Below are 140,663 nucleotides of genomic sequence, written 5' to 3'. Positions count from 1 at the left end.
GCTTAAACCCCTCACTGTCCCAGGGTGACTCCAAAGCTCCTTAACGTGGCCGAGGCGGCTTTCACAATCCGACCCCACCGGCCTCTCCCCGATGCTCCCAGCCCCTTTCCGCTGGACCTGTGAAATCCCAGCAGCTCCCAGCCTGGCACCCGGCTCAGCCTCAGCACCCCCACCCCACCAGGAGCGCCTCCAGGCCTGCTGGGAGCGACCCCAAAGCCCCCGCGCAGCCTAAAGGGACATCTAAGGGTGGCTGTTGGCCTCCTGTGAGCAGCAGGGACTGCTGTAAAGGGCCCCGAGATTGGAAAACCCCTTTGGGCACAAGCTCTGCTGGAGGCTGGCGGCCTCCCCAGTGCTCTGATCCTTCTCCGAGAGTCACTAACTCGAGTTCAGCCTCAGCTCCCCTTTCCTCCCACGCTGCCCGTAAGGACCCCGGTGTCTTTCCTTGGCCCTACAGACCAGATTTGCGTCTGTTTTCTCAAGTGCAAAAGGCATTCTTTGTCCTGACAGAAACAAGTGGGGGTGGGGTGGGGAGAGAAGAAACAGACCAATCTCATGAGAGGGAAGGACTCAAACGGGAGGTTCTGGCACCAAGAGCACGCGCTCCCCACATCAGCTGAGGCTCACGCAGCTGGGCGCTCAGTCAATACATGGATTTAAATGCTCTTTCTTGGGCCAGTCACGTTGACTGAACGCATTTAAAATGCCACCACCACTGAGCCCAGCGTGCTCCCTGAGTTTGAGCTCTGGTTCCGGGGTCTGCTGCGGGTTGGGGATGGGATGGGGCTTCCTGAATGCACCCCAGGCCTTAGGGCCTTCCGCTGACCCCTCACTAAAACCCCTAGGCCAGAGTCAGCAAACTTTGTTCTGTAAAGAGCTAGATAGCAGATATTTTAGAGTTTGTGAGCCAGATGGTCTCTGCCCCAGCTACTCAAGTCTGCAAAAACAGCTCTGGACCACAGGCACATGATGGGTGTGGCTGTCCTGATAAAACTTTATTTACAGAGATGGGCAGCAGGCGGGACTTGGTCCACAGGCCGTAGTCTGCCAGCCCCTCCTCTGGGCTTTAGCAAACCTCGGAGCTGATGCTCCAGCTAAGGCAGGAGGAACTGATTCAAGGCACCAAATGGGTTTCCTTCTTCCTCGCCCTGGAGCAGACACAGACTGTCTCATTCCCAGTCCTGGGACAGCTTCTAGTCAGTTTCCCCCTGGGGCGCCTTCTGCTATGAGGCACCCCCTCCGCCCCCTGCATCCGTGAGATGCAGCACCCCAGCCTGTGCAGCAAGGGCTCCCATAGTGTCACGACATGAGGCCCAGAGAGAACCTCACAGAAACAGAAGAGGGCCTGGAGGACCACATGGTTCCCCCCTGCCACCAGTCCACCAGAGAAGGCAGAACCTCTGACAGTGAAATGCCACAGACCAGGCTCTCCTGGTCCCTGGAAGGCTCAGCCCTTTGATCTCCACTGTCTTTCCTTTGTCACCCTGACCCTGCAAAGCCCCCTCTGGTCTCTCTTCAGGCTCACTGTCCTGTTACTGGGCAGGCGGCTCTGCCCGCAGGGCCTTGGACACTCACCAGAGGCAGGTGCTCAGGGCGCACCCCCAGGCTGGGCCATCTTCCTTGGAGAGCTGTGGGCTTGGCACCGTGTGCTCGCCGGGCGAGGTCTGGCTTTGCAGGAGGCGAGGGCAGCTTTGAGGGGCACTCCCTGGCCATGGCACGCTTTGTGGCACATACGGGACGCAGGCAGATGCTCCACTCTGCTAACAGATGCATCTAGGGTTTGAAAAAGAGTAAACACTCTTGAGGAAAAGCAGTGGAGGGGTGGAAATCCAGTGGGAAGGAGGCACGAAATGACAGCATTCACTAGATCATAATACTGGGAAAATGACAATGTATATCAAGATTTTCAATGTCAAGACTTCTGATGCCCCACTTTCTACTGCTGGGACTTCTTCTAAAGAACCAATTGGATGGATGCCCAAAAATGCAGACCTACAATGGTATTCATCACCATCATAACAGTAGAAAGTTGGAATGGTTACATAAAATATGGTCTCATCCATATGTAAAATGCTATGGCAGCTGTTGAAAAATATACCAACGTTCACATATTGACATGGGAGGAGGCGCAGCATGCATCACTAAGTGAAAAAAGCAGGTTGCAGAGCAGCATCCACACCATGATCCTAGCTTTATTTATAAACATTCATCGACGGGTTTGGAAAGATTTACATCAGAACATGAATAATGGTAATCCCAGGAGAAGGAATTGACTGATGATTTCCATTTTCTACCTCGTATCACTTTTTTTTAACAAGCATGTATCACTTTTGGAAAACGCTTCTCAAAGGTTCCAATGAAAGAAAACAATGTCTGATGTTTAAGTACTTTGAACTAGCAGGAAGAAAGGCACAGAGGCATCTCACTCGATAGTTTTACAGGTAGGGATGAATGATTTAGAGAAACTGCATGATTGACATACCAGGAGATGTATTTTTCTAGGAGCCAAGCAAAACTTTGGAAGAGTTCAGGAATACAGTTGTAATATAAAGATATTAACCAGCACAAATGACTCTCTCATTGATGAATATCTAATGTAAGCCCAGGAGATTAAAGAAACCCATCACCTCCTAGAGTGGCAGGTATTAGCAGGTGGTGATGCCTGAGGACCACCACCAGCCTGCTCTCTATCACAGACACCCACATGCACACACAGCCACACATGCATACATGCACAGCCACACACACATGCACACTACTGCACATACATGCACTCTGCCACGTATGTGTACAATCACATACACAGTTACATACATGAGATGAGTGTGCACATGGAACATCTCTCTAGAGCTATCTCAGGAGACGTCTGCTGGATTCCATGATTGCTTATTCACTCAGCCAATGGGGCCGGTGATCACTCCTATAGAACCAGGAATTGGCCACCGTGTAGAGTCAAGAACAGGCCCTTGCACTGTGACATCATCACTCTGGTATGGTCCTGCCTCCACTTTCCAACAGCGTTGTCTATATGCCAAGATTCCATGTGGAGACCTGTGCTAATCTTTCTAAGTTGGCACACAATGGACAGACCATTAACAAGACTTAGAGAGTAATAGTTTCCCTTGCAAACACTTTCATGAGCCTAAAATGAGGGTCTGGCCAGTTATTCTCATCTGGTGCAGGGAGACTGGGCAAATCAAATTCTCAGACTATAGTCGGTGAAAAGGAAAGGGACCCTTGGGGCAAAAGGGTATAAGCAAGAAGGATTAAGTTAGTAGCAAGTGGGAGGGCAGATGGAAAAACAGGAGGTTAGACTGCTGCTGGGAGTTCCCCTTTGTCAGGGGTCAGCTCCCCAAAAGTTCTCCAGGGAAGGGGCAGCACCCCCGAGTCAGGCAACACTCTGTTAGAAAGGCACCCTCATATTGTAACTCTGGGCACCAATTTCATGATCCTTTTCTGGTCCTTGACTTTGTGATGCCTCTTAACACCCCCTGTCTCCAATTTCTTGTGTCCCCAACATTGGCTTGATTGTTAACTCTTTTATGAAACTGTTATATGCAGGGTGCTGTATGCAAGTTACATGAACTCAGACTCCAAATTGCTTATTTTTTCCTGGATTACACAGGTTCCTGGGTCCAACACAAGGGTTAGCCCCCACATTTCATCACACTAGCAACATTTATTGATCAGCAGCAACGTGCTCAGTAAGTCCTTACCCCAAGCTGGAGGAACTATACATACCAAGGAGTAGGGACTGCGGAAACAAATACAGGGCAAACCACAGATACTTGTTCTGACACGTCACCTGGCTGAACTTTGATATCAGAACCCAAGGAACACATGCTTGTGGTTCTGTGTATATAGACATTGTCCTGTGGTCTAAAGGATGTGTCTTTGTGGCAGATGGGAACCTGGAGCACTAGATAGCATCTTAATTACATTGCTTGCTTCCAGGTTTCTGGAAGTTTTTGTACCAGGTTAAAAGCCTAGGTCTTGCTGGCAACGTGGGTAAATGTGATACCTCTGTCCATTAGCAAGTCTGCCGTATAATCAGGAAATCTGTGTTGAGATTTTAGAGATGCTTCTTTCAGGGAGAAAAAAAAAGTGACTAAAAGCAGATTTCTAAGTAGATATTTATATCGTGGCACTGTGTGGATGCTGACTCCTCATATTAGCCTAACACCTCATGGCACACACTAAGTAGCCACCTAGACTCACATGGGGGAGGTAGGCAGGTAGATGGAAATGCACAACCCCCTCCCAGGGAGAGAGGGCCTGGGGGAGGCCTGGGCCGCCTAAAGGGCTAACTCTTTCTTTGAGGGTAACACTTCCTGGGGCCCAGCCTTGGCCCGGCAAGACCTTTTAGCTCCCCAGCCAGACGGGAGTGTCCCAACTTTCCCCTCCTCCGCTCCCTAACTGGACTAACCTGGGCCTCTTCTTCTCTGGTTTGGGATCCTCTTAAGCCCTCCTCCTGCCTTCTGCCTCTTGGGCTCCCAATCATGCTCCTTCCGAGTCTCGGTCCCCAGTTGACTCCTTCCTCTCCTATCCCTCACCTCCAATTCTCATCATCTTGCACTTGTGTCCCCATTCATCTTTCCTCTTGCCCCCTCCTCTGCCTCTCGCGCCCCCATGAACCCTCCTCCACCCCTCGTGCCCCCATGGACCTTCCTCTGCCTCTCGCGCCCCCATGCATCCCTCCTCCTGTCCCCCACTTCCCTCTCTCAGCCCCAAGCCAGTTCAGGCAGTCGTGACAACAGCTCCCCGGACCGTAATGCGGGCCCCTTACCCGGGCGCGGCAGGCCGGCGGCGGCCCGGTGGCCCTCGGGCGCGCCCGCGGTCCGGCGTGGGGACGTGGCGGGCAGTGCAGGCGCGCGGATGCCAGCGGGGACTGCTCAGGGTAGCCGCCCCAGCTCGGGCCCCGCCCGAGCCGCCCCGGAGATGACGTAACGGGGCGGGGCCCCGGAGGGCGGGGCAGCCTCGGCCGGAGCTGGGAGCGGCCCGGCAACGCCGGGCGCTGCAGGGAGAGAGAGCCGGAAGTGGGGGCGTGGCTACAACCGGGCCCGCCCACCGCGGGGGGCTCCGGCTATGTCTCACGCGCGGCCGGAAGCGGCTATTTCGGACTTGTCTTTGGGGGAAGTGGTGGTTCCTGTGGTTCGACTGTCGGGCTGTGAGCACCGCCTGTAGCGACCCAGGTGCCGCGGCTGGGGCAGGGTGAGCTGAGACCTACCCCGACTTTGCCACCTACTCGCCCTTCTCCCTCAGACTTTACCGAGCCCCTGGGGGCCGGACCTAGGGGATCCTGGGAGGAAGCAATAGTCAGGGTGGCAGCCAGCGTGTTTTGAGCGCTTACGACGGGCCAAGCCCTGTGCTTGGTTCAGTGATTTACCTGTAGTTTCACTAATTTAATTCTGCAGTAGTACTGCGAGGCGCTTCGCCCCCGTCTTACAGACACTGAAAATGAGATTCGTAAAACGTTTTGTAATTATGAGACTCAGTAACAGTGGGGCAAAACGGAGTGCAGAGGAAAGCTTGTGGGACTTGACCTTCGTTAGAAATAGACTTTGTAAGTTACTGGTTTTGTGACTGTATCCTAATCTGTGTAAGCCCTCAAGTCCCCCCAAGTCCAAACCAAAGCCTGTCTGTGAAAGACGATCTCCATGGGAATAAGCCAGAAGGCTTTAATTTCAGTTTTATAACCTGCCTTGGGGCCCTGGGCTAGGAAACTAAACCAGACACAGAAAACTGAGGGTGGGCAAAGACAGGATCAGCTGGCCAGCTCTGAGCTCTGGGAGCACCCGAATGTCACCATCCAGTTCAATCTCGTGGTTTCACGTTGTGTAAAACTTACCGTGCAAAGACAGATTTGCTGAGACAGGCAGATTGGAAGGGTTTGTGAAGACAAGATCCTTTTGTGTTTGCTTTAACTTCCCCAACTAGCTCAGGTCTAGCATGAGAAGTGCAGTATCTGTGTTCAATTCGCAAGTGAAAATACACCCCAAAAGCCAATTTTTTAAACTTGTTTTGCTTTGGGGGGACATAATTAGGTTTAGTTTTTTTTTAATGGAGGTACTGGGGATTGAACCCAGGACCTCGCGCATGCTAAGCACTCATTCTATCACTGAGCTATATCCTCCACTCAAACGGCCAGTTTTATTTCTGTGCTTGCCCTCCCCAAAATCACTTTATGTGATCCTGTGTTTTTATTTCCTCTTTGGTAAAATCAGGACAGTTTTTGCTGCTTGGGCTGAAATTACAAAGATAAGACGTAGCTCTCCTTCTCAAGGAGCTCATAGGAGGTGTCTGCTGTCCCTCCATCTGCTTTTGTAATAAAGTTTTATTGGAATGCAGTTACGCCTCTGTTAGATATTATCTGGCTGCTTTTGCATTGCAAGGGCAGAGTCGAATAGTTGGAGCAGAGACTGTATGGCTCACAAAACTTAAAATATTTACTGCCTGGTCCTTTACAGAAAATGCTTGCAAACCCCCAGTCTAGGGTGTTGCTGGAAAATGGGTTTTGGACAGCAGTGGAGATATCTCGCTGAGATGATCCAGAATACGGGGAAACTCATTCTCTCCTAGGGGAATCTAGCAACCTGTGGTGGATGGGGGTCATGTGACACCTGACGTCCATTGAGCACAGCTCTGGGAACTGCATAGCTGCTTCTCTGCGGAGTGTTGTGAAGAGTAAACAGGCCAGGTGAGCTGCTCTGATAGCAGTGGATGAACTGAAGACAGAGGAGGATCCACTTAAATCCTCAAGCTGTGTCTCTGGGCACAGATCCTCTCATGCTTCCTATGCGGAAGGAACTAAATAACAAACTCGGCTTGGGCCTCTTAGTTGTTGACTTACAATGTTATTTGAATGTAAGGCCATGCTAGGTGCCACGCGTGGAAGTTAGGGCTCTGGAGGAACACTGCCAGGCTTCAAATCCTGGCTCCTTCACTTTTGAGCTGAGTGACAGCAGGCAAGAGGCTTAGACACAAAGGATGAACTCTGTTCCTCAGTTTATCCTACAGTCGATTCCCATGACTCCTGGTAGTTTTGTTTAACAAAGTCTCCATGAATGCCGACGTAGTGAATACTGAACCCAGGGAAGAAAACGAGACCAGTACTTCCCCTCACGCTCTACCCTTTCTGGTCTTTATTAATCGAAGATTCATCTTTCCACTCTGAACACAAAACTAAGGACATTAAAATTAGAGAATCTTTAGAATAAAAATGGATAATTGATGAGGACAGGCATATAATTATATATGCATTATTGGGTTGATCCTCCTGACCTGTCACTTGTAATGTTCAGAAATATTAATTTGCCTTTCAGATATTTGCTATGAATAGTTGGGAAAAAATTCTTAAGAGATTATGAAAGCAGGCTGCTATGGATTTACACAAAGGTTTTTCAGTTTTTTAAAAAGTATGTTCTTCATTTCAACACATTTTTAGTTAATTTAGTGGAATTATTCAAAGGTTTTTTGGTATGGTTTAAAACCCTTTTTATTGAGAAATTAGTATGCATACAGAGAAGTGTACATGTAAGTTTGTAGCTTGATGAATTTTCAGCAACAGAACCCCCCTGTGTAATCAGCACTCAGACAAGCAAGGGCATACCAGCGCCCTGGGGACCCCCATGTCCTCCTTCCAGGCCCCAAACAGAAATACCAAGTATCTGCAAAGAACTAGAGAAGTCTGAACTCTTACACATTGCTGATGGGAATGCAAAATGGTACAGCCGCTTTGGCAAACAGTTTGGCCGTCTCTTATAAAATTAAACATACACACGCCAACTGTACCACCCAGCAATCCCGCTTCTAGGTATTCGCCCCAGGGAAGTGAACACCAGTCCACCCAAAGGCCTGTGTGAAAATGTCTATAGCAACTTTGTTCATAGTTGCCAAAGGCTGGAAACACGCAAATGAATCAGTGAGTGGATGGATATACAAATTGTGGTGTGTCTATACAACGGACTGCTACTCGGCCGTAGAAAAGCATGAGTTACTGGTACATTCACCAACACTGATGAGTCACAAAAGCACTATGCTAAGAGAAAGAAAGCAGACAGGCTTTGTACAGTATAATTTCATTTATATGATGCTCATGAAAAGACAATAGTGTAGAGACAAATCAGAGGCCACCAGGGAGTGGGTTGTGGGAAGAGGAATTGTCTTAGGGTTGCCAGATAAAATACAGGTTGCTTAGCTAAATCTGGCCACCCCAGCAAAGGGGCATGGGGGAACTTTTTGATGGAGGTATTCTCTATCTTGCTTGTGGTGATGGTTATACAACTGTATACATTTATCACAACTCATGGAAAGTAAATTTTACTGAATGTAAATTATGCTACAGTACATTTAACTAAAAAACAAACAGTGCTGTAAAGAAAGGCTCGTGATGGTAGTTACATAAGTGCTTGTGTGTGTGTGTGTGTGTGTGTGTGTGTGTGTGTGTGTGTGTGTAGAGCCAAACACTTAAAATGAATGCATTTTGTATATAAAATATACCCCAATAAAATTGATTTTTTTTTGCAAAGTTTTACTAGGAATAAAGAGACTCATTTCATAATGATACAAAATTCAACACACCAAGAAGATGAATAATTCTAAATATTCTGAATTGGAATATACCCAATAAATAATAAGACCTTAAAATATGTAAAGCAAAATTGGCAGAGAAGAAATGGAAAAAAATCCCCAACATAGGCAGAGATTTTAATATGCTGCTTTTAGTGATGTATAGAACAAATCAAGCAAAAAAAAAACAAAACAGTAATATTATTAAAGCCTTGAATGACATAACTAACAAACCCTGGCCTCATGGACATACATAGATCATACCAGCTAATAACTGAATAATCGATAGCTTTATTGGATGTCCTGGGGAAAAGGATTAAGAATATGCATATCAAATTTGAAGATAACACTACAACCTGTGTGACTTGGCTCCCCTTCAGCCCTTGGGTTGACCCCACTGAGCCCCCTTGTCCAGGGTACTGTGGAGAGTGGCTAAGCAGAGAAATGTCTGATGGCAAACTTGGGGACCCCGGCAGCAAATACAGCTCTGAACGAATCTGAAGGGCTGTCACGTGGCGTCTCTTTCAGCATCAGCTGCAGAGCCCGCTGCTGCCTTCGTGGACAAGGGTAGTGGTGCTGCTGGAGGTGTTCGTATTCCAAGAGTCCAAGGAACATGGCTCAGGGTCCCAGAAATGGAAAATTGGTGGAGGGACTTTGAGGCCAAGCAGGGACTCTTGTCAGAAATTGTTGTTTAAAAAAATTGGTTGTAAATGTTTATTTCCTCCTTATGCAAATGACATGTCTTGTATATCATGATTACCAAAGTTTTGAAGAGGTTTTCATTAAAAAAATCTTGGTCAGGAATTCTGTATGGTCCCTGCTATTCACTGTATACGACGTGGGTGGAGAAGAAGTGATAGGAATCTCTAATGCAAATTTAGTGGGAAAGGGCCAATGTAGCCGGATTAAAGCTCACGGTAAACTAGGAATAGAAGAATATTTACTCAATATGATAAATAATAATTATTTCAAACTATTATCCTACTTCATAGTTAGTGATTTAAAAAAAAATTAGAGGCATCCCTAGAAAGATCAGAAACAAGATCCTGATGAACTTTGTTCTAGTCAAAGGAATGAGAGATGAACAAATAGAGTATATATTTTAAAGACAACTTTTCATTATTTATATAAGATATGATCAATTACCTAGAGTGTCTCAGAGAATCACCTTAAAATCAACTAATATTTATAAGTTAGTAATCTGTCCATGCAAAATGAGTATATGTCAGTAGATTTCTTGTATCCAACAATAAAAAACAGCTTTAAAATTGTCAGTTACTCTGATAACAAAAATATAAAATACCTAGGGATATATTATTGAGAAACATTCAGGACTTAGTCAAGTTTTAGAATGCTCTTTGTCTGGAGGACTTAAAAATAAACTTGAATACATGAAGAGGTATAGCGTGTTTCTGGATGAGAAAATAAAATCCTGTAAATTTCCTCAAATTAATTTATGGATTTAATACAATTCTAATCAAAAACTCATTTTGTATTCTTTTGGAACTTGAGAAAATAACTAACATTCATCTTTAAGAGTAAATGGTAAAAATAACAAAGAAACTATCTTGCCTTTCTGTATTTCTCAAAATTTCTATAAAATGTGTATTATTTTCATAGTTAAAAAAAAGCTTTCCATTATAAAAACATTTTTTAAGGAAAAATGTTCTGTAGCAACAACAAAAGACAATTAAGCCCAATACACATTTAAAAACAGTATAGCGTGTAACCGCTGAGACACAGAGCTCTCTCGAGTCTCTGGGTCTCTCCAGTCCTTATTAGATTATGGTTAGAGTTCAAGTCACTCCACTTAAAAAGACTGACAAAGGAATGGAAAAAGAATTCTTTGAGAAGAAGATTTGATGTGATGTGACATGATCTGATGCTGTTTTGCTTAGAGGAAAAAAACAACAAAGAAACCACCCAGTTACAGTCTTGCAGAACCTGAACGATTTTTCCAGGAATGATGTTGATCAGCTGTCTGTGTGACCGAGCAAACAAGCAGTAAGTGTCACTGGTTTGATAGTGCACTTGGGAGATGAAGAAAGGCTGCTTTCTGTCCTTGAGATTTTCACCGCCATAAGCCCTAGCGTGTCATCTGTGTTCTGTGCAGTCATTTGTCTATTTCCGGCCAAAGGGGTCGGAAGGCCCAGGTGCATTTGATGGTTTCGGAACACTAAACCTCACTCACTGTTTCCAGTTATAACCCAAGTCCAAAGGGGCACCACAGTGAACCCTAACCAGGACCCCAGGGGGAAATACCACACTTCCTCTCCTTTAAATTTCTAGTTTCCCTGTGGCACTTATGGGTTTCACCGATCACACACGCACGCACACACACAAATATTCCTATCCTCAAGATTTTGTCTTCTGTGGATTTCACACATTTTGGAGACATCTGACTGTCCTAAAAGCCGCTTTAGAATTTCCACCTCATGTTTCCAGAAAGGCAGCCCGGGAGATAGTGCTGGGGAAACCTTTCCATGCCTTGAAAAATACACACAGACGTGCTTCTGTTTCTCGAATTCAGGGAGCCCAGGCCACCCTCCACCGCGCCTGGGTGCTGCCTTCTGCCAACGCCTACATCCCACCTCCGATGGCACCAGACCTGTGTCTCCCCACCCCCAGTCGGACATCCTCCAGGGGGACTCCGTCCTTTGTGTGCTCTGACACTCTTTGTCCTGGTCCCAGTGATCTTCATGCCTTCTCTACTTCAGCCTCCCACCCCCAAGCCACACTCAGAACCCCGCCTTGTTGAGGTGGAGAGGCTCCATCTCAGAGATAATTCCTTCAGCCCCCTCTCCACTCTGCTTTTCGCGCTTTGCCCTGCTATTTCTTCCTTCCTCCTCCAGCTTGGATTCTGTCATCCAATAAGTAAGTTTCTCTCTCTTGCCAGTGGAGTATCCTCTTCTCCCTTGTCCTCCCAGTGCACCCACTTGGCGACACTTCCCTGCATGAATCAGCTGTCCACCTTTTTCACACCTGCCTCTGGGCACTGAGGAAGTTGCACGGTCTCCTGCCTTAAGCAGGCCCTGTGTGCTGCCAGAAATCCCATGATTTCCTGGTTAGGGCTCACTGCCACCCCTTCCACCAAACCCCCTCTCACTTTCAGCAGAAGGTCTTGCCTCTTTCTTCAAAGAGAAAGTGATGGGAACCCTCTCAACTCCCAGGTCTCTGGCTGCGTCGGACCTGAATCTGCATCCATCTTTTTCTGTCTCGTAAAGGATTATCTCCTCACCTGGGTGGGGGGATTCAGTCCCCCACTGTCTCACTAAGACCCTCGTCCCACTGGTTGAGTGCTCCCCTCCTGAGTGTGCTCCCACCCTGCTTCCGCTGGCATCATCCCTTCAACAGTGAAACACTCTCAGGCACTTTTCTAACTTCTTGAGATGAAAGTTCATCCCATTAACTTTCAACTTTTTCTTTTTTCCTAAGATATGCATGTAAGACTGTAAATTTCTTCTCTGTACTGCTTTAGCTGTACCCCATGGTTTAAGGATATAGTACTCTCATTATTTGTCAGTTCAAAATATTTCTGAAGTCTCATCTGAATTATTCCTTGATCTGTTTGTTATTTAAATGTATGTTTCTTAATTTCCAAATAAGTAGGAATTTTCCAGTTTTTTGTTTGTTCTCAATTTCTAGATTAATTTCACTGTCTTTGGAAAATATGTTCTGTACTATTTTAGTACTCTGAAGTGTGTTGAAATTGCTTAATCAATCAGTGTATAGTCACTTTGTGTAAATGTTTGGAATGCGTTTGAAAAGAATGTGTGTTCTGCAGTGCTGTATATGTGTAAATCAAGTCTTTTGTTTATTACATTGTCCAAATCTTCTATATCCTTACTGAGTTTTTGTCTACTTGTTCCATCAGTTATTGAGAGAGAAGTGTTAAAACTTTCTGTTGAATGTAGATTGTCTCTTTCTCCTTGATGTTCTATCAATTTTTGCTTTACTTGTTTTGAGGTTATGTTATTAGGTGCTTATCAGTTTTGAACTACTATTTTTTTCTCTGGAACTGAATATTTTTCTTTATGAGGTAATCTTTATTTTTAAGGATTAGCTCAGAGTCTACCTTGTCAGACATTAATATATAAACCATCTTTCATTTGTTTAATGTTTTTGTGTATATCTATATCTATATCTATATCTATATATATCTTTTCCTACCTATTTACTTTCAAAATTTCACTACCATGTTTTAGATATGTCTCTTTTAAAAAAAATGCAATTAGATTTTTAAAAAATTCAGTCTGACAATATTTGTCTTTTAACTGGAATATTCAAACATTTAATATAATTATGGATTTGCATGTAATGTAATTATGTTATGTTTAAAGCAACTATGAATTTATATGTACTACTTTATTTTGTACTTTCTATATGTCCCACTTGTGTGTTTTTTTGTCTCCTTTCATGATTTCTTTTGGATTGATTAAGGATTAGCTCAGAGTCTACCTTGTCAGACATTAATTTAAAAAATTAAAAAAATTTTAATTTAATAGTTTAAAAAAATTATTCTACTTCTCCCCTCTGCTAATTTATAAGTTATGCACTGTTGCTATTCTGTCAGTGATTAACCTAAATTAAAACATTGGTAACCTGTCATATCAATGTTTACACTTAGTACATTTACTCCTAATCCCAGTCGATCTGAGACTCTCAGAACTTATAACTCCATTTATTCCACTCCTGATTTATATTATCATTGTCATATATTTTAATTTGATGTTTTAAAAATATTCTGTCAGACAGTGTTTATTTCCATTTACCCACATGTTTACTGCTTTCTTTTCTTTTAATTCCTTCCCATTTCCCCAGTTTCCCATCCAAGGTCACTCTCCTTCTGCCTAAACAGCTTTACTTAATAAGGAGCTGCTGTTTGTGAATTCTCTCAGGTTTTTTGCCTGAAAATGTCTAGATTTCTCCTGCACTATTTTTTTTAAATTGAAGTATAGTTGATTTACAATGTTGTGTTAGTTTCTGGTGTACAGCATAGTGATTCATTATGCATATATATTCTTTTTCATTGTAGATTATTACAAGTTATTGGATATAGTTCCCTGTGCTGTACAGTAGGACTTCGTTGTTTATCTATTCTGTATATAATAGTTGGTATCTGCTAATCCAAAACTCCCAGTTTATTCTTCCCCCTCCCTTTCCCCTTTGGTAACCATACATTTGTTTCCTATGTCTGCGAGTCTCTTTCTGTTTTGTAGGTAAGTTCATTTGTATCACTTTTTTAGATTCCACATATAAGTGATACCATACGACATTTGTCTTTCTCCATCTGACTTCAGATGCTGCTACTTCTTGCAGCTTTTAGGAATGTTCTCATTGTCTTTGTACTATGCTGTATCTCAGAGTGAATTTCTTTTTCTTTTTTCTGCTCCTCCCTGGCCTGCTTCCTCTAATTCACAACGGTGTAGCAGGAAAAGTACATTGCAATGAAGAGTTCTGTTCCAAAAGGGAATGATGAAAGATACGCAGGAGTTGGTGGTCCATCGCAGTGATGAAAGCCTGCTGGGCAGGGAGTGTGAGCTCCCTTTGCCATTGGTGAGAACTTCATTTCCTCCAAAGGAGGAGCCCCTTGTCCGGGATCTTTTCTGAGAGACTGAACGTACAAATGGACAATAGCCAGACCATATATGAAAATAGAACTCTAACCCACAATCTGCCCAGGAAACCAACCCCCTTATCCATGATGAACAGCCCAGGAAGCCAGCCTGCTCTCCGACTTGCAGGAAACCACGCTGACATCTCTAGTAACAATGCAGGAAGACAAATGATAACTTCGGTAACAGTCAGCCCAGTGTGGCCAGGATTTGTTTATGAACGGCCAGCTTCCCTTTTGTCCCTGTTTCTGATTTAGGACCAACAAGAGAAAGCCAAATATGCCCCCCTAACCAATCACACAGGACACCCCACTTCTAGTCAGCCCACTTCCAGTTCCCCAGGCCAGTAGCCTCCAATCAGGGCACACCGGAGGGCCCCCCCCCATGAAGTGTTTTCTCTCCTCTACTTGCTCTTGAGCCTCTGCCAGGTGCACGCGACGGTGGCCGACCCCCTTGCTACAGCCAGCTCTGAGTCGGTAAGCTTTGCTTGCTCTCATTTGGGTAATCTTTGTTTATTTCCTCACTTTCCATCACCTCTTTGCCTACAACAGAAGCAACCCCCTTTGGGGGCCGCAGAGCCTTCCCGTCCACTGCATGCTATGCTTGTCTCTGCTGGCACCCGAGAGAAGACGGCCCCGCCCGCACGCCTGTGCGGCCGCCCCAGCTTGCCGGGCGCCTCCTCACAGGCCTGAGAACGAAGACTCCTTGTCTTCCGCCGCCTGCGGGTTCTCCACTGGCCAAGGGACACGTCTGCAGGTCGGGCTCTCTGGAGTCAGCCTCTGAGACGCTGGGGTTCACGTGCGGGTGGTCGCCCAGGGAGGGTTCCAGGGGTCAGCACCTGCGGAGAAGTGGAGGAAGCAAAACTGGATGAAGGAAGGCGTTGAGATGAGACGTGGTCACAGCAAGGCCTCCGCGTATCTTACAGGGAACTCTGGAGCTGGGACGAGGGACCTGGGCCTTTATCCACCCACGCGGACCAGGTATTGAATGCGGCTGCTCCAAGAAGGGGCCATGATCATTAAAAACAAATTTTTTTTTTGTGGGGGAGGTATTTAGGGTTTTATTTATTTATTTTTTAGTGGAGGTGCTGAGGATTGAACCTAGGACCTTGTGCATGCCAGGATGTGCATGCTAGGCACGCACTCTACCACTAGCTACACCCTCCCTCCTCCTAGGGCCACGATCTTGAAGAGGCAGCTTTCACTGTCCCTGTGCTTCAGTCCCGGAGGAGGGGTGTGGGGTCTGACCAACCCATCGGTGTCCACCACAGAAAACCCCAAAGCCCAACCTACTCAGAAGCCAAGGGAAGTTACCGCACGTCTGCATCAGCAGAGAAAACAGTGACAGCCTCGGTGGGTGAGACCAGGACTCACACAGGAGCCTCTGAGAGAGAATAACAGGAACCCAAAGGAGATACAGACAGGTGACAGGCAGCCTTCTGAAAAGAAAAAGACATGACTTGCAAAATTAAAAGTTCAAAAGAGGAAGTGAGAAAAATGGTGGTCCCTGCTGAGAACCTTCTGAAAGATCAGATGGCAAAACTGACAACATGGCGCAAAATGACCATGAAAATGGAAACCAAGACGCGAGGTAAGAGATCTGGGAGTCAGACCCAGAGGACTTGAGACTTGAACGATGGATCTTCCAGAAGAAGAAGGGGAGAGCGGCAGGGGGAGTAACTGAAGAAACAGCAAAGCGCTGTCCCCACCTCCGGGAGGTCCTTCCCTGCCCGCTGTCCCCTGCGCCACGTCTGAGGTGTGTGTCGGCCATCATGTTCTCCTCGGGGGATGTCCGGCTTCAGGAGCCTGCTTCCAGGCTGTGCAAGCTCGGGGGCCTGCAGGTCACTTTGGTTTCAACGCCCAAACAGCATAGCATTTAAAAGTCTGGCTTCCTGACTTCTCTGGCCATGCAGTTCGCTCAAAGGATGATCAGACTTCAGAGGTTTCCAGCCTGTCTGCATGTGCGAGTACCACACCCCCATCCTTTCCTAAGCACAGGTCTCAACCTTGCTTTGATTTCTTTGCCTTCTCACCACCACAGCCCTCCCCTCCCCGCGTTACCCAGCTGAGAGTTGAAGGGTCTTTGCCGGTCACCACGTTGGACGGTCTGGCTTCCTGTTACCTGGTGTCTACGAGCACTTGGATTTTCTTAATCCATAAGGTCTCAAATTTCTGTACTCTTATGTTCCTTTTCACTTTGCTTGAAAATGGGTCCAGTTTGCTGGAGCCTGTCTATTTCTCCTAACACTTGGCCAAATGTAACTAGTGTTAGTTTCCCGTCTGCCGTCTTCCCCTAAGTCTGCAAGCACCGGAGGAAGGCGGGTGAGCTCCCCAGTCATCACAGGAGACGTTGAACCTGGTGTTTTGCCTCTGCATCACAGAAGTCTGTCTGATAGTACCTTCCACGTTGCCACACATTTTAATGTTTGCTTCCGTTTTATTTTTGCAACAGTAGCACCTCCTTCTTTTTTTTAATTGAAGTATAGTCGATTTACAATGTTGTGTGTTTTCTGGTGTACACCATAGTGATTCGGTTACACATACATACATATATATCCTTTTCATATTCTTTTCATTACAGCTTATTACAAGATATTGAGTGTAGTTCCCTGTGCTGTACAGTAGGACCTTGTTGTTTATCTGTTTTATATGTAGTAGTGTGTATCTACAAATCCTGAACTCTCAGTTTATCCTTCCCCATGCCCCCTTTCCTCCCTGGTAACTATAATTTTGTTTTCTGTCTGCAAGTCTTTTTTTTTTTTTTTGTAAAAAAGTTCATTTCTGTCTTTTTTTTAGATTCCACATATATGTGACATCATATGGTATTTTTTTTTTTCTTTCTGGCTTAGTTCACTTAGAATGACGATCTCCAGGTCCACCCATGTTGCTGCAAATGGCATTATTTTATTCTTTTTGGTATGAATGAGGAGTATTCCGTCGTATATATATATACATCACAACCTCTTTGTCCAGTCATCTATCGGTGGACTTTTAGGTGGCTTCCATGTCTTGGCTGTTGTCAATAGTGCTGCTGTGAACATTGGGGCAGGTGTCTTTTTGAATTAGAGTTTCCTCCCTGTGTATGTCCAGGAGTGGGATTGCTGGATCATAGGGTAAATCTATTTTCAGTCTTTTGGGGAATTTCCATAATGGCTGCACCAAACTACAGTACCCCACTTCTAATCCTAATTTTGATATTAGGACAGTACCATCTGCTATAACGGTAGCTTAATCCAATTGGACTTTAATGTTGCAAAGTTCCAAAAGTTTAGTCCACCCTGACCACTAGGTAGGCTCTGGCGAGGCGACAAGGACACTGTCCACAATTGTGTGGCAAGTACTGGGAGGCTCTCTCCTTTCCGACTGCATAACTGCATGAGGTCACATTTTCTTCATATGCTTGAACCCGAGTAACATTTTGCAATAAACCGAATGTGGAAACCAATACGAGGAGCCAGACATGAAAGAGATCTGCAAAAGTTTAAATGATGCCGTCTTCTCACTAGTTTCTGATTTGGTAAATAGAACCATTTTTCATTAAAAAGAGGTATTTGTGTCAGCATGCAAGGGTGCTTGTTGTTTTTAAATGAATAGATAATTTACAGATTTCTCAGTTTTAATTTCTATTGTGGTAAAGAGCAGATCAAACCCTTACAGAGCTCTTCAAGACCCTCAAAAAACCATGAGTGTAAAGGAGTCCTGAGACCACGACGTGTGGGGCCCAGCGCTCCTGTAAACGCTCCTGTTCCTCAGGGTCTGACCCTCCTCTGTGGTCAAGCTCACCCTCGCCCCTGACTTCCCCACATCTATTGCCTTTGCTGTGAGTTTCAAGGGTCTGTTTTGAAACTCAAAAGCCAAGAATTGACTTTCGTTTATTTGGCATCTGGCCACCAGTGCCGGGATTGGCATGGACACCTCGCAGCCCTCACAGGACCTGCCACACCGCCCAGGGCACACAGAGAGCATTGTGGGCGAGAGAGAGTTACTCCCTCATTATCTGGGGCGGCGGGGAGAGTGTGAGGCTTACTTGTTCTTCATGGAGATCAGAAAACAGTTTTGTAACATTTAATGAGATGGAAAAATGTTCTTGTAATTAAAGGCTCTTGAGAAAAAAAAAAAAAAAACAGCAGGCACATTCTCAGCCCGAGAACTTGGCATTGGCTGTACCCTCCGTCTGGAATGTTCTTCCTCCAGATGTCCTCTTGACCCATCCTCCCTTCCTTCTCGTCTTTGCTTCTTGGTCTGCCTTCTCCATGAGCTCTTTCCTGACCATCCTGTGTTCTCCCGATCCCCCACCCCTGTTCCACATTTTAGTTTTTATAGTACTTCAAACATATTACACAATTACACTTGTTAGTTATTCTGCCTCCCCTGCCTCTAAAGTGTAAGCCCCATGACGGCAGGGGTCTTTGTTTGGTATCCAAGGCACTGGCCCGGACCATAGTAGGTGTTCAATAAATATTGGTGGAGTGAATAAATGATGAATAAATGTCAGGTTGATATAAAAGGAGAAACATTCATCCAAATCTGCACCCACAGAGCACACAGGAGCTACAATGTTACGTCCCACCCTTTGTCTCGGATCTGATTGGAGCCCTCATCCCTGAACCTTTTTCAGCTTCCAGCTTGATGCCACAGCTGCGGAACCTGGAGTCTGAATAAAGTCTGACCCAGGGTGACTCCCATACGTACGAGGCTGTAACTGGAGGGACCCAAAGGTGTGCGGGCAGGGGTGTTCATTACAGCATGAGGTCTGACACTAAACGGCTGGACGATGGCTAAAAACTATTTGGCATGCTTAAATAAAGTGCAGTATGCCCGTGAGAGGAATTTTAAAACAGCTATTAAAATAGTGCTTTTAAAGAATCATTAATAATATTGGGAAATGCTCAGGACGTAGCATTAGTTGAAAAAAAGGCAAGATAAAAATTACATATAAAATGCGCAACTGAAATAACAAAATAAATGACAATCGTGTGCAGTTATAACCCAGAGAGTAAAACCAGCACCCATGAGTCCATGTTCGTGTAAGTAACTGGAAAAGTGAATCAACGGGGAGGAAGCTGTTACCTAGTTTCTTGGGCCCACGTCGTTCCCTCCCTCCCACCAATTGGATGTTTCTATCATTTTGTACAGCAATTCGTTTCAGTTTAACCCAATTATCATTTTCTTTACTCATCCTTCCTTGGTGTAACTCAGACCTGGTTTCCCACTGAAGGACATTCTCAAGCTGCTTCTCCACTGAGGGTTTGTCTGTAAACTCTCTTAGTTTTGTTTGCCTGGAAAAAAGTCTTTACTTGCCCCTCATTCTCTGAGACACTTTTTCTGAGTTTAGGACGCCAGGTTGAGACTTCTCATTCCCTGCTGGGCACTGTCGGTCTAACTGGCATTTCTTCCTCGGCACTCGGCCATTTTCTCCGGCTGGTTTTAAGAACTTTCTCTTTGGTGTTCTGCTTTCCTGCTACGCTTGCTATTAATTTACTGCCTCTCGGCCCCAATCCCACCTCTCACGGGGCTGAAAGATGCTGGGGGGACAGCAGAGGTGGAGGGGCTGTCACCCTGTTTCCATGTGCTCCTCCCCTCGGGCACTGGCTGCTTCCTAGCAGAGGGTCACCAGCGAGCGGCGTCACTGTGAAAGGGCTCCGTGGTCCCCCTGGGGCTGGGTTTCCAGTGGGTGCTGCGGGCACACCCGTGGACTTCCTGACCCCGTCCTGCCACCCTCAGTGAGGTCCGGTCTCTGCCCGGGACCTCCTCCCATGGGTCTCTGTCTCAGGCTTGGGGCTGGGTGCTCCTTACACACACTATTCCTGCATCCTTCACACTTGTCTTTATCTCTTGCTACCCAACCCCCCCATTACTCCATCCCCTGCCATAGTTAATAACGCTTTAGAATAAACTTTCCCTGTCCAGTGACTGTGTGGTTCCTGTCTCCTGATCAGACCCTGAATGATACACCTATGACGTGTCCAGGTGTGGATTTCTTTCTTCTTTTTCTTTTTAAACTCCTGCTTGGAATTCACCGAGCTTTCTGAGGCTGAAGTCTTGGTAACTCCATCACTTCTGTAAAACTTTCAACCACTATAACGTTGAATGTTGCCTCTATCCCCCTCTTTGATTTTTCCCTCTAGAGCATTGATTTTGTCTGTTAGATCTTCTCTCTCCATCTTCCAGAGGTCCTCATCTCCCTAAAGAAAACTTCATTGAGCATGCTGCACAATTTAAAGTGTACAATACAATAGTGTTTAGTATATTCACCGAGTTGTGCAACCATCACCACAATGTTAGGACATTTTCATCACTCCCCCGCCAGAAAAAAAAAAAACAAAAAACAAACCCACACCCATTAGCAGTCACTTCCCAGCCTCCCCTCCCCAGCCCTCTGCCTCTGGCAACCATGCACCTACTGTCTGTCTCTACGGATTTGCCTGTTCTGGACATTTCAAGGAAATGGAATCATAATAATTAAAATGCCTGGCTTCTTTCACTTAGCATGATGTTTTCAAGATTCGTCATGTATTATTGGAACTTCATTCCTTTTTTGGATGAGTAATAGTCCATTGTATGGGCATATCACATTTTGTTCATCTGTTGATGGACCGTTGGATTATTTCCACCTTTTGGTTACTACGAGTAAAGCTGCTATCAGCATTCAAGTTTTTGTGTGAGTTTATGCCTGTTTCTCTTGAGTGGCCTCCTAGGAGTGGAACTGCTGAGTCACAAGGGAACTCTGTGCTGAACTCTTCCAAGGAGCTTCCAGGCTGTTTCCAGAGCGGCTGCACCATTTCACATTCCCGAGGAACGGGTGAGTCCGCTTCCTTTCAATTTGTTCCTCTCTCCGTGCTTCCCTTGGTGCGGCGCGGCGCAGCCGCCCCTCTCCAGCACACTCTCACGTCTCGCCAGGTGTCTAACCTAGTCATTCCGATCCTAATTTCAATTATAATTTTTATTTCTGGAATTGGTCTTTAGCCCTTTTCTCCAACATGCCTGCAAATCTGGTGATTCCTTGCCTCTTTGTCATACTTTGAATTTCCCCTTTTCTCTCTTTAAATGTTTGAAGAAGATTTCAAACCGACAGTTTGAGAGTCTGCAGTTTTTATGGCTTTGAGGCTACAGTTTGCTTTTCCTGCTGACTCTTGCTCATGGTGGTTCTTTCCTGCTGGGCTCAGTGAGTTTTGTAGCTTTATTAGTGGGAACTCTTTGAGGACTGGATCTGAAGTGCATTTGCTCCAGAGTTGCCTCTGCTTTGCCAGGCTCCAGGGCACTCTACCAAGAGGGACCATTTTAGCTCCCATCCTCAGGGTGGGTCTTGAGGTGGCTTCTGGCTCTGAAGCCCTGGGACAATAGCGCTATGCTGAGACACTCACGGAGATTTTTTTCTCTCCTTTTCACTTCTTCTGTTCTGCTCAGAACGAAGGCCAACACAGGGACATCTTCTTCCTCCCTCCCATCCCCAAGACACCCCGTGGGGCAGGTTTTTCTTGTTGTTCACTCACTGGAAATGTCCTTTTTCAGAAGATTCTCAGATTTTGGGCGGTTTCTGATCTGACCTTCCACCTTGCTCAGGACCTGACCTCCGTTCCTGCCTCCAATGTGCTGTTAAACCCAGCTCTGAGGTTCCTGGGAGCAGAGAGGCGCCCCCAGGGCAAGGCCAGCTGCAGTCTGCCCTGACTGATATGTAAATATAAAGATATTATATATATAAATGTATAATATATAAATAAATATATTTTATACACATATATAAATAAAAATAAGTATAAATTTATATTTATATATAAACATAATATACAAATACAAATAAATATAAATTTTATATTTTATATTTATGTTTATAAAAGGAGAATTTCAAATTTCAAATATCTATAAACATGCCAAGAATAGTACAAGGACACCAACAGACTCATCACACATTGTTAAAAACCATCAGCCCATGGCCAATCTCAAAGCCCACCACCCAAAATTATGCTTCTGAAGCAAATTCCAGACATCATACTATTTCATCTGAAAATACTTCGGTGTGCGTTTTCCAGAGATGAGAACTGTCTTAAAAACATAGCCACAATATCTGTACTCACACCTAAGATTTTAAATAATAATTTCCTAATATCATCAGTGTTCAGTTTTCTGCTGTAATCAGTGTTCAAATCCTCAGTTGCCTCACAAATATGAGATTGCTTTCTTATTTTTCTTATTTTCTTACTATTTTTGGTCTTAATGATGCCCCCTACTTTCCTGACAACTCTACCACGCATTAAAAAATGTTTTAAATTAAGATTGCTTGTGATATTTTTATGTGTTTTGTACCAGGTAGCATCCTCTGGGTATCTAGTTGGTTATTTTGCCAGAAACAAGCTCCTCACCATGACTTGGCTTTTGAGTATGTGCCTAGAAAAAAAAAGACTGCGAGGGAATACATAAAAATGCTAACAGTAGTCAGATCTCAACCATGAAATGAGATTTGATTTTTGTTCCCTTCTTTATCCTTTCCTATATTTTCCAACTTTTCTGCAATGACCATAAATTAATTTTATAATCAGAATATCAAATATGAAATAAATCCAGGGAATCTAATTAAAACCATAAGCACTGCCACCTAATCCCAGCCCTTCTCCAACTTTCAGCCTCACTGACATCAAACTTCCTCTAGCACAGGGCTGCCCCAGGCCACTTGCACATTCCCTGGACTCTTCACCAGACTATTGGGGTTGGCAAGGGGCGAGTAGGGGAGAATCCTGACTGCATCCCCCCTGCCTGCCGATCGGCTTGCCCGCAGCTGAGGGTCCTGAGCCTCTGCGGAGGGTCAGGACAGGCTGGCAGTGGAAATCTGCCTAGAGCTTTTCTTCCCATGTGATCTGGCAAACATGACAGGAGAAGAGGTGGGGGAAGCAGCTGTCAAAATGTTCACAGCAGCCCCCACCTTGATGAAGGGCATCTGGGAAGAAGTCAACACCTCTGACCCTGCACAAGTGACTCAGGCAGTAGTTTGTGCAGGTTTGGGTGGGATGGAGAGGGCAGAGCCCTGGGTGCAAATCACAGCTCTGAGACTGGCCCAGGTCGTGGCCTTAGGCCAGGTACTCAGGCTCTCTGAGCCTCAGTTTCCTTGTCACAAAATGGGGATGATACTAGAGTCTCCCCGCTGGGGCATCACGAGTGCTCAGTGGCCAGCCCGGGTCTGTAGACCTGAAAGTGTGAAAGTCATGGGCAGACCAGGGAGGCTCAGAGCGGCTCCCTTGAGGGGGACCTACCCAGATGTTATGAGGTTTGAGCTTCAATGCCTAGGCTCCCTCCTCCAGGCACATGCCAGGAAGCCTTCTGTGCCCTGGTAGCAACATTTTATATTTGCTGCCTGGTGTTCTTAATCCCCAGGACAGCCCAACCAGACAACGACTTTCTCCACTGGCACAGATTAGGAAACAGAGGTCCCCAGGGATTCCACAACTTGCCCAGACTCCTGCAGCGGGGACTTGACTCTGTCCCCTCTTCTGGGAGCCGAATTCTCTCCTTTTATCTTGACAGTATCAGGTGTGTGCAGTCGTGTCTCAGGTGAGGTCCTATTTCCTGGCACTCCTCCCTTTTTGCTTTTGTTTTTGGGTTTTTTGCGTTTTAAAAAATTAGTTGTATAGAAGTGTAGGTGATTCACAGTGTTGTGTTAGTTTCTGGTGCACAGTGTGGTGATTCTGTTGTACGCATATATTCTTTTTCATTATAGGTTATTACAGGCTATTGAAAATGTCCCCTGTGCTCTACGGTGGGACCTTGTTCTTTATCTGTTTTGTGTAGTTTGTATCTGCTAATTCCAAACTCCCAGCTTATTCCTCCTGCCCTTTCCCCTATGGTAGCCGTAAATTTGCTTTCTATGTCTGTGTAAAGAAGTTCATTTGTATTATTTTGCAGATCCCACATGTAAGTAACATCGTATGCTATTTATCTTTCTCTGTCTGACTTGACTTCACTTAGTATGAGAGTCTCTAGGTCCCTCCTTGTTGTTGCCGGTGCCCCTCCCTTGTTTGTTTTATGAGGGGGAGGTAATTACCTTTATTCATTTATATTTGGAGGAAGGACTGGGGATTGAACCCAGGACGTCGTGCTCGCTAAGCACGCACTCTATCACTTGAGCTGTACCCTCCCTTCTGATGAGGTTTCTTTGCTGATTCCTGGAGCGCCAGGAAGAGCTGGACAGGGCGGGGTGCTGCTGCCCCCTCGTGGCCATATGAATCACTGCAGGCCCGAGCCAGGAACACCGGGCCCAGAAAGTGCCTGAGCCACCCTGGCTGCCCAGGGCCTCATTCCTCTTTCCGGCTCCCCCACCTCCTCCGGCTCCCAGGGCGCAGTGGGGAGGAGAAATAACAAGGTCTGCAGCTCCATTCCTGACTCCCTGAGGGAATTCAGTCAAGTCACCCAACCTGCCCTGGCCTCAGTTTTCCCCTCTGTAGAATGAGCATAAGTGAGATCTTCCCCGAAGAGCTCTTAGGAGGATCCCGATCCCGTGAGTGAGCAGGGGCCCAGTGATGCTCCTGGGGAAATAGAAAACAGGGCCTGGAGGACTCTTCCTGCAGCCTCCAGCCCAGCTAGAGCAGCAGGAAGCCCAGGGCATGCCCATTCCTTGCAGGGAGGAAACAGTCTTGGTACAAAGTCTGCAGAGCTCTGTTGGCTGGGAGGTGGGGGCTGCACATCAAAGGCGCCGCCTGCCCGGCCCGCTGTGATCTTTGGTCAGAGAATTACCGACAAGCAGGGAAGGACATGTGATCCTGGTCTGGGAGGGGCCCTGGCAGGAGGCACGTCCCCCACTGCCAGGTACCCCCAGCACCAGCTCTCAGCCTTGCCTGCTGAACCTGGTGGGGGCAGATGGACGAGGCCCTGAGAGGCCCAGGGTCTGCTCCCTGCTTTGCGAGGGTTCATGTCCTTGCTGCCCGATGCCCCAGCGTGAGCATCATCAGACTCAATGCCAGCCCCAGCTGTCCTGCTGGACCTACGAGGCCAGAGAAGCCCCCTCACTCCCAACAGGGCCTGGGGGCAGCTGCTGCTTCTAAGAGCCCAGCAGGGAGAAGGGCCCTTTGTGGGACTAGCAGGGAGCCAAGACTGCCAGGTATCCTCAGCCACAGCCCTGAGACCTGCACCCTCCTTTGTCACCTTCAGGCAAAGCCTCCTGTCCTGGGGGCCTCCCATGACTTCTTTCTAGAACCTAGAATTTAGAATCACAGCTATTGGGGATGGTCAGATCCCCCCAGACTCAGCTCCAGGAATATCCCTAAGAGGAAACTGCACGAAGTTCCACCAGGGTGGAGCCCTCATTTGGGGCACCCACCGTCTTGCCCCTACAGCCTGCCCACCTAATGGTCCCCTTCCCCTCCCACACCCCACAATCTAGCTGCTCGTGGCCCCGGTCTTGGGAGTCACTGTTCCAAACACACGCCTGCCTCCCAGGGGGAGTGCCCAGCACCTCTGTGGCTGCCTATTCAAGCTGACGCTTTGTTTTTCCAATTTTCTAATTTTTAAATTAAAAAAAAAGAATTGAAGTATAGTCAATTTACAAAGTCGTGTTAGTTTCTGGCGTACAGCATAGTGATTCAGTTATACACACATACATATATTCCTTTTCCTATTCTTTTCCATTAGAGGCTGTTACAAGATATTGAATATAGTTCCCTGTGCTGTACAGTAGGAAGCTGACCCTTTGCGAAGGCCCAGTTCACCTACTTGGCCCCCCACATCGGCTAGAAGGGACCCCCTCCCCGTGAGTTTCTGCAGCAGCTACCCTCTCTCCTCTGCCCCCACCTCACTGGGTGAAAGGTGACCCTAATAACTGCAGCAGAGGCTTGACAGCTAGACCCAGAGACCCAGTGGCCCAGAGGAACTGTGCCCGGCCTCGGGGAGGGAGGAGATGCCAGCGGGAGAGGAGGCTCCGATCCTGGAACCCGGCAGTAGTAGGGGCCACGGGGCACTGGGGAGCCATAGAGGATTTGTGTGAAGGTAGGGCCACTGTCAGATGGGCATTTTAGGACCATCATGCTGGCTGCGCTGAGGGACAGACCACAGTGGGGAGGGCTGAGGGGGCCTGAAGCTAGCTGTGGAGATGGAGAAAAGTGGCCCCTAGGAGGGCCATGCCTGAAGCAGGGGAGAGTGTGTGAGCAGGAGGGACAGAGGCTGGGACCGACAGGGAGGGAGGCGTGGGTGGAGGAGGAGCAGAATCTAGTCGTGAGATGCACCAGGAATGGCCCTTGGAGCTGGTAGTGGGGAGGTCATCACAGGGGCAGGACTAGATGAGCAGGTGGTGAGGCCAGGAGGCAGTGAGTGTAGACGGTGGGTTGTAGGGGCTTGGCGGCTGAGGGGGCAGAGAGGGGAGAATGAAGGGGAAGGGTGAGTTTTTGTTATACGTTAAGAAAAGAGAATCTTGCTCTTGTATACAAGCTGAGTGGGTGGAGCCTAAAGAGGGGGCATGAGCTGGCCACTGGCCAGGCAGGAGGGGCCCTGCAGGGGGGCCAGGACCTGGGAAAGGAGAGGCAGTCAGTGCAAGGGAGGGGATTAGCCCTACAGAGGAGGGACATGGAGGAGCACCATGGAGGAGCTGGGAGACTGAGTTCAAATTCCAGCCTGGCCGCTTTCCACCTGCCTGACCTTGGGCAGGTGCCACGCCTGTTCTGAGCCTGGTCTCTCTCTCTTTTGGGGTAGAGTTTAAGATGGGACTTTCTGGCTCCACTTCATCTGAGACTGAAGGCCTAAAACAAAATAATAAGTGTCATTTTGCTGGGGGCTCCAAGCTTTAGGGGGCCCCCACTCTGCCCCTCCAGCCTGCCCATCACCCACAGGAGACATGCTCCCTGGTGCCCACCACCACTCACCTTGCCCCAGGCACTGGGACCCCCAAGTCCCTGCCCAAACAGCACAGAACCCAAGTCCAGGCTGTGTGGGTGCCCCCCCCCAGACCTGTAGTCCCACCACAGACCTCCCCTGGGGCGAAAGTCCAGGGAGGTCCTGGGCTAGGTCTCTGGTCACCTCGCTCCAACACAGAGGAGTCCGAAAAGTTCTACATAGCGCTAACTTCCTGGTGTTAATGACTGTGTATTTGTCCAGCCAGGGAGGAAGAACATTCTTTTTACTCCATGGTCTATGGTCTGATTTATCACTTTTTTTGTTTTTTACAGCCACCACCCATAATTTTATGACTGAGGTTCAAAATTGGTTAAGGGTTTTGCCACATTTGCCAAAAGGAGAAATATTTAAAGTATGTCACAGACAGTATGATGTGTCTCCATTAAATAGTTTGGGAGAGATCTCCTAAGAACATTCCCCGACATTAACAAAATAGTTTTCTAACATCTTAAAAAAACCTCACGGGGGTGGGGAGTATAGCTCAGTGGTAGAGTGCATGCTTAGCATGCACAAAGTCCTGGGTTCAATCCCCAGTACCTCCCTTAACCAAAAAAAAAAAAAAAAAAAAAGAACCCCAAAAAACAAAAAAAGACAAACAAGTATTTTTAATATCATCAGTTATTTTTTAAACAGGATCTAATCAGTCAGGCTATTTCTTTTGTCTCTTTTTATCCAGAAAAATCCCTCCACCTTTTTTTTAAAAATAGCATTGATATGTTGAGAGTGATTGATAATTTTAAGTGGCAGGCCTAGACTTTCGTCCCGACCCCCACATGCTTGGGGTGAGGGTCCTGCAGACGGGAGCCTGATTCCACCAGCCGGAGGGCGACCGACTCACCCCTGTTTGCCTGGACCTTCCAGTTTTAGCCCTGAACGTCCTGTGTCCCGCAAACCCCTCAGTTCTAGGCAAACTGAGATGGTTGGTCACCCTAATTAGTCCACCGTCCACCTTGAGAGTATAGAAGAGTCCCCTTCATCCTGAGACTAGCAAGAGGGGCTTCAAGGAACCAAGTGGACGTGTGTCTCCTGAAGCCGTTGTCTGGCTGGAGGACAATGCGTGGCTCTGCTGTGCGCTCCAAGCCTGATACATTTAAGGCCAAGGCCATCACTGTAGCTGCCCGGCCACTGAGGAACTGCATGGAGGCTGTGCTTCCTGGATGACTGGGCAAAGGCATGTGTCGCGGGGGTCAGGCACCATCTGAGAAATATCTAAGGTTTCACAAAGAGCCCAAAAGAGAATGATCAACATTGGGAATCCCCCAAAGCTACAGGGTCCCGATCCTCCCTCCATGGCCAGCTCCAGGCTCACGGAGGAGAGCAGAGATGGGGCTGGCCCTCCCCACTGCAGCTGAGCTGGAGGAGGGGAGAAACTGTGACTCTGAATAAACCTTCGTTTTGATCATGAAACCAGAACTGGAATGGCATTTCCTGAGCTGACACTATTCCTGGGACTAGAAGTGACCCAAGGGCTTCACTGCACCTGAGAGTGACCACAGGGAGGTGTGGCGGCCACCTGAGGTTTCCAGCTGGGTGCAGGGAAAGATGCTCCCTGACTCGGTCTGTGGAGTCCTGCTGTTCAACTAAGTGTGTGTGGTGCCCCCGGCCCTCAGCCAAAGCCAGGTGCATGCAAGCCACCACGTGAATCCAAACAGCTCCTCAAGGTCACAGACGACTGGCTGCCTGCGAGGTCCAGTGGGCAAGTCTGCCCCCTCAGCCTCTTTCCCACTCAGGAGCAGGCAGAGTCTATAAAATGGAAATCAAAGCCCATGCTCCCTTGCTCCTGGCCTTCTGATGATCCCCCATCTCACTCAGAGGAGGTGGTCTCCAGGTCTCTGCTCCTCTCTGACCTTGGCTGTCTCTGTATCAGCTCCTCCGGCCCCCTCACTGTACCTCAGGGTCTTTGCACTGGCCTTCCCTTCTTCCAGGTCCCTGTACAAAAATCACCTTTCTAGTGAGGCCTGCCTCCCCTCTTGACCCTCTTGCCCTGCTTTATTTATTCTGGAACAGGTGTCACCATCGGGCCCCCTATAGCAGGTGGGCAAACACTTCTGCAAAGGGCCAGGAGGCAAATCTTTTAGGCTCTGCAGGCCACATGGCCTCTGTTGGGCCTCTTCACCTTTGCCACTGGGGTATAAAGTAAGTTGGAGATGATAACCTGGACAGATCCTCACTTCTCTGACCTCAGTTTCCTTCCCTGTAAAATGGGTTTGTGAAGATTAAGGACTATGTTAGATTACTGTGGCTGCTGTGACAAATCATCATGAACTGGACAGCTTAAAACAGCAGAAACGTATGCTCCTACAGTCTGGAGGCCAGAAGTCTGAAATCGAGGTGTCAGCAGAGCCTCGCTCCCTCCAAATGCTCTAGGGGAGAAGCCTTCCTCACTGCTTCCAGCTTCTGGGCACTCCAGGTGTTCCTTGGCTTGTGGCCACATCTCTCTGATCTTTGCTTCCATCTCCACTTCTTTCTCCTCCTCTCCTATTATCAGGACACTTGTCATTGGATTTAGGGACCACCTGGATAGTCCAGGATGAACTCGTCAGCTCAAGATCCTTGATTATACCTGCCAAGACTCTTTTCCCAAATCAGTTAATATTCATAGGTTCCCAAGATTAGGATGTGGATATACTAATCCACATTAGTATATGTGGGGGGAACCACTCTTCAACCTACTGCAGGTGTCTTTAAAGTGCTTAAAAAGGAAAATGAAACCTGAATGTCAATTCCTTGATCTGTAGTGAAAATAAAACTGTTAAATAAAATGAAACTGTTATAGAAAACTGTGTGGAGAGGGTAGAGCTCATCAGTAGAGCATGTGTTTAGCCAGTGCAAGGTCCTGAGTTCAATCCCCAGTACCTCCATTAAAAAATTAGATAATATGGAAACGAATATATGTATGCATATGTACGACTGAAACATTAGGCTGTATGCCAGAAATTGATACAATATTGTCAACTGACTACACTTCAATAAAAAAGGAATGCAAATAAATATATAAAAATAGATATACATAAATAAATGAACCTAATTACCCCCCCAAAACCAAATAAACAAACAAAATTGCCAAGTGGACCAGACTCTCCCGTGGCCGCCCCTGGCATTCTCCCCAGGACACGAGTTACATGCAAGCCAAACCCTCGGGAGGGCTAAAGCTCAGGGCTGCAGAAACTAAGGGACGGATGGTGACTATTGGAAGAGAGGACAAGTTGGGGTGCCTGGCACATCCACCCTCACGCCCTGTCGTGGGCTCTGGTTAATCACAGATCGCACTGACACAGGGCTTCCCAGCGTAAAGAACACGTCTGCAAGTCGTCTCTCATCTAAGGCTCACATCGGCTCTGAAAGATAAGAAGTCAAGCCAATAGCATTCCCATTTTATGCATGAGGAAACCGAGGCTTGGAGAGGTGAAGTTCAGCCTGTGTCCCTCACACCCCAGCTGTCTCTGCAGAGACCATGGCCCGCTACCAACCAAGCCCGGACTGCCCACCACCGCGCACCGGTGGCCACCCTCCCTTGCCTGCTCCCAGTGCCAGATGCTGGGGGTGGTGCTGAGGCAGGGGAGAGGCCCGAGGGGATCCAAAGGATGGCCAGTTAGCGGATGTTCTCCCCCGTGTGCCTCCACCAAGTTGTCCTCAGGAGGATGCTTGAGGCTCAGAGAGCCCGGAAATGCTGGAGCCCAAGGCACACCTCTGACCACAGTGGCCAGGCCTGCCAGGAGGGAGGGCTCGCGTGCCCAGAATAACTCTCCAGAGTCAGCATGTTCCAGCTTGGGAGGGAAACCAGAAAGTCATTATTCCCCACGTGTCGTGGGCTGAGATGTCACCCTGTGATGGGCCCTACATGGACCCCGGCTGAGCCCTGGTGTCCAGAAACGATTAGATCTGACAGGTGCTGAGCCCCTGTTACTTCATGGGGATGGAACCTGCATCTGAGCAATAACTTGAGAGAAAACTCTTTCAAAAGCAAGGCCTAAGAAAAGTTCGGTGGCGTGATGAGCTGTGACAGGCAGCCTTCTGGGGAAGTGGAAGCTTAGCACATTCTCTGGTTGCTTCTGACATTAGTGAAGAGTCTAAAAATTACTGCCCTCATGATGCTGGAATTCTGCAGAGTTAAATAGTGACTAGTTCTCATTGTTCTTTGCAAACAACTTTTCTCAAAGTTCTGATCAGAGTTCTGCCTTGAGACCTGAGGCACAGTCCTTTCCCTCTCAGGGGGTCTCTGACGGCCCCTCCACAGTTGATACCCCACAAGTTGGCACAGGAAACCCCAGGGCACCCCAGGAGCTACTGCCAGCCTCTGCCATCCCCTGACTTAAGTGACCTCTTCTATATTCACTGAATTCTCCCACTCTGAGAGTTAAGCTGTCTCCCTCCCTGAGAATAAAGAATTTCAATATCTGTTTATATTCTTGGTTCATTTTCCTTTTCATCATTTGCATAACTGAGCACAGGGTCTTCATCTTCTCTGTATCAGATGTAGAACTTCGACTTGAACTTTGGCCCAGCTGTTGTAATAAATGTCCACTAGCAGAGCCCTTGCGGTGGGCCACCCCAGGTGCCCAACCTCTCATTCCCACAGCCAGCACCCTTAGTGAGTCCCATTAGCTCTTCCTAAAACATCCTGAATCCAGAGTCTTCTCGCAATTCGTAAGCCCCCCACCCACTGCCCGTCAGAGCTGCCATCTCTCCTGGCTGCTGCTATGGTACACACCTGCTGACCAGTCTCCTGCATCCCCTCTTTTCTCCAGACAGTCTTGTCCCCACTCAGCAGCCAGCTTGCTCCTTTTATAAATGTAAATTAGATCTTTTCCCTTCAATCAGTCATTCAACAAACATTTATTGAGAACCTACTATGTGCCAGTCCCTGGTGTAGGCTTGGGGGGCCCACATGGAACAAATCAAGTGGATGTCTCTGTTCTTGGGGCACTTCCATTCTAATGGAGGGAAGAAAAGTAAACACAAGTGGGTTGGCTGATGGTCAGTGCAAAGGGGAAACGTTAAGCAGAGAAATGGAGCAGGGAGTGCTGGCAAAGGGTGGGCAGTGGAGGGGCTGTGGTTTACAATTTCCAAAGGAGGTCAGGGAAGGTCTGGCTGAGGAGCTGAAGACGTGAGGTCATGAACCATGTGGGTAACTGGGACGAAAGAGTTCCAGCAGAGAGACCAACAAGTGCAAAGGCCCTGAGGCAGGAGTGTGCCTCCTGTGTTTGAGAACCAGCAAGGAGGCCATGTGGCCAGAGCAGGGTGAGAGAGAGGAAGGAGAGTGCATAAGAGGCTAGAGAGATAAAGGGAGAAATGTGGCTAGATCAGTCCCCTTAGGTGCCATAAGGCTTTTTGGCTTCTATTCTGACTGGTGTGGGAGCCATAGCAGGTTCTTGAGCAGAGGAGGGATGTGAGCTGACTTGTTTTGACAGCTGCTGTGAGATTAGGCTGAAGAGGGTCAAGGCTGGACAAGGGAGACCCAGCAGGGGTGGGACATGACCCAAACTGGGATGGTGGTAGTGGAGATGTGAGAAGTGTTGACAGTCTGCCTCTGTTTTAAAAGTAGAGCCAACAGGATGTGTAACAGGGGTTGGGCAGAGGGTGTAAGAGAGGAATCAGCAAGGATTTTGCTCCTTAAACCCCTAACTGGCTTCCCATTGTCTTGGGATAAATTTTTGACTCCTTCTCCAGCTCTGATGTGCCCCAGCCCCAGCTGGCTTGTCCTACTGCTCCATTTGCCTCTGCTGGCTCTTTGGTGGTAGCTCGAATGTCTCTACCTCCCTAAGTCAGAATTTCCCTAGATCTTGCAGCCCAGGACACTTCATTCTTCATGGCATCCCTCGCTCGGTTAATGGTGTTTCAGTTTGTTTGTTTGCTTTGGTTTTTAAATTGATCTATCTTCTTGTTTTTCTTTATCTCCTTCCCTAGAATATAAACCCTGTAGGACAGAGACATTCTGCCTGAACACTAGCTTTGTAACGTTGTCACAAATATATGAAAAATGCCCATATCCATGTGTACCTGGTTGTGCATGTGAGCTGCAGCTAGTTCTTGGCACCTGCAAGGCAAGCATTGATCTCCCTGTGTTATAAGGGCAGAAGGTGTCCCAGGAAAGGTTATATTTGGACCCACTCAAGGGCACACCTGGTTCTAGGAAGCAGCAGAAGCAGAGTTTGAACTTGGGCCTCTGGGTTCCAGAGCTCGTGATGGTCCTTCCCAGCCCTTCTTGTTCCCCGAGAGATCTGTGGCTGAGCTTGCTGCTCAGGGGGACACAGAGCAGCGAAAAGGGGGGTGGGGGGCGGGGCTCAGTGCTTGCTTGTTGAATGAATCACAGGTGAGGTCTGCCATCCTAGAGGGGCTTTCTCCCTAAGGCGGCCTACAAGCACATTCGGAAGAACAGCGTGTCTACAGCTCAGTCTTCGTGTACCGTAATTAATGTAGAGGGTATACATTAGTTTAAAAATAAAACCTCAAACCCACTCCTGCTCCCAGCCCGAGCAGCCCCCGCCTCTCTCCATCATCCGCTTCGGTCCCTGCCCCGGCACGGACTCGCGGTCGCCCTCCTTTGTGCTCCCCGGCGCCCTCAACAGTGAGAACAGGTGTCGCGGGGCCGCCCCGACGGGACCCTGCTGCGGGAAAGCGCGTAGACCTGGCCCGGGGCCCCAGGCTTCCAGCCTCGAAACTGTTTCACCGTGTGCCCTCGGGCAACCCTCTTCGCATGCCCCGCCCCCTGCCTCAGTTTCCCCATCCTTCAAGCCCGATCCCGGCAGCTCCACAGGTGACACACCTGCTTCCGGGTCTCGATCTGCCCCCGGGCCCAGCGGGGTGGGAACCCGGCGCCCGACCCCGCGCCCCCGCGGAGCCCGGGTGACAGGTCCCAGGGGGCGGGGGGCGCGGGAAGAGCCGCGGGGACCGCGCGCAGCGGCCGCCTAGCCGCGGGCGGGCTCCGAGGGGCGCCCGCGGGAGGGCGCGGCCGGCGCGGGGGGCGCGGGCGGGCGGCGGCGGCGGCGGGGGGCGGGGACGCGGCGCGGCTTCCGCTCCCGCGCCTCCTCCCTCCTCCCCCCGTCGTCCTGGTCCGCGGCGCCCGAGGGGGGAGGCGGCAGGCGCCGGGAGCTGCGCGAGGAGCCGCCACCGCCGCCGCCGCCGCGCCATGGAGCCCGAGTGAGCGCGGCGCGGGCCCGTCCGGCTCCGGACAACATGGAGGCGGCGCCGCCCCGGCCGCCGCCGCCGCCGCCGCCGCTGCTGCTGCTGTTGCTCGCGCTCTGCTGCAGCCTGGCCCCCGCCGCGGGTAGGTGGGCGCGGGCCGGAGGGACAATGGCCCGGGCACCCGGGCCGCCCCGAGGCCAAGTGCGCGGCGCCGCCTCGGAAGCGACTTTGCAAGTTGGGGGCGAGTTGGGGCGCGCGCCGCGGGTCCCCGCCGCGCCCGCCGCCCGGGGGCCGCGCGCGGACCCTTTGTCTCGCCCGCCCGGGCTCCTCCCGGGGACGCCGGGGCCCGTCCGCGTCCCGGGCGGGCGAGGAGGGCGCGCGGGCGGCACCCACCCCGCCAGGTGCGGCGCGGGCGGGTCCTCACCTGCCCGGGCCCCGGGGCGCGCTCAGAAGTGCGCCCGCCTCAAGCCGGCCGGGCGAGGCCGTGCGGGGACCGTGTGGACCCCGGCTGGCGGGCAGGCACAGAGCGGGGACTGTCGGCCCAGAGGCAGGCCTCGCCGCCCTGTGTCGGGAACTCCTTCCCGACCCTGTTTCCGATGGCCGCGCGGCCGGCCTGCGAGCTCTGGGAACTGATTTAAGTTGCAGAGAAAGTTCTGAACCGGGAGCCCGGCCGCCTGGCCTGTGGCGCTGCCCCTTTCATTTGCCTTGCTGACTGTTTCCAAATGTACTGACACCTGCCAGGTGCCCGGGCGACCGGTCTGGCCCCTGGGGCCCTAAACAGTGACGCCTAGCCCCGGGGGCCGGCTGCGTGGGGCCGCCGCGCGGGGCGAAGTGTCCCAGAGCGCGGCGTGGGGCCTCCGTTGTACACACCCTTCGGGAGAGCGGTGACCGGGGACCTTTCTCTCCAACTTTTGCCTTGTCCGGAGGGTGGAGTTGAGGTCAGGAGGACTCAGGAAACTAAGCGCCTTGTGAAAAGCTACACATGTTCTTTTAATTTGGAGATTGCCATGTGGTTTTTGAAGCAAGCCTCTTGCTACCTAAATCATTCTCTTCCGACCTGAGTGTTTTGTTTTTCTGGAGTGTGGCGGGCCAAGTGGGCACGGGAGTCCTGTGCTCTCCAGGCTGCTGTTCTGCTGGTGGCAGTGGGGGGAGGAGGGGGGCTCGGATCCCTTTGTCTGGGCCTCTTTAAGGCAAACAGCTGTCTCCCTGAATATTTCCAGTGCGGACACTGCGGGGAGGTGTCCTGGCCTGGCTCTGTGGTCACACTCCTAGCCCTGCGGCCCCTCCACTGAGGTTTGGGGCGCGGAGAGGGGGTAGTTTCCTCCAGTCCTCTTGCCTCCGGGAGGCTGTTGGTGGTTTCACCCCAAATTTGCCTCCCTCGGGAGTGAGTTTATATTCTTGGCCCTGTCTGATACAAGCAAAACAAGGTGACGACGAAACAATGACAGTATCTGGGTAGTTCAGGCCAGCGCTTCTCTTTCCGGAAATGCCTGGATCACGGAGGCAAAAGGTTTTTTTGTGTGTGGGGGGGAGATGTTTGTTTTAAAGGTGGGGTTTCTCAGCCGGCTGTGTTGCTTCTCACTTCGTTGCAGTTTGGATTTCCTGTAGCTTTTGGGGTAACGTTGTTGGAGCTGAATGCCTGTCGTGCGGTTCGAGCCCCTAAGGAGACGGAATCACACATCTGTGGAGTTCAGTTGTGTGGGAGGCAAAAATAGAGCTGATTATTTTAACATTAGGAAGCATGTCAACACAAGGTTTTTAGAGTGCTGGCTAATGTGGTAATCTGGTCCTAAAATGGAAGGAAAAGGAGGGATCTTTCTGCAGAACTATTTTGACTGTTCTTGGTATGTCATGTCTCTGATTTCTGTGTTAGATTTATGCCTCAGTCCGGAGTGGAGCCAGTAAGTTGGTAGCTAATTATTTTTCCTGATTGCTTCCTGTTGCAATTTGAAGCTGTAAGCCCACGAAAGTGCTTTATTCTAGTGGTCCCGGTGCTGGGAACGGCCTGCTCCAGCTCCATGGTCCAGGCCTCTCCCCTTTGGCCCCGCAGCGCTTGCTCCAGAACCGCCCCCAGGGTGGTTACTGCAGATACCCACTGGGAGGGCCCGACAGGTGGGTACTGAGTTAATGGAATGCTGTGTAGAGTCCACTGAGAGTTCCCCCAAAGGACCCTCTGCTTCTCAAAGCAGGGCCCACCTACCTTTAACCCTCCCGTTCAGTTCTAAGTCCACCCGCGTGATCCAGCATTTGCTGTGGAGATCCCGTCCTATTTGGAACCTGTTTAATTTCAGCTGCACTGTGTCACCACTCAGGCATTTAGCAGAATTTGCACACGGGGCAGGGGGAGGCGCTTGCAGCTAGGTGAGGTTCTCAGCACGGCTTCCGGCCGTGCAGTTCGGGCTTGCCGGGTCGGGGCGGGGGCTTTAGGGGCGGACCGCGAGGGTCTCCGTGCGCGGTAGCTGTTTGATTTTGGACAGCTTACTTAGCTTCTCTGTGTCCAGAGTCCTCACCTGGTCCCCCCCACCCCCCACCCAACATGATGGGGAGCCCTAGATGCTGTGTGTGAAACCCTTAGCACCATCCTGGGACCAGTGGTGGCAGAACTGTGGTGCCTGTTGTGTAATGGGATCCTTGATCTTTCTGGCCCGGAAGGTCTAAAAGCTGTTACCACACAGTCTGGATTTTTCGCCTGCCTGGGACCTTGGACATTGAGTCCACTGTCTGGCTCATTTATCGCTGCAACACTGGGTGAGGTGTCTTGCGGTGGTTAACAGTGTGGGCAGATCCTGAGTGCCCAGGTCTGGTCCCAGTCTTGCTTAGGGTAGGGGGACCTTGGGCAGCCAACTCCACCTTTGTGTGCCTCAGTTTCCTCTTCTGTAAAATGGGCATTGTCGTACTTCCTTCCACTAGTTCAGTGAGCTGACCCACTCGTGGCACTGGATCAGCTATTACTATTGTTGCTGTTACTCTCAGTGCCTGGAACTGTGTGGAGCGGGGGATAGAACTGGATAGAATGGTGGAGGAGGCCCAGGCCTTTGCTGTCAGGGTGTCCGGTTGAGGGGAAGGCAAATAGCAGCTGACTGTGCAGCTATGGGAGAGGTGGGCCCAGGGGCCCCTCCCTCACAATCCCGGAGCCCTGTCCTCAAGGACTGGGTGGGCTCTGCTGAAAGAGGCCAGATCACACTGCAGAGTCTGGATGTGATCCAGAAGGTGATGGAAGCTTCCGGAGACTTGAGTTTGGGGAGAGGGAAAGGCATCGCAGGCTGGAGTCAGGTCAGTCCTAGGAGAAAGGTATTGAATTGGTCTTTTTTTTTTTTTAAATTGAGGCGAAAAATCACGTAATGTGAAACTAACCATTCTAACGTATACAATTCAATGACATTTAGTACATTCACAATGTTGTGCAACCATCACTTCTGTTAAGATACAGAACATTTCAATGGCCACAAAATTAAACCCCATACCCATTAAACAGTAACTTCCCATCCCACCCACTGCCCAGCCTGTGGCAGTCACCAGTCTGCTTTCTGTCTCTATGGAATTTCCTGTTCCGGACACTTCATATACAGGGAGTCATGGGGTGTGTTGTCCTTTGCATCTGGCTTCTTATTGGGTGTAATGCTTTCGAGGTGCGTCCACGTTGTGACATGTGTCAGTGCTCCACTCCTTTTCAAGGCTGAACGGTTTTCTATCCTATGGATAGAGCACATTTGCTTATCCATCCATCCATCCATCCGCTGATGGGTTGACCTTGGTTGGGTACCTCTCTCAGCAGGCATGGGCTAGGAGCTGGTTGCCCTAGTGGGGTTTGGATAGCGGATGCTGTTTAAAGCTGGGCTGGACATTGGCTGATTTGCTTCAGAGATGGGAGAGCTGATGGTGAAGGGAGCTGAGCCAGGGGACACGCTAAGACCAGTGGTGGCCCTCAGGAAGAAGGGGTGCTGGGATGTGGACTTAGTGCCATGTTCAATAGTATAGAAGCCCTGAGAGAAACTGGACATTTGTGGTTTATGTGGCCTTTTGGACACATAACACGCTGTCAAAATGGGGAGGCTCTGATGGGAGTAAGGGGCCCTGTCTAGCCCCTTCCCCGCCTGGGCCTGGGACACATTTGCTCAGGAAGTGGTGGCGTGTCTGCTCTGAAGAGGAGCCGGTGGCTGTGTGCAGGTGGTGGCACAAAGAGCTGGTCCCCAGGTCCCGCCTGCTGCCTCAGGCTGCTCTCTGTCTTCTCTTCAGCTCTGGAAGGTGGTTTACTAGCTCTCAGCCTCAGCTTCCTCATCCTCAAAATGTGGATGTTGGCTTGTGCCTTGTGGGGTGCTGGCTGGGGTTCAGTGAGGCGGCATCTGTGAGTAGGAACCTGGAGGCCCTGCCCTCCAGATGGGCCATCGTGGGAAGGATGCAGTGGCAAGAGGAATCCCACCCTAGGTGTCCCGCTTCCTTTTTTTTTTTTTAAGATTTTATTTTATTGAAGTATAGTTGATTTATGATGTTGTGTTAGTTTTAGGTATACAGCAAAGTGATTCAGTTACATATATATTTTTTCAGATTCTTTTTCATTATCAGTGATTATAAGATACTGAATATAGTTCCCTGTGCTATACAGTAGGTCTTTGTTGTTTATTTTCTATATAGCAATGTGTGTATCTGTCCATTTCCTTGTGAAAGAGACCAAGGGTCAGAGTCCCAAACACTGACTTCCAGTGTGAGGCTGGAAGGAGAGGAGAGGTGTTGAGGGCTCTGCTTGGAGCTGCTTTGCCCCCAAGGGGTGGGCTCCAGCCGGGAGCAAACCTGGCTGCTGACCCTCTCGGGTAAGTGGGGGGCTGTGTGCCCCTTGCCCAAGTCCATTCTTCCCATTCTCCAGCTCCGAGCAGCCCTCCTAGGCCTGCCTTTGCCTGTAACCAGGTCAGGGCCAGTTACCCTCTGCTGGCCCAGCCACGGGTTGCCTGCCGGCTGCGTGTGGACCTCAGGCTCTGGTGGCAGCGGTGGCAGCCGTGTGGTGCTGGAACTGCAGGTCCTGATGGCATGTGTGCCCAGAATCACACATCTGCTGTCCTCTGTCCTAGCTTGAGATTTCTCTTGCCTAGGACCCCCCAGGAAATTGTCATGGTGACGTCACCTCTGAGCCTTTTTCCATTGGTGGGAGATACTGCACCTTCTGGGTGTCTTCTTATTTGCTTTCTTGATTAGTATTTGATTCAGTGTGGATTTTTTTCAGTGCTTTCAGTTTACCTTGATACAATTTTTCCAGTGGTTAAACTGAAGCAAGAAAGGGCCTCATCTGTCATCCTCCCTGGTCCCGCTGTCCCTGCTCTGCCGGGTTGTGTGGCTTCCCTGAAGCCACCTGGCTCCACCCTTAAGCCTCCGAGGTCCTGCCCCATCAGGTCTGGAGTGTGGCCTCCCGAGACCGTGGCAGTCCCCAGCTCTGCCGTTCTAGCCTGTTTTTTCCCACTTTAATTGTAAGTATACAATTTAGTGGCACTAATTTATTCTCAATGTTGCACAACTGTCACCACTATCTAGTTACAAAAAGTTTTTCTGTTACCCCAGACAGGAACTGTGCCCAGTAAGCAGTCATCCCCCGGCCCCTGGGAGCCTCTATGCTGCTTTCCTGTATCTGTGAATCTGCCTGTTCTGGGCAGTTCATGTTTGTGGAATCATATGCTGTTTGTCCTTTTGTGTCTGGCTTATTTTATTTAGCAAAATGTTTTCAAGGTTCATCTATCTTATCAGAACCCCATCCTTTTTATGGCTGAATGACATTCTGTTGTGTGGATGGAGTACACTTTTATTGGCTCACCTGTTGATGGACACTTGGGTTTTTCCCCCTCTGGTGACTGTGAATAACGCTGCCTGTGAACATGGGCGTGCAAGTACCTATATGAGACCCCACTCTCACTTTTGGGGTTTACACCAGGGAGTGGAACTGTGGAATCACACGGTCACGCTGTTTAATTTTTGAGGAACCAGGAAGCTGCCTTCTGTAGCAGCTACAGCACCTGGCGCTCACCCCCAGCACTGTGCAGGGGCTCCAGCCTCTCCCCTTCCTGCCTGTGCTGGTGATTTTCCTTCTTTTTGGTTCTCACCCTCCTAGTAGGTGTGAAGTGGTACCACCTTGTGGTTTCGACTTGGTTTTCCTGGTGGCTAATGACGTTGAGCATCTTTACAGAGGCCTGGTGGCCACTTTTTTAATAGATGTGTATTATTAACTGCACAATACACAGGAATACATATAAACAGCCTCAACCCTTCACAGCATGGTCCCTCTTTCTGTGAAGATGAGTGTCTTTTACAGCCTATTTTATTTCTCTCCTCGGAGAAGACCACGTCTTCAACACATAGTTGAACGTGTTGTATTGCTTTGGAAACATCCTCATATTTTTTATGTAAATCCGGTCGCTCTCTCCCTGTCATTCTACAGCCCATCCTTTTCACTTGCTGAGGTACCGTAAACGTTTTCTGTATCCTTGCTTTTTAGATTTTGATTCCTTTTTAAAAGCGAAGTAGTATTCCGCAGCATGGCTGCATCCCGCTTTGTGGCTTTTGCCCAGCTGAAAAGCATTTAAGTTTTTCCAGGCTTTATTGCTATTACAGTGCATGACAGTGAACCGCGTGGCTTGCGTTTACATTTATCTGTGCACGTGTGTTCAGACATTTTTTTAAGTTATCCCTCATCAGAGAGTACGGTCATTTATAAAATTTTAAGAATATTGACAGATTCCTCCAAAAAGGCTACATCAGTTTCTACCCTGCCAGGTGTCTGTGAGAGTACACGCCTTCCCCTCTCCCCTCCAGTGCTGGGAATTACCAGATTCAATTTTTTAAAAACTCAGTTTGGTTAAAAATGGTAACATTCTGCTTTGCACGTCCCTCGTTACTGGCTTGTTAGCAATGTTCTTAAATCCTGAGCCCATTTTCCCATTGAATTGCTGCTTCTCTTTTTCTTACTGATTTGTAGGAACTCTTTATTTGGTGTGGACATTCATTCTTTGTTATACCCAGGTTTTTCTTCTGGTCTGTAGCTGGTCCTTCATCCTTGTTTTTGGTGGTCTGTTTTTCCAAAGACATTAGAAAGTTTCATCTGACAAAACTCAGTCTTTTCTTAATGGGTTCTGGGTTCCGTGCCTTGTTTCTTTACCACTAGTTTGTAAGTACATCTTCCTTTATTTTCCCCCAGGACTGTTACCGTTGCGTTGTTGTATATTCATACGTTCTGTCTGATTTTTTGCGGTGAGGGCTATGATATGAGGTAGGGGTCTGAACTGATCCCCCCAGTAAGTGGACAGGGGGCAGTCCCAACACCCTGATGGCATGGCTCATCCTGTGCTCATTCATTTAAAACGCCACTCTTCCACGTCCAGTGTCTGTGGTGCTTGGCACCTCATTCTGGAAACTTCTGTCCTGTACTGTTGACCTGTGGGTGTCTTTCTGTACCAGTCGCCTGCTGTTTTGATCTCCGTAGCACCATAGCATAGTTTGAGATGGATTGTGCCGTTACCCCTTCATTGTTCTCAAAAAATTGTGTTGACTCTTCTTGTGCATTTACTGTTTTGCGACGGACTTCAGAGTCAGCCTCTGAGGTTTGACCCTTTGGTCTCTTGATCCGGGGGCAGTAAATGGTGACATTCAACAGGTGTCAGGGCTGGACTGTAACATGGTCTCTGACAAGCAGGCGGGTCTCCGGCTATGGAAATAAAGCCATCTGCCACTGCCATGGAGCTGGTCTTCCCATTTTCGGTCTGTGTTAGCACGTGGAGGACTTCAGAGGTGACGTGGGGGCTGGGTTGCCCGGGACGCTCCTGCCGTGGTCCGCGCGGGGAACAAGCTTGAGTGCAGCTGACTCCAGCGCCAACCCGGAGGCAAGTGTAATTACTGCTTGAATAATTGCTCCCCTCCCCTTGTTCATTCCAGAACAAAATGTGAGCAACTCTAATTTCTTCCCTGGGCTGTACCCCTCTATTAACTGGGGTGGGGAGGCAGTTACCTGCCTAGCAGAACTCTCAGGAAATTGCTCCGTGGGCAATGCGTGGCCTGAGTGCGTGGCCCCCGGCCAGGACCCGTGAGCCCAGCTGCCTGGGTGCCTTCCAGACGTGCTGCTTGTGGGCAGCTGCCACCGCGGATTCTGCCCTGAGGGAGCAGGCGTCCTCCGAGATGGGAGCCCAAAGGATGTCTCACTGCAAGGTGGTTTCAGAGCAAGGTGTGCTCCCGAGCTTGCTTTTGTGAGGGGGAGGGCGTTTCTCTGAACTTCCCCCGGAGGGGATTTGGTTCCCCGCAGGAGACGGAGTGGGTGGCACCAGGGTGTATCGGATCCCTCCTGACTCAGGCTGGGAGCACGGAGCCGACTTGGATGCCTGCTCTTGCTCTGCTCCCTGGATGCATGTCAGGAAGCCTGTGGGGTTCCTTCCTCCTGCACCCAGACCCTCCATACTCTGAGGCCTCCCCCACACCTCCGGCCCGGCTGTATCCCATGGGAGACTAGATTCTGAGTGGAGGATTCCGCCAGTGTCTGATTGGTTTCTGCTTTCTCGAACTTTCCCCTTGCCCATTTATCTTTCTCTCTGGCCAGATTAGTTTTTCTAAAACTAGTTTCATCATGTCCTTCCCCTTCAAAGAAAAACTGCACTGGCGTCTCGGCATCTAAAGTTGAAGCTTTCTGGCCCGGTGTTTTGTCCTGCTCCTGAGCTGGTGTTGGCCCTCTCCTGTGCTCCCCGGGGTGAGCGCTTCTCTGGGCAGGTCTGGCTCCTTGGAGTCCAGAACCTTCCAAGGTCCACCCAGCCTGAGAAGGCCTGGGAACACAGTGTCTTCATCCCCATCCTTCTGTCCCTGGTCTGGTGTCTGGTGCGGAGCACACACTCCATGTAGCTGTCCCGAGGGTTCCTAAGGCCTCATCTGTCCAGGAAACAGGTCTTCCCCAACCTTACTTCCTCTGGCCCCTCAATCTCCTGCCTGAGAGCTCCTGCACCCAACCCCCAGCTCCAGCCCGCTGTGTTCCCTAGTCCTGCTATGTGACAGAAAGCTTCTAGGGCTGGTGTGGGGCCCCCTCCCCTAGTTAGTGCCCATATTTCCAAGATGTGCATTCTGAGGAGACCTGCTACAAATAACACTGGCCTTTATTTGACTTCGAGAAACCCAGTGCATCCCAAATGTCTGTGACCGTGAAGCCCTGGGTCCACGTAATACTTCCCTGCCTACCGCAACTCAGACTGAGGTGTCATGAGGGGCTTGGCACCTGTGCACCTGTGTCCTGCACCTGTGATTTTTATCATTTTTCTAAAACCTTTATGAATGTTTTCAATCATGCAAACACGTGGAAAGAGTGGCACAAGAATTTTTATGCTAAAAAAGGTAGTTTTGGTGTTTTGGGGTTTTAACTACAGAGGAGGTAACTGGATGAGAGATATTTTGAATGTGCTTTCAGGAGTTTAAGCATTGAGAGAGCATTGCCCCTTCAAGGTTGCCTCTCTGAGCATCTGATGCTTGTTCCAGTCACGTTTTCACTGCTCATGTCTCTGCATGAGTTTGCTCAGCACCGATTGATTCCCGGGGCCTGTGCTGCATCTCGGGCTAGCAGGCAGTGCCCAGGTCCCAAGCCTGGCTGCTGCGGGCCTGCCCTGCTGCCGCCTCTCCCTCAAGAGGCTCACCATGCTGGTGATGGCCACTGCAGCCCTGGTCCTTGCCTGGCTCCCTGCTGCAGCTCTTAGGCTGGCCAGGACCCACGAGCTGCTGGCTGCCTGCTCAGGGCGCCGCAAGGGAGGGGGGAATCTCTGCTGGCTTTCACAGTGTCACCTGTGTTTGCACAGAGTTCTCTCCAAGCGGAGTGTCAGTTCACAGGGCTGGGATGCTGGCTCTCTAGCCCTGCCGGGGAAGCCCCAGTGCAGGGGAGCCGTGCGTGCACCCTGCCCGGAGAGCGTGGTCCTGGTCACCTCAGTGTGGGCAGTGGTCTCCCCTCGAGGCAGCTCCTCCCCATCTCCTTTCAGAAGGCACTAACGGAGGATTGCTCCGAGCCAAAGAGCAGTTTCCATCCTTTTGGCTACCATGTCTAGTTTTTAACAAAATTTTCCCTCTGTTTTGAAAGACTTTTTCCTTCCAAGGAAAGTACATTTGTGAAGTAGTAACCTTCCCTGCTCATTGAGCCCAGACGTGCACAGTCGCCAAGTAGAGCTGGTCGGGGTTCCAGAAGCCCTGTCAGAAGCAGAGGCTTGCAGGGTTTCCACGAGCCCCTCACCGGGGAGTTTCCATCGGGCTTTTCAGCCAGGAAAGCCCCTCTTGGAGCCAACCCACCTTGTGGCCCCTTGGGCTGTGGACCTGGACTGGGAATAACTGATTCCCAGGGTGAAGCGGGATCTGCTTCAGGATCCAGGCAGCTCTGGCCACAAGGTGGGTGCTGGGCTCCAGGCAGCCCCCTTGCTCTGCACCGCCTGTGAGGGTGCTGGAGGATGCGCTCACAGCTCTCCGCCAGGCAAGCTTTTCTTCCCCTGGGCTCTGTTTCCCTGCAGGGCCCAGGGCTTGAGATCACTGGCCTTTCTGTTGCTTCTCCACTGCGTACCCGGTTCCCCATCCTGGCAGGATGGTGTGCCTGAAGATGGGACCCCCCTATCCCTGGACGCCTAAAGGGTCATGTTAGGGCCTGTGGGCGGAGTTTTCCAGGCTCTCCGGTTGGTCGTGTGATCACTAATCTGATCTTACACAATAAGGTTAAGGTCTCTTCTGGATGGCTGGGATCTTGGGGGATGTTGTGTTTCTGATGGGGAAACTGAGAGGTTCGGGGTTTTTCAAGCTTCATCAGCTCATATCAGCAGCGCAGGACCGTGATGCAGATGCGGGTGCTGAGTTAGGAACACACTCTGATCTGTGATCAGTGGGTTCCCGTAGCACCAAGGGACACATTTGGTGGACACACAGCTCCCACTCTCTGTAGGCGTGAAGAGGATAGGTGGGCCTTGTTCCGTTCTTGCCTGTACGCAGTACCTAAGGCCGGGTTGGTCACCAGTGGCCACTCCAGGAGGCCGCCCCATTGTGGTCAGTGTGGCATGGTGTGGGCTCCTCTCCGGAAGCTGTGTCCAGTGCCAGCCTCTGAGCAGATCAGCTGTCTCAGGCACCCCTGGCCTGAGGACACACTGAGCCCCCAGTGTGCTGTTCCTGCCTCCCCCAGGTTTGCTGTGAACAGCTGAGGGGGCTGCCGGAGGAATCCCAGGTAGTGAGCCTGGGGGCCCCGGGGGGCAGTCCGCCCAGCCTCCCAGACCTGGAATCCCCGGGCACATGCAGGCCCCCTCCCACCTGTTTGGGCTCAGCTCACATTCCTGGCCCCACTCCCAGCTCTGCAGCCTTGGCCAAGCGAGCTAACTACGCTGTGCCTCAGTTTCCCTGCCTGTCAGCTGGGGGGTTAATCGTAGTGCCCCTGCATAGACACGCTGGAGGATCCAGTGAAGTGAGGCTGTGAAGTGCTCAGCATGGGGTGACTCTGGTGAGTCCTCCATAATTATTAGCCATTAGGATTATTATGGCAATGATAATTGTTATTCTCTGGGGAGAGAGCCCTCCAGGGATTCTGCAATCAGGTTCAGCTCCAGCTGAAAAGCGGCTTGGTGGGAACCTCAGCTCGGGCCACATTAGAAGGTGAGGACTGAGCTGTGTTAATTGCCCCATGTGGCCTGATGTCTCTGGTGCCAGATTTGCTTCCTTGCCAAGGTCAAGCCAGCATGTATTTTGTAGCTGGAAGCCTGGTGGGGTGGGCTCCAGGAGCCCTGGGGCTGAGGGGGTAGGAGCAGTTGTCTGGGGCCTCTGCTTTGTCAGAGGTGTGGCTGGCTCAGCTCCCTCCTCTCCCTCCTCAGAGGACACTGTTGGGGTCCCTGCTTCTTTCTTTCGCTGTTGCCTTTCTTCTGCCCTGAGAAGGAACCAGCCTGGCTGACTCACAGGGCCTCCTCTCCGGTGGGCTGAGCAGCTGCCCGCCCTCCTCCAGCCCTCTGGCATCGCTGGCCCGCCCTTCGCCTTCCTACCCCACAGCTTCCCCACTGGAGGCAGAGGAGGGAGCCTGCATGCCGGCTCTTCACCCTCAGACTGAGGTCCCCGCTCCCTGCAGCTTTCCGCTCTGGGACACGAATGGGCAGCGCCTTTCCCCTGGCGGCTGACCGGGTCCTGTGCCCAGCAGGAACTCCACATTTTACTGAGGTGCTGCTCTGCAGATCCTGCATCTGTACCATGGAGGGTGGAGCCCACCTCTCTGTCCGCTGCAGCCCGCAGGATGGGAGCGGAGCCTGCCGCCCCGAGCTCCCGGCCCTCCCTCCGCACCTGCTCTCTGCACCTGCCCAAGTGGACCTGCCTCCTTGGCCAGGAAGGGTCCAGGTTCTCCTGACCCCATTGTTGCCTCTGGCCCAGGAGTAATTTAAGCCTCTGGCAGGTGTGTGTGGACTTATTCCTGTGCACACAGCACAGAACCAGGCCCCTGGAGTAGGATGAGCACAGGCAGATGGGGCTGCATCCTCACAGCTGGCCCAGGCCGGTCCAGAGACCTGATTGTCGGCCAGCAGCAGCTGTACGGGAGGAGAGGGCTGTGCCTGCTGCCCAGGGGTGCTGCCTCGGCTCTGGCTTCCTCTGGATCAGTCCCTCTCTCGGGAAAGCATGCTGGCTTCTCTTCCAGAAGTGTTTGCCTTCTGGAGGGTTATTCCTCCACTCCTTTAACCAGCCCTGGAGGCAGGGAGGCCAGCCTCATCTCGTGGTCACTGCTGAGGCTCAGAGTGGAGACATGAGTTTGTGGAGTGACCCAGGGAGGAGCAGGCGCTCCCTCCCTCCACCCCCAGACTCAAGGCTCAGTGTGTGACAGGAGCATCGGGCTCCATCAGACCGGAGACCTGTAGCTCCACACTTAGAAGCCCTGAGGCCCCCACAGAGCCCACAGTGTCCCTGTGAGGAGGGTCCCCAGGGGAGCATGGAGCTGGGCTCTTGGGTTACTACATGGCCTCAGCGCATGGTAGGTCCCATCCCGTAGGTGGAGGCACAGGGATGGTTCTCTTCCCTGCCCCGCCTGGCAGGTGGGTACCAGGGGTGGGAGCCCCAGAGATGAGCAGGAGGGACTGTGACTCCCAGCCTGGCTGGGCTACCCCTCCAGAGCAGGGTCCTGCTTCCTGGGCCCTGCTCTCTGCCCAGGAAGAAGCCGCCAGGACCGCCAGGCTGTGGTGTGCGTCTGCTGCCTGAAGACAGAGGGTTCGTCCTGGAACGCACGAGGCCACAGTCCTGAGGGGACCCAGACAGAGGCCGAGGGGCCACGCTCCTCCTGGAAGGGTCACGGCAGCCCTTCGGGGGGTGGTCCGCCCCTGTCTGGATGCTGTTCCAGATTCCAGCCCTTTCGCAGAGAGCTCTGGGGTCATTTGATTACCCTGTTAGGTAAAATGAATGAATTTCAGGTGCTGTGGAGAGGACCTGAGATCTTTGATCTCTCATCACTGATTGGCTGAGAGTGACTTTGGTCCGGTTACCTGGTCCCCTCGTGCCTCAGTCTCTTTGCCTGTAAAATGGGGTGACAGCAGCCTCACCTCCTGGGAGGACTAAGGGATATCGGGTACACATGATGTGACTCAGAAAGGGTGGTCTGACGTGGGGAGACAGGTGGCATCCAAGAGCAGTGACTGAGAGAGAGAGGCCAGGTTGCCTTTTCCAGGTTTTCTATCTGGCGAATTCCTTTTCATCTTTATGTACCTGTCTGCAGGGTCCCCAGCATGCTGGAAGAGCTCTGCGGGGGCCCTGAAAAGCCCTCGCTGTGGGCTTCTCCACGTTTATGACCCCTCACACCTGATGCTTAGCTTGGTTCCCAAGGTAATCAGTGTGGACTCTCGGGGCTGAACTTTATAGGGGGCCCCCAAATGTGCATAGCTATTTGGAACTGGGACCCGCCAGCTCCTCCGAGAATGTCAGTGCCCTGAGAGGCTTCAGCAGGGACCAGGGTGGGGTTGAGGGCAACAAGAGGTTGGAGTTTTCTTTCATCTGATGGTTTCCGTCTGTCCCCTTCCTTCCGGGACAGAGATGTCCTGGGCCCGAGGGCCCTGTTTGGCTCCTAGGGCGGCCTGTGGGCCTCGGCAGCCCGGTGACTGCTTTTTTCCAGGAACAGCAGATCATTTGAAAACAGAGCCTCCCCATTTTGCACCATAAAAAGGAGATTTTGTAGAGTGATGGTCAGTTTGGCACATCTTGGTTATGATTATGATTTTGCAGCTACTCAAAGAAAGTAAGAGCCGGTACAAAGGAAGGTGTGTTTGTTTCTGAAGCGCGTTTCCTTTTCCAGATGTTCTTTTCTGCCAATTCCAAAATGCATCCTGAGCTCAGCTCTCCAGTTTCCTCTCTGCAGGGCAGAACAATGAGGTCTCTGTAACCACACGGGGGACACCGCCTTCCTCGCCAGTGGGCAGGGGGGAGCGGGAGGGGGCCCCCCTTCCCCCACCTCAGTGCCAACCTGGTGAGGGGCCCTGGCTGACTGTCGGGGGCCTGGCAGCCTGGTTGGGTGACTTGAGGGTTGTGACTTAGAGGCCCTGCAGCCTGCACCTTCGTCCCCAGTCCTTGAGTTTGCTGAGTGGCCTGGTGCTTGGTTCTGGTGTCTGCGTCGTGGTTGTGCACCCTGGGACTTGGTGCCCTTTCTGTCCCCAGGAGTTGATCCGACCCCTTTCTTCTTCCTTTTGTCTTTCTTGCATCATATACCGACCGGTCCCGCGCCAAGGGTGGGTCTCCAGGGCACAGAGCATGTGCAGAGTCGGCTGGAGAGCCAGGTAGAACCTGGTGGACATCACCAGAGCCCAGGGGACCTCAGGTGCTCCTTGGCTGCTTGGCCTGTCACTTCGTTACTTGAGACCCAAGGTGTGTGTGTGCTTCTCGGGGGAGCTGTGAACCACGTACACCCACGCACGCACACGTGCACACCCCCCACACCCCCACACCCCCCACACCCCCCCACACCCCCCACTCACAGAACCCTCAGAAGTGCCTCCCTGGTTGCTTTTCAAGGACAGCTAAGAGACCCTGAAAGCTTGCACCCAGGGCATTTCTGGTACTGGTTTCCATTAAAAGCCATCTCTGTGGGATCACTTTATTCGGGGTGTGCATTTACTGAAAATCTTTATTTTTTGATTGATGTATCCTGCCTTAGATCACCTGAGATACAAATCTCTAGACTTAACAGATAAAAATAGGTAACCCTAATTGCATGTTCACAGAGTACCAGACAGGTTCTGAGAGATGCTCATTGATTCATTTAACTCTTCCGGCCTCTCTGGGGGCTGGGTACTACCGTGACCCCCGTTATACAGATGAGGGAGCTGAGGCTGGGGGGCTGAGGAACTTGCTGGGGATCTCGCAGGGACTAAGGTGGGTGGGCTGAGGCTCCAGTGCCTACCTCTTAATTGCTATTCGAATTACAAAAGTGTTTTCTTTTCCTCTGCAAAGGAAGTTGACTGAAGAGCCCCCAGTGCATTTAAATAAGCATAGCGCGGAGCCCTCGGCCCAGACCTCACTCTCCTCATATAACAGACGAGGAAACTGAGGCCTGAAGAGGGCGGCGCCCTCAGATCCCCACTCCTGCATGAACCTAGGGGTGGCCACCTGGAGCCTGTTAAAGCTGGGGCCTTGGGACTTCGGTTGAAACCACCTGAATGGACAGGCAGATGCAGCCCCAGGGCCCAAGTCAGTCCCCATCCCGGGACTGTCTCTCCATCTTTGCCGTGGCCTTGGGCCACTTCTGGAAGCCTGGCAGGCCAGGAGCCATGGAACCAAAATGGTATGTAATCAGAATGCTATATTTTGTCGAAAATAAGAATGTTAGTAATGGGCTGGTTTCTGGCAAGTCAAACTGGGACTCTGAAATACATATTTTTCCCTTGCTCTGCCCTAAACCTTCTAATTAGTGAAGACGCACATTTGCAGACATAAATCAAATGTCATATTCCCTAAAAATTTGTCCTAGGTATCACCGAGTGGGTAACATTCCACAGCCGCTAGATTAGAGCTTGCAGAGTGAGTGCATGTGCATGCGTGTGTGCGTGTGTGCGTGTGTGGGTGTGTGTGTGTGCGTGTGTGGGAGGGAGGGACAGAGGTGCCCATTGGTGAGCCCTCGCTGCCTGTTTCCTTCTTTCTCAGGCTCCTGGGCCTCTGCTTCCAGCCCCCCAACCCCCGTCAGCACCTGCAGGGCCACTGCGGTGGAGTATTTGCGCAATTAAAACATAATTACGGGGGAAATGGCTTTCAGAGGGAGGTACTTTCCCTCCCAGGAAAATGTCCACTGTACACAGTTCCCTAACTAGACCGTGGCGTCCACCACCAGTGGGCTCCGGTAACCAGCTGGGTTTTGGAAGAGGCCATTTGTCTCTGGTGACCGGCCCCAGCACGGGATGTGTCCTCCCCTCACTGCTGTTTGGACTGGACGCCAGACGCTGGTTGTGAAGCAGCCCTGGGGGCTCAGTGAGCTTCTGGGCCAGACATGACCACCGGCCTGGGGGTCCTGGTCAGCTGGGTCACTTGTTCTACACTGTTGGCTATGGGGTGTGGGCCAGTGCCTTGGAGACTGCTGGGTCATCTGTGTCTCGAGTGGTTTGTTCTAAATGATTTCCTCAGATGGACAAAGCGCCCCCATAGAGGCTGGCAGCCACTGGCCACGGCCGGAGGGGTCTCTGCAGCAGCTGCGTGTGTGGGGAGAGGGGGACATAGAGGCCCCAGGGAGCCTGGGCCTCGGTGGACATCAGTCTCCTTGTGTGTGAGGGGTGGGGGAGGCGGCTGGCGGGGGCTGGAAGCCAGGGTGCTGAGCTGAGATTCCAGGATCTAGGGTTTTTCCAAATGTGTCCTCTGGGTCAAGACTGAAAAATGTTCATGATCAGATACATCAGACAACAAATCCTGGGATGTAGGAAGAGAACTAGTTTCCTCACTGCAGGACTTCTCAGAGCCTTTAGAATGGTGGTCACGTGCCTGGCTGTGTCCCCCTCAACCTGGGCACCCTTTACAGGTTGGGAAGAGAGGGTGATGACTGTTGCATGAGCCGGGTTGTGCCCAAAGTGACACATGACATCTCCAGCACTGTTCTTTATTGTCACCCTCACTTTGATGTGGCTTCTTCAAGTTGTCACCTCTGGGCAGTGGTCCTCACTCTCCCCTGAGTGTGTGGGCTGAGCCGGCGCAAGGTCAGAGAAAGCCCCCGGCCACTCTCATCAGGGGATTTGGTAGGATTTGTCGACTTTTACGTTCTTTGAGGTACTCGATTGCTTTTGGGATTTGTCCCCTCAAATAGATTCAGAGGCTAGAGCCCGCAGGGTGATGTGGCACAGTGGGAGGCAGTGGAGGGAAAAGCCCAGCTCAGGCTCAGGGCTCCCCCGACCCCTGCCACTTGCTTTCTGCGCGGCCTTGGTGATGGTCTGAGCCTCAGATGCCTTATCTGCTTAAAAAAAAGATAAGCTCGCCCCTCCCTCAGCAGCAGGTCAAGAGTCTAAGCTGGGCAGAGGTGGAGGGTGGTGAGCACGCCTGCGGCAGTAAATGCTGCTTCCTCCCTCTGCCTGGCCCCCTGGGGTCTGCTGTCCCCCTTGGGTGTTCTGCTGGGGACTGGGCACTGGGTGTCAGCACTTGCAAGATGGGGATTCAATGACAATGTGATGTCCTGGGCTGGGGGTGACCCTCTGCTGGGTGAAAATTAGGGCCACACAGTCATTCCTGGAACAGGCCCAGGTCAGCTGGGTCAGGGTCAGGACCTTTGGAATGGCCCTTGGGAGCGGTGGGCTGCCCTCATTGGCGCCCAGGGGCCCCTCTGGCAGGCACCGGGCCTGGGTCAAGTCCTGGGCCTTCGGTCGTTCCCTAGGCCTTCCAGAGCGGCCGAGCCTGGGCTCTTCCTGGGATGGAGGTTCAGTCCGGTCCTCGGCACGGCCAGAGTGTCCTCCCACGTGCCCCAGGCAGGACCTTAGTGGCCTGCGTCAGGGCCCTAGCCCCCCATGCAGGGGACAGCAGGCCCTCTCCAGCCCATCTCTCTGTTTATCGGGAGGCCCATGTCCTAAGTTTCTTTGTGCTCTAAGGTATCTAAAATAAGCTATCTTATTTTCTTTTTATCTTTTGCAACTGATTTCTTCTTTCCTGCTCCACCCCCCGCCAAGAACCTACCCCTGAGCATCTCCTGTTCACCTGCTTCCCTGACCTTTGAAATGTGGTCACTGCTCAGGAAGCTTGCCTGGGCCCCGGGGTTAATTACCACCTTCCTATAGGGGTGTGCGTGGAGCGTGCGTGCGTGCGGTGCGTGCGTGTGTGTGTGACCGAGGTGGAAGGGAGAGGATGCTTTCCCAGCTGTGTTGGGAGCCCAGGCCCGGCTGAAGGTCCCGGGGGGAGTGTGTGGATGGGGGCAGCAGGCGGAGAGGCCCCGGGAGCCGGGCAGGTGCAGGGTGAGTGTGGGGAGCAGGGTGCCAACCACGTGGCTGGGCTGGGACAGGGAAGGGGGGATGAGCAGTGACGGCCTTTGCTCTGCACCCAGCGATGTGCTCAAACCTCGGGAAAGCAGTCTGATGAATGTCCACAGCTCCGCGTGTTAGCCCAGGTCAGGCAGAGAACTTCCAGTGTTCCGGAAGTTTCCTCCAGCCACTTCCCAGCCTTCACCTGTGCCCCCCCACCCACCCCAGGAGGCACATTATAGTTTTGTCTCTTCTGAACGCCCCCACCCTCGTGGTCGTGTAAAAGCTCTTTATAACCTGAGCAGCCTTGCTTTGGAAGGAGGCAGGCTGTCCTTCAGGATGGCTTACAGTCATCTGCCAACCGTGGCTACGTCTGTGACAGACTGAAGCACAGTGTGGTGTGTGTTCATTATTTTTATGCAAGTATCAGCAACTCGCGCTCAGTTAGTTGATCATTGTGACAGTGCCCGGAGTGGGGAAGGCGGAGGGGGGCCCTCTGACAGCAGCCCCTTCGGCGGCTGGCCGTGCTCTGCGTGGGGCCCTGTGGGTGGCACCCCCACCCCACCCTGGGGAGTAGGGTGTGGGCCCCTCCTGGTCAGGGTCCAGACAACACACTCAGGGAAAGTGGAGCAAACTGGGCGGCTTTGGAGGACCCAGGTTTTCACCTGGGCCAGGTGTAGTGACCTGGGAGGGTTTGGGGAGAGGGAACAGCTAAAGGCATGAGGGTGGAGAGGGTGGGGTCTGCTCTGGTGGGAGTTGGTCTGTGCAGGTGAGCCTCGGGGCCTGATGCCAGGTTGAAAGAACCAACAGAGGAATTTGAGGGTGTTCCCTGGCTCAGTGGGTCCTGAGATGGGTGGATGGATGGACGGATAGATAGATGGATGGATGGGGGAGTCTTTGGAGGGGGTTATGATAATTCAGCCAAGGTGAGAGCCAGGAAGTAGACTCATTCTTGGGCATCCAGAGGTGGTATCAAGGATTCCACTTGGGCTCAGCTTTCTCAGGCAGAACATCTGTTTAGTTAAAGGAAACCTAAGACTTTATTACTGTTGTAAACGTCATCTCTCCTGTAGAGGTTTAGACAGCACGATGGTGTCCCCCATTTGAGCCTGTCTTAGCTGGGTAGAAGCCAGCCATAAAACACAGGGTTCTCTGGCTGGAATTGTGGTCCTTGTCTTTGCACGAGGGTTCACGTGGGCACAGGATGCAAAGGCCTTGGTGAGCCGAGTGCCAGGGATGGAAATGTGGGGCAGGGAGGCCCCTGGCTTCGAGGAACTGCCCACATAAAAGTGAGCCTGGGTGTTGAATATTTCTTCTGCCTTAATTAGGAAAGTTCCATGAGGAGCTGATGTGTGACTGCTGAGAATGCTGCTAAACCAGCAATGACCGTGTCCAGACATTTAAGGTGTCTGAGCTTCATTCTGGGCAGACCAGCATGGGGTTCTCATGTGGCACTTGGGGAGGAGGGGCTGAATGATTCTGAAGTCAGAGCTGGGGAGGCTAGTTCTCTTGCACTTTAGGGGACCGCACAGGTTTCTCCTCGGTCCCCATCATTTCAGCCAGATCAGCACTTCTCACCCATTTTCCTGTGGAGGGGAAATAGAACCTTCCTGCCTGAGGGTTGGGGGAGGCTTTGCTCCACTCCAAACCCAAGTGTCTGTGATGTTTCCTGTTTCATCATAAGATTCATGGGAACTTTGCAATCTCTCTCTGTTATTGTCATGGTAGTTTATTTTTTTTAATGGTTTGCATTTTATTTGGAGCACCTGAGATTGTATCTAGGAAACAATGGGCAAGATTGTGTGCAAAAATAAATACAAATTTGTGGAGACACTTAAGAAGACCTAAATAAATGTTGATGGATAGGAAGACAGTCTCATCGGGACGGTCCCCCCAGATGACCTGTAGATTCAACATGATCCCCAGTATTGTTTTCCCCTTCCTTTTCCTGGTGCAGACGTGATGGTGCCTGGCATCCACGGAGGTGAGGTGATGGCGGTGTGCCATGAGGAGGTGCCTGCCAGTGGGAGCACGGCCTGGGGGAGGTGGGGTGGCAGGGGGCAGGCCAACAGAGGCTACAGGAGTGGTTGGGAGTTGGTGATACTGAGTGAATACGTAAATATATTGACCATCACAAAAGCCGTGTTTCCACTTTGAAGAAGGTACTGACAAACATAGAAAGAGTGGAGATTAGAAGGTACCCTGAGAAAATGTTTAACATTGCAAGTTCTGTGAACTCGTGGATTTTTACCACGTGTACACACACACACACACACACACAGAAATAGAGAAATATGGTGGATGTGTGTGTATAAGTGTGTACGTATATACACATAGTGGATATTCTTAATTTACAGGAGTCCCGTCCTGTCAACTCACCATCAACTCACCACATACACCAAATGAGCAAAGACTGAACACTGGTCCTCGGGAAGATACAGGGTTGGATTCCCTGGAGCCTTTGGTCACATTTTCATCTACCAATCAATACACAACCTTGTTTGATGTTTCTGTTCTTTTTTTTTTTTTTTTTTGCGGGGGTGCTATCTGTTTATTTATTTTTAGTGGAAGTGCTGGGGATTGAACCCAGGACCTCGTGCATGCTGGGCATGAGCTCTGCCACTTGAGCTATGCCCTCCCCCCTGATGTTTCTGTTTAAAGATGCCTACTTTAATACGTATTGTTGATTCATTCACACTGAACCCACAACCAGCGGTGCCTTCAGCTCATGTAACATACATTTCCTCCGTACACACGCCGCAGCACTGCCGTCTGAGCACTAGTAGCACCTCAGCCCTGTTCCCGGGGCTGTTTCCAACAGGGAAATCACCCGTGAAAAGCAAAGAAATGTGAACATTGCAGCGCTAACTAGACCTTGGAGAGGACACTCGTTCACAGTGTGAGCTGAGACAGGAAGGCAGAGCTGGCCGGTTCTGCCTCGGCTGGGAACCGATGTGTTGGGTGACTCCGTTTCCCCGCCACTCTATGCATGTGTGTGTCCGGGAATGATCACGGAACTCCTGAGCGTTCGTAAGGTCATAAAAACTCCTGAGCGTTGAGCAAGTGGGCGACTCTCCAGGTGGAATCTGAATGAGGAGGATACACTGTGTTCCTGTTTCCCAGCTCTGTCTGCTGAGGCAGCTCAGAAGCAGTGACTCCCAGGAGCACTGAGCACACCCAGCACCCAGGTCTTGGCTTCTAAGGATCACTCTCCACTGAAAGGAACCAGGGCTCTTTGAGAAAAGGCCGATTCTCAGGCTGGGACAGGGAGAAATACACAAGAGCCTGGAACTCCGATGTCCCAGAAAGAAAGTAGAGAAATCCTTAAGGGACGGAGAGTATGTGCCAAGAGGACACAAGAGCCAGTGTAAAGGGATTCTCACTGGCCAGACCTAGGGAACATTTGGACATTGAAGTAAGTGCGAATATTAGCTCTTAACCTATTTTAAGAAACAGGAATAGATGAGTCTATGCTGGCTTCAATGAATGCATAAGCAGAGTGTAGCAGACATGCTTTAATGACCAGCCAACATTTAAAATCAAAATCACGAGTGAAGGCTATAGCTTAGTCCCGGGTCATTCCAGTGGCTTACAATATTGTACAGCATCACTACACCGTCAGTTTTGCTTATTTATAGTATTATTTTGAATTGTGTTGAAAATACACGTAACTTAAAATTTACCATCCCGACCACTTTAAAGTGTCCAGTTCAATAGCATGACGTCCGTTCTCATTATTTGTGCAGCCGTCCCCTCCGTCCTTCTCCCACCATAATTTAATGCACCAGTAAAACCAGGCTTTTGCACCATAATAGAGCAGTGAGCACCATTGTACAGCTCTCTGTCCTGCCAGCTAAGCTTCGACATTTTCGCTTTTTTCATATTGTAAAAACTTTAAAAAGAATGCCATAAAAAACCCCAGCAGATCTTGTGGAACTTGGGGAGCTGGCTGTATAAGGTGTAAGGGGACGTAGTGGGTCCAGGGCATCCTGAAAGATGTGAATTAGGAGTCAGCAGTCGGGCTGCTCAGGCCCGGAGTGTGGTGCAGGGCTGGACAGGTAGGTAACAGTGGGTACTCGGGAGCAGACCAGGCATGGCGGAGGGGTAGCACCTGGCCAGGGTGGCGAGGAGGAACTCCTGTCCCTGGGGACGCGGGTATGAGAGGTACACAGGAGGGTAGTGAGTACCCAGTTTGAGACGCTCAGGCAGGCAGAGCCGTTTGGCGTCAGGAAAGTTGTGGGCAGAATTAATTAACTTGAGCGCAAAGCTGCATCTTGGTGTCAGGCCTCAGCATGCTTGGCATTCGCTAAGTTGTGTTCATCCTTCAAGTCCCTGGTCTCCCTCCTCCAGGAAGCCTGCCAGGGCCACCCACAGCCAGCTTTTCCTCTTCCAGGAAGCCTGCCAGGTTTACCCGACAGCTCATGCTCCTCCAGGCTCCAGACACCTCCTGTCCATGTCAGTCATCTGCCTTTTCTTCTTGCTTAGATAGTTGTTTAAGTGCACGTGTGTGCGTTGTGTATAATGTGTGTCCTGCCCAACTGCACCGTAGGCTCCTTGAACGTGGCCCCATGTTGTCTTCCGTTTCTTGGTCTTCCCCGTGGGGCTGGCATGGGACAAAGAACCGTTCCTGACTGATAAGTCCACAGTTTGTGCCCAGGCCCCAGCCCGCTCCAATGAGCCATGTAACGCTTGGTGAATATCAATAAGGCACGTACTGAAAACGCTGCTTATTTTGGGGTGGTGGCGGAGGATTGGATTACCGGGAGCTGGGTTGTGTTTAGTGTAACCATGTGAACGGTGTAAAATACAGACTATGGGAATGGAAGCCCAGACATCTGCTCTGAATTCTATATATAAATACTGGATGTGCTTACATGGGTTAAAATGGGATTGTTGGCGCTGGGATTTTCAGGCTCCTGGTTCTACTGTGGTGGGGGTTGCACGTTAATCACAGGTCCTGGTACCCAAGCCAGGAGGGGGAAAGAGTGGCCTTTTCCTGACACTGCTGGGCTAAGGGCGGTGGGAGTGGTCTGCTCGCCCTCCCCAGGCAGGGAGCTGCGGAGAACCCACAGGACCTGTGTGTGTCTGGAGCGCCGTGCTGAGAAGGGGCTGCACGCACCAGGGTCACAGAGAGGCTTGTCCGCACCCGCGGAAGCCCCTGGGAAGCCAGGTGAAGGGAGAATGTCACCGGGGGAATTCAGCGGGCTTGGGCGCAGCAGTGCCTTTAAAAAATTATTTGTTATTGATGTGAAATTCACAGAACATAAAATTAACCATTTTAAAGTGAATAATCCAGCGGCCTTTAGTATATTCACAATGTTGTGTAGCCACCACTGTCTAGTTCCAGAACATTCCAACATCCTATGGGAAACCCTGCCCCCATTGGAATGTTCCGCCTTGTTCCCTCCCTCCAGCCCCTGGCCACCACTGATCTGTTGTCTGTCTATCTTTATGGATTCGCCTACTTGGGACACTTCATGGGACTGGAATCCTGTGCTCTGTGGCCCTTTGTGTCTGGCTTCTTTAACTGAGCATGTTTTCAAGGCGCTCCCACGTTGTGGTGGGCGTCAGTGCTTCGCTCCTCTATACGGCTGAATAATACTTCACTGTGTGGACAGGGCACATTGTGTTAACCCATTCATCTGTTGATAGACATTTTGGCTGACTCTACCTGTTTGGCAATTGTGACAAAAATACCGCTGTGAACACGCGTGGACAAGGATTTATTTGAGTCCCTGTTTTCAGTTCTTTGGGGTACGTGCCTCGGAGTGGAATTGCTTGGTCACATGACAGCTAGATGTGTGACTTTTTGAGGATCTGCCAGCCTGCTCTGCACAGCAGCCCACAGCAGCCAGCGGTGCCTTTTAACTTGTTACCCTTTCCCTCTGGACAGATGAGGAAACAGGCTCAGAGTGGAGATGAAAAGTCTTGCCCCAAATCTCACAACTGGAGACCAGGCCTCCAAGTCTGAGTTCAGGACTCAGAGCTGGCCCAGGACTGGATGAAGGAAACATGTAATTAATTACTGCCCTGGCTGGTGTTGACTGCCTGCCTAAAATGTGCTGCTGCTGGCCTGGGGCTTTGTATGAACTGCTCTGTTTAAGGCTCGCAGTCTCCGATGTCGGGGTGCAGAGATTACCCCCATTTCACAGACAGGACATTGTGAGGTCAGGGAGGCCCTGGTCCCCGGGGCTGGCTCTGGGGCTCTCACTTGGAGGGCCACTCTGGTCTGTGTGCCCTACGTGGTTCTGAAAAAAAATACTTGCACACATAATGTCATAACAATGTAAATGGAATTTGAGGTTAAAATATTTAAATTGTATTTATCCAGAGACTCAACTAAGTCATCTTTCATTGTCTGGTCTTCTTTTCAACCTTTGTCCCACCTGACAATTTCTCATGCCTGCAACTCCGGCACAAGTCAGGGTTTAAAGTGCATTGTGTGTGTGTGGGTTGACTTGACACGTCTGATGCATTTTCTGATGTTGCTGTGGTCATTTTCGTCATTTCTTATTGCTTTAATGGGCACAACTTCCTCCTGAGAGAGCAGTCTAGTTACCCTGACGTTGGAGATGCTTTGTTTATTTTTTCTTATTGTAAGGAAGGCTGCAGCAAATATTGTGTCTAGGACCTTTTCCTTCCTTCAGGTGTTCCTTGGGATAAAGTCCTGGGAGGCTGATCCCCGAGGAAGGTTTGAACGTTTTATGGTCCTTAATACCAGATGCCACAGAATTTTCTGAAAGGGTTGTTCTTGCATCTGTGGCTGCCAGGTGACCCCTCGCAGGGGTCCTGGAATGTGGTGGTGGCCGGGCCAATGGGCCAGCTCTCAGCCTGTCCTCTGCTCCTCTTCCTCCTCTGCCTTGTTCCTTCTTCTCACTGCCTCAAAAGCTTGGGCCACCTGTCAAGAGATCATCCCTGGAGTGACCTGGGGCAGGTCAAGGCACCTTTCCAAGAGCTGCAGTCTCCTCCCTATACAGCTGAGACTCTGACCTTCAGGGTCTTGAGCACATGGGCACGTCCCCTGGGGAAGGAGCACATGGGACCAGCATCTGCTGCCTCCTGCATGCTTCACCTCAGGACCTTTGCACAGGCTATTCACTGCCATGGATGCCCTCCCTCCTGCCCTCTCTCGCCCCATTCAGGTCTTTGCCGAAGTGTCACTTTTTCAGTGAGACCTTCCTGACCATCTTATGTGAAACTGCAGCCTCACTCCCAAACCCTTTACCCGGCTCTGTTTTTCCAAACCACAGCACTGATGTTCCAAGGCACTGACTGCACCACCTTACCCATCATGTGTGTTGCTTATTGTCTTTTCCCCCTCCTGTTACAGGACATGAGGGTGAGTTCTTGCTCTGGTCGCAGGTCCCAGCCAGGCTGGCATGTGCTGCATGGCACCCTGCCACCTGCCCACTGGCCAGTCCTGCCCGGGTCTCAGCCCGGCGCACCTCTCTGCCTGCCTGTCCCTCACCTGGCTCCTCTGCTCCTGCTTGCATCCCCCAGCCTCTCCCCTCCCCGTGGAACACCCTGGGCCCCGAGAAGGCCACATCTCCTGGATAAGCCAGGGCACCTGGGACCCTGGTAGACTTGGGGCCACATCAGTCAGGCAGCCCTCACCCTGAGAGGCTCCCCCCTCATTACGAGTTCCCCAGGTGATGGGAGAGTGAAATGAGTGCCTGGAAAAACTTGGGGATGGAGTGTGTGGTGGCTTCTAAAGGTCTTCGAAGCAGAAGCGGCTCCTCCCGGGGAGAGCCTGCCCGCCCCGGCTGTGCCCGCCCTTTGGGAAAAGCACAGGAAGTTGAAATCTTCCCTCCTCATCTGCAGCCTTTGAAGGGTGCACCTGAACTGCCCAGAGTGTAAACTGGTGAAAATGTGGTCTTTCCAGTTCGGGGAGAAAGAACAGAGCAGAAGTAGGATTTTTTGTGCCTGGGGCAGCTTCCACGAGCCTCCCCCGTCTCTCCCCAGCCCGGGTGCCCCGGCCCCCTGGGATTTTTGCTGCTGGGAGAGGTTCACTGGGTTTCTGGCCAACAGTTGGGGCTGATAACTCGACCCTGGAGACCTCCCTCCAAAGTGCTTCCCCTCGGGGCTGGAAAGCCTCGCATCCAAGACTCCTTGTCCGTGGGGCCGTCTACATGTTGATGCTCATGCCAGGTGAGTTTGGTCCCTCACTGCGGTCACCAGCTGCCACTTGAATACCCATGGCAGGGGTGCACTTGCCCGCTCCTGAGGTGGTCCCTTGCATCGTCGCCCAGAGATGCCAATTTAGAGTAGCGAGTGAAGTCAGTGTCCGCCCTGCTGGCCTTGGCAGGGGTTCCCAGGCTGAAGGCAGGCCCACCCTGGTAGGGGGATGTCACAGGGCCTTGGTGTGTGCACCTGTGTCTGTTTCTGGGGAGAGGATCGGTCAGCTTTTCAGAGGGCTGTGACCCCCGGGAGGTTAGGAACACCTGGTGGGTCCTGCCTTCGCTGGACGAGGGGGTATGTGCTAGGCCACCTTGCCAAGGGGAATCTCAGGAGCCTGGGCACCGGATCCCTCACAGGCAGGGCGGCATGACTGGTTGTCCCTGCGCCGGTGGCCCGGAGGCCCTGGCGACCGTGAACAGGCATGTGCTCTGGGAGCACCCGTGGCCTCGCATGTGCCGTGGGGTGTCCGTTTGCGGTGGCTCTGCTGCCGTGTTTTGCGGGCCTCCAGATCTCACACGCAACTCTTCCTGGGAAGGCCTGTGATCCTCACAAATTTTCCTCCAAAGTCTGCACCCTCCCTGATCCTGAGCATCACCCGCCTCCCACTGTCCTCTCCTACCGGCTGGCGTCCAGCCCTCAGATGTCACCTGACTGCTGGCCAGGTCTCTGGAGGTGGGTGTCACTGTCTCCAGAGCCTCTGGCTGGCGGTGAGACCCCTACCCTTCTGGGCAGCTTCCCCCTTTCCTTCTCAGCTCTTGCAGGGCAGAGGTAACTCACTGTCTTGAGGTTGAGGTGCTATAGGCTGGGTGAGGAGCATGAAGTGCATTTATGGAGCAGCTGCCATGTGTGGGCCCTGGGCGGGCCAGGGCCTCCTTAGATGGGCTGGTGAACCCTCCTGGAGTGCCAGGCTCCCTGGGGCCCTCAACATACTGTAGCAGTTGGGAAAATGGGGAAACTTCTATTTTTAATAAAAAACTTTTAATTGAAATGTATACACAGAAAAGTGACATTTTTACAAACTATAAGTGTTCCAGAGTGTGGAGGCCTCTGGTGTGCTGTTGAACTCAGCTCCTTTTGAGGCCTTGTCCTCCCTTCTGTAAAATAGGCATACTGTCATCACAGCCCAGGCCTGTGTGCAGAAGGCCCAGGAGGCTCAGAGAGGAGCCCACCCAGCTCCGTGTGCTGTGTGTGACCTGCAGAGAGCTGTCAGCCTGATGATGCTTAGGACAGGGAGGGGTGAGAGTCTAGGACAGGTGTTCTTTAGTGGCCATTTCCTCCTTGCAAGAGGTCAGAATGCCAACTCAGATGTAACTGTAACATCCCATTGTTTGATTTTTACAGTGTCCCTTCCTGCCACAAATAATTGTAGACCCAATGTACTGATGGCCAAGTTGGGAGGGGTGGACCGTGGACGGTCCTGACCTCGACTCCCCATGTGTCCTCCCATCCTGCAGAGGAGGGGCCGGGATTTGAGCCAGGCATGCGCCCTGGCCATCTGCCTTACTCTGAGCCACACAAGGAGCTGCTGAAGAGGTTTGAGCTGAGTGATGGTGTCCCAGAGTGGGAAACGGAGGGCATGGTCCCCGAAAGGGGCCTGAGCTCAGGCAGTGGTCCACGGATTATAAAGGAATCCTGAACTTTCTCTGGTGTGGGCTTCACGTCCCAGCTGGGCCTCTGCCAGGCAGCATGGCCAGGGCTGTGTCCTCGAGACCTCCTCAGGCTGACAAAGTGGATACAACCCCTCTGCAGCCCCGGAGGACCAGTGCGGCCTCGTCTTGGCATCCGTGGGCAAGGTGGTAGGCATGGCAGGAGGAGTCACTTGGGCCTGGGTGGGACCAACAGTAGCCCTCAGTGATTTCTAACAACAGCACTGTCTGCTGCATTGGAAGAGCCTCTAAATGGGTGGCTGGGACCTGCCTGAGTGCCCTTCCTGTGGTGGCTGGGCAGTGGGAGGAAGGAGCCAGAAGCCAGGTGGGTGCTGGGAGTGATCCGTGCTCACAGCCCCCATCCTGGGCTGTGTGGCCTGTGGCTCACGGTTTTCTTCTGCTCCCACAGCCTCGCCGCTCCTCCTGTTTGCCAACCGCCGGGACGTGCGGCTGGTGGATGCCGGTGGAGTCAAGTTGGAGTCCACCATCGTGGTCAGCGGCCTGGAGGACGCAGCCGCCGTGGATTTCCAGTTCTCCAAGGGAGCTGTGTACTGGACGGATGTGAGCGAGGAGGCCATCAAGCAGACCTACCTGAACCAGACGGGGGCTGCCGTGCAGAATGTGGTTATTTCGGGCCTGGTGTCGCCTGACGGCCTGGCCTGCGACTGGGTCGGCAAGAAGCTGTACTGGACAGACTCGGAGACCAATCGCATCGAGGTGGCCAATCTCAATGGCACGTCCCGAAAAGTCCTTTTCTGGCAGGACCTCGACCAGCCGCGGGCCATCGCCCTGGACCCCGCTCACGGGTAAACCCGGTGCCTTTCCTCCTGGGTAGGGGTGGGTGGGGTCCTGGTTTCACTCTTGAATTTACTTGAGCCCAAGTTCCTTTTTCAGAGACAACTCGGGAATCGTAAAATGAATTCACCTTTCACATTTGTTTTTGGGAACAATTGCCCCTTGATACCCTGAAGTCATGTTTCTTTTTTGAATTTGTGGCATCTGAGGCAACAGATGTGCTTGGCTGTGGATTTGAATCGTTAAACATCTCGGTTGTGTGTGGGACGGTGTCCAAGGAGGTGCAGGCAGTCTGACAGTTCAAACGTGTACCTTTCACCTCCTTGATGACTGTGTTAGCTGAAAACGGGTGGAAAAAGTGGAACTCCTTGTCCAGAAATAGACCTTGCTGTGGGATTGTTTCTCTGGTCTCTTGCGGAAGCCCTCTGCCCCTCTCTGCTTCCCAGTCTGGCTGAGCTGGCCGTGACCCACGAAGACACAGGGCCCACCACGAGTTCCAGGTGGGGTTTCATGAGTGGCGGTAACGCTGAGAAAATTTGCACAGTGGAAGGCTGGGATGGAGCGATGGCGGGGTGAGGGCCGGCATCACTGCCCAGCCAGCCAGGCCAGGCTCACTGCAGACTTTTCTGAGTGTGAGAGCTGTTGGCTCAGTCACCCCTCAGCCCTTCAGCCCCTCCTCCCGCAGCCTGGGAACGACACACTCTTAGCGGCTGTCAGGCATCTTGAACAGAAACACAGTAGGACCCTGGGTTCCGGTCCTGATGCCACAACTTGCTGTTGCCCCTGGCAGTGCCCTCCCCTGCCTTCGGGGGTGACACTGGCTGTGCGGCCTGCAGCCGGGCTGAGGGGTCCTGTCAGCCCGCCCCGGGGTGGGTGGGATGAGGGCCAGGGCTGTTTGTGGGTGGCTCGGGGAGCAGGCTGGGTGAAGGGGGCGCTCTGGTGGTGGAGTGAGCCTCCTTATGTGTGGCTTCTTGGCATGCTGACTGAGAAGGTGCGCTAGCCCGGCGTTTGGTGTCGGGGGAAGAGCTGGTGCTTTCCGGAGCTCCTGGATTGAGCACGCGCGTGTGTGTGTGTGCGCGTGCGCGTGTGCAGGAAGGTGTGGGGCTGGGAGGTTGTGGGCGTGTGTGTGTGCATGCGTATGTGTGTGTGTGTTCCAGTGTGCCTGTGTGTGCACCTGTGCGTACTCATGTTGTGCCTGTTACACACGCACTAGGGGTGGATGGATGGAATTTACTGCCCCAGGAGCTGACTTGCTGAGGTCAGGCCAGATGAGCCTGGTGCCCCCACCACTGAGGAGCGCCCCAGCCCTTGTGTCCTGGGGGGATCCTGCCAGGCAGTGGCTTATCTGTAGGCCCTCCTTACCTATCTCCAAGAGGGCTGAGCAGCCTCAGCTGCGGAGGGCCAGGCTGACCTTCCAGGAGGGTCCCTGTGCTGCTGGTGGGCCTGTCCCTCTCTCAGGCCTCTGCCACGCCGGCTGCAGTGGATCACTAACCATCTTCCAGGAGGTCCACGTCTTCCTGATGTGGCTGAGTCCTGCTGGCTAAGAGGGGCATATGTCAGCAGTGGGAGAGGCTGAGGGAAACCCCCTGAGATGCACTGTGGGGAGAAGACCATGAACGAGAGCGGTGTGTGCCCCAGAGGAGGATAAAACAGACCCCGGCACAGGGAGGGCGAGGCCAGGGGCTTCCTGCTGCAGGTCGGGAGCCTGGGAATGTCTCTTGGTGTTGTTTGGACAGGGACCTGAAGCAGAGGTGGGCAAGAGCCACATGGCCACCTGGAGGAAGAGTGTTCCAGGCAGAGGGCACAGCCCACGTGAAGGCTCTGGGCTGTTGCAGGAGTGGGAGTGGAGTGAGGGGGTGGGCAGAACGGAGTAGTGGAGGGGCAGGCGGGCTTGGAGTGGAGTCGTCGCTGGGTCTGACTCATGCTTAGGGGGTCTCTGGCTGTTGGAGTGAGAGTAGACTTTGGGGCGGGAGCTGGGAGCTCTGTGGGCCGCTCTTACTGTGATCCTGGCAGTAGACAGTGGGCACCTGGGTCGGGGGGAGGAACAGGCAGGCTGAGGGTGAGTAGACTTGGCATCTGTTTTGAAGGTGGAACCACCTGGATTTGCTGGTACTTGGATGTGGGTTGGGGAGAAAGACTAGAAGCAAGGATGGCACAGTGCTGCTCTGTGCCTCAGTGTCCCCATCTGTACAGGGTTGTGACCATGTCACATGTCATGCAGAAAACACCAAGACTAGTCAGTGGCTTCAATAAATGTTAGCTGTTGTTGTATGAAAAATGCCGCCTCCACCTGAACTGTGGGCTCTACATCCCTGCTCTGATGACTCTTTTTTCTTCCTCATGGCCTTTTGCCATGTTGGTTAGAAGGAACTTGGCACTTGGTTGGGAGGTACTCAGGAGGTGCTTGGCTGGGAGGTATTTGGGAGGTGCTTGGTTGAGAGGTACTTGGTGCTTGGTTGGGAGGGGCTTGGTGCTTGCATCTAGGTTGACTTTCCCATCCAAAAGAGTTCATCAGTCCCTGGCTTTTCGTATTAAATGTTTGAAATCTTTTCCGATCTTTCCTCTGAATTCTCCCCCCAGATCTTGCTGGGATCACACCCCTGCCCCCAGGGCAGAGTTGACTTTGGTGTTGGTGCCCTGGGCAGGGTTTCTGAGGGCCCAGCCCCTCCCCACAAGCCCCCTTCCCCAGTAATGATCTGAAGTGTGATGGAGGGAGAATGGTGGTGGTGAGTGTCCCACTCCCAGACAGGATGCAGGTGAGAGCTAGACTGGGGTCCTGAGTTTGTGAGTGTGGTTGAAGTTAGCAGTGCCTGCTCTGTCCCCATGTTGCTCAGGTCAGGGGCTCCAGGCCAGTGCACAGGGGCCATGGGCAGCATCCCCCTCTCGCCAAATACTGGCCTGAATAGTGGCCCCTGGCAGAAGTTTGAGTGAGTCCTGGGGGCAGGACTGCTGTCCTGAAAGCAGAGACAGTGCTTTTCATAGTCTGTCCTGGCCACAGACACAAGGCTGCGAGGAGCAGCAGTGCATCCTCCCAGCCCCGGTGGAGCCTCTGCCGGCTCCTCGCGTCTTCTTGTGATGCAGCCTTTCTGCATCATGACTGGGCTCCCTCGGATGGGAGGTTACTGCCCCAGATGTCTTCGGGGGGAAGGTTCTCAGCCTGAATGTCCACCTCAGTGTACACATGACCAGGAGCCCCACAGCTGGGAGGGCCCACGGACCCCAGGGACTGGACCTGGTCAGTTTCAGCCATGTGGGTGGCAAAGAGCAGGTGTCCAGGCCAGGCTGGGGGGGCCCCTCCGCTCCCAGCACCAGGTGCACTCGTTGGGGGCAGAGTGGGCCCTGGGAAGGACCCTCAGACCCAGAGGACCTGGGGCCAGGAAGACATCCAACCAGCACTGGCGGGGCAGGGGTGGGGTGACCCAGGCCTGCACCAGCCCACGAGGGGCAGCAGTGGCTCCTGGGTCTCAAGTTAAAGACAGGCTGAAACCCAGCCTCCTCTTTAAAATGTAGAATGGCCCTTCCCTAAAATAACACACAGCTGCAGCCGCAGCCTCTGCCCTCCGCGTGGACACCAGGTTGCAGGGCTTTTCCTTTGAAGTTGATTTTCCTCCGTGGAATTTGGCCGGGCCTGTGGCAGTGTTCAAGGCTCTGCACGAGCTCCTTCACGCCAGCTGGGCTCTGGGAACGGGGCAGCTCACAAATTCCCCATTTAAGGAAACCAGCCGGCCTCTGTTATGAAACCCGGGGGAAGGAATTTGAATTATGCTCCTCGTGGAGGTCCTGAGCCTTCACACTCTCCAGCCTTCCCTGTTGGCCGCAGTGGAGCATTCGGGGAGGGCATGATTAGATGGCTCTGAGATTTATTCTCCTGATACCTTCTGGGCAGCCGGCAGGAGGGCTGGGCTGTTTCCAGGCCACCGGGGGTGGGAAAAGCACAGGGAAAAAGGCGTCTGCACCAGGCGGGCGGGAGCCTTTGCCGAGCTGGCCCACAGCACCTGCGAGCCTCGGGCTGCTGGGAAACCCACTAGCACCCTGGCCTCCTGGCCAAGGGGTGAGTCAGAGGGTGGCCAGACTCTGGCCTCAAGTGGAGAACCAGGCTGTGCCCCCGAACATGTGACCTGGGGCAGCACAGTCCTTCTGAGCTTCGGTTTTCTCACCTGTCCGATGGGGATCGTGATTCCCGCTTTCCCTGCGTTGTCACTAGATGAAAAGGAGCGGTTAAGAGGCTTTTTGGAGAGGTGTTCCGATGAACTGTGCTCTCTTCTCTGTCCCACAGGGGCTGAGAGGGGAGCATGGTGACAACAGCTGGGTATGGTTGGCCCCTCGGACCCCCCCATCCCCGCACAAACTCATTCTCATTCATCTTGTCACAGCCCCTCCAGCAAGTGGCCATGGCACCAGCTCCAAGTGACACCCCCCGGGAAGGCTGCATGGCCCCACAACTTGGGGTGGCCCTCGGGTACCCGCAGCTCCTGGGCCACAGTGCTCCCGTCGGGGGGGAGTGGCAGCTGTGTGTGTATCACTTTCCCTCACCCGCTGAACAGAGACCCCCCATGGGCGAGGCTGAGCTTGTTCTCCCGTGTCCCTGATGGCTCCGCTGATCTCTGATGGATGGCAGCTCAGGGTTTGCTGAAAGGGATGAGCCTCTGAAGATGTGGAGGCCAAGAGCGGGGGAGGGGGAGGTGTGGGTGGGGAGAGTTGACCGGGAATACAAGCAGCTTGAGGGCCCACGAATCCAGGACTTCTGAGAAGTGACACTGTTCTCACTCACACGATGTCTATGGCCCTGCCTCTACCGTCTGTGCTCCCGGCAGGCCTGCCCACCGTGGCATAGGTGGCTCCCTCCCCGTCGGAGTTCTGGGCCAACTCCCACTGGCCGAGCGTGAACTGGCTGCCTGTCTTTAAAGCAGTCACCGAGGCTAAGGGTAATGGGATTTGCTTATTGTTCAAGGCTGATCCTTGCCCACCCCAGGAGATGGGAGTCGGGGTGACCACACACCTGAAGAGTTTCATGAACTTTGAGTTGGGAAGGTGGTCCTCAAAGGTAAATCCAGGCACTGTCCCCCTTCTTTGCGGAGAGACACTGGTGTCCTGTGACTTGTCCACAGCTGCTGGGATGGGAGCCCTAGGGGCTCGGATCCTCCAGGCTAGTGAGGTACCCCCTCTTCCACTGGAGAGCCACACCCAGACTCTAGGGACACCGTGCGGGGGCCCCTCCTGGAGAGCTGGCACCAGTAGGGTTTGAACCCGTCACCCTGGATGCCTGATGATACTGTGTATTGTCTCTGCTCACATGGTGGGATGTCAAATAAGGAAGCCTCTAAGGAGGTGGTGGTTTCTCACTGGAAACTCTGAGAACATGGTTAAACAGAGCTGAATCACCCACAAACCCACTCAGGAGTAACTTACGTTTCAGTGTATACCTCACCGACGTGTTGTTTTTAATAGACTTTTTTTTTTTTAAGCAGCTTTAGGTTCACAGCAAAATGGAGGGGAATGTACAGAGAGTTCCCATATGCCCATGTTTAATTGGTGACTTCTGACAAAGATTTAATGTCATGTACCCACCATTCTAGCAGCCGGCAGAATCATTTCGCTGCCCTACAAATCCTTTGTGCTCCACCGCCTCCTCCCTCCCCTCCCCTGGCCTCCCCCAGCCTTGTTACTGTCTCCGTAGTTTTACCTTCAACAGGGCATCATACCCCGGAATCATAGTATGTAGCCTTTTCACGTTGGCTTCTTTCACTTAGTAATTTAATATGCATTTAATATTCCTCCCTGTCTTTTCATGGTATAATAGTTAATTTCTTTTTAGCACTGAGTAATATTTGATTCTACATGCTTTAATTGACTTTTAGAAGTTCATTTACAGCATTTGCATGGTAGCAAAAATTTCGGAAGCAACTCAGACGTCCAACGTGGAATCACTTAAATTATTTACAGTACTCTATTGCTACTAAAGGAACAAGGAAGATTTCTATCAGTAAAAAGAAGCAGGTACCCAGACTATATCGCTAAATGAGAACAGGTTGAAACAGCATATTTGATTATCCAACTTTGAAAATTAGTATATTACTAACTGCTTAGCAAATCAGAAGTAACAACATCCCAGGCATGGTGGTTGTCTCTGCAGGGAGGTTTTAGGGCAAATTCATGGTATCTGTTTCAAACACTTGCATTTGTATAGGCAGAAAACAAACCAAAAGCAGATCTGTGCTAGCTTCTGTCCTCATGCCTCTGCCCCCTTTCCTAGGTACATGTACTGGACAGATTGGGGTGAGACACCCCGGATCGAGCGGGCGGGGATGGACGGCAGCACCCGGAAAATCATCGTGGACTCGGACATTTACTGGCCCAACGGGCTGACCATCGACCTGGAGGAGCAGAAGCTCTACTGGGCCGACGCCAAGCTCAGCTTCATCCACCGTGCCAACCTGGATGGCTCGCTCCGGTAAGTGCCACCCTTCTGGGATCTGGGCCAGTCCCAGCGGGGCCTTGGAGGATCCTTCTTAACTCAGACCTGTGGTCTCGTACCTGTAACCCTGGGGCTTGAGGCATTCAGGACTTTTCAGAGCTGAGATCAGTAGCAGAGTGCACAGGCCACATCTGATGTCACACCTGGGCAGGGTTTGGGGTGGCACCTGCATCTATTTTATAGGGAGATGTAGACTGTTCACTCTACGTGGGATGGAAACGGCTGGAAAGGGCCCCACCTTGGCGTCCAAGTGTTGCCACACAATGAGTAACAGAGTGTTTTGGGTTTTACAACTGCAGATAAGGGCTTGTGGACCTAAGACCCAAGGCGCTGACGGGGCTATGGATTATTCTCTGCTCCCTGTCCTTATGCAGCTCTGTGTCTGGGAGGCAGGTGCAGGGCCAGGCATGTGTTCACAGCATTCCCAGCTTGCCAGAGGGCCTCACACGTAGTAGGTGCTCAGTAAAATAGGCTGAATGAATGAATGGATGGAAAGCAGTTTTTCCTTGTTGGTAATTGCTTTCAGAGCTCTCTGGGCAGCTTAACAGCACCCCCCCCCCCCGCTGCCATGATGCTTTACCTGTGGGAACGTCCCCTGCAGGAACAGGTGAGGGGCAGTTTATTCACTGACCGAGTGCTGCCTGCTGGCTCTGTGCCAGGTCTTGGGGATACTCCTGGGAGGACAGACCCCGTTCCTGCACTGGCGGGGCTCCTGGACCAGGGGTAGCAGATGGGTGCCGGTGCTGAGGGCGGTGGTGGCACTGCGTGGGAAGAACTCAGTGGCTGGATCCTGTAGACACAGGCGGACACCCACTGGAGCAGACGTGAGGATGCGACAGGTTTGCTACCTTTTGTCCAGGCCGTGTGCAGTGGTCGTCTATTGCTGTGTAACAAAGTACCGTAAACCTTGGCAGCCTGAACCAGCAAACAGACTTTTGTAGTGGGGCATCAGGAATTAGGAGTGGCTTAACTGGGTGGTTCTGGCTCTGAGTGTGTTCCAAGGTTATAGCCAAGCTCCTGGCTGGGACTTTGGTCACTGAAGGCCTGACTGAGGCTGGAGGATCCACTTCTAATGTCCATCTCATGGCTGGTGGCCAGGAGGCCTCAGTTCTTGTTGGACTTCTTAGAGCTGAGCTGTGTACCCCGGCTGATCAGAACCATTCTGTCCCATTGTCCCTGAGAGCACAGACTGGCCCGGGGCCTGGTTTGAGATTTGAAAAGTGTGGCAACCTGGGGAACTGTGGTCCTTGGAGAGATGAGTGACCCTGGAAGTTATGACAGGTGAATATTAGAGTCTAGAAAGGCTGCAGGCCAGGAGTGCCCTGGTCAAGGGATTGTGACAGGGGACAGTGAGGATAATGGTGGCATTTAAAGCATGGTAATGGTGGTGGTAGTGATAGTGGTGGTAATGATGATGGTGGTGGTGATGATACTGCTGGTGGGGATGATACTGGTGGTGGGGATGGTACTGGTGGTGGGGATGATGGCGGTGGTGGTGGTGCTGGTGGTGCTGGTGGTGGTGCTGGTGGTGGTGGTGTGGTAACAATAGTAGTGGTGGTGGTATTAGTAATGGTGGTAATGATGATATTGATGAAGATGGCAGTGGTGGTGGTGACATGATGATATGGTGGTAGCTAACCTTTCCATGACACTTGCTATTTGCCAGAACATTTGTCAGTTCATTTCATGCTCATACCAACCCTATGAAGTGTTTGCTATTTTGATCCTCTGTTATGATGATGCACAGAGAGGCACGTGCACTCGCTCAAGGCTACAGGGCTGGTCAGAGCCAAGGCTGAAAGGGGGGCACTGTGGCTCCAGGGCCCACCCTCAGCCCCTCTTCTGCCTGCCTGACCACCAGATTCTTCTGGCTCTGCAGGTGGCTCTTTAGGGATGTGCCCGGGGCTGTCCAAAATGGAACACAATCTGCTGGTCAGGAGGGTGAGCACTGGGGCCAGATGGACCTGCTGGGCCCGTCTCGGCTGTGGCCATGGCTGGGTTGCTTCACTGCTCTGAGCCTTGGGGCCTTGAATGTGAATTGGAGATAGGAATTATACTTTCTGGAGGTATTCACAGGGTCCAATGGGGCAACGTGCATAAAGCTGGGTGCACATGTCTGGACACAGGAAGCGCTCAGTGAAGGCTTGTGTGTCGGGGTGTTCCCAGAGCGAACGGGAGGGAGGCAGAGGGGCATGGCTGGAGCTGCATCCCAAGGGGAGGGGCGTCCTGAGAGGAGGAAGGGGGTGGGCAAGGCGAGCCGAGGCCTGGCACTAGCTTCCCGTGGGGCCTGTGGCCGAAGCAGGGCTCAGGGAGGAGGAACGGCCTGAGGAATGATGGGCCTCGGGCTTCTCTGATCAGAACAGGACGTCATGGGAAACCTTGAGTCAACATAGGACCCAGCAGTTCTACTCCTAGGTGCACACCCCCAAAGAACTGAAAGTTGGTAAAAATAACTACTTATACACGAATGTTCACAGCAGGACTCTCCATAATGTCCCAAAGGTGGAAACAATCCACACGCCCACCAATGAGTGAAGGATGGATGGATAAACAAGACGTGGATGGTCCACACAAGGGAGGGTTGTTCAGCTGTAAAAAGGAGTGAGGCACTGAGAGATACCACACCACAGACGGGCCCCCAAAATGTGCTGCTGAGTGAAAGAAGCCAGACACGAGAGGCCACGTACCGTATGGCTTCGTTGATGTGAAATGTCCGGGACAGGAGGCAGCCTGGTGTTACCGGGGGCTGGGGGGGCGGAGGGGAAGAGTAACTGCTTCCTGTGTTTGGAGTTTTCCTATGGAGATGGGAATTTTCGGGAAATACCTGGAGGAATCACACACTTCGAAATGGTTAATTTTGTGTTAGATGAATTTCGCCTCCATATAGCTTCTTATTTATTTTTGGTTGTTTATTAAGTTACAGTTGACATGTAACCTTGTGTTAGTTTCAGGTGTAGGGCATTATGATTTGTTCTACGTGTATATTGTGAAATGAATCCCCTAAGAAGTTTAGTTAACATCCATCGCCCTACCTAGCTACATTTTTTTTTCCTTGTGATGGGAACTTTTAAGATCTACTCTCTTGGCGACTTTTAAATATACAATACAATGTTGTTAAGCATAGTTGCCATGCTGAGTGTTACACCCCCAGGACTTACTTATCGTACAACTAGAAACTGGTACCTTTTGACACCCTTTCACCCCCCACCCCCGGCAACCTCGTCTATTCTCTGAATCAGTGAGTTCGGGTTTTTAAATTTTTTTGAAATTGAATTATAATTAAGTAACATACAGTAGAATTATATTAGGTTCTGGTGTAAAACTTAGTGGTTGGATTATGAAATGGTCATGAAGGTCACTTAACTATCCATCACCTACAAAGTTATTACAGCCGTGCTGACTTTATTTCCTTTGTGTCCATTGCATACATCCCCATGATTTCTTTATCTTGTAGCAGGAAGTTTGTACCTCTGACCCCCTTCACCTGTTTCATCTGTACCCGCCACCGGCTCTGCTCTGTCAACCACCTGTTTGTTCTCTGTATCTAAGTCTGTCTCTGTTTTGTTTTGTTCATTTGTTTTGTTTCTTAGATTTCACATATAAGTGAAATCATATGGTATTTGTTTTTCCTCTGTCTGACCTTTTTCACTTAACATAATACCCTCCAGGTCCATCCATGTTGCCACAAATGGCAAGATTTCATTCTTTTTTTTGTGGCAGAGTCATAGTCCAGTGTGTGTGTGTGTGTGTGTATCACATCTTCTTTATCCATTTATCTATCGATGACACTTAGGTTGCTTCCCTACCTTGATTATTGTAAATAGTGCTGCAGTGAATGTAGGGGGTACACATAGCTTTTCAAGTTTGTGTTTTCATTTTCTTTGGAAAAATGCTTAGAAGTGGAATTGCTGGATCATACGGTGGTTTTATGACTAAAAATACTGTTTCCCTTAGTAGCTGCACCAATTTACATTGCCACCAACAGTGCAAGAGACGAGTGATGTTGAGCATCTTTTCATGTTCCTGTTGGCCATCTGAATGTCTTTGGAAAAATGTCCATTCAGGTCCCTCTGCTTATTTTCAATCTGGTTTAATCAGATTGTTTGTTTTTTTGATACTGAGTTGTATGAGTTCTTTATATATTTTGGATATGACCCCCTTACTAGATATATCGTTTGCAAGTGTCTTCTTCCATTCAGCAGGTTCCCTTTTTGTTTTATTGGTGGTTTCCTTTGCTGTGCAAAAGCTTTTTAGTTTGATATAGTCCCATTTGTTCATTTTTGCTTTCATTTTCTTTTGCCTGAGGAGACGTATTTAAGAAGATATTTCTAAAACTGATGTCAAAGAGTATATTGCCTATATTTTCTTTTAGGAGTTTTATTATTTCGGGCCTTACATGTAAGTCATTAATTCATTCTGAGTTTATTTTTGTATGTGGTGTAAGAAAGTGGTGTAGTTTCATTCTTTTGCATGTAACTCTCCAATTTTCCCAACACCAGTTATTGAAGAGACTGTCTTTTCCTCCTCCTTTGTGGTAGATTAACTGACCATACAAGCATTGGTTTATTTCTGGACTCTGCTGTTGCATTGATCTATGTCTCTTTTGGTGCCAGTACCATACTGTTTTGATTACTATAGCTTTGTAGTGTAGATTCATTTCTGAGTGAATATAATACCTCCAGCTTTATTGTTCTTTCTCAGGATTGTTTTGGCTATTTGAGGGCTGTTGTGTTCCCATACAAATTTTAAGATTATTTGTTCTAGTTCAAAAAATGCCATTGGTATTTTGAAAGAGATTGCATTGAGTCTGTAGATTGCCTTGGGGAGTATGGTCATTTTAAAAATACTAATTCTTCCAATCCAAGAACACAGTGTATCTTTCCATTTATGTGTCGTCTTCAGTTCCTCTCCTCTACATCCTACAGGTTTCTGAGCATAGGCCTTTCACTTACTTGGTTAAATTTACTTCTAGGTATTTTCTTCTTTTTGATGTAATTGTAAATGGGGTTGTTTTCTTTATTTCTCTTTCTGGTAGTTTGTTATTAGTGTATAGAAACACAACAGGTTTCTGTATATTAATTTTGTATCCTGCAACTTCACTGAATTTATTAGTTCTAGTAGTTTTTTGGTAGCATCTTTGGGGTTTTCTATATGTAATATGCCATCTGCAAGCAATGACAATTTTACTTCTTCCTTTCCAATTTGGATTCCTTTTATTTATTTTTCTTGCCTTATTACTGAGACTAGGACTTCCAATACTATGTTGAATAAAAGTGGTGAGAGTAGGCATGCTTGTCTTGTTCTTGACCTTAGAGGAAAAGCTTTCAGCTTTTCACCATTGAGTATGATGTTAACTGTGGGTTTGTCATACATAGACTTCATTATATTGTGGTATATTCCCTCTATACCCACTTTGCTGAGAGTTTTTATCATAAATGGATATTGTGTTTTATCAAATACTTTTTCTGCACCTACTGAGATGATCATATGATTTTTATCCTTGTTGTATTAATGTGGTGTATCATGTTGATTGATTTCTGGATGTTAAACCATCCTTGCATCCCTGGAATGAATTTCATTTGATCACGGTATATGATTCTTGTAATGTGTTGCTGAATTTGGTTTGCTGTCTTTTGTTGAGGCTTTTTACATCCATGTATATCAGGGATATTAGCTTTTGATTTTTCTTTTTTTGTGGTGTCTTTGTCTGGTTTAGGTATCAGGGTAATGTTGGCTTCACAAAATGAGTTTGGAAGTGTTCCTTCCTCTTCCATTTTTTGGAATAATTTGAGAAGGAGAGATATTAACTCTTCTTTAAATGTGTGGCAGAATTCACCAGATGGAACCATCTGGACCTGGACTTTTGTTTTTGATTACTGATTCAATTTTGCTACTAGTTATTGGTCTGTCAGATTTTCCGTTTCTTCATGATTCAGCCTTGAAAAATTGTATGTTTCTGGGAATTTATTCACTTCCTCTAGGTTGTCTAATCTGTTGATATGTAACTGTTCATAATATTCTTTTATGATCCTTTGTTCTCAGTTTTTAAAAATGACATCAAGAAAACAGAGAAAAGTTAATGTAAGGTCAGATCAAGAAAGACCATGTATGTATGTTTTTCAGTTGTTCAGTAACACCTTTTGAGCATTACTCTCTCCTAGGTGCTGTACCGGGGGGCTGAGGTCACAGGTGATGACCACCCACCTGCAGCCTCCACCTCAGGGAGCCGATAGTGGGGTGAGGGTCATTAAGCCAGATAATCACGTGCAACCAGTTATGTGAATTAGCAATTCTGTTACCAGGCAATCTCATTAAAACAAGTTCTCATTTGCTGGGCATTATAAATGCATGGAAGAGAATAGCTTTTTTTCAGGTTGATACAAGTTTAATTTGCTTTGATGGTACAAATTATTGGCATTACAGGAATGAGCAAGTACACTGGGTCCAATTTCTATTAAGTTAAAGCATCGGGGCAGGACAGGTATGCTTGTCATCAGCTTGTCTCCAGGTGTGGCTTCCTCCCTTGCCACTTTTCTTCCTTTTTTCCTCTCTGCAGGGCACTTTGCCAGCAGCTACCATTCTAGAAACAGGCTGGACGGGGAGTGGCTGGGTGGACCGAGGCCCCTGCATCACGGTCAGGGGTGGTGGGAGGCTGGCTGGGTCTGGGAGGTGGCCTGGGACACTCTGCCCTGGTCTCATGCTGCTCCATCACAGCTCCTGTGTCCTCTGTTGACCTGCCAGCAGGGACGATGGAGGGCTTTCAAAACCAGGAGACAGTGGGGACACCCTAATGGCCTCTCCCTCCGCCTCTGCCCCTGCAGGCAGAAGGTCGTGGAGGGCAGTCTGACACACCCCTTTGCCCTGACGCTCTCTGGAGACACTCTGTACTGGACAGATTGGCAGACCCGTTCCATCCATGCCTGTAACAAGAGGACTGGGGAGAAGAGGAAGGAGATCCTTAGCGCTCTTTACTCACCCATGGACATTCAAGTGCTCAGCCCAGAGCGGCAGCCTTACTGTAAGTCGGGGGCTGGGGTGGGGTTGGGGTGGCTGGCGTCTTCCCCCAGCAAAAGCCCGTGGTCTGGGGAAGGCTGACCTCAGAGCAGCAGAGGAGCAAAGCGGGTGCTTGCTAGCGTGGAGGGAGGTGTGTGCAGAGTGCAGGGCAGGCTGGGCGGGACCCCTCTGCAGAGCTGTGTGGGATTGCTTTGGGTGGGGCTCTGCCCCAGTGGTCCTCAGTGGCAAAGGGATTCCCAAGGACGGTTCCCCTGTTTTCAGGGCCCAGTGGAAGTGACATATTTATTAATGAAAAGTCTGCTCCAAGCCAAAGTTCTCAGCTTGGGGTCCCCATGGAGCTGTGTGCCAGGGGTCCCTGATGAGGAAAAGCCCCTGTGATAGGCAGGCAGCAGGGCCAGGGCCTTGGGCTCACCTGCTCCTTCAAGGACCACCACCAGCTCCCATGGGGACCCTGGAGCTGGGGTTCTGGCCATGGTGCTATTGAAGTTTCAAACTTTGAAGTTAAAAGTGGGGCCCCAGGGTTGGGGCTCTCTGGAGATGTTTTCTGGGGAGAACATCGTGGTCCTGGAACTCGGGTGGGTTCAGTGCTTTGCGTTTCACGGGTACTGCCCCCTCCCTGCCTGGGGCACAGATGCCTGGAGGGGCTGTCAGTTTGGCTGCATGTTGGTTGCAGAAGGGCTTGGGAGGCTGAGAACACTGTCATCTGTTCTGAGCGGCTCGGCCCACCGTCCAGGTGTGGCCACCAAGCATCTGTGCAGAGCCCGTGGGTTCGGGCACGTCGCAGAGATCAGACGGGCCTCTGCTCTGGGAACCGACTGACCCAGGGCCCCACCGTTGCTGCATGGGCAGGTCCTGGGATCCTTCCGGGGAGGCCTGGGGCGGCCTCCACAGAGGAGGTGTCCTTCAAGGGGCCCTGAAGAAGATGGGGTTTCTTGCTGTGGGAGGTTGGGAGGAGGGGGCAGGTGGGAGGATGCCCACACCGGGAGCGGTGGGTGTGGGGCTGGAGGGTCCGTTCTGGAGCCTTCTCTCAGCTGCCCTGTTCTCCCCAGTCCACACACGATGTGAGGAGGACAACGGCGGCTGCTCCCACCTGTGCCTGCTGTCCCCAAGGGAACCTTTCTACGCGTGCGCCTGCCCCACTGGCGTGCGGCTTCAGGACAACGGCCAGACGTGCAAGGCAGGTGAGGAGGGGTGGCCGCCGGCGTGGGTGCCCCGCAGCCTGCTGTCTTGGTGGGGGGTGCCATGTGTTCCGGGCTCTGATGCCCGATGGGCGGATGACCTCCTTACTCAGATTCTTGTCTATAAGATGAGGTCGTGACAGACAGGCAGAGACCCCAAGTGCCCAGCACGCTGCCAGCGTGTGTGGACGCATCCTAAAAGTTGGCTGTCTTTTAACTATTAGACCAAGGCTGTATTTATTGTCTCCAGAATGGTGGGGTTAGAAAAGGTGGGACGGGGCGCCCGGCAGACACGTTCTCCGGTCCTCATCCCACCCCTGCTGAGTGCACCTGCTGCTGCAGCCCCGCGGCCAGCCCAGGCGTCTCTGCTTTTCTGCTTTTTCATGAGCGTTTTCCACGTGGATATGGAATGTAGAATTGACTTTTGTCCTTGCGTCCCACTCCCGTGGAGTCTTCACACCATGATAACCCCACTCCGTGGAAACCTAGGTCGCGAATACAGTCTTACTGGGAGTTTTCTTTAGCGGGCATGAACTTCAGTTGATCTCCCCCCACCCACACGTGTTTTTCTTTGCTTTAGGTATTTTCCCACCTCTTTATTGTCTCCCTTAATTTTTAGGCACTTGCTGCTTCAAGGACTCGTGCTCTGGTTATTTTGAATGAAGCGTCTCCCTTCTCTGTGGCACTGCCTAGGGGCCTTCACTGCCTGGTGTTGGGTTCAGGGTGTGCTCCTCCGGAAATGAAGTGCATCCGGGCGCAGCCCGTCCGGAGGGATGTCCAGGGCCCAGCACAGCCAGGTGGTGTGGGGGCAGACTTGGGCCTGACCGGCGAGGGGCCTTAAGTGAGAGATGGCAGGAAGCAGCCGTCCCTGGGCTCACCCCACTTGGGGGAAAGGAAGTGGGGCAGGGGGCTTCCCTGGTGTCCTGGGGGCAGAAGAGAGGGAGCATTAGCGGAACTTGGATATTGGTTTAAAACAAAAAGTTTTAACAAGTTTGAGATGGAGACTAATGCCCTGGCAGTAGGCGGGGACTGGCTACCTGAGATGGAAGGTCGGAGAAGGTCCTTCCCAGGAGACACTGTTTAAGCTGAGACTTAAAGTATTAGCAGAGTGGAGGGAGAAGGAACAGTGAGAAGGAACAGCCTGTGTGGCGGCCCTGAGGCAGGAGCGAGTTAGTGTCAGGACTGACCTCCCAGGCGTCCGATCTGTGCAGTCATCGGGGGCTCTGAGTTCAGAAGGGCCCCATGCTTGGTTTAAAGCTCCGTTGTCAACATGAAATGCTTGATAGTTTTGAGCAAGGGGCCCTGCATTTTCATTTTGCAGTGGTCCCTGTAGTTTATGGAGCTGGTTCCACTTTGTGTATTGGAGAAAGTAAAGGGAAGTTTGGAAACAGCCTACGTGTTTCTGTGCGTCTTTCCCTGCGGTTTGACCACGCGCGTCTGTGCACTTTGCCTGATGTTGGTGCAGGTGCATTCGCAACTGTGAGGTATGTCTGCTTCCAAAACATGTGTTTCAGTGCCTGAAAAATAGTTTCTCAAGTGGGCATACCTCTGAGCCATCTTTCCCCTGTTGGGCAAGTCTGTTCTACTTGTGTTTTTTCAATTTCTGAGTGCTAGTGCCATGAGAGGGCCTGCTTGGGGCCTGGCCCTGGAGTTTGAGGGATCTGGATCGGCTGTCGGGTGCTGCCTGCCAAGCCCCGTGTTGGGCTGGTCAGTGATGTCTGCTCTGGGAGGGGAGGGCGTGGCTAGATTTAGGGATGACTGCTGTCCCTTCCCACTGTCGGTGTCTGGAGCCAGGCTGTGTGTCGACACTTGGGGAAGGAGAAGGGACGGGCACAGCTCCCCAAAAGGTGGCTCATGCAGTAGCGCCTGCCCCGACAAGAGACCTTGTGCAGCCGCTTTTGTTAAGGGGCCCTGTGGGGCTCCTTCATGCATCAGCGTTCCAGGAATGGAGTGTGGGCAGAAATGGGGTGTGAACTCTTAACTGAAGCTCAGAGTCATGGTCCTGAGAAGTTGTGCAGCTGGAGAAGCCTGGAGTTCCAGAAAGGACTTGCCCAGGCTACCCTGGGGTACAAACAGCTACTGGTCATCTGGGGTGGGTGGTCCCTGGGGCCTTGTCACTCTGTGCCTCCTTTCCTCATCTGCGAGATGGGGGGGGTGGTCACAGACCACCCCCTGCCAGGGGAGCTGTGGCGGACCCTGTGCATTAACAGGAATTGAAAACACCGTGCAGGATGCCCTGTGCATAGTAGGTGCACAGTGTATGGCAGTGGTGTCCACCATGCTCATTGTTGTCATCTCATCATCAGGCCCAAGGGGCTAGGTTTGCCTCCGTTGTCCAAGGGTCCTGCCGCCCCCTGGGGGAGGGCTGAGTTCTTTTCCAACCAGTAGAAGCAGGGCTGTAGGCTCCTTCCTAGTTTCCAGTAGCCAGAGCCTCCAAGCACTGGGGTTAAGCAATCTGCAGGCATTAACTGCGGGGGGGAGAGGAAGGGGGAGGGCATATCAGAAGCAGCCTGGGGTGGGAGGGCTTCCTGGAGGAGGCAGCACTGGGGGCTGGAAGCTCTGCTGTGGAGAGCTGACACCAACACCCACCAGAGCAACTGGCGGATTAGCAGCAAAGCTGCCCTTCCTGTCGGTGGTGGGGGTGGGGGTGGGGACCACAGTTCCCAGCCCCTTCAGTGAGGGTGGCCAGCCCGCAGATGCTCCGTGATTCAGCTGCTTGGAACCACCTTTCCTGGTCTTGTAAGGACTGTTTTCGCCCCACAGCTTTGAGGGACACTTTTACAAATAACTCAGTTGGAGAATGCCAAGTGCCAGGAAGAAAAACATTTTCGTTGTCGTTCCGAGGGCCTGCTTGGATGGGAGTGTGGGGCCGGGTGGGGGGTCTGCACAGAGGTGGGGTTGGGGGAGCCTCTTTACACTGAGCCTGCATCTTTCTGCTTTTGCTCTGGGTGCCCTGTCCAGGCTGTTAGGTCAGAAGGTGGGAACAGCCCCCAGAGAAACAAAAGGGATGGGACAGGACTCTTGTTTTACATGAGAATGTGACGGCTGGTCCCCGGCATTTTATGAGACTGGTTCCCACCCCCATTTGCTTCCCACGAATGCACGGGTTGGTTCTTGGGGCTCATGGCAGCTTCTGGAGCTCCTGCCCTGGACCCGTTGGAAGTTGAAGTGGTCCAGGGGCAGCTGGGGTGGGAAAGGTAAACAGTTTTCTACAAGTTGTAGTTGAAGTTGAGAAGAAACCCAGAAGCTTCTGAGAGTATTTCAAGGGTTTGCCTCCAAGATGACTTTCTGGAAATTTGAGTGGTTCTCAAACATCTCTGCGTATTTCTTCATCCCGTGGGATACAGGCATGAGTGAGAAATGGGTTCTGTCTGAGGCCTTTCTGTGTTCGGGGACAGACCTGGCGAGTCAGAGACGGTACCGTGAGTGAGGACCAAATGGGGCTGAGGGCTCCAGACTTCAGGGAAAGTGATGACTCCATGCGCAAACCGGGGGCGTTAGGATGTGATCTCCCGCCCGCCAGGTTCTATCCCCTGCCTCAAAACGTTGTGTTAAAGGAAAACATGGGGTGAAAAGACATAGTCTTACCTGTCACCTGAGCAAGGTAGCCATTTCCTTTCCTTGGGCGGCCTTCCAAGTCATTGTGTAGTTTTACATCCGGTTGATGTAAATTATATGTGAAATGCGGATTTTGACTGCTGACAATGTGCAGGGTATCAAATGTGAAAACTGCCTGGAGATAGTAGTTGGTAACGCTAGGGTAAAATGAAGGAAACAAGACACTGAATTCTATTGAATGTCACTGGCAGAGCTCTGAGTTCCTGGTGAGCAGAGGCCTGGGGCAGGACGCCTCGCCAGCTGGAAGGGAGCAGTGTCCATGGAGGGCCACCAGCGCCCGGGAGAGTCTTCTGAGTCCAGCGTGTCCAGTGGGAGGTTGGAATTCAGGGGCTGGCTGTGGAGACCCTGGGATCACTTGGGGATCTCTTGGCCATGGAATTGGTGAGGTCCAGTATCCTGAGGTGGGGGTGGGGGTGTGGTGAAGGGCCGAAGCCCCGTGATGAGGGCTCAGGAGGTGGCCCTGGGCTAGAGGAAAGGCCTTCAGGAAAGACAGAGCTGGAGAAAGGCTATGCTGGTGCGACTTCTACTATTCCAGGGTGGAATGTGTCAGAGGTGACATTCACTATCTAGAACATGGCTGAGAGCCTGCCAGAGACTTCTGGGTGGTGAAGAAATTCGGTTTCAAGCAAACCCAGGATTTAGAGCAATTTTCAATCACGCAGTGACTTTCTACGTCCAGTCTTCATTTTGTGATACCTTAACTTACGTCCTGGCGTGTGATCTTGGGAAAATGACTCAGCCTTTCTGTGCGTTAGTTTCCTCATCTGTAAAAAGGGATGATAAGAGTACCCAACTCATGGGGTTGTTGAAAGGAAGGCCTGGTGGCCCAGCAGATACGAGCTGTGCTTGAATTTGAACTTGAACTTGGAGCCAGGCAGGCAGTCTGATCTGATGGCAGGAAATCAGTTCTTTCCTGGATATTTGGAATCAGAAATAGGTGTCAAGGCTGGGTGTTGCCAAGAGGAGCTGGGTGTGGGTGCAGGGTTGATGGGGAGCTGGTGGGAGACGGGCAGGAGAGTGAGGTGTGTGTCCTGGGTATGCTGGGCGTGGGGATCTCCTTTCTGTGGGATGAAGAGCAGCGTTGGGCTGGATGGCATTCTGGGGCAGGGGCAGGGGCTGACTGTGTCAGAATTACTTGACCCCTATGTCATATCCCGGTTCCCCAGCCCCAGCAAACCAGAGTCTTCCCGATGGGGAAGGGTGTGGGAAGTGGGGGCTGCGTCTGCACGGGACATGTGCCCCCAGCAGGCTGCTGGGCAGCAGGTCAGGAGCCACCTGCACAGCTGGAAACATCTCAAGATTTGAAGCCAGGGCCTCAGGCATGACTTGCAGATTCCTGGGGCGCTCATCCCAGGCGTCTGACCTTTTCTGCTTCATGGAGTTGAAACTGGAGACGTTTTTGTGACGTGTGTGAATCCCAGCTTTTCCTGATTTTGAGTGAATGAGAGCCAGCCTTGTGCATGGGTCAGTGCTGTCCCCAACGAAGGGGCTGAGACGGGGTGATGCTTGGACCCCACAAATGGGGGCCTGCGATGTCCTGTGCAAGGGTTCCCCGGGAATTGGAGGATGAAACAGGTGAATTCACTCACTGCCGGGAGCTCTCTGAGCTGCAGTTTCCTCACCTGTGGAATGGGGAAACCAGAGGGTCCTCCCTTAGTGAGACTTGTCGAGGGGGTCAAAGGAGAGGCTGCGTGTTAAGTGCTTTCCACAGTGCCTGTGGGGGTCCATGCAGACAGGATGGGAGACTCGGGACTCCCTGCCTTTGGGCTGATGGGTGTCATGTACCATGGCCCTATGGGTGGGGTGACGCCCACTGGCTCTGCAGTACACTGTCTCAGGTCCCCCAACCCCTCCTGAAGTGGCCCCAGGGAGGGTCCTGTAGGTTCTGAGACTTAGCAGGCCGTCACAGCAAGTAGCCTCTCCTCGGCCCAGGCTCTGCTGGGGGCTGGGTGACTCTGGTCCCGGGAGGTGAGTGGGCCAGGAGCCTGTCCAGAGCCAGGCTGTGATCCCATGTGCCCTTTGCCCTCCAGCGCAGCCTCCCTGCCCCCTCCGAGCAGCCGCACAGACCGAGGTGCCCAGCTGGCTTTGGTTTTCCCCATGTTTTTCCAGTTATGTGGAACGGGCTAAAAACAGCAGCAGCGGGGCCTTGTTTGGGAGTTACCACCACCGTCCAAGGAGGCTTGCCGCTGCCCTCGCTCCCAGCCCCCTCCAGTGGCCGGCCCTTGGTGGGACATGCCCTGTCGTTTTGACTTTCGTCCCTGGGCAGTCCTCATCACTGGGGGCTTCTGGACAGTGTGGCCCCCGGCTCGGGGCCTGACCAACCCAGGCAGGTGACCCATGGGCCCGTGTCCAGGGTGTGTGGCTTCCCGGCCCGGGGGTGGCCGGGCCGTGCTGGGGTGTCCTTCTCTGCCCTCCCCCCAGGCCTTTCCAGACAAGGCTGCCCATCGGGACGGGCGGGAGGCGTGGGCTCAATGATTTATGGGTCCGCCTGCCACACCTCGCCAAGAAGGAGTTTTAACAGATGTTCGCAGGGACAGGAAACAAAACGACGGCGGGATGTGGCCGGTGGAGGCAGCGGGAGGAACAGAGGCGTCCAGTGTCGGGTCTGATGGGCAGACTGACAACTGGGCCCCTCACATCCATCCGTCTGTCCAGGAGGATTAGCCGAGGCTCAGGGCCAAGGAATAAGGGGTGCGTTTGTTCCCAGTCTTGCTGTCTTGTCACTTATCAGGGAAGTAGGTCGAAGGGAAAAGAAAGGAGGCCCTTGTGGCCGAGGCTGCTGCCGCCCGGGCTGTGATTGGCGTTGACTCTGCAAACAGAAGGCAGCTGCTGTTCTCAGCCATGGACCGTGAATTTTTAATAGCAAGAAAATCCGATTGCACAGTCCCAGGAAGTGGTGAAACAGGCCCCAGCGCTAACTCTTTTTTCCTTTGGGAAATTGAGGTATAACTTGTAGACAATGAAATGCACAGGTTCTGATTAGCTTTGACAGTTGTGTGCATCTGCATAACCACCACTCACTCCAGGTTAGAGTGCTTCCACCACCTGGAAAACTCCCTGGCAGGACTGTCCCCCACTCCCACCCCCTGGGCAGCCGCCGTCCTGACTTCTATCACCGTGGATTAGTTTTGCCTGTTCTGGAACATCACAGAAGTGGAACCCCACAGCATGTGTTCTTTTGTGTCTGACTGAAGACTAAGTTTTAAATCTTAATAAAAGAGGAGAGGGGAGCATGCCATATTCTTAGAAAGAGAAAACTGTCGCTGTGGGGCTGGGGCATAAGACAGACGGCGCCTTCTGGGCGCGGTGTGCTCCATGGATGCCCGTGTCCACTGGCTGCAGAGTGAGACTGTGGTCAGCCCCCGGCACTAGCCCTGTCCCTCCCAGCCTGTCCACTGTCCCCCTTGCTCCTGCAGCCCAGCTTCAACCTGGCCCCAGGCCGGCCCCAGAGCTCTTTGGAGATAAATTCCGGGCTCTCATAGTCCAGGCCCTAGTGGACCCGCCCCCACTGATGCTGCCCAGAGAAAGGCCCTGCCGTGCTAGCCCACCTGGCCACATGCCCTTTGTGCTCATCCTGGCTTTTGGTGATGACTGCAGATGCCCTGTCTGGGTTCCACTGACCGTACCTTTGTGTCTGTGACTTCTCCAACTCCATGTGCCCTGGGGGCTGTGACCAGAGGCCCCGGGTGTGCTGGACTGACACCTTGAGCTGCTGGCTTGTCATCAGAGACCAGGGCTCTTTTTCACTCTTAGCTCCTCTGAGAACCCCCCTTCTGAGCACCTGCCTCTGCCTTTGCCTGTGCTGTGCCCACAGCCTGGGGCATCTCCCCGTGGCTCCTGACCTGATGTCCCAGCAGGCCTCCATTCAGACACTGCTGGTCCCTCTGGGAGTGTGTTATGCTCAGTTCCCACCTCCACAGGGAGGGAAGGAGGGATTCTGGCTTCCCATGGGACCATCGTCAGGCCCAGGGAGAGTGCTGGGAAAGTTGGTTCGTTGCCTTCAAGAGCATTTGCTGTGCAGGAGCTGGGGTTATTGGTTGTTCTGGATCCAGGAATGACTCTGGTGACGGTGCCAAGAGGGGCCTCCCCATGTCCCTTCCTTGCCCCCTCCCCCCGGGACTTGGTTTGGTGGGAATCAGAGCATCCAATGTGGCCATGACCCTGATGAAAAGCAGGATCTTTGTGCCTCATTGACCTGGCAGTATCGGACAAGATCATGTCTCTGAAAGTGCCTTGTAAACTGTAAGGTGCTGTGCACTTGAGGTGGTTTGAACTGTGTGACCCTCAACCACTTTTGAGCTGCAGAGATGGCCTTTTCACGTGGGTCAGCCTACGCTGTGCTTGTGGCCTCCATGACCAGGGCAGGGCGGGTGTTCGCGACAGTAACATTTCTCGGGGGCTGCCAGGCAGGTGCACGTCTGAGCCCTGTGCTCACTGGAGCCTCGCAGGGCTGTCAAAGGGAGGGTTGGGGGCCACCCTGCCTCGAAAGCACAAGCAGTCAGAGCTCAAGGCCACAGAACAAGGGGCAGAGATGGGACTGGAACCTGGGCACGAAGGATCGGGGTCATTTATGGGATACTGGTGGTCCACCTGGGCTCAGAAAGGCACTCCGTGTGGGCTTTTTAAGAACTGAGCTAGGGACGCAGCCCCCCTCATGCAAGTCCCCAGCTGTGTGATAGCTGCCGCCCCTACACCCCTACCTTTCAGGAGACTTGGCCACCCACCTTGAATTTGCCCAGATGAGGGCACTTTATGTGTCTGTCTGTGTCTCTCTCTGCCCCCCACCTCTTGGCCTGGGGCATGAGTCTTCATGGCGCATCTCTGCTCCTAGTTCAGCCAGGGATGGTTCCCTGGGTGTGTGTTCAACGCTACCAGGATAGGGACTTGCTCTGGAGCTGTGGCGTTGAGCTTCGGGGCTTTGTCATGGGACCCTCTCAGCCTTGCTGGAGGCCTTCTCCACACCTGAGTTCTCCCTGGGAGGAGACAGGTCGGGTTACCTGCTCAGGGTCACTCAGGGAGGAAATGGGACTGGGGAGCCAAAGTCGGGTGTGACCAGTGGGTAGTGCTACCTGGGTGGTGGGCGGCCTCTGAGGGGCCTGGGGACAGGAGAGAAGGGGCTGGCTGCAGGGAATGGGGGGTCACAAGGCTGACCCTGACCTTGCCACTGTCCGCCCACCCCAGGCCTCAGGGGAGGAGAGTGACATCCCGTTTTAGAGCTGTGCAGACCAGCCCAGACTCCAGGCCGGGGCACCTGCCTGGTGGTTCCTGGCAGGCTGCAGCCCAGCCCTCCTGTGCCCTTGCTGGGAGGCACGGGGTAGGCCGTGTGGGTGGACAGCTGCCTGGGCCTCAGGTTTCCAGCAGGGCCAGCGCCTGGCCCGGCCACTTCCTCTGTGCATTGTGACCCTGTGGTCACTCGGCGTGGTTTCCTGGGCCAAGGTGCCGTGCTGTGGTCTCCATGTTTGTCCAACCACTCACCCCAGGGGGCCAGTGGGGAAAATCAGTTGCTAAAAAACAAAAATAAGCTGGCTGCCTGCCGGCTGGAGTGCTATTTATGGCCTTGGGAACTGTAGAGTGGAGAGCAGCCTGTGCCAGGACCCAACTCTGCTCACGTGACTCCAGGCCTGGGCCCGGAGCAAGGTCGGTTGTGCCTCCTGTGGGGCGGCCAAGGGGAACGGGCTCAGGAGACCCCAGAGCTGGGACCAGGGCTGAGGACACGCCAGGGAGGCTGTTTTCTTCCGTCCCCAGCATGAGAAGGAGTCGTCCGGGGTGGGGGGTGGCGCCGGCCTTGGGGGAACCTTGTGGCATGAGCCTCCCAGCAGGGGGGGGCTGGTCCTTCCCACGGAGGGTCGTGACCTTGGAGCTGCAGCTGGCTCAGTGGGGGACGGTTGTGATGTCTAACCTGTCTGGTGGGTTCAAGGGCCCTGTCTCTTTCGTCTGTGCTGATCTGGTCCAACCACGCTCTGAGATGTGCTGCTATTGTCCATTGTGCAAACGCCCTGTCCCCACACTGGGCCGTGGAGGGGGTTGACCATGAGGTCCTTCCAGGTCGGCCCCCAGCCTGGGGTGACCACCAGCAGGTTTCCTCCTGGGCTGTCAGGGGCTAGGGGTTCTTCTACCCCATCCCTTCTTTCTGTTTTCTTCCCACCCAAATGTCTTGGAACCTGGAGGCTAATTAGATTGCCCTCGGTGGCAACCAGGGGGGCCAGGTCGTTCATTGCCCCCAGGTCACCCAGTGAGAAAGATTCCGTGGGTCCCCAGAGTCCAGACCCACATGCCCACCTAGACTCTGAGATTGTCAAAGGACAAACCCATGCATCCATCTTTTAAAGCCTTATTTTTTTTCTTATTATGAAGTAAGATTTGTGTTCAGTGTAGAAAGGCAAACATAAAAAAAATACTGGAGGAAATAAAAAGCACCCGTAATTTGGTCACCCAGATATAGCCACTGTTAATGTTTTGAGGTGTTTCTTGTACTTTTTTCTGTGCACACATCCAGCCCTCTTTTTGCGTGATTTGTGCACATCACAGGGCAGCGCCACGACATGGTGCCGTCGAGGAAGCTCACGCTGGGGCAGTCCCCTGGGAGGTGGGGATATGCTGCCCCCACGCTGAGCATCAAACAGTCCTGTTTTTTTTTTGGTTTTGGTTTTTGATTTTTTAATTTAAATTTTTTAATTATTTTTTTTCAAACAGTCTTTCGACAGAGCCGTTAGTGACAGGCCTCTCACTCTGACGTGCATGTTACCAAGAAGCAAAGCGTTTTTCATGTTTATTGGTTGTTTTTTCTTCCGTTAATTTGTTTCTATGATCTTTGCCTGGTTATTATTGCGATCTGGGTGGGGTTTTTTTATTGATTTATATACCTTTTAACTTTGAAAAACTAAACAGACTTTATTTTTTAGAGTGGTTTTAGGTTTATAGAAAAGTTGGGGGGTCCTGAGAGCCCCTCTGCAGCCACCCTCCCTCCTGGCACAGTTCCCTTGTCATTGGAATTTATTTCTAATACTGTAAAAGTCACACGTACTTCCCATACAAGGGTTGGAACCCCCACCCATGGCCCAAGTGGCCCTGTTTTTGTGCAGCCAAGGGTGAAAAATGGTTTTTACACTTATACCTGTTTGAAAGAAAATCAAATTGTGACCTGGGAAAATGATAGGAAATTCAGATTTCAGTGGCCACACATGAGTTTTTTCTTGAAGAGGGCAGGTAATTAGGGTCTTATTTATTGATTTATTTTAGTGGAGGCACTGGGGCCTGAACCCAGGACCTCGGGCATGCTAAGCATGTGCTGTACCACTGAGCTATACCTTCCCCCCGACACATGATGTTTGGTTTGCACACCTTTGCTTTCAGGCTGCAATGGTGGGGCCCAGGCATTGCGAGAAATGGCCATGGCCTGCAAAGCCTAGAGCATTTGCCCTCCAGCCCTTAACAGAAAGCGCACAGACCCCTGCTGGAGACTGGCAGGCAGGCTGGAATCATCCGGAGATAACACTGTGGGCGTTCACGTGAGGGGTTTCCTGCTGGCTTTTGTTCCTGGGTGGCCCTGCCTGTCAGACGCAGGTAGGCTCAGCTGCCCAGCTTCCTGCACGCAGAAGGTCTTCAGGGAAGAGTCATGGCCTGCGGGACAACTCCAACTTTCGGGGGGCACCCAGCCTCTGAGCTCAGATCAGATCCCTGGGGTAGGGGGCAGTTGAGGGTCAGCCCTGTTCCTGCCCACTGGGCTGCAGGGCAGTCCCTTCTGTCTGGAGTTCCCTCCCTTGAACCTGTCCTTCTATGGCATCTTTCCCCTCGCCCTCTGCTCCCCACCTGTTGGGAGTTGAATTGTGTTCCCTGCAAAAGACATGTTCAAGTCCCAACCAAGAGAACCTGTGAATGTGACCTTATTTGGAAGTAGGGTCTTTGCAGGTGTAACCAAGTTAAGATGAGGTCCTGCTGGGTTAGGATGGGCCCGAAGCCCAGTGACTGGTCATCTTACAAGAGGGAGATTTGGTCCAGACATTGCAGGGGAGGAGGTCGTGTGAAGACGGAGGCAGAGATTGGATGGATGCAGCCACAAACCGAGGAATGGCAGGGATTGCCGGCAGCCACCTGAAGCTGGGAGAGGCAGGAAAGGCTCTCCCCAGAGCCTTCAGAGAGAGCACAGCCCTGCCCACACCTTGATTTCTGATTTCTGGCCTCCGGGACAGTGAGGGAATCAGTCTCTGCTGATACAAGCCACCCAGTTAGTTTGTGGTGATGAGTTCCTGCAACGCGATGCTTTCCTGCGTCTCCTTGTCTGTGTGCTCGTGGGCCTCGCACAGGGACGCTGCCCTGTGATGGACGGTGGCTTGGTCTGGATGGATGTGGGGAGGGAGGGAGGGTGTTGAACTGGATGTGTCCGTGGCATTGGGCCATCCCTCCAGGCTGCTTTTCCGCTTTGGGGAGAGCACTCTGCCAGGAAAGCTGTGCCCCGTGCCCTGCGCTCAGCCCTGAGGCAGGGATGCTCCCCTCTTTCCTGCGTGCGCGGCAGGGGAAGGGGAGGGGTCAGGAGCCCGCCTGGAGGAGGCTCCAGGGACTGCTGCCTGGCCAGCGGGGGAAGGTTTCACTTTTCTTTGGCAGCACTGTGGGGCAGGCTATTTGTTGAAACAACCCCAAAGAAAACCATTTGACCAAACTGTTAGTTTCTAAACAGTTTACTTCCCTGATGTTTAAACAAACTTCTCTCCAGGCTCTGTGTCTGGTCCCAGGGAGGGGGTTGGCCTCTCCGGTCACGGCCCTGCATGACCCGAGGCCAGGCTGCGCTTGGAGCTCGTTACCGACACCCCTGCGGCTGTGCCCGCTGGCCTGGCCCTGGACGGAGTGCCCCACGGCCCCTGCTGGGCACCGCCTGCTCAGACCTTCAGGCAGCCGGGCCGGCCCTGGCCCTCTCCCGGGGGTCAGGTCTCTGCGTTTTTCTCAACAAAGCTTAAGTAAAAACCTCAAAGGCTCTCAGCCTTGGGGGTATCAGAGACCCACCCTTTGGGGTCAATTAACATGGACACACTTATCCCAGCATTTAATTACTGCCTCAGCTAGAGATGGGACTCTGAGGGATGCTGATAATGGGGTGCCCTGATGGTGGGGTGTGCTCGAGGCTTTGTACTGCCCTGGTTACCAGAGCGCCGGGGCCTAGCGTGCTTCGCCCTGGTGGCTCTGTGCCCACTGGGCACACTCCACTGGAATCTGTGTGGTCACAGTCATGTGACTCCCAGAGGCTCTTGCAGCTGGAGGCCAGACCCCCAGTCTCAGCCAGTCTCCTTCGTGGGCACTGTAACCCCAGCTTTGCTTCCTCGCTCTGATTTATGAACAGTCTTGCTCACGGAAGGGCCCTGCCCTGTGGCCCCAGGAGCAACATGGGGCCAGTTCTTACCTCTGTTCTGTCCAACCCGCACCTGGTCCAGGGCCTGGCTGAAAGCAGCTGCCCATAAAGATACTGATGGGGTAACTGAGCCGGTTGGGCCAGCTCCTCGACCTTGGGCTCCCTGCGTGTGCCAGCTCCAGGGAATGAGGTGTTCATGGTACCTTATTTTCTTACTTGCTGCTGTGTGTCTCTGGGTTGGGAGTTAACCTCTCTGTGCACCAGGCTCCTTCTCAGTAAATGGGGGCCTGCTCATACCTGAGGGGTTGGTGTGATGATCATGCTGTTTCGGGTGATTGTGCCTGGAGGATCATGGGAACCGGGATGAGTGAAACAGGTTCACAGTGTGTTTGGGGACCGCATGTTGGGTTCCATCGGAAACCAGCATTCTCTGTGGACTTGTGGTGCCAGTACTGCTTGAGATCAAGTTTGACATACTCTCTTCCATCCTGCACAGTGAGGCTGCCCCCAGCCTCCTCAAAAAGTTTTGCATGTGCCGTCTTAGACAGAGCTTTTCCTGGCCATGCCCTTGGGGGCTCCCTCCCTGGCTCCCCATGGTGACAGATTAAGACCTTCCATAGAGTTTGGTTTATGGTCCCCTTGATGTCAGAGCTAGACGGGGACTCAGGCACCATTGGGTTGGGTCGATTCTTTGCTATAGAGGAGGAAACCAAGGCCCAGAGAGGGCTAGGGACAGGCTCAAAGTCACACAGCAGGGTAGAGGGCCACGAGGTTTCTGCCCTGAATTCTCCCTGCTTGTCCTGGGACGTTGGCACCTGCACTGGGCCTGGCCCTGTGCTGGGGGCTGCGGAGATCAAAGGAGGCATGTGCTAGAATCCCAAAATGAACCAGTAAGGGCAGTGCCCAAGCAGAGGGGCAGATAGCTTGTGTGTGTGTGTGCATGTGTGGTCAGTTCATACACTTGGGAGGGGAGGCAGGGACAGCTTCCTGGAGGAGGAGGAGGAGGAGGAGGAGGCCTGTCACTTGGGCCTTGAAAAACGGGCCAGATGTCACTAGAACACTTTGTCAGGAGCCCAGAGGAAGACATTCAGTTGAAATTCAGAATTCCCCTCCTCTGCCTCCAGCACAAACCAAATCAGGACTTGCACAAACACCTCTTACTAAATCTGAATATGCATCTTGGAGGTTTCCAATATAGCCAGGTGCTTTGGGCACCTTCCAAGCACTGCCTGCCACCTCCCTTCCTGCCGCCTGCCTCAGTTTCCGCAGCCCTGGGCTCCAGAAGCCACTGGTGTTCGAGTGCGCCCTCTAGTGGAGGAATCAGACTGTGAACTCTGGGCCCTGGAGCAGGAGTGTCAGGAGGAGGTCCCTGCCTTTACTTGAGACGTGGGGCAGGGGACCCCGGAACCACTCTGCAAAACAGCGGGTTCCTAGGCTGCACCCTGGTGGCAAGAAGCTGGCCCCAGGATGCAGGAGACCTTCTGTTGTGTGAAGCCTGTGGCTGAACCAGGCACTGAGGAGACTGGGCGGTTGGCTGCAGAGTCCAGGCCTGGGGGCTTCGGCGCGAGGGAGATGCTGGGCCGGTTCCATCCTGTTCCCCATCCTTCACTGCTGTGCGACTTCATATTGGTCCTTCCCCGTTTGCCTTTCATTAAACTAGAAGCCCCAAAGTGCCAGAGGTGGTCTCTGAGCCTGATTGTCTTGCTTCTGTGGGTTCTCGAGACCAGAACAGGCCAGAATGAAGGTGTGGATGATTGCCCAGATCTGGGGGAGCGGACCCCACCCTGACCCTGGCAGCCTCCAGAGGTGTTCAGGTCAGGGCTAGCCAGCACCCCCAGGGTCCCTGCATGTGGGTCCTTCTGCTAGAAGTTCTGATGAATCCCAGGGCAGATCCAGGACAGAGTCAAATGTGTCTTGCTCAGGGCAGATTATGCTCAGAGACAGAAATGGCCTTTGCCATTGGTTTATGTAACAGGCTCACTGCAGGAATTATAATTTTATAACCATAATAGTTCACAAACCAATACCGGATAGGATATGTCTCTTAATAAGTCAATAAGGAAGTAACAGGGGTGGGGGGTATAGCTCACTGGTGGATTTCCTGCTTAGTGTGCATGTAAGATGGTGACATAAATAGCTCCAGCCTCATGGAGCTCTTTGGAGAATGAACTAGTGACTGTGGAGGAAGGTCTCGTCCAACATTACCTAACATCACCTGTGATTGCCAGGATGCCCCCAGGGACCTGGCCAAGCCCCTCCCTGGCCGTGCCCACCTTGGGCCCAGTCTCCCCTCCTGCCATGACCCCACTGCTCACGTGTCCACAGGGGCCGAGGAGGTGCTGCTGCTGGCCCGGCGGACAGACCTGCGGAGGATCTCGCTGGACACACCGGACTTCACCGACATTGTGCTGCAGGTGGACGACATCCGGCATGCCATCGCCATCGACTACGACCCACTGGAGGGCTACGTGTACTGGACGGATGACGAGGTGCGTGCCATCCGCAGGGCGTACCTGGACGGGTCAGGGGCGCAGACGCTGGTCAACACCGAGATCAACGACCCCGATGGCATCGCTGTGGACTGGGTGGCCCGCAACCTCTACTGGACGGACACGGGCACCGACCGCATCGAGGTCACGCGCCTCAACGGCACCTCTCGCAAGATCCTGGTGTCCGAGGACCTGGACGAGCCCCGTGCCATCGTGCTGCACCCCGTGATGGGGTAAGGCTGGGGTGGGGGGCCTCCCCACCTGGCCGAACAGGAGTGAGAGGGGCTGGTGGTTCTGGGGCTTTCTCCTGCGTCAGGATGAAGCAGGTGGCTGGGCCCTGCTCTCAGTGCTCTGGGTCAGGAGAACTTGCATTTCTAACAAGCTCCCAAGTGATGTGCTCATCTGGGGACCAGACTTTGAGAAGCTCTGACGCAGAGCTTGGTTACATCTATAGAAAACCCTGGAGGCCTTGGATAAGTCATTTCCCCCCGGGCTTCAGTCTCCCTACCTGTAAGAGGGAGCTGTCCACTGGGGTGATTTCTGGGCTCACGGTGGTAACAAGAGTGATGGCCACCGTGCACTTACTACACCTGGGCTGGGTCTCTGCCAAGCCCACTCCATGCAGCAAGCTCCTTTTTCTCCTCTTACCCTGTGGGGTGGGTACAGTTGTACATTGGAGAAAGCTGAAGACCAGAGAGGTTAAGGGACTTGCCCAAGGTCACACAGCTGGGAGGCTGAGATTGGACCTGGCAGTGTGGTTCCAACTTTCCTTCTTAGGATTCTCTGAAAACTGGGAGCTTGTCAGTCAGTGGAGGAGCCTCTCTGAGGCCCCCCGCAGCTCAGAGGGTTGTGGCTGAGCGCCTTCCTGCATGGGGGGCGTCCCAGCCCCGAGTGTGAGAATCCCAGGAGGTGGGGTGGGGTCAGGCCCGCGGGTGAGAGAGGAGAGGGTGGCCACTGTGTTCACTGTGCTTAGGGCCCAGCTCTGGCAGCTCTCCCTGAAAAGTGCTGAAGCCGCAGCCCGGAGCGACCCTCCCCGCCCCCTCCCCCGCCCCCAGGATCTCACTTTGCTCCTTGGGGCCGCAGAGGGCACGTAGCCCGCTTTGCTTTTTGCACATGGGATCCCTTCAGCTACTTGAAGGAGGTTCTACTCTGCCTCTTCCTCCCTCTGTGCCCTCGGCCCCGCCAGCCCCGGTTCCCTTGGCAGGGCGTCTGCTGTCTTGAGTCCAGGGGCCTCCTGTGGTTAAGCCCCTACTGTTCTGGTGGAGCCCCTGGTCCTGCCCACAGGGCTCGTTGCTCATCATCCCATCGGCCCACATTCCCCGAGCACCTCCCGTGTGACAGGGGAGGGCGCCGGTCTCAGTCCTGGGGATGCAGCTGGGACAAGACAGTTGGACAGTGTCACAGACGTGTGCTTCTTCTCCAGCCTCATGTACTGGACAGACTGGGGAGAAAACCCCAAAATCGAGTGCGCCAACCTGGACGGGCAGGAACGGCATGTCCTGGTGAACACCTCCCTTGGCTGGCCCAACGGCTTGGCTCTGGACCTGCAGGAGGGAAAGCTCTACTGGGGAGATGCCAAGACAGACAAAATCGAGGTGAGTCATCCCAACAGTTCGCGAAGCTGTTCGGTGCAGGTGGCGCAGCCGGGCATTCCCTGGGCCCTGAGCTTCTCCAGGAGGCCGGGCCTGGCCGCCCCTGCAGCCAGTCCTGCGTCTCAGGGGAGCGTCAGATGCACGCCCGGCTCTGCTGTTTGGCCGGACAGACTTCCTGAGATACATTTCTGACACACGGAAGGTGTGTGGCTGAGTTAATAGCACTAGGATGCATGTGGTTACGTAGGATGTTGTCACGGTGGGGCTGCACAGGGCACACTGGCACCCTCTGAACTACTGGTGCAACTTCTTGTGAGTCTTAACCTGTTTCAAAATACGAAGTCCCAGTAAAAGAAATAAATAACGCTTACCACCACCTGGCTCAAGAAATAAAACATTATCCATGAAGCTGATGCCAGAGGTAACCGCCATCCCCAATTTGGCGATTCGTTCGCCTGCATTAAAAGACGTTTTCTTTCACCACGTGGGTGTCACCATGAGCGGTACGCAGGCTTGTTCTGCGTGACCTCCCACGATGACAGTGGTGTCCCGTATGTGTTCTTTGGCAACTTGCTTTTTGTGCTCAGGTGTGTTTTGTGAGGTGCTCTTGACCACATGGTGGTTAAATTTATCCCTGACGTTCCTGCCTCTCCTCGGCGTGTATGCCTCCCTCAGACACGTTACTCAAACCTTTGGGTCAGGCCACCAGCCCAGGTGCAGAAGTCCCTGCTGGGGTTGCCGGGGATTCTGAGGGTTTCAGGGGGAACAGCTGAGGTCAGGGTCCACGTTTCCTTTCCTGAGGGCACAGTCGGACTCCAGGTGGGAGGGACAGTCAGGGGAGGTCTCGGCCAGGTTGCCACCTCGACGGGGCATGCTTTCCGCAGTGGCGGTGTCCCTGAGAGGTTATGCCCAAGACAGTGGAACAGCCAGGCCAGATGCTAAGGAGCCCGAGCGTATTTCTTGGGCATGTCTTGCCGAGTTGCCTTTGATGGGAGAAAGGATCGTGTTCAGGGTGGCTGTGCACGTGGCCCGGCCTGGGAGCCAAGCAGAGGCGCCAGCAGGAGGGAGTGCCGCCCGGTAGTGGACGGGCTTTCCCTTTGAAGAGGACATCACTCAGGCTCCCCAGCTCCTCCTGCCCGTGCCCAGGGAGGGCTTCACGGGGCAGCTGCAGCTGGGCCCCTGACAGACTGGGAGGAGAACCAGGGTCTGGGTGGCACTCATGGCACACAGATGGGGTTTATGGAATTGAGTCCAGACTGCGGGCGGGTCTGCTCCCCCTCCAGGTGGGGCCTCCCGCTGCCCTGTCTGGGACAGCCATCCCGATGGAAGCAGGCAGAGGTGGCAGTCCCTCAGATGATTAGCTCGTTGCCATCGTGACAGATGGGAGTCGGGGTGGCTCCCAAGGTGGCGTGGGTGTGGGCTCTGGCTGCCCCCTCACTGGCTCACTCTGGGAGGTGGCCCTGGGCTTCCCTCCCCGCCCAGTCCCAGGTTGGAGCCGTGTGGGTGGGCGTGGGTGCAGCCCCTACCCTCTCCCTACACCCCTAGAGCTGCCTCTGTTCCTTGTTTTCCCATCTTGGGCTCGGAGTTCCCTGGGATGCCTCGTAACCCTCTTCCTGAGTCTAGAGCCTGTGGGGCTGAAGTTCCTGCGCACTGGTGCTCAGCCTTTCCCGTGACTCCAGCCGCACCCACAGGACCCTGTCTCTCGCCCTTTGTTTGCACCTTCGCCTCCCACAGCTGGGCTCCCGACCCAAGAGCGTGTCCCTTCTTCCTCCGACCTGCCACAGCTCTTAGGTCTTGTGCCACAAGATTCAGCTTTATTTGTAAAAGTAACCGAGACTCACTGTCTCCCTGAGCTGTCTCTAATTGATGTCCCCTCGGGCCCTGCACTCCCTCCTCTCCCTCTGGCAGTGCTTCTTGGCAGATGCCAGGCCTGTGACAGCTCAGCGTGGGTCCCCACTAAGCCGTTCCTTCCATCCAGAGCTCTTTCCTGAGCCATGTGCCCGCCGCTCCTGGCCCTTGGAAGCCTGAATTACCTCCAGCCACCCACTAAGGCCTCATGCATGCGGACAGCTCGCCTCCTCCTTGCAGCCAAGTGCACAGTCTTCACAGCTGTTGGCATCCTGGTTCCTGCCTAAAGACCGAAGCTGCAGGGCCTTCCAGATCCACCTGGGCTTGTGCTCTCACTTAGCCCCGGAATTATCATCATCGTCATCATCATCTCACTCGTCTGTGAGCGACCGCGTCTCCCAGAGCAAATGAGAGCTCTCTGAGCTTGAATTGGGGTCTCCATGCTGACCTCCTGGCAGGCAGTCGGGACACCCCAGGCCTGTGTCAGGAGTGACCTCTCCTTCCTTCTCCCTCCCCCACACTCTGTAGCTCCCACTTCCCTTGCCGGGCCCTTCCTCTTGCACTTCCCTTTCCCACAGCTACCGGATGGGTCGTCTCTGAGCAGAACTTGCGTTACATCACAGCGCTGCGCTGCCTCCTTCTTCCCCCAGCTCCTCCCTACCCCTCCACGAGCATCTATTCATTCTGCAGCTTTCTGTGAATGGCGCCTTGTGCTGGAAAAGCAGTAAGGGGCAGACCGTGCCCTGGTCAGGGTCAATGTTCTAGAGGGATGCAGAGGAGAGGGGTTGGGGGCTCGGAGGGTGGGCAGGGGTCATTCAAGTCCCCCCGACAGCACCTCAGCTCTTTTCCAGCCATGTTTGTTCTGAAGCCCTGCCTTCTCCTTTCACTGACTTGTGTGTGCTCTGTCTGTTTCCTTCTGTTTCTAGGGGAGAGGGGGAATCATGCCCATTATTACTATTTTTAATGGAGGTACTGGGGGTTGAACCCAGGACCTCGTGCACGCTGAGCATGCACTCTACCACTGAGCCATACCCTCCCGCCCCCTACCATGTCCATTATTAATCCTGAAGTAGGCACCCCTGTGCACACACCATGATCAGGCGTGTCCCTGGACGTTGGTTACAGCTATTACTGAGTAGGAACAAGGATGGGCCTTGCCCTTTGTGGACTTGCGCTGTCTTTGTAAAGCTTCCTCCCCCAGCTGTTTCCCTCAGGGTTGCTCTGACCCAGGGATGAAATAAGCAGAAGTCTCACAGGCCAACCCACAGTCCAGGCTATTTGGCTTTTGGTTTTTATACTTTGAAATGATCGAAGTTCCCTGGGTGACTTTAGCTGCTCTGCTCAGTTACGGGTGGAGAGACGGAGGGCCATGGAGGTGCAGGGACTTGCCCGTGGGACAGAGCTGGGGTGGTGCCAGCCCCTCCTGGATGACCCTCCAGTGTTGTCCTGTGCTATCCAGCAACAGAGGACCAAAATCTTTTCTGCTCAACACATACCTGATCTGTCTTACGTGTTTGCCACCTGCAAAACAGAGGGTTGGTGGCTGTTTTGATGAACTGGAAATACAGTCTGTCTGTAGGAGGCCCGTCAAGACGTGCCTTTAATTCCTCGTGTCTCTTTCATCTTGGCCTGAGAGCCCGAGACTTTGGATGTTGCATTTTTATCGTCTTCCTTTTAACATAAGCTTCTACAAAATCATCTGTCATCAGAATCACGTCTTACCCTGTTTGTCTGAGTGTTTCAGTTGGTTAAGGCATTTTATGTTTGACAGTATTTTTCTCGTCTGTGGCTTTTGTGGTTGATGCTTTTAATCAGCACTGATGCTTCAGGAAAAAGATCGAGCTTTTACAGCTCAGTGAATGGCCACTCGTGTGTCTGGGGTTGGAAAGCATCTTGGAGCTGTTGGCTCAAGACTTAGCACCAGAAGCGTCCTCAGAGTTCCCCTGGTCCTGACCGAACAAGAAACTAGTCCACAGACAAGCGGGAGGCCTTGCCCAGGGTCTGCAGGGCATTAGTCGTCCAGCCTTTTGAAGCTCAGCCCCGTACTGAGGCTGTGATCCGGTGCCTCCTTGGGTTGCATCTGGGGCAGACGTTGCTAGTCAGCGTGCCCACCCCGGGTCTGAGCCCCGCACCTTGGTACTCCAGGCGGCCACTGCCAGTAGATCAGCAGTGGTCGGGGAGAGGACACCTGTTTGCCTTGCCTGTTCCAAACCACCCCTAGCACAGCATCCACACCCAGGTGGGGAGGTGGTAGGGAAGAGCCCCTGAGCTGCCCCATCACCAGAAACATCTTTCATTTGGCTGCCCCAATGGGCCATGGTGCCCGGCTTTGTGCAGTGGCCTGGCTAGGTGTGGACAGAGCTGGGCCCATCGTGTTGCAGTCAGCTCAGGCCCGAGGCCTGCTTAAATGGCATCTGCCGTCCTGCAGGTGATCAACATGGATGGGACGAAGAGGCAGACGCTCCTGGAGGACAAGCTCCCGCACATCTTCGGCTTCACGCTGCTGGGGGACTTCATCTATTGGACCGACTGGCAGCGGCGCAGCATCGAGCGCGTGCATAAGGTCAAGGCCAGCCGGGACGTCATCATCGACCAGCTGCCCGACCTGATGGGGCTCAAGGCTGTGAACGTGGCCAAGGCCGTCGGTGAGTCTGGTCAGCTGTGCCCTGGCTCGTGGCTGCCTTGTGGTACACAGGCAGCCCCGTCTGAGGCCGAAGCTGGAGCTGTGGGTGTAAGTGTCCGGCTTGGGCTCCCACTCTGAGGCTGTATGGGACAGGAGATGGTAAGAACATCTGGCTAAGGCCAGGCAGCTCTGGGGGGACTTACTGACCAGGTATGGTGACTTGGCAGTGGTGACGGACCAGCACTGCTGGAAATAACTGTTCTAATAATGGCTAACGTTTGTTGAGTGCCTGCGTGTGCTAGGCTCTGGCTGGGTGCCTTAGCGCCCAGAGTAAACATCTACGCTAATTATAGTATCGCCCCATTAACGCCAGGGAGAGGGAGGCCAAGATCAGGACTCAGGCCTGGGTCTCCCTCGACCTCATTGCTGGCCTGGGCTGTGACTGTTGTCCATGGTGACCGGGCTGCACCCTCCAGCCCACAGCTTTTATCTGAAAGCCAGGATCCACACAAAGCTCACTTAACACAGTGACTTGTCTTTTTATGAGTAGGATTCCAAATGCAGGTCTACAAGCTATGCTGGGGAGAGTTGTGTCTGGCTGTGGTGGGGGGACATATTGGGGAACAGGACTCTGATCCCAGCTGGGGCCCCAACGCCTAGTACAGCACCTGCACATCAGAGACTCTCAGCAAACCTTTGTTGGAAGGAAAGAGGGAGAGAGGAAGGAAGGACCAGAGACGCCCCAGGGCTTGCCCTCCAGGAGCTTACAGTCTCGTGGGTGACACCCCAGTGTTAGCTGTGCTGCCAGGTGGGTGACTGTCGTTGAGACATTAGAGGGATGCCTGGCTTTAAAATACGAGGGGGGTCATTTGGGGTTAGGGAGCAGGTAGAGGACAGGGTTTGCCGGGCAGCTAAGCAAAGGCCTGGAGGTGAGACTGTGGAAGGACCTGGGGGGTAGCTAGCACATCTCTGTCTCTGGGAGAGGCCTTCAGTCACGACCTGCACTCCTGAGACGAAGATGATGGAATCAACAAACTTAGTTTACCAGCCACCAATGAAAACGGCTTCATTATCTACCGTGGTGGTGATCCACCGGTGAGTGAGTGTTTGAAAAACAAAAAAATAAAACCCCAGAGATAAGGAAAATGATGTATCTGTGGGATGTGATTTAAAGTTAAGAAATTGGACCCCTCCCTCCCCACCCCCTTCCTCTCTCGCTCACGTCAGGATTTACTGAGGAAGATGGGGAAAGGATTCCTTATTTAGCTGAAATCCTTAACACTAAGTTAAAGCCAGTTTTAACAGCGCCCCAGCAGATGAGTGAGATGCACAGGCCGGCCAAAAAGATACGGATGCCGGGCCGTCTGCTGTACTAAAAAAGAGGTGCCTTTGGCTGTCCTGGGTGAATCTGAGTTTTTGAGGGTGCTGAGAGTGTCGGTGACTCGGGGGGACCGTCTGGGTGATGTCTCGGGCTGCAGTCCAGTCGGCAGGCTGGGAGTCCAGGCCCGGCCGAGGGGGTGAGGGGGTGTGGGGTGTGCGTCTTGTCCCCAGGTTGCCACGTGGATGGAACGGGGACACCCTGGGCCCAGAACCAGCCATTGTCATGTCCATCCCCTGTACCAGGGGAGTCGCCTGGCCCCCGTCATTCATACCTGCAGCCCGCAGTGGGCACCGGGCGGAAACGGAGCCGTGCCCGACTGGGCTGGTGGCCCCCGTCTGTGCGGGGCCTCGAGTGCCTAGAGCCTGTCTTCCCGTCCAGGAACCAACCCCTGCGCGGACGGGAACGGGGGCTGCAGCCACCTGTGCTTCTTCACGCCGCGCGCGACCAAGTGTGGCTGCCCCATCGGCCTGGAGCTGCTGAGCGACATGAAGACCTGCATCGTCCCCGAGGCCTTCCTCGTGTTCACCAGCAGGGCCGCCATCCACAGGATCTCCCTGGACACCAGCAACAACGACGTGGCCATCCCACTCACGGGCGTCAAGGAGGCCTCCGCGCTCGACTTCGACGTGTCCAACAATCACATCTACTGGACGGACGTCAGCCTGAAGGTACGGCGGCCAGGGGTGCTCCCGGCACGTCCCCGCCTGTGCTGCCTGCGCCTGGCCAGCCACGGTATCGCCTCAGAGGCTTACAGAAGCTTTTCTTGATTTAAAAAAAATTTGAGGGGAGGATGGTTAGTTAGGTTTGTTTATTCATTTACTTATTTTAATGGAGGCACTGGGGATTGAACCCAGGACCCAGGACCTTGTGCATGCTAAGCACGTGCTCTACCACTGAGCTGTATATACCCTCACCCTCAGTTTTTCTTTATTTTTTTATTTTGTAGGGTTTTAAAAACTGAAGTATAGTTGCTTGTACAATATTATATGTTAAAAGTATACAATACAGTGATTCAGGTTTTAAAGGTTATACTCCGTTTATAGTTATTATAAAATATGAGCTATATTCCTCATGTGGTAAAATATATCCTTATAGCTTATTTTACACTTGATAGTTTGTGTCTCTCAATCCTTTACCCCTGTACTGCTTATTTCCCCTGCCCTCTACCCACTGGTTGTCCCTAGTTTGCTCTCTACGTAATCTGTGAGTCTGCTACATTTTTGTTTTATTTACTACTTTGCTGTATTTAGTTTCTACATAGAAGTGATACCATAGAGTCTTTGTCGTCCTCTGCCTGACTTACTTCACTTAGCAGAGTGTCCTTCAAGTCCATCCATGTTGCTGCAATTGGCAGAAGTTCCTTCTTTTTGATGTCTGAATAGTATTCCAGTGTATAAAAAGTTTTTTAAAAAGGAACTATAATACTGGGGGAAGATATAGCTCAAGTGGTAAAGCATATGCCTAGCATGCATGAGATCCTGGGTTCAACCCCCAGTACCTCCTCTTAAAAAAAAGTAATAATAAATAAACCTAATTACCTTCTCCCCCCAAAAGAAAAATAAATTAAAAAAAGAAGTCCAGTAAAATTGGAGCAGCACTTTTAAAAAACTATAATATTTATTGTAACTTGATTGAAGCCAATAAAATATTAGTGATCCTGTGTAGTCAGTAAGCTTGAATGATTATGGCGGGCAGGTCCAACAGAAACAGTTTAATTATCTGTCTTTTATTCTACCATTGATACTACATGGTTCTTTATTTTTTTTTTTTCCTGATTTTAAAAGACATAAGGTTCATTGTAGAAAGAGAGAGATAAACAGGAAAAGTATAAAGAAGAAAATAGAAATGTTCTTCTTTAACTCCACCAGCCTGAGCCAACCTTGCTGACATTTCAGTGTATTTCCTTTGAATTTTCCCATTAGTGTTTCTCATAATTACAGTCGCATGCTCCATAGAATTCTGTATCCTGGGCTTTTTCACTTCTCATTGTAACAGGTATAATTATATACTATTATATAAAATATATTTTTTCATATTTTAATAAAACATACATATAGCCAATCATTTCTTTTAAAAAGGTTGTGTTTTCTGCTTTTCAAATTGTTCATTTAAAAACTCAGAGGTTGGAGGAAAAGTTTAAATTGGAAAAGAAAGAAAAAGAGTAAAAACTTGAATGTTGGTGGTTTGGCCCCAAATGTGGTCAGCAGTTGCCAGGAGGCCAAGGATCTCATGGTTAGACATCTGCAGAAACTCTGGTCTCTAACCGGTGGCCCTTTCCTCCTCACCTGCTCCTAGAGCATCAGCCGAGCCTTCATGAACGGGAGCTCTGTGGAGCACGTGATTGAGTTTGGCCTTGACTACCCGGAAGGCATGGCTGTCGACTGGATGGGCAAGAACCTCTACTGGGCGGACACCGGGACCAACAGGATCGAAGTGGCCCGGCTGGATGGCCAGTTCCGGCAGGTCCTCGTGTGGAGGGACTTAGACAATCCGAGATCGCTGGCCCTAGACCCCACCAAAGGGTAAGGGCCATTTTTGTCTGGCACGCATGTCCCTGTCCCCCATCACGTCTCTGCACCAACCAGGGCAGTGATGGCCTTAGACCAGGGCAGGTGACTGGGGCCGGCGGGACCCTTGGAGGTCATCTGGTTCATTTCATAGAGGGGAAACTGAGGCCCAGAGCAGAAGGCAGGAAGGGAAGCCCCTGTATCAGGCACTGCACTGGGCGCTCCAGGTGGGTCATCTCATTTCGGCAGCTGGGGCGCTGCAGGGGGTGGGTATCTTTACACCTGATTTTGCAGATGCAGAAACTGAGGCTCAGAGAGGTTAGGTGACTTACTGAGGGTCACTTAACTGGTTGGAGCTGGGCTGGGCTGAGAAGTTCCATCCAGGCTCCTGGCCTGGGCTTCTCCCCTCCGGCTTCTTGAAGGCCCCTTAGCTGAGGTCTAAAATCCATATGCTTTTCTCTGTCGGGCAGCCTGGGGGCCCTGCACTGGGGCCAGAGGGGCCAGGGTGGGGTCTTCCTCTGTACACAGTGCTCACCCCATAAACCATCAGCGATGTCTTTGTAGCACCCCAAACTCTGCCTGTTATGTACTCTGTTAGGGAGGGAAATATTTCTGCACGGCAGAACAGAGAAAGGACCAGTGAAACATACATGATTCTAGAATGGGGAGTCCTTCCCTGGAGCCACTGCTCGAGGACAAGGGAGGAGGACCGGCTGGTGGGGGCAGCAGAGCCGAGTTCATATCCTGGTATTCCATTGCCTCTTTGCCTCTGGGCCTCGTTTTCTTCCTTCTTTGAATAAAGGGACTGTATGCCCTGATTTGCCCACATTCCTCCTGCCGCTCCTCCATCACCCCACATCCTGTCTAGTTTAGTGTTTGTCTCTAAAGTGTCCCAGCCTGGACGTCCTGTTACACGGTCCCGGTTTGTGTCTGTGAATGAGAACATCAGCGCTTAGCTTGCAGGGCGGCTGCTGTGGGACTTCCAGAGGCAGGAGGTCGCCGTGACCACTCCTGGGGGGACACTGGGGTGGTGGGGGCAAGGCCGTGGAGCCCCCGCTTCCTGAAGGGATGTCATCGACACGGCTCTCCGGGGCGGGAGGGGCCGAGACGGGGAGATGGCGGCAGTCGTGTTCCCTGACCTGCCCTTCTCCCGTGTCTTCCAGCTACATCTACTGGACCGAGTGGGGCGGCAGGCCCAGGATCGTGCGGGCCTTCATGGATGGGACCAACTGTATCACGCTGGTGGACAAGGTGGGCCGGGCCAACGACCTGACCATTGACTACGCTGACCAGCGTCTCTACTGGACGGACCTGGACACCAACATGATTGAGTCATCCAACATGCTGGGTGAGGGACAGAGGGGCCTGCGGGGAACGGGCATCCCTGCTGGGGCGACGGCCACCCTTGGCCCCCACTGCTCTGTGCCCTTGGCCTGCCAGGCCCAAGCCCACAGGAGGTGTGGACACGCCCAGGTGCTGACCCAGCCTCACCCTCTCCGGGGATTGTTCCTTTCTGCCCCTGGTGTCGTTGCTGTAGACGTGTCCCTAGAGGCCCCGATGACAGCTATTTCCTACACACCTACTGAGAGCCGGGCCCCAGCTAACCCTGTGCCAGGATTCTAATTTGACTTTACACCACATAGCATAGCTTTTCATTGATGGAGAAACCGAGGCCCAGGGAAGTCATGGGACCTGTGTAACGTCACAGGGCACTGCTCAGACCCCGGGGACACTTGCTCCATCTCCATCTGACCCTGAACACCTACTGGGAGACAGCATTGTTGTGGGACCACTCATAGGCTACACTCAGCACCCTGGGACTAGGTTGAAAACAAAAGCAAAAAGAACCTTTGCTCCAAGTCACCCAGCAGTGAAGGCAGGATTTAAGCCTAGAACACGTGACTCTGGACTTGGGGCTTCTGGGGTAGGGAGGTGATTATACTAAGTCTCTTGGGTGAGGCCTGGTGGTGGGGCTGCCCTGTGCAGTTGAGAGAATTCAGCTTCCTTCCTAGTCACTGCTGCTGCCACATGGTTGTACTCATTTTCCAGAGGAGGAAACTGAGGCAGAGGTGGGCTGAATGGCTTATCCCAGGTACTATGTAAACAGAGTCAGAGCGAGAACCCCAGTGACTGCCCTGGTTTATGAGGCCAAGAGTAAGGTTTGAATGTGTCTTCAAGACTGCCACCCCGGCCCCACAGTGAATTACAAGAGGCCTGTGTGCTCTGCTCCTGGCTGCCCGGTGGGTCATGTGACGAGACCACAGTTCATTTCACAAGTCCTTTGCTGCTGGTGTTGGAATGGCATCAGCGCTCCATGGGGACAATGCTGAGTGCAATGTCTGCCTCCGCCCTGTTGGGCCGATTTCCCTAGGACTGAGCTGGGGTGTCACAGATCATTGTCAGCTTGTGCACCTGTCCTGGGGCTGCTGTGTCACCTGACCAGAAATCTAATGGCTTCTAACAGCACACATTTAATCTCTCACAGTCTGGAGGCCAGAAGTCTCAAATGGGCTAAAATCAAGGTGGCAGCAGAGCTGCCTTCCATCTGGAGGCTCGAGAGGGGAATCCGTTCCCTGGCCTTTTCCATCTTCTAGAGACCTCCTACATCCTTGACTTGTGACCACTCCCTCCATCCTCAAAGCCAGGAGTGTTACAAGCATCTACCAACCTCTCTTACGGTCCTGCTCTGTCTTACAAGGACTCTTGTGTTACACTGGGTCTATCAGGATAATCTGGGCCAATCTGCCCGTTTCAGGATCCTTCCTGTAGCCACACTGGCAAAGCCCCTTTTGCCACAAGAGGTAGCACATTCATGAATGCCGGAGGTTTGGGTGTGGACCTCCTGGTGGGGGAGAGGGAACGTTATTCTGCATGTAGCCTTTACCAAGCACTTACTTTGTGCCAGCATTTTGACCCTTCTACGTGCGTGATCTCACTGAATATCACAGTGGTATCACAAACCTCATTGATTGTTTTATCACAATTTATTACATTTAAGTATCCTGGATACCCTTGAGGGCACTTGTAGGAATACCCATTTTGCAGATGGGGAGACTGAGGTTCAGGGAGCTTAGACAGCTTTCCTGAGGTCACATTCTGGTCAGGGGAGGAATTGGGACAGGAGTGCCCAGTCCGACCCCAGAGCCTGGCTCCAATCACTGTGGTAGACTGCTAGGCTGAAGGTTTTATTTGGAATTTTTATTGACATGTACATACAGTCAAGTACAAAAGTCTTCAGTGGACGAGTTGAGGAATTTTCATGCACAGAGACGTGTGTGTTCACAGAAGGGCAGCCTGCAGAGCTCCCGCGCACATCAAAGCAAGGACGCTTCCAGCCCCAGAAGGTTCCCTTACGCGGCCTCTGAGTCAGCCTCCTCAGGGGGCATCGCAACCCTGACTTCAAGCTACGTGTTCTGGTTGTGCTGTTCTAGAACTTTCTGTCAGTGTGACCATGCGGCGTCCGGCTTCTTTTTCTCAGCCTAATGACTGAGAGTCCCCCACATTGTCATTCTTTCTCATTGCTGTCATTCCTGTCATATGAAGATCCTGCCCTTTTTCTATCCGTCCGACCACTGACGAACATGTGGGTTGTTGCCGGCTTGTGGCTATTTCGAACAGTTGCTGCTGGGCTCCCTCCTGCCTTTTATCTGGGTGGACGCTGCATGCATTTCTCTTGTACTTTAGGAGGGGCATTGCGTGCCCCCCGGGTAAGTGCGCACCCAGCCTCAGTGGACCCTGCTGGTTTCCCGAAGTGGTCACACACTTTGTGAACCTGACGCAGGTTGCCAGGCTGCAGGTTGAACTGGGTCACCCAACGGGCCGCCCCGGGCTGTGCGTTGCTGACGCCACACCCACGTGTCTCCACGTAGGTCAGGAGCGGGTTGTGATTGCCGATGACCTCCCGCACCCCTTTGGCCTGACTCAGTACAGCGATTACATCTACTGGACAGACTGGAACCTGCACAGCATCGAGCGGGCCGATAAGACCAGTGGCCGGAACCGCACCCTCATCCAGGGTCACCTGGACTTCGTGATGGACATACTGGTGTTCCACTCGTCCCGCCAGGACGGCCTCAACGACTGCATGCACAACAACGGGCAGTGTGGGCAGCTGTGCCTCGCCGTCCCCAGCGGCCACCGCTGCAGCTGCGCCTCTCACTACACCCTGGACCCCAGCAGCCGCAACTGCAGCCGTAAGTGCCTCACTCTCTCCCAACACTTCCCTCCTACGTTAGCTGTGGTGGATAAGGGAGAAAGAAGCTTTCTATCTGGGGACACCTTGGTGCACATGGGCAGTTGGGCAGGTTGTGCACTGCACATGTTGCATAATGTTACCTGGAGGCTCAGGCTGGGTGGAAGACCTGTTGCTTCATCAAGACACAAGCAGTGGGCCAAGCCCTCAGCTAGCACGTTCCTTGGGGGCCTCTCTGGATGTGAAAAATGGTCTCTGTGGGGAGCACTCACTTCTAGAGCCAGGCACTGTTCCTTGTGCTTTTTTTTTTTTCCTTGTGCTTTTGATAGCACTTAATCCTCCAGCCTACAGGGTTGGGAGTATCACTGTCCTCATTTCACAGACAGGGACCCTGGGCACAGAGAATTGTAGTGACCCTCCCAAGGCCACACAGCTCGGAAGATTTGAACCAGGTTTGAATCCAGGCAGTCTGGCCCTAGAATCCCCACCCTTGACCCCTTGCCGTGTGGCCTCACGTCCACTTGCGTAACCCTCACACTGACCCTCTAAATCACATAGGCCTTTTTGTTTTCATTTCAATAATAAGAAAAGTGTAGTTCAGAAGCCTGAGAGTGACTTTCCCACGGGCCCGCAGGGAGAACAGTTGTGTCCTGTTGGCAGGATTTTCTCCTGTGACCTCAGCAGAGAGCTGGTTATAACTCAACCTCTGTGCAGCGCTAGGCAGTTTATTGAGCTCCCTGTCATCGGGGCCTTGTCTGAGCCTCTCACGTCCCTGGGCATTAGGAGGACTGGGCACCCTTAGCCCCACTGTGTGGCTGAGGGACCTGAGGCCTCAGAGGGTTAAGAGGCTCGTTCGCGGCCCCATGCTGGTATGTGACAGGCCTGGGGCCACAGCCTAGGACTCCTTACCCTTGGGCTCCCTTTGGTCCTGTTGGCCTTGCCCTAGGGGTTACAACCTTGAAGGGTCAGGCAGAGATGCAGGTCACCTACCACCCAGAAGTGATGTGACTTGGGTGCCAGCTCCTGCGGCCAGCGGACCTGGGGCCATGACTTGGATTCATATGGCCCAACTGTGACTCCAGCAGGTGTCTTCACACATCCTGGGTGGTGCAGTCTAAACCTAGGCAGCTTTGCTCCCTGACGGCTCTGAGGAGCATCCCCACCACCCGGGGTCCCTGTTCACTTCGTGCGGTTCTCAGCAGTTCCCTGGAGCACCTAGAAGCACACAGAAAATCCCACAGCCACTCAAGCATTGCACACACTTGTGGGTGGGAGTGTGGTGTGCACCGCCATTACCTCCTTGTGTTTTAAGTCTTGATAATCTAAAACAAAATGGACATCTAGTTTTTTGGTTTTTTTTTCAGAGGAGGGACTGGGAATTGAACCCAGGACCTCATGCATGCTGAGCATGCGCTCTACCACTTGAGCTATACCCTCCCCCGACATCTAGTTTTTTTAACTGAAATATTGTGTTGTGTATTTTTAGCAAAGTGATTCAATTATACATACATACATATATATATATTCCTTTTCATGTTCTTTTTCATTATAGGCTATTACAAGGTGTTGGATATAGTTCCCTGTGCTCTACAATAGGGCCTTGTCATTTGTCTGTTTTATATATAGTAGTTAATATTTACAAAGCCCAAATCCCCAATTTATCCCTCTCCATTCTGTTTCTCTGCTGGTAACCGTAAGTTTGTTTTCTATGTCTGTGAGTCCTTTTCTGTTTGTAAAATAAGTTTATTTGTATCCTTTTGTTTTTTTAGATTCCACACATAAGTGATATCATAGGTATTTTCCTTTCTGTGGATGTCTAGTTTTAGAATAACACATGCGCTTATAAAATATTGAAGCAATAGAGACACGTGTCACATAGAGAATGCAGTTCCCCGTAGTCCACCCCACAGAACAGCTTTATGTCTTCCCAGCCTTTTTCCATGTACACCTAGTAGGTACACCCCAGTCTACTTTTTACTGTAAAATAGAGTGCTGCCCTCCCTGCCCACTCACCCCTCGGCCCCCAGACACTGACTTGCAGCCCCCTCCTCTGTTTGCCTCACTCCAGCGCCCACCACCTTCTTGCTGTTCAGCCAGAAATGTGCCATCAGCCGGATGATCCCGGACGACCAGCACAGCCCAGACCTTGTCCTGCCCCTGCATGGGCTGAGGAACGTCAAGGCCATCGACTATGACCCACTGGACAAGTTCATCTACTGGGTCGATGGGCGCCAGAACATCAAACGAGCCAAGGACGATGGGACCCAGGCAAGTGTGCCTGTCGGGGGCGCGGGGGCTTGGCGGGGCACTTCCAGGAGGAGCTCGCCCTGGCTGTTTCCAGGCTCCCCCTCCCTTAGTAGATGGGGTGCTGACAGCACAGTTGTGGGTAAACGATGATTTGGGCTCTGATCTGTCATCAGTGGGTGTAAGGCTGAGCACTTTGCCTCCCTTGGAGTGTGATTATATGCGGAAACTGGAACGGATAGTTGTTTAAGTAGTGGCGGTGGATGTCAGACCCCATGGGATTTTTTTCCTTTCTACAGTGGTTTTGTGCAGGGTTAGTTGCTATTGGTTATTCTAGATTTATCTTTTATTTCACGTGAGTTGTAGAGTCAGTTCTGCTATAATGCAATGTACATGTTTCTGAAAATCACAGTGCTGTGCAACATCACACAGTACAGACCGTGAGGCTGGTGGGAGAAGGGGGGCTCGGCCTGCAGCACTCAAAACCCCGTCGGTGACACACTGAAAAGAAAGAGAGGAACCGGGCGATACAGGGGCACCTTCCTGCACGTGTTAAATGGTTTGGTACACAAACGCTTCAGCGGATGTGGTGCTTGACCTTGGAAAGATCTGAGGTTGGCCGAGGACGTGGGGCTCGGAAGGTTGCAGCTTGTGGGTTTTTATGGAACAGGGACAGGAGGACTGTCTGAGACAGGACGTACTGTAACTCCAGCGTGGATGGCGTGGCTCCTGACCGGCGGGAGCTGGGGGCCGTCAGGGGCGTGCGCGGCCGTGTGCCCCTGCCCGCGCTGTGCTGGGTGCGTGCTCTGCACTTGCCTGGTGGTTCTCTCGGGTGCAACTGTGCATCAGCAAACACGAAATCCGCGGTCTGCTCAAACTGTCCCTGAGGCAGCCCTGCATTGGAAAAAATACGTGTTTTCCAAATGTGAGTTCTAGCAGAACTGACTGCTTTTCTGTGTTAGGTTTTTGTGACCCTTTCCAGGAAGGAGATTGAGACTGCAGCCTCGAGGTGCACCCAGGGTACCCACCCGTGTGGCAGGGAACAGTGATCAGAATTCCATTAGTACAGAATTTGAGGACACGCCTGGCTGGTCATGCCAGTTTCTAAAGACTCCTTTTACAAAGGCTGCAGGACCCAAACGTCTCTTTCTCAATCCAGTGATCAGTGTAACAGCTTATATCATCATGGTGAATTCTTGATCCTGTTACGACAGAGATTCAGAGGAATGCTCGTTGGTGGAGATTTTCTTCTATAACATAGCTGTTGCTGTTCCCTAACCTGAACTGGGCGCTAGTGCCGCCTGTACAGCTGGGCCTCACTTTGGACAGAGCCCTTCATCCAGCAACGACATAAAGTTAACAAGTCATCCTTTGGCTTCCGTGTCCCTGGGTGATGGTAAAAGTCCCGGCTATGCCTGGGTGGCTGCGATCGTCCTCTCTGTGGGAGCAGAGCTGCCGGGTGGAAAGGGTGGAAATGGGTTTCTTTCATCCCACCTACAGCGCAGGTGACAGTCACTTCCACTCCTCTGGAGAATGGGAAGTGATAATTGATGAACCGTGGCTTCCCCTCTGAGAAAATGGCTGGGCGCAAATTGCCTTTAAGTCTCCCGGAGAGGCGTTTTTTGCATTCTTTTATAGCATCTGGCAAAAGAGGGAGGAAGACTTTGAAGAAAAAGCCCTTGCAGGAGCACTTAATTTGGAAAACGTTCGTTTCCCTCCCTGCTAAGCTCCATCCCTTGGTGGCTTTGATTGGGGGCCCCACACCAGCCTCAAGGGTAATGTTCTTAATTATTATCTCCTTGGTTGTTTTTTCCTATTTAATTTTTTTATTCTTTTATTGTGGTAAATATACATAAAACTTACCATTTTAAACATTTGAAAGTGTACAGCTCAGTGGCATCAAGTACTTTCCTATTGTTGTGTGGCCATCATCACCCTCCATCTCCAGATGAAACTCTGTCCCCATTAAACACTAACTCTCCGCTCCAGCTCAGTGGTAGAGGGCGTGCTTAGCATGCATGCAGTCCTGGGTTCAATCCCCAGTACCTCCATTAAGATAAATAAGTAAACCTTATTGCTGCCCTCCAATTTAAAAAAAAAAAACTTAAAAAAACCCCGTCTCCATTCCCTGCCCCCCAGTCCCTGGCACCCATCACCCTCCTTTCTGTTTCTCTGAATTTGACAGCTCTTAGGTGCTTCATGTGGGTAGAACTGCACAGTATTTGTCTTTCTGTGACTGGCTTACTTCACTTAGCATAATGTCCTCACGGTTCATCCACATCATAGCAGGCGTCAGAATTTTCATCCTCTTTAAGGCTGAAGAGCGGTCCATTGTCTGTACAGAGTATGTTTTGCTTATCCGTCCATCCGTCAGCGGCCACCTGAGTTGCACCCACCTTGGGGCCGTTGTGAGTATGCTACTGCAGACTTTCCCACTTGGTCGAGTACCACTCTGTACTGGTGAGGAGGAGGGGTGTTGTGATGCTGAGTAGGATTCCGCTCAGAAATTTCACACTGGCTGGAGCACTGTGACTTAGGTTAAAATGGGGCTGGGGTTCCATAAAGCTGGCCAGCCGTGTAGTTTGCTTCCTCGTTTTCGTCCGCCTGGGGAGGGATGCTGGCAGTGTGTCGTTACACGTGCCCCGCCCTCAGCTGGTGGTTCTGGGGACTGTGTGCCCGGCTCCCACATAACCACCCAACATCAGGAGCCTGACTCTGGCCCCGGCTGGCTGGAATCCTCTCCAGCTGGGTCCGAGAGGCTGGGCCTGGGGAAGGGGGCTTCTTTTTGGCTGCAAAGCCCCTCTTGCCTGCCTTCTTGTTTTATTAATCACTGGAAGGTGGTAGAGAAAGAGTCTGCAAGGAACTGTGATCAGAGCATCATTTTGAGATGATTCCCTTCTCACACAAAGGAACCTTTTATCCAAACATTTGGTGGCGGCAGCCCAGGTGTTTGGGAAGCCCCTTTGTGCCAGGTAAGGTCACCTGAGAACCTGAGAGAACCAGATCCACCAGGGAAACAGGCTGTGGCCTGTGAGGGAGATGAGGGAACCTGGGCTCCCTCCTCCTGCATCAGTTAATGAAACAGGGTCCCCTTTGAAGAGATTCTCTGTCGGTGGCTCTGAAAGCCAGGGCTCACCTGGAGACATTGCGAGCGGCACGGAGCCAGGCCAGTCTCTCTGGGGAGGCTGTGGGGTGGAGACCCGCAGGGAGTGTGGGAGGGAGAACAGGCACTGGGAGGTACGTGGGCTCCGGTGCTGCCAGGATGTGCTGTGGGGCAGCCCTGCACCCTCACCTGGCCTTGTACCCCTGGCCTCTCTCCCTCAGGGAAGAGGGCTGTGAGAGGTGGGCCTCTGTCCTGGACACCTGTTATCCTGACACCCTAAATTTAAAAGACAATAAGACTTGGTGGGAGGGTATAGGTCAGTGGTAGAGCTTATGCTTAGCATGCACGAGGTTCTGGGTTCAATCCCCAGTATCCTCATTAAAAAAAAAAAAGCAAACAGTAAGATTTGAGGGTCTTAATCCAAAAGCCTGAGTCCAAGGAAACAAGAAGAGAGAAAGTGTCTTGAGAGGGGGCTGTGATCCTGGGCCGACTGTCCAGCCGTCAGGTAGTCCTTCTGGATGTGCAGGACCAGGACGGCCAGTCTGTGTGGGGCTGCTGACAGCCAGGTGCAGTGCATTCCCTGATACCTGGGCCTGAATCTGAGTTACTGGGCGGGAGCTCTCTGGAGGCTGTTGAAAGAATCAGTTTCGCTCTCAGGTGGACTTGTGGGTGAGCTGGTTTGAAAGGAAGGTACTTCAAGCAGGGCTGGGATTTTGACTTTTGGTCTGAACTCGGGCACTCAGGCCTCTGCCCTCCCTGAGTCTGTAGCCGGTACTCACTCCTGACTGTTTTTACAGCCCTTCGTTTTGACCTCTCCGAGTCAAAGCCAAAACCCAGACAGGCAGCCTCATGATCTCAGCATCGACTTCTACAGCCGGACACTGTTCTGGACGTGCGAGGCCACCAACACCATCAACGTTCACCGGCTGAACGGGGACGCCATGGGCGTGGTGCTCCGCGGGGACCGCGACAAGCCAAGGGCCATCGTCGTCAATGCCGAGCGAGGGTGCGGGCCCAAAGGGGCGGTGGGCACTGCGGGGTGGGGTGCTGCACTGGCTGGGGCGTGCCAGGCGTCCCTCCCATGGATGCCAGCCTCTCGGGCTGGGAGGGGTCTTCTCATCCATCGGGAGCTCCCCTGGGGCCCCCACCACCGCAGCTGAAGCAGGGCGAGGAAACACCAACTCATTGCTGGTCAGGGAAGCAGAGGCGTCCAGGAATGGACTTAACTGAAAGCCAGTGCAGGTGTGAGGGCTCTGCTGAGGGACACAGGCAGGATGGAGTCCTGATTCATAGGTTTCGTACTGTCCCATCACACCCGAGCCCTATACAGCCGTCCCTCCCGCGGCATCAGGTGGTGGCGGGTCATGTCAGTTGCACGTGTTCTGCCATGGAGAGGTCACTGCCTAACCGGGAGCTTCTTCCTCCAGTGAAGCTCCCTGATGCTCACACAGTCAGCCCTCAGGTTCTCTGGAAGGTGGGAGAGTGCCTGGGATATGTTGACAGACATGGAGGGTCTCAAAGGGAAAGAAAGACAGAGCGGGAGGGGGCTTCAAAGCCACATGACATGAGGTGTGGAAGTAAAGCAAATCACCTGAAGGTCAGGGGGCAGGAGGCGGGAGCACGGTGCCATCTCAGGTCCCCGCAAGGCTGGCATTCAAGGCGGGAATCAGACCCGTCGAGGCGCTGTGTGCCGGAGCTCATGCGTGGGATGGCTGGGCAGACCCGAGTTCACATCCTGACTCCATCCCTTACTGCCTGTGTGGCCTCAGGTAGGCGACCTCCCTTCTCAGGGATTCATTTCCCTCGTGAGGACCGCAGGCGTATCAGCCCTGCAGCACACGAGGGCTCAGTTATGTAAGGGGTTTTCAGGAACCAGAGGAGGAGGCCTGTACTAGTCCCTGGGGCCACTGCCACCAGTGACCACAAACTGAGGGCTTAAAACAGTGGATGTTTATCATCTCGCAGTTCCAGGGGCCAAAATCAAGGGTGGGCAGGGCCGCGCTCCCTCCAGAGGCTCTAGGCTTGCCTGCCTAGATCAACTAGGATCTCTCTAGATCCTGCCTGCCTCTCAGCTTCTGGCCCCAGGGGTTCTTTGACTCATGCCACACCCCTTCACTCTGCCTTCACCTTCACATTGGCTCCTTCTCTGGGCTGTGTGGCCTCTTCTCTTTCTTCTGAGGCCACTCTCATTGGTTTAAGACCCACCCCAACCCAGGTGGCCTCATCTTGATTACACCTGCAAAGACCTTTCCCAATGAGGTCCATTCCGAGGCCCCAGGTAGATAGGAGGTCTTGGGGGACACTCTCCAGCCCCTACAGGGCACGGCCTTTCAGCTTTGGGGGCTAGTCCTTAGAGGCCAGGGCTGTGTGACCGATCACTTTCCAAAGCCCCTCTGGGTGCCCGGGGTCTGGTCTCTCTGGTGTTTTGCAAGCTCGGTCCTGGCTGGGGAGGTGGCAGGACACAGCTCCTGTCCTTCACCTGCTGCCCTCCCGCAGGTACCTGTACTTCACCAACATGCAGGACCGAGCTGCCAAAATCGAGCGCGCGGCCCTGGACGGCACCGAGCGTGAGGTCCTCTTCACCACGGGCCTCATCCGCCCTGTGGCCCTCGTGGTGGACAACACACTGGGCAAGCTCTTCTGGGTGGACGCGGACCTGAAGCGCATCGAAAGCTGTGACCTGTCAGGTACGCGCCCTGGGGCCTCCCTGGGGTTCCGTCCCTCGGCTGCTGCCAGGTCTGACCTGCCAGGATGCCCGGCCTTCCTTGTCATCAGTCATGGCGTTGCAGCCGCCCCATCTGTCGGAGACCTACTGCGAGCGGGCACTGTGCTGGGGCTTTACCGCACAGAGTCCCCTGCTATGTTCCAGGCAGTAGGTCCCAGATGATCCCTATGTGGCAGAGGCAGCTGAGGTTCAGCGAGGGTGTGCTAGCTGCCCAGGGTCCCCCAGCGTGGGGCAGAGCAGGAGTCTGACGCCTCCACCTCCAGAACACACTCTCCCAGCTGCTTTGGCTGCCTTAGTTCGGGAGGCCCCTGGGCTGGAGAGGGGTGAGAGTCATTGCTTAGAGGGGCTTTTCTTCCAGAAGATGGGGTGGCCTGGGGCAAGGGAGCCACTGCAGGGGCCCATGGCTGGGGCTATGGCTCTGGTCCTGAGGCCAGCCTGGTGGAAGCAGGACTGTCTGAGGGCTGGTCTCAGATCTGCCTGATTCCAGCCCCCAGCCCTGGCCAGAGCCCAGAGTCCCCCAGGCTCCCTGGCAGCCTTCCATTCTCCCAAGTCGAGCGTGGGCCGAGCTCTTGGGGTCAGCCAGACTCAGGGAGTCCTCGTCCCTCCTGGCAGGGGCCAACCGCCTGACCCTGGAGGACGCCAACATCGTGCAGCCTGTGGGCCTGACGGTGCTGGGCAGGCACCTGTACTGGATTGACCGCCAGCAGCAGATGATTGAGCGCGTGGAGAAGACAGTGGGGGCCGAGCGGATGCGAGTCCAGGGCCGTGTCGCCCACTTGACCGGCATTCACGCCGTGGAGGATGTCAGCCTGGAGGAGTTCTGTACGTAGGGGGCGGGCGGTGGGCAGCAGTATGTGCAGGGTCGCCAAGGGGAGGGTGTCTGCACAGAGCACAGCGACCCCTGAACTGGCCCCCTTGGAGAAAGACAGGAGGGTGGGCCGACGTGAGAGATGGAGGACTGAGGCCTGTTTTCTTCCTGGCTGTCGGTCAGGTCCACTCTCGGCTCCCAGAGACCACCCTCAGGTCCTCACCCTGTTCTCCCCTCCATCAGCAACAGATCAAACTTCTCTGGAGTGCTCTTATTCCAGCTGGAACCCACTCTGCTTTCCAAGGGCCTGCGATTAGATTCTGCCCACCTTTAGATTAGTCTGCCTTTTGATTGACTCCAAGCCAACTGATTAGCAACCTTAGTTTCATCTGTAATTCCCTTCTGCCGAGTACAGTAACAAAACCACAAGCATGATGGCTCATCACATCCTCCCCAGCTGGGAAGTAGGGTGGGAAATTTGGGGGGCATTTTAGGATTCTGCTTACTACAGCCTGGCTGTGCCCAGAGGACTGGGAGGGGGATGTCTGCAACTGGAACTGTATGTTATTTCACAGTAACTCTGATTTATAGCTGAGGGAAGTAGGTCCCAGAAAGGGTATTATTTTCCCCCTCACCCAGACAATAAACAAGATAGGGGTTGGATTTGAAGCCAGAGCCCACATTTTGGCCACTGGACTTTTTTCTATTGGGCTCCCTGCTCAGAACCAGGGGCAGGACCTCTGACACTATGAATTGGCCACTTGTGTGATGGCTGCTAGGTGGCAGTTTCTGTCCTTGTGTGTCCTCAACTGGGGCCTGGATAAGGCAGTCACCAGTCAGCTAGCTTCTGGATAACAGAGGCACCCCATGCATGTGAATAAGAATGCCTATGTTTACCTGGCCTTTTACAACACTGTCAGCAAAGCCTTGGGTTCCTGGTTGTCCCAGCAGAAGGGCAGAATGGTGGGCGCTGAGCCTCTGAATATTGAGACCTTCTCCCTGCTGGTACTGGCAGAAAGCCAGGTGCACTGACTGGTGGCTCCTTGGAACTAGGGGACAGGAGGGGCAGGAAATGTTCAGTGAGCAGCTGTGAGGTTGGAAACTGGGACGTGTCCGTGAGCGCTAACGTGTAGGGCCTAGGTGGACACTAGAGGCTCCTGGTTTCGGGTGAGGGCAGGAAATCCTTGGGTGAGCTCTGCTGTGTTTATCTGGGATGTGGGTCACCCAGCCTGCTCCCCTACAAGATCCCACAGCTGAACTCTAAACCCAGGTGACACCCTGCAGCCCGTGGGTCATGGCCATCACTGTGTCATCCTGGCTGCCTTTGCACTGAGCTGGCCGACTTGCCGAGTCCTGACAGGTGGCCTGGCCCATGAAGTCAAGATTATTTCCTTCCTGACCCTGTCATTTTAAAACTACCTAATCCTTGAGGTTGAGGAGAGGCAACTGTCATGTGTCCTTGGGGACAGGGTGAGGAGCAGAGGGCTTTCTGCCATTCCTCTCACCTGAGGGAGGTCACCCACCCTTCCTAGTCCTTCCCGCTGCCCAGGCATTGGGCACATGAGGTTAGTTGAATTGAAATATCCGAGTTGCCCAGGGGCTCAGCACCCTTGTTACTTTAATGCCCACATGTGTTAGTTTCCTGCAGCTGCTGTAACAGGTTACCACAAGCTGGGTGACTTAAAGCAACAGAATTGTATCCTCTCACAGTTCTAGAGGCCAGAAGTCTGAAGTCAGGGTGTCGGCAGGGCTGCGCTCCCTCGGGAGGCTGGGGCCGGGCAGGGAGAGGGGTGGTTCTTTGCCCCGCCCACTTCCTGTGATTGCAAGCGCTCCTTGTGACTGGGATGGCCTCTGACATCACCTTTTATGTCACCTCATGAGGACCTTTGTCAGGAGATTTAGGGCCCACCCAGATAATTCAGAATGACTGACCTCATCTCATGATCCTTCATGTGATTACATTTGTAAAGACCCTTTTTCCAAGTACAGTCACAGATTCCAGGTAGGATGTGGGCGTATCTTTTTGGGGGCCACCGCTCAGCCCTCTACACCATGAGAGACAGACACACAGGGGCAGCTTGCAGTAACGGCTGTGGGCGCAGCAGCAGCTGCTGTAGGTGGGCTGGGGTGTGATGCCGGGAAGGTTCTATAAATGCTTTTGGCCTCCGTCTCCTCATCTGCAGAATGCAGTGTCAGTAGAAATGGGCTCCATAGGCCGCCCTGAGAATTAAGTGGGAGGATCCACTACACTCCTATAAGAGGGCCAGTTCTTGTGCATTCTTGCCTGGCCCTCATCCCCTCCACCCTCTAGGCTGCAGTCCTGAGGTAGGAGACAGAACCCAAACCCCTCCCCCTTTTCTCTCCACAGCAGCCCACCCTTGTGCCCGGGATAATGGTGGCTGTTCCCACATCTGCATTGCCAAGGGTGATGGGACGCCACGGTGCTCGTGCCCAGTCCACCTCGTGCTCCTGCAGAACCTGTTGACCTGTGGTGGTAGGTGTGACCTCAGCACTTTCTGTTGGGACACTGACCAGGGACCTGATTCTCTGCCTGCCATGTTGCTGCCTGGCATCCTATTAATACGTAGTCCCTGTGGCATCTAGTCTCCAAAGCAGACTGTCTCTTTATTTGTCCTCTTTTCTAATATGGGTCCTTCGGGGCTATGAATTTCCCTCTAAGCACTGCTTTTGCTGCAGTCCATAAGTTTTGATAAATTGTATTTTCACTTTCAGTTAGTTCAAATATTTTAAGATTTCTCTTGAGATAATTTTTTGGTGTTTGTGTTATTTAGAAGTATGTTGTATAATTTCCAAATAGGTGGGGATTTTCCAGCCATCTTTCTGTTACCGATTTCTAATTTAATTCCATCCTTGCCTGATTTGAGCCCATGCTTTGTATGATTTCTATCTTTTTAACTTTGTTCAGGTATGTTTTATGGCCTAGCATGTGGTCTACCTTGGTGAATATTCCACGTGAGCTTGAGAAGAATGTGTCCTCTTTTGTTGGTGGGTGGAGTGTTCTGTAAATGTCAGCGAGGTCCAGTTGACAGATGTGCTGTTCAGGTTGTCTGTATCCTTCCTGACTGTCTGCTTGTGCCATCAGTTACTCACAGAGGTGTTAACATCTCCAATAGTGGATTTGTCTATTCATAGTTCTGTCTTTTCCCCTCCTTCTACCCTTGAGCCTCTTCTTCCCTAAGGCTGCATTCGGAGTGGTCAAGAATGTAAGCTTTAGGGTCAAAGAGACCTGGGTTCAAATCCCAGCTTAACCACTTCCCAGCTGAGTGACCTTGGGCTAGTCATGTGCCTCTCTGAGCCTCGACTTCCTTCGTTACGAAATAGGGAAATTGAGAGCACTTACCTGATGGGGTTGTTATTAAGTAACAGAGCACTCTGCATGGTCCCTAACGGGAATGCCAGCTGCTTTTAGTCATGGGGATGGCAGTCATAATAAAAAGCGATCATTGTCGTCATCACCATAATGAAGCCCAGCCCCCGGCGCGTCCTCTCCTCTCCCCGGCCCCCAGGTGATCTTGGACCCTGTTGTTTCTGTGCTCTCTTCTCCCCTCCTCCTGTACCTTTCCTTCTCATCCGCACTCCCATGACCCCCACGCCGTGTCCCACCCCCAGCGGATGCTCAGCACATGCCCACCAGCGCATGACACCTGTTCTCAGCCGTTCTTCCTGCCCCTGGAGTGGCCAGTGCCCAGGAGCCCAGGGAGCAGGACCGTGAGCCTGTCCTTCTGGAACTTTCTCCAGCCCCACCTCACACTGTGAACCCAGGGAGCTTGGCCACAAACAGAGGGGATATTTCATAACTGTCCTCTGGTGGGGGCCGCCTTGACCTTCCTGAGCTTCCTGGTGGTTTTTTTATGAGTTCCAGCCAGAGGGCTCCTATGGCTTCATGGCCCGAGAGTGACTGTGCAGCCCCCACAGACTCCCCCACTGCCCTGGAGAAGAGGGGGCTGCACAAAGCGCTCAGCTGTCCCACGGACCCCAGCCCTGGGCCTCCCCACAGGAGGGCATGCCCTTCTGTCACCTGCCCTCCCAGGCTCTGACCCTCAGACTTGCGGCTGCCAGGCCCTTCCTCACAGCCCAAGAGGCCTGTATCTACTGTCCCCGTCTCCATTCTTCCCTGGCCTCTGCTACCCAGAAGGATAAGGGCTCACTGAGGCTCCCGGGAGGTGACACGGACCCTCGTACCTCATGCAGGGACAGGAGCCAGATGGGCAGGGGGCAGCCTGAGATGCTTCAGCGTTCTCAGCAGCACCACTGCCAGTTCTGTGTGAGCCTCACCAAGGTGTACACATGCACGTGGACACACACGCGCACGCGTGCGCGTTTTCCCTGCTGCTCCTTTGCTCCTGTGAGGAGCCTGCGATGGAGGGAGGCTACTTCTGTTTTAGGGAAGAGGAAGTGGAGGCTCTGGGAGGCTGGGGGTTCCTCAGGCTGCACAGCTGCTGGGGGAGCCTGGGTTCAACCCCAGGTCTGTACAACCCACCCCTCCTGTCCTCACTCTCCAGGACTGGGGCCTGCGGAAAATCAGAGCGTGGCCCCACACAGACCCTCCTCTCCCTGGCTTGGCCGTGGGAGGCTGGGCAGTTGAAAGAACAAAGACCCAGGGCCTCTGGGGCTGGAATTGCAGAGTAGGGTGTGGGCCGTCGTCCACACACACCTTTCCATGGCCAGTGTCCGCGTGTTCTTTGTTGGTGGCTCAGTGTGTACACATCCATCACTGGCTCCTGTGAGACACTGTGGGTGTCGGGGCTCCTTTGTCCCTGGCGTGGCCTCTGGGGCTGAGCCCAGTGGGAACAGCCAGCCCTCTTTTCATTTTTACTCACATCTCCTTGCCCACCCGCACCCCCCTTCAGCCCAGTGGGACCCTGGGAGTTATGGGCTCCAAATACTGGAAGGCGTAGTGCACAGGGAAATCGATACTTCTGTGAAGTCCATACTTTTTTCCTTAATTGGGGTTCAAGGGTGTGGAGGACTGTCCTTAAACATTAAAACGAAGTCTGAGTGGGTTTCTGGGCCGCGGTTAGTGTTCTGTGACCTTCCATGCGGGGGAGAGATGATGACAGGACCCCTGGGCAGTGGGGGCAGCCTGGGGCCGAGGGGCTCCTCCTGTGTCTCTCTGCCCACGTCCCGGCCCCTGGGACAGTGCTGTTCACTGAGCGATGCTGCACATCTGGCCTCCACCTGGCCTGCGCTGGGGAAGCTGACCTTGAGGGGTGGAGTGATGTGCCATGGCTACCTGGTAGAAGGCGGCCCCAGATCTCCTGTCCTTCACCCTCCCAGCTCACCACTCTCACAGGACTCCTTCCTCCAGGGAGCTTTGGAACCCTGCCCCTCCCCCTCTGCTCCCCCTGTGGTATCCTCACCGCCTGCTTTCCCCAGCTCACTCCTCAGCAAGGTGCCTGGTCTGCTACCAGCACCCCCCCACAGCGTTCCTGTGGGTATGCTGGCCATCCACAGAGTGCTGGCTCCACTGCTCCAGCTGCCCCTAATGTGTCACAGTGTGGGTGCTGACCATTCGCTCTCTGACCCTCCTACTTCCGATGCGGGTGCAGTGGACACTGGTGTAGCCAGGCCAGGTACACAGTCCCTGTGCTTTGGATTAACAGCTTTGTCACATGCTGGGGGCTGGAGGTGGGACAGCAGACAGGATGCACAGCATTGTGGGTACACCCTCTCCTCCTCCCACTGTACATGTTTCTCCTGGTGAATTGAGTGTGTCTCTTGTTTTGAAACCCAGATGTGCTTTACCCAGCTTTTGCCTGGACAGGCCGGCCTGTGATGGTTTTTCTCTCATCCTCAGAACCTCCCACGTGCTCCCCCGACCAGTTCGCGTGTGCTACTGGGGAGATCGACTGCATCCCTGGGGCCTGGCGCTGCGACGGCTTCCCAGAGTGTGACGACCAGAGTGACGAGGAGGGCTGCCCGGTGTGCTCGGCCGCCCAGTTCCCCTGTGCGCGGGGCCAGTGCGTGGACCTGCGGCTGCGATGTGATGGCGAGGCCGACTGCCAGGACCGCTCGGATGAGGCGGACTGCGATGGTGAGGCCCCGCCCTCGGCCCCTCCCCAGCCACACCCTTCCCTGCCCAGGCCCCGCCCCAGTGTGGCCCCGCCCCGCCCCTAGGCTCCCAGGTCTTCTAGGGAGCCCAGCAATTCCCACAAGACACTTGCTCATCGCCCCTGGAGCTTAGGCTCCATCTGGCCGCACACAGTTAGGGTCGCTGTAGAACCTTTGCCTGGAGTGAAATTGCCAGGCCTCCTCAGCTTGGGAGGCAAAAATGTTAGTTTTAGGCCCCTGAGGACCCCTGCCATCTGCCCACCAAGCAATTTGGCTTGAAGGTGGACTGTGAGAATCTATTTTGCCTTCCCTCACTCAGTCAAGAATTTTACAGAAATCCAGTAGTCAGATGGATTTTCCTGGTTTACACCCTGGGTAATTGCCATATCCAAAGGGAAGTCTGTGGGATAATGCTCACTCCTGGGTGGTTTCCAGCATCCCGTTGAACCAGGAGTTGCAAAAAGATTTACTTAGTCGACCTGGGTCCACTCTGACCTGCCGGATTTCCCTTTAGACCATGACTGTTGAAACATGTATCTCTGTTCCCTCTCTGGATTTTCCTTTTGTAAATGACCTATTCAGTTGGTTCCTGTGACATATTATCAGCACCACGGCCCCATGACTAACACTGAGCTGTTAATGGGTGGTTCTAGCTGCCACCCCCTTACCCACAGGGTCCTGCTCTTGGATAATTCAGATGTTTATTTATCACTGTCCACTGACCCTGTTTGTGATGAGCAGCCTTGTTTAGGGGTCATTTCCCCAGATATTTCTGTAAAGCTGCAGTCATTAAGTCTTTCCAGCTCACAGACCCTTTGAGAATTTGATGGAGACTGTAGACCAGGGATTAGCGCAGTGTGGCCTGATGGCCAAATCCAGACTGCCACCTGTTTTGATAAAGTTTTATTGGGACACAGCCAGGCTCATTCATTTACATATTGTCTGTGGCTGATCTTGCCCTCAAACAGCAGAGTTGAGTAGTTACAATAGAGACTTTCGGTCCTTAAGGTCTAAATGCTTACTCTCTGGCTCTTTACAGAAAAGTTTGCTGAGCCCAGATAGGAACCACCCCCTCCTCTTCCCACTGTGAATGTTTCTCCTGGTGAAAGGAAGCATCTGGAGGCCAGCAGGCCCTTGTGCAGGCTCTGGGCTCCACCCTCCTCTCCTGCAGATCTTCCCACCCACGGCAAGGACAGGGTCCCTTATCTCTAGTTTCCAGAGCGAGGTGCCTGGGGCAGAGCAGCAGGGAGCTTAGACAGCAAGTATTGGGGGCCAGGTGATGGCTGAGCCCTACCCACCTGGCCACAGCCTTCCTCATGGCCTATGGCCCTGTCCAGGTCAGCGTTCCAGAGCAGGGAGGCAGAGGCAGCCATCAGTACCCAGTCTTCCTCCTCCTCCCAAAGGCCGCGAGCTACACCGGTTACTTAGCGGGGCTGTCTTTGCCTTCCCGTTTGAGCTCTACTCCGCCTTCCTGATCTTCAAAGCCCACTGATACATCACCTATTCCCTGCCCCACCCCATCTAGGGAGCCTGGCTCCTTGTGGGTGGTCCTCTAATTGGCTCTCACCTCCCTGTAACCCAGGAAAGCATGGGCGCAGGGGCGGTGTTAGTCCTGGTGCTGTGTGGGCCTGATCCATGGTAGGAACCTGGTGAATGGATACCTCCCTGGGTCGTTGAGATCTCTTCCCTGCCCCATCCCCAACAGTGCACAGGCCTTGGAACAGGGGTCATCGAGGGGAGGGTGAAGACTGGATTTGCCGCGACTGTGCCCCAACCTGGTCCTAGAAAGGGCCCATTTGTCTGCTCTGCATTCGGAGCCCAGACCTTTGTTGCTGGGTCTCGGGGAGCAGGGTAGGGAGCATTGGTCTGTGGTTATCTGCTCAGTGCTCCTGGCCGCGTCATGCCCTCCAGCCTCTCTGAATGCAAGGCCCCTCCTTGCAGCCGTCTGCCTGCCCAACCAGTTCCGGTGCGCCAGCGGCCAGTGCGTCCTCATCACACAGCAGTGCGATTCCTTTCCTGACTGCATCGACGGCTCCGATGAGCTCCTGTGTGGTGAGCTGGCTTCTGCAGGGGGCTCACCAGGGCGGGGGTCACCCCATGCTGGGGTTCTGCCTGGGACTGTGCAGTCTTGAGGGAGGAAATGGCGGGTACTGAGGAGGCTGGGAGGTCGAGAGTATTTAGCCTTGGCAGGGAGGCAGGGAAGACTTCATGGAGTTGGAGACTGCTGTGAGGAGGGGAAGGGGAGACTGTGAGCCGAGGGGCATTCCAGCTGGGACAGAGGCAAAGAGACAGGCCCCTTTTGGAGAAGGCATAGGTTGGTGGGACTGACTGTGCCGTGTAGGGCAGTGTGCTTCTGCCCAGAGACCTCACTCGGCATCTGTCAGGCAAGATCACCCTAATGAAATGGGGGTGGGCCCCTTCCCTGGCAGCCTGCTGTCTGGCTGAGGAGGAGTGATGCGCATGTGCAAACACACACATGGACATGCTGCATGCCCCTTGAGAGACATGGCCTGTATATTCAGGGATACAGGGGTCAGAGGATGTGAAACCAGGGCAGTCAGGGAAGGCTTCCTGGAGATAGTGGCTCTTGAAAGGCTGTCTGATTCAGACAGGAAGTGGGAGTATGTCCCTGTGTGTGGGGATATGGCCACTTCATTCACTGCAGAGGGACCTGGGCTGAGAGTTTTGACTGCAGGATGGAGAAGTCTAGTGAGTGGGGAAGAAGGATGGATCCCCACTGGACTCACCAAGCACTTTCGCACCTTCATGTCAGCCTCCATCCCTCCCGCCTTCCATCAGCGGGTGCCTGGCAGGGCAGAAGCAGTCCCTCCAGGGCACACAGGACTGGCCCCCTGCAGGAGGGTCTGCTCCTTTCTGGTTCACACCCGCCATCTCTTCCTGCCCGTCCTCTGGCAGAAATCACCAAGCTGCCCTCGGATGACAGCCCCGCCCACAGCAGCGCCATCGGGCCGGTCATTGGCATCATCCTCTCGCTCTTCGTCATGGGTGGGGTCTACTTCGTCTGCCAGCGCGTGGTGTGTCAGCGCTACGCAGGGGCCAATGGGCCCTTCCCGCATGAGTATGTCAGTGGGACCCCCCATGTGCCCCTCAACTTCATCGCCCCTGGTGGCTCCCAGCATGGCCCCTTCCCAGGTAGGAGCCTGAGACGTGCAAGGGCTCTGGGCAGGACGTGGCGTGAGTGGGTCAGGAGTGCTCTTTGGACTTGACCGAAGCTGTCCTCGTGGGGTGTGTCTCAAGTTGTCTGCTGGGGAGAGCTGGGTGGGGACACATCTCACATAGAACTTCCTCACCTGAATCTGGGTCTCATGGGCAGCAGAGCACGTGCACTGTGTTCGTGAGGCACCGGGTCCCTGACCTGCCCTGTCCCCCTCCCCCCACAGGCATTTCATGCAGCAAGTCCATGATGAGCTCTGTGAGCCTGATGGGGGGGCGGGCTGGGGTGCCCCTCTACGACCGGAACCACGTCACTGGGGCCTCGTCCAGCAGCTCGTCCAGCACCAAGGCCACGCTGTACCCGCCGGTGAGTGGGGGCAGGAGGAGGCCTGGCTGGGGGGCATATCTCGTGACCTCAGGATTTCCGGAGAGATTAGCTGTTCCACTGCTTAGAATGGTGGGTGCAATGCCTGACCTATAGGTTTTCTCTTTTAATGACATCATCGTCTGCTTAGAAAAGAGTTCCCCTATTCGTTGTGGATAATCTGGAAGCCACAGAAATATCTAAAAAGTGGAGGTCTCACCCAGAATTCCCACCTCCCAGTGTTACTGCTGGGCGTTCTCGTGTCCGGGCGGCGGTCTTTGTCCTGTACAGGCTGCCCCATCCTCAGGGCCTGTCTGGATGGGATGCCTGGGCCAGCTTCCCTTCAGCGTCCCCACTAGAAACACCCGATTTTCCTGCCCAAGGCCTTGCTTGTTCCCAGACAGCAGCTGGATTGTTTTCCAAGGACAGGCACTCACAGGGCGCCTTTCGTGGCTGAAAATGCTTGCTCCCTGGAGCTTCCAGCAGCCCACATGGGGTGAAGGGCGGGCCTTTGGCCGAGCTGCACTCTAGGATGAAATGTTTGTCCAGGGCATGAGATGCTGAAGCCCCAGTGTTCTAGCCACACCACAGCATCCCAAGAGGGGACCCTTTCCCCAGGGCTGGCTGGGAAAGACCCCTACTTCCAAAAGCACGACCGTGGGGTAACTGGGGCAGGCTGGATGCATGGATGTGAATCTGGGGAAACGTTAATGTCAGGTTCTGTCTCCATGTGTTTCTGTGCTTTTTAATTCTTTGAAACCTGACTTCTGGTGATGGTGTGATTGTCTAAAGTGAAGACAGCCCCTTGAGCTTTCTCGGGCCACCAGGGCTGGGCCTTCCTGTACTTATGGGCGTAGTCTACACATCCAGGGTGTAATCCTTCCCTAGCGCTCCCGATGCTGGCAGGGCCTAGGAGGGAGCGGGCGGCAGGGGTCATTATCTCGGGTTTGCAGGATGGGACCTGAGTCTCCTGGAGGCTCCAGGGCTTGACTGTTCTTTGGAGACAGAGGACACAAGGAACCAGAAGCCTGGAGTTTAAGAATTCTCCTCAGCCAAGGTTGTCGGGGTAGAGCTTAGTGGAAGAGTACATGCTTAGCATGCACAAAGTTCTGGGTTCAATCCCCAACACCACATATACACACACAAAAAAACCCCATACTCCCCGGCATTCCTCTCTTCCTCCCTGCTGTTACTGTCTCCTGACTCTCAGATGCCCCATGTAAGCAGCTAGAAGCACCAGGACCCCGAGTAAGACCGAGCTTACTTCAGAACAGACCCCTGGGGCCCCCCATGCTGCCACGAGGACACTCGAGAAACTGGCTTCTCCATCCCCAGCCCCTGCTGGGAGCTGGGGGAACCCTACTCGGCAGCAAGAGATGACACTGACCAGCAATTTTTAGAAATAGCTTTATTGAGATATAATTCACATACCATACAGTTCACCCACATGAATTGTACCATTCGGTGGTTTTTAGTATATTTGGAGTCATGCAGCCAGCACCACGGTTAATTTTAGAACATGTTCATCATCCCCAAAAGAAACCCTGCACAGAGCCAGCTATTTTTAAATTAACTACATTGGTTTGCATCAGTAATACAGGTTCATGGTGCAGAATTCAAAAGGTGCAGTAGAACGTACAGTGAAAAGAGCTCCCCCCCCAACCCCGGTCAGGACTCCCCCCTGCCCCGAGGCACATCCTATGGTGAGTTTCCCGTGTGTCCTCCCAAGGGAAATCTGTGCATAAGCGGGTATACAAGAGAATGGCTTAACTATCCCAGCAAAGAGAGGAATTTTTGTTTCTTTTTACTTTTCTAGAAATTGTAGATTTACATTCAGTTGTAAGAAATAATACAGAGAGGTTGCATCTCCCCTTCATCAGTTTTCCCTGGTGGTTATCTTAGCCTCTTCGTGCTGCTGTAACAAAACACCATAGCCTGGGCAGCTTAAACACGCATTTATTCCTCACAGTTCTGGAGGCTGGGAAATTCAAGATCAAGGTTCTAGCAGGTTCGACTGATGTCTGTTGAAGGCCTGGTTCCCAGTTCATAGTGGCTTTCTTGTCTGTAAATGGTGGAAGGGGTGAGGGAGCTGTCTGGGGTCTCTTGTTTTAATTGATTAAAAAAAATGTTTGAGGGGGGATGTAATTAGGTTTCTTTCTTTCTTTATATTATTTATTATTATTGTTAATTTATTTTTACTGGATATTGAACCCAGGACTTTGTGCATGCTAAGCATGTGCCTTACCACTGAGGTATACCCCCCCTCCCTGGGTCTCTTTTTTTTAAGGGCACTGATCCCATTCATCAGGGCTCCACCCTTGTGAACCTAATCACCTCCCAAAGGCTGCACTTCCTAATACCATCATGTTGGGAATTAGGTTTCAGCATATGAATTTGGGCGGGACACAAAACGTTCAGTCTACAGGAGGAGTACAGTGTCCTAATCAGGGCATTGACAAGATAGCCTTCGGCTTTATTCAGATTTCACCAGTTTTACATTTGCACTTTTTTTTTTCAAGCTGGCTTTTTAAAAAATTTTCCCAAATACCCATTTCCCCCCCTTGATCAACATCCCTGACCAGAGTGAGACATTTGTGACAGTCCGTGAACCTACACGTCATCACCACCCAGAGTCTATAGTTTACATCGGAATTTGCCCGTGATGGTGTATGATTGTGTGGGTTTGGACAAATGTGTGCTGACATATATCCATCCATTATAGTCTCATACAGAGTAGTTTCATATAAACTTTTTAAAACCCACGTGGTAGCATCTGAAGGTAATGGTAGCTCCTTTCTGAGCTTTGCTTTTCGCTGCCAACAATAAGTAAAAGCTGGCATTGACCTAGCACTTCTGAGGCTCCCCACTGAGAAAATCCACTTTCCCTGTGCTACATCACCCCGGCTCCAGAAGGGGGCGCCATCGCCGTCCCATTTTGCAAATGAGGAGGCCAAGCAACTGAGTGGTAACTACTCACCTGAGGCGGTTGTGTTGGAGCCGACCACTCCCTACGATGCCTCTCCTGCACCCTCAAGTTTCTTTTGCTTGGTGGCTAAGCAGCTCCCTTTGTTGGCTGGGGCAGCTGGGCCACCCCAGTGGGTGTCCAGTCGCTCCCCGGCGGGATCTTGTTACTCCACCAGGGCCGCCTGGGACTCCTGCACTTTCCTCATGTCCCTCCTGAAGGGAGGCTGCAGGAAGAGGCTGGCTGCAGAGGCTGAGTGTTGGTCACCTTGACCTCTCTTGCCAAGTGGCCCTCGTGAGGGAATAGTCCGTCTTCCCGCCAGCAGAGGGCCACACCAGCACGACTGTCCCTCCCAAACACACTCTCTTCAGGTCTAATTTAGGGTAGAAATGGCGTGGTGCTGTCATTTTAATTTATACTTCTCTCACTGCATGTAGCATCAGATATCTTTTTGTGTGTTTAATAACCGCTGTAGTTTTATTTTCTCAGAATGGTGAATTTATGTCCTTTTTCTATTGGGTTATCAGTATTTTTAATTCATTCATAAGGGTTTTTTGTATATAGAGAGAGATATAGTAAGAACATCAGCCCATTGCCTGGGATATGTGTTGAAAATATTTTTCCAAACTTTTTATCTTTTGGTTTGGTTTATGTTGTGTTTTGCCGTGTATACAACGAAACTATCAGTCTTTCGTGGGAATTTAGGGGTTTTTTGGTTATGCTCAGAAAGGCTTTATTTGCTTGTAAGAAATAATTTCTTTCCATGTCCTCTTTCTTAATGCTTTCAAGGTTTCATGTTTATATTGAGAACTTTGATTCTCCTGGAATGCAGTTAGGTGTACTGGGTGAGGTGGGAGGCATCCAACTTTATTTCTGTGCTGATGGCTACCAGGCAGCCTTTATTTATTCATTTTTTAAATGCAGTCTTTTTTTTTTTTTAGCAACTTTTTTGTTTGTTGTTGTTGTTTTGCGGGGGAGATAATTTTGTTTATTCATTAGGTAATTAGGTGTACTTTTTAATGGAGGTCCTGGGGATTGAACCCAGGACCTGGTGCATGCTAAGCACAAACTCTACCACGTGAGCGATACCCTTCCCCCAGGTGGCCTTTATTAGTCGAAGTCCAATCAGGAGACAGAAACCACATGGTGATTTGAACAGAGAAAGTTTAATATACAGAATTATTAGCAGGGATTGGAATTGCAGGGAACTGGCCAATGAGAGGTAAAGAGAACTCTTTGGAACACAGGAAAGGCAGGTCAGCTGAGAGGAAGTGACTGAGGACGAGCCCCCAGCTGCTGCTCACCAGATGACTGAGAAGTTGCTGAGGTGCTGTACCAGCAGAACTTGCTAGAAATCTGCCCACTGCAGTAATGGGAAGACTCCTCGACCTTGCCTTGCTCAGTGCCCTGCGGGAAGTGGCACTGACAGCTGCAGAGGAGGGATTTGGGCAGGATCCCCAAGCTCGCCTTGGAGGCAGAAGTGAAGAGAAGCCAGACCCAGTCAAGTTCATGGGCAGATGCAAAGACGGGACCCCACAGGCTGGGGCACAGGGGCAGCTGGGGGAGGCCCTTCCTGCTGGGCTTCTGTGCCTGGTTTCTGCTCCCCTCTCTGAACACCGCCCTCGGCACCCCGCCCCCCAGTATTGTGCCCTCCCAACCTTGGGGTCAAATCCTGAGGAATCCCCAAGCTGGCTGTTTGTGCTAAAGAGGACCCCCCCCCCCAGAATAAGGAGAGGAGTCTATGCCAGTTCCTAAGGGGCAGGAGGAAGGCGTGAGCACTTCGTGTATGTTACTCACCAAGAGTCAGGATAGCCTTGGGAAGCCGTCTCCTTAGCCCCATCTTAGAGATGAGGATGCGGAGGCCTATAGAGGTGAAGCCCCTCAGCAGGGGGCATGCTGCCACGGAGGTGATAAAACAAGACTCAGCCCCCTGTCAGGATCCACACCATGCTTTCTCCCTGCCCTAGGGACCTCGGGGAATTCAGTCCTTCAGGGCACATGGGACAGTCCTATTCTGTCAGCTGTAGGGGTGCCAGAAGCGGAATCTGGTGGTGCCCCCTGCAGGAACAGCTGGAGGAGGTGGGGGTGCTGGTGGCAGTGGTTGCTGGGGAAAGTGCAGACTTGGTGGGTGCCTTGGCCCCAGGTCACTCTGTCCCTTTTGTGGGGCCTGGCTCTGGAAGGCACGTTCACATGCTAGAGTTGTGTATTTATTATCACATTTTGGGGCAGTATAGAACTGAGAAAAGGGCACCCTCTCCTGGTTTGCTGAGAGGGTGGGGAGGGCAGGCAGCAGGGCTGGGCCCCTCCCTCCGCATGGCAGACCCTGGCACAGGTCCCCTGAGTGTTCAGAATAAGGAGTGAATTACAGGGATTAGACTGTGCACCACGTGGGAGGATGGAGAAGTACAAAGTCCAAAAGGGGAGTCGGCAGAAAAGTCCCAGTGGAGCCTGGCAGGGCACTCTGTGGCACGGTGGTGACACTCTAGGGCCTGCTCGGAGGTGGGGTCCCTGAGCCCACAGCCAAGTGTCCAGAACTAGGCCTGGGGTCACCAGTGGTCAGTGGGTGGGCCCTGGCGGCCACCCTGCTCTCCCCTCCGCGTGCCCACCCTCAGGGGCCCAGCTGCTGCTTCCCCTTCCTGGACCATGAGGGGTCGGGGAGGCACCAGCTGCACCCCTACCCTGTGGGCGGGGAAACTGGGAGGGGGTGATGGGCGGCGGGGACCGCAGGCTCAGTGTGACCTTGCTTGGCTCCCCTCAGATCCTGAACCCACCGCCGTCCCCCGCCACGGACCCCTCCTTGTACAACGTGGACGTGTTTTACTCTTCCAACATTCCTGCCACCGCCAGACCCTACAGGTACGGAGCCGGGCGCCTGTGGTACCCGGGCCTGGTCCCTGCTTCCTAGGGGAGAAAGCAGGGAGGTGGGGAGCGCCAGAGGCTCTACGCTGGGGACCCTGCTTCCCCAGCCCTCCTGCCCCTCGGGCTACCCTGGCTGCCTCCCAAAAAGAGCCTGCTCCTGAGTTCGGAAACCACCGGGATCCCACATGCGGAGGGGGCTCGGGAGGTAGCCCCCGTGGTATTTTGGAAGCCAGGGCAGTCGTGCCCTTGAAGGACGCCCCCAGGGCTCCCCCCGCCCCAGACCCAGGGCCCTGCCTGTGCTTGAATCCCATGCTGGGACCCGGGCAGGGACGCCACTCCTCAGTCCCCATAAGAATGAAATCCACATCCGTGGGGTGCAGCAAGGCGGGCCCTGGATGGGGCAATCCTCTCTCCTTACTGCAAGGGCCTGTTTGACTCCAAAAACCACATAGGCCTGCTCAGCACCCCACGCTGTCCATATTGGGGTTGCACGCCCCACCTCCCTGGTGGGGAGGGGCCCCTGGAGAGCGTTGAGGGTGAACAGGGTGGGGTACCTGGCCTGCATCCCGCTGTGTCAGAGCTGGTGTGGGTGAGGTGAACCTGCGGCCCTTCAACCTGGTGGCCGTGGCCAACTGGTCCCACCCACCAGGTGCCCTGGGTCCCTTGCCCCCAAGCGGGCTACCTGATGGGGAAGGTGGGGGCTGGGTCCCTGCCAGGCCTGCCCGCTGCGTGGGGAGCAGGGCCTTGGGGCCCTTCATCCTCCTGGAGCCCTGGACCCTCCAAACGGCGCCGCCTGCCATCTGGTGGCTGGTTTGGGAACTCCAGGGCCTAGAAGGGGAGCAGGGCAGCTGTGCCGATCCCAGAGGGGCTGGGCCCTTTACTGGGTCACTGCCCTGTTCAGGAAAACTGCGTGGCTCCCCAGTGCCTCAGTGTCACAGTCTGTCTCCAGGGCTGTCACATCCACACCAGCCAGGCCAGGCCCCTTGGCCTCCAGTCTACCTCACGCTTTGCTCATTCTGTCCTGATTTGTTTCCACCTCCAAAACCTCTGCCCTCCGTGCTGTCTGTCCGGCCCCCTTTTTGCTCCCAGGGTTCCGGGAGGTGTGCTCCTGCTGCAGCTTCCTCAGTGCAGGTGTCCCTCCCTGGCTCTTTGGTGCTGACTCCACTTTCCTGCCCATTGTGAGCCCCACTATGGCTCCAGCACACTGTGATCCCACCTCGGACTCAGGCCCAAAGGCGATCCATCTTGAGGGGCAGTTGGGAGACACCTGGGGCATCAGCTTTCTTTAACTCAGGATGGGACTATCCCAGGCCACTTGGTCTCCAGTGATTACAGTAATAAGAGAAGGGGGAATGGTTGTTGAGCACTTTCTGGTGTTAGGCACTGTTTCCAGCACTTCCCATGCAGAATTAATCCTCATAAGCCCCTTTTGAAATGGATAATGTTTCATCCTCCCCATTTTGACCATGAGAAACTGAAGCTCAGGGAGGTAAAGTTGCCCAAGATCAGCCAGGTAGGCTGTGGAGGCCTCGTTCCCCATAAAGGCAACCTTGGCCTGGGGCTGCAGTCCTTGCAGGGTAGGTGCAGGTGTGCCCACTTTACAGGTGGGGATGTTGAGGCTCAGGGAGGCCGCACAGCTGGGGCACGCCAGAGCCTGATGGGTGGACAGGCACGTGGGCCACTCTAAATCAAGGACCCTTTTCCCATTCTTCGTCCCCGCCAGGCCCTACATCATCCGCGGCATGGCACCCCCGACGACGCCCTGCAGCACAGACGTGTGTGACAGCGACTACAGCGCCAGCCGCTGGAAGGCCAGCAAGTACTACCTGGATTTGAACTCGGACTCAGACCCCTACCCGCCCCCGCCCACGCCCCACAGCCAGTACCTGTCGGCGGAGGACAGCTGCCCCCCTTCACCCGCCACCGAGAGGAGCTATTTCCACCTCTTTCCGCCCCCTCCGTCCCCCTGCACAGACTCGTCCTGACCTTGGCCGGGCCACCCTGGCCTCTCTGCCCCCCTGTAAATAGTTTTAAATATGAACAAAGAAAAAAATATATTTTATGATTTAAAAAATAAATATAGTTGGGATTTTAAAAAACATGAGGAATGTGAACAGTGATGGGGTGGGCAGGGCTGGGAAAACTTTGTACAATGGAGAAAATATTTATAAACCTAATTTTTTAAAACATCATTGCCATTCTTTCATGCCACGTGTGTTCGAGTTGAGTGTCCCCACAGAGCGAGCACCAGCCTCTGGCCCTCCCTGGATGGCTCCCTGTGCACTGGTCTTCCTGGGCACCGGCATCTCCCCATCAGGCTCCCAGGGCGGGCGGAGGGGTGAGACCTGTGGACAGGGGGCCTCAGGCAGGGCAGCTTCATGGATGCTTGGCTCATGTACGGCTCGATGCTTGATTTCATGCTCTTCTGTCGCCGTCCTGAAATTCTGAATCATCTTTAAGATCAAGGCCCTGTATTTTCAGTTTGCATTGGGCTCTACAGATTACATACCTGGGCTTTGGGCCCCTGGCCAGTCCCTGCTGACGTCTGCCCTGAGTGTGTGCCAGCCCAGGGCTGCAGTTACGCATCAAGACAGTGCTGGGGGCCGGGGCCCCTCCTGGCCCTGCCATCCGTGTTGACCCCTGTGGATGGGTCTGCCAGGCCACACCGGCCCCAAGCAGGGAAGGGAGCCCCCCTGCCCTCCCCGGGCCGCACCTTGTCCATTTCTGCAGACAGGCCGGGTGGAGCCCTGTCCTCAGAGATGGTCAATACATACTGCCTGCCCCATGCCCACCCAGGTGGTACTGGAGGCAACATGGATCAGGCCTGGTCCCTGCCCCTGGGGTCCCCAGTCTCTGGAAGGAGACAGAAATCAGTAAGGAATGATGTGTCAAGAGGAGGCTGGGCTGTTCTGGGGCCGGACAGGAAGAACCATGTTCCCAGGGTTGGGAGGAAGGAAATGCAACAGCCAGGAAGGGCCTGACCCCAACCAGGATGCAGAGGGAGGTCAGGGGAGAATGATGTGGAGTGCTGGATGCGCTCTCTGTTTGAGAATCAAAATTCAAAGATCTGGAAGAAGTGTCTCCCCACAAGACCCTGAGATTGCACCTTGACCCACAGGGCCTGGAGTGTGGAGGTGACAGCTAAGGGCGGGGAGCCTACCAGCTGCTGGACAGTCTCCAAGATGTGGACCCCAGAACACATGGCAATCCTGCTGCTCCAGTGCTGAAGAGGTGGGACAAGAAGGATGATGGCCCAGAGAGCTCCAAGACAGCTGGTTTGGCCAGGGGACAGAGCTGGGGATGGGCCTGGTTTCCTGGGACAGACCTTCAAGGACTCGCCTCTCCTGCCCTGGCTGCCATGGTGTTCCCCCAGGTCCTGGGTCAGCACGGCAGTGATGGACACAGGTGGACTTGCTGGTGCTCCTGCTGCTGGGACCTCTTTGAGAGCAGGTGGTGGGGCAGGGGTGACCTGCCATCAGTGCTAAGCAACAGCATGGGAGTCCTGTCCTAAGTGCCGACCCCGGGCCGCCTGAGCCCCCAGCAGGGGTTTACACTCGAGGTCCCTTTGTGACCAGAAGCATCAGGCCTGACTCTGGAAAGCTTCATCTCTTATCCACTTTATCCACTGCTCTGTCTGTCCAGAAAGGGTGCCATCACCCGCCCCTGGGGCTGTTGTCAGGCTCCCACGAGATAAGGCCTGTGAAGACGCCTCGCCCCGTCGGGGGCCTGGCAGGTCCTTGGTAAGTGGGCGAGGTGACATACTTGCCCAAGTTCATAGCGCTAAGGACCAGCAGAGCTAGAGGGTGCATCCGTCTCCCAAGCCCAAGGTGGGGAGCTGCCTGCGGAGGCTCAGGGCTCTGAGCACTTGGGACCTGCACCCTAAGGTGCTAATTAAAGCACCAGTCTCCATGTGGGCAGCCAGTGGAGCAGGCGGCACCTTTGCTGAATCAGAAGCAGCAGCTGCATCATGGGGAGATGCCCCCTCTACTCTCCTGCTCAGCCAGCCCGTCTGCTTGGGTGGCCAGGGGTCTGGGAAGGGGAGGGGGAGGGGAGGCAGAGCTGCTGCCCCCTGGCAGCCTGCGTGCACACTGGGAAGAGGGTGGAACCACCCTCCTAGAGGCCCTCCTCCTTCCCCTCTCTCTCCCCTGGCACCCTGATAGAGCCATTGCATGGCTACAGGTGCCAGAGGCCACTTCGCTGGACCCTTTCCCACCATGTGGCCAGCAAAGGGGAGTGAGGGTCAACTCAGTGGCCTCCTTCTATGGGCCAAGTAAATCTGTCAGCCTTCAGGAAGCAGCTACTGCGTGCAGAGCCCTGCACTTAATTCACAGGCTGGGCGACCCAGAGAGTAGTCAGATAGGACTCCTCCCTTAAAGGTGCTCAAAATCCAGGAATGGGGGCAGTTTCCAAAGCTGTGGGGAAAGCATAGTGTTGAGATATCCTGGGGCCCCTATTCAGATGGGAAGACAGGGAAGGCTTCCTGGAGGAGGTGAGGTCTAATCCATGTCTTAAATGGGGGGGTGAAGTTAACCTGGCTTATTTCATTTAAACTTCACAACAGCAGAGCTAGGTAGAAGGTATCTCCTATTTGTAGTTGAGGAAACCAAGCCTTGGGGGGAAAAAGAAGTAAACCCAGAATTTTTTCATTCATTTGTTCACTCATTACTTTAGCCAATAAACATCACCAACTGGCTACTGGGTGCCACTCAATGCAGCCAAAAGGGCTTCTACTTTCCTTCCAAACCCTCTCACCTCCACAATGAGACCCACTACTCCTCAAGTCTCTTCCATCCCTTACTGAGCCCTGTGGGGTCTCCCTTATGAATGGGCTCCCTCCAACCCCAGGACAGGTTTGGGAGCTCCCCCCTGCCTGGGATCCAGCAGCCCCCTTGGACCTACAGCTGCCCTGAGCAGTTGAACAAAATCCATATGACCACATCTTGTGCGTGTCCACTGTCAGGCAACACGCTGGGAAACCAGGATGTAGGCAATGTAGGCGGTTCTGTCCCTGAGAAGCCTGGGTGGTTGGGAAGTTGGGTGGGCCCCTGCAGAGTTCCTTCTTGAGAGCCCCTTGGCTGGCTCTTCTGGCACGGGGACCTCCACACCCTCAGACCATGGAGCTGGGGTCCCACTGCGGAACCCTTTGCTGGCTCCTCCCCTCATGGGCCTCTCCCAGATTCCCACTTCTCTGCCTCTTCCTCGCCACCCAAAGGCCCTCTTTTCTTTCCCTGTAAGCTCGTTGGCAGCCCTAATGGTCTGCAATCTTAGCACTTCCTGTTCTACCAACACTCAGGCCACCAACAGTCCTTTGATAGGAAGGGAAATACCTCCTCCCCAACCCAGACTGAATCGTACACAGTGAAGGAAAAGAAAGAGTTACATTTCCATGCTAAAACGGGCCCACCCTTCATAACCCCCTTCTCTCCAACCCAACCCAGCAACCACCCAGCACCAGCCTGGGCGCTTCTGGAGCCTCACTCCAGCCTCAGATCAGGACTGAGTCCTGGTGACACAACGGAAGGAAAGACAATGGGGGTCTTTGTCCTCGAGGAGAGCTCATTCCATTTAAAGCCTCTTTCTTTATCCTAAGCTAGTCTTTCCTATCTGAGTGTATGTGTGTGTTCAAATGTCCTTTCTTTTATGAAATCATGGTAATAGTAAATGGCACTTTAAAAAAAATTATTACTTGATAGAATTAAAATTTGGCAGCTCTGTGTCTGTTCCCAAAAGTGAAGGAGTCCTAGCTGGGTGTTGGGCACATGTGCATTTACTATACTATCCTCTCTACTGTTGAGTACGTATAAAATTATTCACAGTTTTTTAAAAAGTCAAGATGGGTTGAAAATCTAAATATTAAAAATTAAATTACAAAAGGATTAGGGGGAAAAAGAGTGATCTGAGGAAATCTAAACATTTTATGATGGTGAGGCCAATACAAAGCTTTGAAGTAACTCTCCTCCATGAAGCCTTAAAACTCCCCATGGTCCTCAGGAAATGGGCTGAATGCAGATGCCTCCTCCTCCAGGACGTTCTCCCTGACTTCAACCCTGCTGGTTAGGCTAGGAGCTCATCATATTGGAGACTTTGGGGGCCCAGTTATGTTGGGCAAGGTATTGAAGATTTCATGCAACTATAGGGCACATGGCTCTGTGGCCCACCTGAGTCTGGGATGGAGGAGCCTGAAGCAGGTATTGACAAGTCGTTTGATGATGAGTGAGTAAAGGGAAGCATGATCAGTGGGTGGCTGGGCCACCTCTTCCCCAGGAGAGCAGCTCCCAGCCTTGGCTGCCCCCTCCTGCCCACACACCCAGAAGTGTCCTCTGAGGCACCAAACCCTGTCAACAACACTGACTTGTGCCAGAGGACTGGAATAAAGACACGGACTGGCAAGAGAGAGACGAGGCTGAACAGGACTAAGGCTTTGTGCTGGATTATTTGGTAAGGAAAGTCAGGAGATAGCTGGCTTAAGACTTCCTCACCAGCCAAAAGGAATTTGGAAGACCAAGGCGGTCCCAGCTGCAGGGAAGGGTCAGCACCAAGGAATATTCTCAAAGCATCTGGTCAGTCAGAAGGACCAGGACATCTTTAAAAAGTTTTTAATTAAATTAACAATCATTTACTGAGTATCTACTGTGTGCTAAGTACTATGCACTGAAATACAGCAGTGAAAAAAAAAAATTAACCTCGTGAAGCTTCTAGTCCAATGGATCTAGAAATAAAGCTGAGTTTTCAGTGCTGATCAACAGCAGAAGGTCCACCTCATATTTCATATTGTTTGAAGCATCATAGCTGACAGAGTGCCCTTACTGTCCTGGGCTTCCCTGCAGTCTCTCCTGTGCTCCTTGGTCCAGCCCCCGGGGCCTGCCCCTCTGGCCCTGTGCTACCTCTGCAGCATAGCCTTGCTGCTCTTATTCCAGATGGTCCTTTCTGAAGTACGGTCAGCCCTGAATTTGCCCTTCTGTTGCTCTGAAGCTTTTCCTGGCCTCACTATCTGAGGATAAACCCCAGGTTCCTTCACTTACCCCCAACACTTCTATGAATCTCTCCCATTCTTTTCCCCCAGACCTGTAATCACCCCAATCTGGTCCTCCAGATGTGCCTCCCCCTCTACCATGCTTCTGCAGTGCCTTCTGCTGGGCATGCCTGCTCCTGCCCCACTGCTGGGTATCTGTATCTAAGTCCCTCTCCCTAGCGCTCCGCACCAAGCACACCTTCTGAACCAGTTTCAATAGTGACCATGTTCTTCACTAGCTTTGTGGCCTTGGGCAAGGCCCTGAGCCTCTCTGAGCAGCTGAATCAACACAGGTAATATCTGCCCTCGGTTACAGCCTCCCTAGAGGCCCAGTACCTTCAGAGGCACGGACCCAGGTTGGTAGGTGTTATTACCAGTACTCTACAGATAAGACCTGGAGAGTCAGAGGGATTAGATCACCCAGCCAAGGTCACTCAGCCCACATGGACCACACCCAGTGTCTAAAGGCTTTCTGGAAGAATATGAAAATGAATATACATATATATGCAAGACTGGGACATTATGCTGTACACCAGAAATGGACACACTGTAACTGATTATACTTCAATTAAAAAAAAAAGAAAAATTAGGGTCTCAAGGCCAAGAGTCATCAAACCAAAAAAATAAAAAAGTCTTTCTGGGCCTCAGTTAACTAACATGTAAAATGGGGATGATAATACTGATGATAACGGAGCTACTAGAAATAAGCTCCTAGGGAGTCTGCCTCTAGCTACAGGATCAGCTGAAGGGATGAGCTGGGGGAGGGCATCTTTGCATCAGAGACCCAGCTTCCCAGGTGCTGGGGTTGACTCCGTTCAAGCTGGGCTCCATACTCCCTGCCATTTGGTGGGAGAGCTCTGAGATCTGAGCCAATTCCGTGGAGGGAGTCTCAGGCTAGCTGGGGCCGGTGCAAAGGCGGTGCAGAGAGGTGCTGAGCATTGGGGAAGGCACCCCAGTGGCTAACTCTATGGTCTTGCCTTCCCCACTCCCAGCCTAGACTCTGGAAGGCAGCCTGGGGAAGCCCCACAGTAAGCCTGCCTCCCCTCCATGAGCTGGGGTGGTCATTTCCAACCAAGTCAGCGCCACCAGAGATCTGCTAACCTCCCGACACAGAGCCCTCATTATGCTCCAGGCCCACCACCCATGTAAGCATCAGGGCTGTTAGTTTCCCCCGGGGCATGGTGGCACTGGCCTCAAGGCCCAGCAGGACCCGGTCATCTGTGACATTTCCTCTCTCTGCTGTGTGTGTCCCTCTCTCACCACAACCCAGCCTGCTCCAAAGCCTCACCGTGGGGTCTCAGGTCTTTCTCCCTGCCACCTGGACAAAGGTCCACGTCTGTTCTCTGTGTCCTGTGGGTTGAAATGCCACCTGCTCAGGAAGACCCCCACCAGTTTGCAGTCTGTTTTACGTAACCACTCTCTAGTGTTGCCCAGGTAGTGTCTGACGTGCTCCACAGACGTGAGAGGCGGGATCCTTCGCTCCTAGCGCACCCCCGCAGGCTGGGCACAGACCAGGTGCTCACTCCAGGTCTGCCTGGCCGCGAAAGATGAGCACTCCCTCCTCAGCAGCCGGCAGCCTAAGCCTCCCTGCACCACACGCACTCTCGTGGGTGTGCGATTTTGCGTTCCGCTGAACTCCGGCTGGGTTTCACGGGCCCCCAGTCCTGCCTGCCCTTTTCAGCCCCTGCCGCCAACTTTTGCCCTCTTTCTTGTTGATTTACACGTGACTCTGGAGGGCGCTTCGGGTGCATTTAGGAAGGAGGCAGCAGCTCCTAGGTGTCCCAGCCCGGCCCCCTCGCCCTTCCAGGGGAGGCGGGGAGGTGGCAGGGGTACCGGAGGAGAATTTTGATAGAAGCTCGAGTGTAAATCCTTCTGCAAGGCAAAAAGAGGAACCC

The 140,663-nt window shown here is 52.9% G+C and overlaps 2 protein-coding genes across 6 annotated transcripts in view; one reads left to right on the top strand and one right to left on the bottom strand.

Moving 5' to 3' along the window:
• C10H11orf24 (chromosome 10 C11orf24 homolog) overlaps nucleotides 1–4,942 on the bottom strand; it is a 9,170-nt gene extending 4,228 nt beyond the window's left edge. Inside the window, exons 1-2 of the mRNA XM_010956754.3 lie at nucleotides 4,784–4,942; nucleotides 1,573–1,770 (exon numbers count right to left, since the gene is read on the bottom strand). The gene's annotated coding sequence lies outside the window, so the exon portion shown is untranslated. The remainder of the gene's footprint in view (nucleotides 1–1,572; nucleotides 1,771–4,783) is intronic.
• Nucleotides 4,943–20,833: 15,891 nt separating this feature from the next.
• Nucleotides 20,834–133,834, top strand: LRP5 (LDL receptor related protein 5). Of its 5 annotated transcripts, none has more exons than XM_010956755.3 (23): nucleotides 20,834–20,981; nucleotides 62,803–63,199; nucleotides 69,442–69,639; nucleotides 76,485–76,681; nucleotides 77,727–77,858; nucleotides 93,139–93,535; nucleotides 94,726–94,897; nucleotides 99,171–99,387; nucleotides 101,125–101,414; nucleotides 103,042–103,268; nucleotides 104,417–104,601; nucleotides 107,123–107,446; nucleotides 109,514–109,713; nucleotides 113,590–113,798; nucleotides 115,289–115,479; nucleotides 116,130–116,339; nucleotides 118,694–118,819; nucleotides 122,144–122,380; nucleotides 124,339–124,449; nucleotides 125,314–125,550; nucleotides 125,799–125,938; nucleotides 131,656–131,753; nucleotides 133,480–133,834. In XM_010956755.3, the coding sequence occupies exons 1-23, from the start codon at nucleotides 20,849–20,851 to the stop codon at nucleotides 133,739–133,741; spliced, it is 4,890 nt and encodes a 1,629-aa protein (XP_010955057.3). In that variant the 5' UTR covers nucleotides 20,834–20,848; the 3' UTR covers nucleotides 133,742–133,834. The 5 variants fall into 5 exon arrangements, with proteins under 5 accessions (XP_010955057.3, XP_045373894.2, XP_074227704.1 ...); XM_045517938.2 differs by having other exon boundaries at nucleotides 124,309–124,449; XM_074371603.1 differs by lacking the exon at nucleotides 20,834–20,981 and adding an exon at nucleotides 34,103–34,316 and having other exon boundaries at nucleotides 124,309–124,449.
• Nucleotides 133,835–140,663: the final 6,829 nt, after the last annotated feature.

The sequence above is a fragment of the Camelus bactrianus genome, chromosome 10 (assembly GCF_048773025.1).
Source record: "Camelus bactrianus isolate YW-2024 breed Bactrian camel chromosome 10, ASM4877302v1, whole genome shotgun sequence".
Lineage (NCBI taxonomy): Eukaryota > Metazoa > Chordata > Mammalia > Artiodactyla > Camelidae > Camelus > Camelus bactrianus.
The sequence above is the reverse complement of the archived record's forward strand: the minus strand, read 5'-3'. Positions and strand labels throughout refer to the sequence as shown.

Coding starts and splice junctions, on each gene's coding strand:
- LRP5 (XM_045517938.2), top strand. CDS start 20,849: ATGCCTGTTTCTCTTGAGTGGCCTCCTAGGAGTGGAACTGCTGAGTCA. Junction 93,536..94,725: donor GTGCTGCACCCCGTGATGGG/GTAAGGCTGGGG, acceptor CTTCTTCTCCAG/CCTCATGTACTGGACAGACT. Junction 94,898..99,170: donor CCAAGACAGACAAAATCGAG/GTGAGTCATCCC, acceptor GCCGTCCTGCAG/GTGATCAACATGGATGGGAC.